Source organism: Manis pentadactyla, chromosome 1 (genome assembly GCF_030020395.1).
Source record: "Manis pentadactyla isolate mManPen7 chromosome 1, mManPen7.hap1, whole genome shotgun sequence".
NCBI classification, from domain to species: Eukaryota; Metazoa; Chordata; class Mammalia; order Pholidota; family Manidae; genus Manis; species Manis pentadactyla.
The window spans coordinates 16,564,565-16,708,743 of NC_080019.1; the positions used below are offsets into that span (position 1 = coordinate 16,564,565).

A 144,179-nucleotide genomic window follows, 5' to 3' on the forward strand; every position below is an offset into this window, starting at 1 on the left:
CCACTGGTCACCCCTCCCCATATAGAGGTCATTGGCCAACTCAGCATTCCCCATGTGGATTCCTCTTTGCCAAGAGCCATTACTTCAGTCTCCCAACTCACCTGACAATTGTTGGGCCAAGGCCTCCTCTGGAGCTTCCCTGTGTGATCTGAAATCTGCTTCCTTACACAAAGGGCAGGCAGAGCGCCAAGAAAGAGGCAGGGGGTTCCAGGTTGGTAAGTGGCAGGTTTAATAACGAAGACGATGTAGATGTATTACATATACATGATGGAATATTACTCAGAAGAGTGAAATCCGGCCATAGTAACAGCATGGATGGACCTAGAGGGAGTTATGCTGAGTGAAATGAGTCAGACAGAGAAAGACAAACACCAAATGATTTCACTTTCATGTGAAGTTGAAAAACAAATGAACACACATCAAAAAAGCCAGAAAAAGACTCACAGATACAGAGAACAGACTGGCAGTTGCCAGAGGAGAAGTGAGGGGGTGGACAAAACAGGAGAAGGGTATAAAGTACAAACTTCCAGTTATATAATAGGAAGTCACAGGGATGAAAGTACAGCACAGAGAATATAGTGTTGACCACGGAAGAGGGGAGAACCAAATAAAAGCTTTTATTTGGGGTCTTAGAATTGCAATTTGGTGGGCAGAGATTCAGGTAGCAAACCAAGTTGTGTCCCATGGGAACAAAAGTTAGGGGTTTTTAAAGGCAAAAGGGAATGTATAAGTTGTTAACAAAGAGTTTTGATTGGTGTTGGAGGCAGTAAATTAATCTCAGTGGAATACCATTGGTTACCATGGCGATGGCCAAGCCACTCTCATCTGCTGCAGGTGCAGGTGTTCAGGGTGAATCCTTGGAGTATTTACAGTTTAGCCCAGTTCCAAGGGCATGGTTCCACCATCAGGGACACGCATAGGCCCATCTCTTTAATGGCCTCCTGGCTCTATTTTAAAACCCCTGGACATAAGTGACTCCATTTCCTGTCACCTTCTATAAGAGTCAATAACAAATGTAGTAGCTTTGTGTGGTGACAGCTGGTCATTACACTTACAACGAGCATTTTGTAATGGAGATAAACATTGAATCACTATGGTGTGCACCTGAAACCGATATAATATTATGCCAACTATACTTCAATGGAAATTTTTTTAAATTAAGAAAGGGAACTTACATACCAGACTTGGTATGTAAACTCTACACACCTACCTGCCAAATCTTAAAAAGTGTATGTAGAGGCTGTAACTGGGCTCAGCCATGGGTGCCATTCAGATGGACCGACAGTGTCCCCATCTGCAGGCTGTGTCCTTGAGCAGCCCTGGCTATGGAGAGGTCAGCAGACCCACCTTCCAAGGGCATGGAGGGGAAAGGGCTGCAGTTGCCAGGGCCCGGCTCAGTCAACCAGCGGTCATGTCCTCTCCATAACTTCCCCAACACCTGTGCAGTACAAGGGCTGAGAATGCCCAGATGTTGTAGTGTCTGTGTGGGCAGAGTGCTGAAGCACTCCCAAGTTTGCCTACGGTGCCAACGTCATCTCAGGCACTACAATACTGTGCATGGGCTACAACAATGTGTGTGGAGGTGTGATTACACACGAATTTAAACCCTTTAAAAAATTTGCATAAGGGTACCACTTGGGCTAGTTGAAGGCACTTTCTATAGTTTCTAAAAACAGGATGCTGCTGTTTTTCTCATGGCCCTGCTCAAAACCAGCTCTTCTGCCAGAAACAATCAGCCATCTCGTCCCTGACCCATCCATCCAGGTACCATCTGCTTGAGGGGTACTCTCTCCAAAGGATCCTTTCATCAGCACATCATACAAGTCAGCATAGAGGCATTTTGCTCAAGACCAAACTGAAACAAGAGGGAGGCTTGGCACACCCCTGTGCAATGTTATGCTCCCTTTGTTCTAAAAAATTAGTAAGTCTCATAACTCACAGCCGAGATTAAAAATACCTGGGTCTTTGTGCTATAAGCGATTATAATAAATACCAGGAATCATGCCAGAGACCATAAGGACAGGACTGAGTCTCCTGGCATCATACACACCTTTACCCTAGCCATCACTGCTTTCAGCCAAGAAGGAATAAGTCAAAGCAAAGCAGGCTTACAGAGTTGCTCACAATGCAGGTTACAGGCACACCCTACTTTACTGCACTTTGCAGACACTGTTTTTATGAACTGAATGTCTGTGGCACCCATGTCCAGCCAGTCTGCTGGCACCGCCTTTCCAACTGCATTTGCTCACTTTGTGACTTTATCACATTTTGGCAATTCTTGCAGTATTTCAGAGTTTTTCATTATTATTGCATTCATCACGGTGACCTGTAAGCAGTGATCTCTGATGTCACTATTGTGACTGTTTGGGGCACCATGAACTGTGCCCATGAGGCGGCAAACTTAAATGATTGGTGTTGTGTGTGTCCTGACCACTTCACTGGCCAGCCATTGCCCCTACTCTCTCCTCGGGCCTCCCTATTCTCTGAGCCATAATACTGAAATTAAGCCAATTAATACCCTACAATGGCCTCCAAGTGTTCAAGTGAAGGAAGAGTTGCATGTCTGTCACTTTTAACTAAAAGCTAGAAACGATTAAGCTCAGTGAGGAAGGTGTGTCCAGAGCCAGGACAGGCTGAAAGCTGGGCCTCCGGTACCAGTCAGCCAACTTGTGAAAACAAAGGAAAGTTCTTGGAGGATGAAAATTGCTCCTCCAGTGAGCACACAAATGATAAGAAAGCAAAACAGCCTGTTGCTGATGTGGAGAAAGTTGGAGTGGTCTGGAAAGAGGTCAAACCAGCCCCAACAGTCCCTTAAGCCAAAGCCTAATCTGGAGCAAGGCCCTCACTCTCTTCACCTCTGTGAAGGCTGAGAGGGGAGGAAGCTGCAGAGGAAAGGCTGGAAGCCATGCAGTGTAAGGAAAGAAGCATCTCCATAACATAAAAGAGCAGGTGAAGCAGCAGGTGCTGATGGAGAAGCTGCAGCAAGCCACCCAGAAGATCCAGCTGAGATCAGTAATGAAGGCGGCTGCACTACACAACAGATTTTCAATGTAGAAGAAACAGCCTTTAACTGAAGATGCCAATGAGGGCCTTCATAGCTAGAGAGAAGTTAATGCCTGGCTTCAAAGCATCAAAGGATGGGCTGACGCTCTTGTTAGGGGCTAATGCAGCTGGTGACTTTAAGTTGTAACCAATGACCACTTACCATTCTGAAAGTCGCAGGGCTCTTCAGTACAGCACGGAGAAGACAAGTAATGACTCTAGAGCATCTTACTATACTGATAGACAGTGACTGCAATAGAGGGGGTGGGGACTTGATAATATGGGTGAATGTGGAAACCAGTGTTGCTTATGTGAAACCATCATAAGATTGTATATAAATGATATTTTAATAAAAGAAAAGTCCTAGGGCCTTTAAGAATTATTCTTAATCTACTCTGCCTGTGCTCTATAAATGGAACAAGAAACCTGGATGACAGCCTATCTGTTTACAACATGGTTTACTGAATATTTGAAGCCCACTTGTGAGAACTACTGCTCAGATAAAAACACTCCTTTCAAACTATGACTGCTCATTGATGATGCACCTGGTCACCCAAGTGCTCTGATGGAGATGGAGAACAAGATTTATGTTGTTTTCATGCTGGCAAACACAGCATCTATTTGCAGACCATGGATTAAGGAGTCATTGCAACTTCAAGTCTTATTAAGAAATGCATGTTGTAAGAGTATAGTTGCCATAGACAGTGATTCCTCTGATGGATCTGGCAAAGCAAATTGAAAACCTTCCAGAGAGGATTCGTCATTCTAGATGCCATTAAGAACATTAATGGTTCATGGGAAGAGGTCAAAATACCAACATTCACAGGCATTTGAAAGTTAATTCTGGCCCTCATGGATGACTTTGAGGGGTTCAACAAACATTCCAGCTGAGAAAGTGACTACAGATGGGGTAGAAATAGCAAGAGAACTAGAATTAGAAGTGGGGCCTGAAGATGTGGCTAAATTGCTGCAATGTCATGATCAAACTTGAATGAATGAGGAGCTTTGTTTTAGGGATGAGTACAAGAAGTGATTTCTTGAGATGGAATCTACTACTCATGAAGACTGTTGAAATGACAACAAAATTTAGAATATAAATATATTTGATAAAACATAAATATAGTTGATAAAACAGCAACAGAGGACAGACCTGAATTTTGAATGCTTTGTGGGTAAAATGCTTTCAAATAGCATCACATGCTAGAGAAATCATTCAGGAAAGGAAGAGCCCATCAATGTAGCAAACATCACTGCTGTCCATTTTAAGAAATGGCTACAACAGCACCCCCTTCAGCAGCCAGCACCCTATCAGTCAGCATCAGCTTGGAGACAGGACCCTCCAACAGCAAAAATGTTAAGAATTGCTAGAAGTTTAGATGATATTTCAGCAATATTTTCAGTTAAGGTATGTGCATTGGCTTTTTAGATGTAATGCTGTTGCACACTTAATGGACTACAGTATAGTGTAAATACAACTTTTTTGTTAAACAAATTTTTATTTTGAAGAATTTCATATGTTGGGGTTCCTTCCACTGCTAATAGCCTTTACTCCTCCAAACCTTAAGTCACGATCTTCATGACAGTCCTTTTAAAATCACTTTGAGGGATTAAACAAGATGGCAGGGGAGATGTGATGCAGAAACCTCCTCTCAAAACCACATATAACAAGAAAATACAGCAAATACAAATAATCCTGAAAGAGCGACCTAAAAGACTACAACAGACTGCCTACATCTGGGGAAAAGAGAAGACCTTACAGAAAGGGTAAAGTAGCAAAGCCGTGATCCAGCAGCACCCAAGCCCTCCCCCAACCCCAGTTCACAGATGGAAGAGAAACAGAGCAGGGAGGGAGTGGACTCCAAGGGCTGCCAAATACCAACCCCTAGAGGTCTGCTCCAGGAGGATGAAGCCACATTACATGGTGCTCTAGAGATTAGAGGGGTTGGAAAGCAAACAGGCGGACTACTCGGAGAGACTGAGATTCCAGCCACTTGTGGGGAAAGGTACCCACAACTGGCCCCTCTGGGATGAAAGAAAGGTGGGCACTTGAAAGACTGCCCAACAGCGAGAGGGCCATTAAAGGGGAGGACTACACAGAGCTTGCTGCTCACTAGAAAGGACAAGTAGACATAATCGTCCCAGCACACTCAGCCCAACAGGTTGGTAACTTTCAGGAGCTTCAGGCGCTCCATTCCCCTGGTTGGCAATGCAGTGCTGAGGCCCGCCACTGCGATACGCAGACTGCCGTTCCTCCCTCCCAGTTGGCAAATGTACTGCCCCAACCATCATGCCAGGCCACCGGAGGGAGACCCCATCTACAGCAGCTACAGCAGCGTAGCATAGAGGCCCCTCCCTGCACAGTCTGCCCACTGGCCCTGGCAGTGGAGGAAAAAGCAGGAAAGAGCTTTTTCCTCCTGGCAGGCACTGGCACCACTTGTCTGCAACCCCCTCTATCGCTCCAGGGGCTGGGCAGCTCCAGAGAGCACACCTTCTGGGCAATACAGGGTGTCACCGACATAAAGGTATTATTCCATGGTAATCATTAGAAATATGAAACAGCAAAAGTACTTTGTACAAACCAAAATCCTACGAACACCAGAAAGAGGGATGAGTGAAACTGAGATTACCAATCTTCTTAAAGATTTCAAAATAAAAATCATAATCATGCTCACAAAGCTACAGAAAAATATTTAAGACCTCAGGGAGGACTTCAAGAAAGAGACAGAAACTTTGAAAAACACAGTATCTGAAATGAAACATACAGTGGAGGGATTTTAAAGTAGATTAGATGAGGTAAAGGAGATGGCAAATGAAATAGAAATTAGAGAAAGGAATAAAAGAAGCTGAGGCACAGAGAGAAAAAAGATCACTAGGAATGTAACAATATTAAGAGAACTGTGTAACCAATCCAAACAGAACAATACTTGCATTATAGGGGTACCAGAAGAAGTGAGAAAAAAAGGAATAGAAAGGGTGTTTGAGGAAATAATTGCTGAACACATCCTCAATCTGGGGAAGGAAATAGTCTCTCAGGCCATGGAAGTGCACAGATCTCCCAACACAAGGGACTCTATGAAGACAACATCAAGACACATAATAATTAAAATTGCAAAAAACAAGGACAAGGACAGAGTATTAAAAGCAGTCAGAGAGAGAAAAAAAGATCACATAAAGGAAGACCCATCAGGCCATCATCAGACCTCTCAGCAGAAACCTTACAGGCCAGAAGGGAGTGTCATGATATATTTAATGCAATGAAACAGAAGGGCCTCAAACCAAGAACACTCTACCTGGCAAGATTATCATTTAAATTTGAAGCAGGGATTAGATAATTACCAGATATGCAAAAGTTGAGGGAATTTACCTCCCACAAACTATCTGTACAGTGTTATTTTGGAGGGACTGCTATAGATTGAAGTCCTCCTAAGATTAAACAGCTGTCACTAGAGAAAATAAAAGCACAGTAAAGGAAGTATTTACAATTAATTACTAAGCAAATGAAAAATTATATCAACTCAACTACCCCAAAAGTTAGTCAAAGGATACACAAAGAGTACAGAATATGACACCTAATATATAATGAGTGGAGGAGGAAGGAAAAGAGGGAGAAAAATAAAAAGAACCTTAAGATTATTTTTGAAATAATGCAATAAGAGAGTTAAGTTAGACTGTTGGATAGTAAAGAGGCTGCCCTTGAACCTTTGGTAACCATGTATCTAAAGTCTGCAATGGCAATAAGTACATATCTATTGATAAACACCCTAAATGTAAATGGACTGAGTGCACCAATCAAAAGACACAGAGTTACTGAATGGATAAAACAGCAAGATCTATCTATATGCTGCCTACAGTGGACTCACTTCAAACCCAAAGACATACACAAACTAAAATGAAGGGATGGAAAAAGATATTTCATGCAACTAATAGGGAGAAAAAAGCAGGATTTGCAGTACTTGTATCAGACAAAATAGATTTCAAAACAAAGAAAGTCACAAGAGACAAAGAAGGACATTACATAATGATAAAGGGGTCAGCCCAACAAGAGGATATACCCTTTATAAATATCTATGCACCCAACAAAGAAGCTCCCAAATATGTGAAACAAATACTACAGAATTAAAGGGGGAAATAGAATGCAATGTACTCATTTTAGGAGACTTCAACACACCACTCACTCCAAAGAACTGATCAACCAGACAGAAAAAAAGTAAGGAGACAGGTACTGAATATCACATAGAACAGATGGACCTAACAGACATCTACAGAACACTCCACCCAAAAGCAGCAGGATATACATTCTTCTGAAGGGCACATGGAACATTTTCAATAATAGATCACATACTAGGCCACAAAAAGAGCCTCAGTAAATTCAAAAGCATTGAAATTGTACCAACCAGCATCTCAGACCACAAAGGTAATGAACGTAGAAATTAATTATGCAAAGAAAGCAAAAAATCCCACAAACACGTGGAGGTTTAACAACATGCTCCTAAATAATCAGGATCAATGACCAAATAAAAACAAAGATCAAGCAATATATGGAGACAACTGGAAGCAACTCCACACCCCAAAATCTGTGGGATGCAGCAAAGGAAGTTCTAAGAGGGAAATATATTACAATATAGGCTTACCTCAAGAAAGAACAATCCCAAATAAACAGTCTAAGCTCACAATTAATCAAACTAGAAAAAGAAGAACAAATGATGCCCAAAGTCAGTAGGAGGGACATAATAAAGATGAGAGCAGAAATAAATGAAACAATAGAATAAATGAAACCAGGTGCTGGTTCTTTGAGAAAATAAACAAAATAGATAAACCCCAGCCAGACTTATCAAGAAAAAAAGAGAGTCTACACACAAAACAGAATCAGAAGTGTGAAAAGAAAAATCACTATTGACACCACTGAAATACAAAGAATTATTAGAAAATACTATGAAAAACTATATGTTAACAAATTGGGTAACCTAGAAGAAATATACAACTTTCTAGAAAAATTCAACCTTCCAAGACTGACCCAGGGAGAAACAGAAAATCTGAACGGACCAATTACCAGCAATGAACTTAAATGGGCAATCAAAAAACTATCTAAGAATAAAAACGCTTGTCCAGATGGCTTCACTGCTGAATTTTATCAAACTGAATTTAGAGAAGACCTAATACCTATCCTTCTTAAAGTTTTCTAAAAAGGAGAAGAGGAAGAAATACTTCCAAACTCATTCTATAAGGCCAGCATCACTCTAATACCCAAACCAGGCAAAGACACCACAAAAAAAGAAAACCACAGAACAATAGATGCAAAAATACTCAACAAAATATTAGCAAACTGAATTAAAAAATACATCAAGAGGATCATGATCAAGTAGGATTCATCCCAGAGATGCAAGGATGGTACAACATTCAAAAGTCCATTGACTACATCAACAAAAAGGGCAAACACAATAGGATCATTTCAACAGATGCTGAAAAAGCATTTGAAAAAATTCAACAACCATTCATGATAAAAACTCTCAACAAAATGGGTATAGAAAGCAAGTACTTCAACATAATAAAGGCCATTTATGTCAAACCCATAGCCAACATCATACTTAACAGCGAGAAGCTGAAAGCTTTTCCTCTAAGATCAGGAACAAGACAAGGATGCCCATTCTCCCTGCTTTTATTCAAGATAGTACTGGAGGTCCTAGCCATGGCAATCAGACAACACAAAAAAATAAAAGGCATCTAGATTGATAAGGAAGAAGAAGCTAAACTGTCACTGTTTGCAGGTGACATGATATTGTACATAGCCTAAAGAATCCACCACAAAGCTACTAGAACTAATAACTAAATTCAGCAAAGTTGGAGGATACAAAATTAATATACAGAAATCTGTTGCATTCCTATATATGAATGATGAACTAGCAGAAAGAGAAATCAGGAAAACAATTCCATTCACAATTGCATCAAAAATTATAAAATACCTAGGAATAAACCTAGCCAAGGAGGTGAAAGACCTATACCCTGACTCATGAGAGAAATTAAAGACACCAATAAATGGAAATACATTATGTGCTCATGGATAGGAAGAATTAATATTATCAAAATGGCCATCCTGACTAAAGCATTCTACAGATTCAATGTAATCCCTACCAAAATACTGACAGCATTCTTCAATGAACTAGAACAAATAGTTCTAAAATTCATATGGAACCACAAAATACTCTGAATAGTGAAATCAATTCTGAGAAGAAAGAATAATGCTGGAGGTATTATGCTCCCCAACTTCAAGCTCTACTGCAAAGCCACAGTAATCTAAACAACTGGGTACTGGCACAAGAAGAGATCCATAGATCAATGGAACATTAGAGAGAGCCCAGATGTAAACCCAAACATATACGGCCAATTAATATACAAGAAAGGAGCCAATTAACATACAATGGGGAAATGACAGCCTCTTTAAAAACTGGTGTTGGCAAAACTGGACAGCTACATGTAGGAGAATGAGACTGGATTATTGTCTAACTCTATACACAAAGGTAAAACTTGAAACAAATCAAAGATGTGCTTGTAAGTCATGAAACCATTAAACTCACAGAAGAAAACATAGGCAAAAATTTCTTGAATATAATGAGCAATTTTTCCCTGAACACTTCTCCTCGGGCAAGGGAAACAAAGGCAAAAATGAACAAATGGGACTATATCAAACTAAAAAGCTTCGAAGGACACCATCAGTAGAACGGAAAGGCATCCTACAGTATGGGAGAATATATTCATAAACAACATATCTGACAAGGGGTTAACATCCAAAATTTATATATAGAACTCACATGCCTCAACCTGGTGGTTAGACCTGGTGCTATTTCCTTGGTAGGATTTCTAAAACAGGATTTCTCTGCCTTAACTGTTGACCTCTCTTTTTTGTACAGTAATAGAGTAAGCTGGTAACACTTTCATATGCAAAAAAACAAAAACAGAAAAACTCAAGATGTTTCAAAGACTCGTGTGGGAGAGGAGGATGTATCCACAGCTTTGCTATTATAGTTAGGAATACAGCCACTGACAAATCTTGGCAAACTTCTCTATAGTACAGCTATTAAAGCTGAAAAGAAAAAACAAAGACAAAGGTATTTGATGTACTAAGTATATAGTAAGACTTTGTTACCCTAACAGATATTTTCAAGAAAACCTTAAAATTGTTTTTAGCTATTTGATACATTCATGAAGCATTTCACGGCCCATTTAGCTGTTTGCAAGTGATCAGGAGATAATGGCATTTTCCCTGGTGCCAGTCGGAAAACAGTCAACAGTGCTTCCATTTCAGCCGCGTTCTAACATGTTTTTGCTGGCAGCGGATGTTTTTGCTTGAAGCCACAGTAATTCAATGTGAGCTGAGGCTTTTTCTTTTTCTGATTAAATTATTCGTATTTCCACTTACAATAGAAAGCTTAGCCAAGTATCAAATAAGGTTTTGTATTTAAATTAGAACACTCTATATTAACCAAACAGGAATGTTACCATAGGTGTAATTCTTTCCTCTTTATTATCACTTGTTCTAGCTTACCTTTATTCACGCTAACTCTTTAAATTCCTCTCCTGAGAACAGCCCACGTGCCCCCTCCCAGCAGGGTCCTGCCCCTCTGCTCTCCTTCACACTCCTCCACCCCCATTTCCTCAATTCATTTGGTATTGGAACTACAATTTATTCCTCTATTGCTTTAAGTAGGTATTTTTTCTTTGATTTTCTTTTTGGTCCAGTGCTATTTCTTTTTTCGCTGTCTTGTGCCCTGCCCTTATTAGGCACAGAAGAATATAAAGACTAAATTCCAGCAACACCTGGAAGACTTCCTGGATGGCTCAGGCACTTCCTCGGAGAGCAATTTCTAGTGAGTTCAGTTACTGATAATACATTTGTCTTGTAAGTTACTTTGACAAACTGATTTGTGAAATTAGAAAAAAACAGAAGAGTTGAACAGGCAACCTTCTTAATATCAAATTAAATAGATAAAAATCAAGGATAAGTGAAATAAATAGTATACAAACTTTTATTCAAAGATAATTCAAGAAAGACATGTTTTGGTCATTTTTAAAGTGAGACTAATTGAAGATCTCAGAAAAATTGTATCTGATCAACATACATGGCTACTCACAGAAAGTTCTCTTCTGTTAATAGCTAAATGTATACACACAGAAAAAATTCTTAAGACCATGCAAATTCAGTTGAATTCCATACATTCATGATATTCATCAAAAACCTGCAGTAATGTTCATGCCAAAGTGTTACTTTAAGAAATTAAAAATACACTTCAAAACATGACTAAGATTAAACTGAAGAAAATAATAAATAAGCATAATTTATATTTTATTTTAAAAAGTTTGGCATCACACATATTCAAGTGTGTTACACCATGTTCATTCCTTGGAAGTGGCATTTTAAAGTGTTAAGCATTGTTAAATATCAAAAAATACAACTCTGTTTTACAATGTAGTACTGGCATAATTCAAAGTACTGTGCCAATTATAAATAGTATAATCAAATTTCAAACATCTTTCAAACATAGTTAAAGGAAAGCATATAGACACACATTTATATGCACACAATTTATTATACTCATGTAATCAAATATTTTATAAAAGCAAAGTTTTATCCCTCAACTAGTTTGCATACTTACATGGATTTTAATAGCTATTCAAAGATTTTCAGTTTCTGTGTATACAGATTTCAGGAGAAGGAATAAAGTTCATTTTAAATTTTACAAGAACACGTTACTTTATCCACCTTCACAAAACAATCCATAGCCATCCAAGGTGGATAAGAACTAGTCTTCATGAGAGCAACTGATGTCTAAGACAGCAGGGCAGGGCCAGTGCTGTGGGCAGGTGTCTTAGTAAAATTCAGTCAGCTGCTACTCACTGCAGAAAAAGCCTATACGGAGCTTCTACCAGAAATAATCTTCAGCATCGAGGCCTGTAAAGGCAGACGGGTGTGTCTTCTGCTGAGACTTAAAGTGCAGCCACAAGTGGAGCAGTGCTAGATTTCCAGTCACTTCAGAAATACCTATTTAAGTCTTTTTCCATGTATAAATATGCTGAAAATGTCCTTCATGCTCATAATGGTTTATCAATAACTGTGACTCCTGAGCAAAGAAATGAAGAAATAAAACACGGACTGAACAAATCATGTCTCAAAATCTCTTAAACTTTAGTACTTCTATTTTAACCTAAATGACAGTGAAATCTGTTTAATTATGGATCAAAAAACAACATCAGACTATTTATCATCAGAACTGGTCTTCTGCTCTCTGTAGTTACAATTAAGGGAAAATGATTTTACTCAGGAAATACCAAAATCCACCTAATACCCAAAGGGACACAAAGAAACTTTTGGGGGTTATGAATATTATCATTATCTTGATTGTGGTGATGGTTTCATGGGTATATATGTATGTTAAAATTAGTAGAATTGCACTTTTTAAAATGTATGCTGTTTATTTTATGTCAGTTATATGAAGCTGCTATTTGGGATACACTTTACCTAGTTCTTATAATAAATGTTGTTTTAGATGATACATAAACAACAGTGATGGTTAATTAGTAAAACTTCTTTTTCTCTCCAATACTGAATCAATATTTGAAAGTTACTGAAACATTCTAATATTTAAAGAAACATAAATATCATAAGCATAATCAATGTGCAACATATAGTTTAAGAGACTTCATTATATTTAAAAATATTTTCTCTTGCTAAGAGAATGGGTCAAAAATCGTGTAATTCAGCCAGGACTCAGCTAAGTAAAAGAAATTACCCCACAGCCTCACTATAATACTATCACATGGGGTCCTGCCAGGGGAGGTATAGGGCCATATTTCTTAGATATCTGAGTAATTAAAAGCCTTGGCATTTAATAAGTTCCACTCCCTGTAAACAGAGGTTAATCATATTGAATTTTATTGTGTGGGTCTGCACTAGAAAGGTTGGGATTTTGAATACAGATGACTGTAGAACAAAAGAACACTACTAATGTAGTGTTTTATCAAGAATATATACATCCAATATCAATTATTTTAAGAGTAAGAAAGAAAATACTTTGAGAAATGACTGTCATTTTAAAACAGAACATTCTTAATATAAAAATTATAATGATGTAATCTTCTGTATTCTTATAGAAGACTATAAGAAAATTAGACAATTATTACCTGCATAACTTCGCCCTGTGCTCATACAAGATGACACAACGGTCCATTTATCAGTCGTTGGGTTATAATATTCTACTGAAGCCAAGTTACAGGAACCATCATCCCCTCCAACTACATATAACAGGCCATTAACTGCACAAACTCCTTTAAAAAATTATGCAGAGAGAAAACAGTTATTTTTAAAAAAATGGATGAGAAAGAATGATTCAGAGACTGTTTCCTTGAATGGCAGCAAAGAAGAAAAGATGGTGAACATGGAAAAAATTCCTTTTATATTTGAAAGTCTAAAACCACTTCTGAGCTCCTATTCATGTCCCATTATACTTCAGAGCTCCTATTTATACAGAAGTGGCTTTATATACGTATTATTTCATTTAATCTTCACAATAACCTTACCTTACAAGGTCAGAAACTATTTTAATCCCCATTAAAAAAAAAGAAAAAGTAAGAGTCAAAGTAGTTTAATAGCTCCCCCAATAGCTTATCAGGGAACTTCAAGGAAAAAATATGTATTAGTAGAAGGTAAAAATGATTCTGAATTTTAATTATTATAATGAATGGTCAACTATTTTTATCTCCTTTAAAAGTAGAGAACAATATTATTTCATTATTAGAATAACTCACTTTTTTGCAAATTCAAAACATCTAGAAAAGTATGTTTAAAAAAAGTGATCACCTCTAGTCCTATGCTGGTTAGAGTGACCATAAAATTCCGGCCTCACTTTTGCTGACTCTTTCTTTTGCTAATAAACAGAGTCTCTTCTCTCCAACTTCAAAAGGGCTTACAACACAAACGCTACTTTATTACTCCCACCAAAAAACAAATCTTAGACATTTCCCTAAGTTAATAATATAGATCTACATAAATTTTAATGGGTGCATAGTACCCTATGTATGATAATACCAAAATTTATTTGTCTTTTCTAATGGTTATAATTTTGTTTAGTCTATGAATGATGCTGCAATAAACAAGGAAGCCTCTTGCATACTTTTTTGCATACTACTTGTACAACTTTTTTCTTAATGTAAATTTTTACAAGAAAAATTGCTGAGTTAAAAAATAAACACCTTTTAAAACCTCTGTATTTCAATGTATTTTTTAAGAGCATACTTAATAGCTTTAAACAAGGTTCCAAGCTACTATGACCTGGTGCTAGTATGGTCAAAACATCCAGAATGAAGCTGTCCACACATTGGTCTTGGTAGTTTTGTAGATAGTTTTGCTAGCATAAATAACAGATGCTTGCAGATTTTTAACCTAATAGAGCTGTGCACAGTAGCATCAGCATCCTCTGTGCCAATGGGCCCAGCCACCTCTATTCCACCTCAGCTGGGTCACTACTCCGGTCTGACAGGAAGCAAACTTTAAAGTAGTCCAAATACTTGAAAAGCTAGTAGGACAATGACAGCTCTACACATGCAAATTATCTTATTCTTCGTTGCTGGAAGAAATGGGCTAATTTTGATTTGAAAACAATAAAACACAGATAGAGGAAAAAATATTATTTCAACCTGTAGGAAAATAATAATGGAAGTTCAAAATGCAGGTAAGTTTCCTAATCCAGGAAGGCATGTGCACACATTACTGTGGCTTTTCCAACTTACTACGCACTGGGTCAAGCCCTGACTCCACCTGCGGCCTCACCATGGCTCTGGACTCTACAGCTGAGGGCTTTAGTGCCTCACCAACTGACTGGAGGAGCGGCAGGGTCAGGTAGAATCAATTATAAATCCACTCAGTCCCACATCCTGAGTCTCCCTTGGTTATCACATTAAAGAGAAATTGAGCACTTTGCAGGGGCTGAAGGTGCATCTTGCAGCACCATCCAGTGTGTAGAGTAAGTTTGAGAATCATCAGGAACTTATTTTGGACTTTGGGAAATGGCATGAAGATAATGGCATTTTAAAGAAGACTGGCATCTCCTGAAAGGACTGTCTGGCTGTCCTGAAGCTGTTTTCCATTGCCATTTCCCTTCCTTAGGTCTTCTTTTCAAGTTAGTTTTCTAATCTTGAAGCCTTCAGCTTTCTTGAAATTATTTGTTTTAGCTTTTATTTTCTAGAAATCCTGAACTGTATTAAATTAGGGTTAGCTTCTTCAGGCTTCCCCTCCAGATTCAGATAAGCAACTAGCTTTTTAACCTGGTATATATCTTTACTTCAGCTAGACTGAATTCCCTGAGAACTGGGCTCTCCAGTATGTGATACATGGCAGGTCAAAAATATCTGGTTAAGAATGAATGAATTCAAGCATCAAATAAAGAGGGCTGGTCTTCTAATTTAGTCTCCGTATTCATCGCTGGAAGTAGCCACTAGTAGAAATTATAAGTCAATGAAGTGTCAGCCTGCTATGTTCTAGACACTATGCTTGGCATTCACCATGTAGGATTACTACATTAGTTTCTGTCTTTAAAGAACTAGTCTATGAGGGAAACCAAATCCATAAAAGAACAATGGAAATACAGTGATAATAGTAAAACTGAATATAAATCATTATAAATTTGATAATCAAACTAGAGCAATACCTGCATTTCTTCTGCACATGTTCATATCTGCAACCTGTCTCCATGAATTCGTGTTGGGATCATATACTTCAACACTTTTTCGCACTAAAGGACCATCATGACCCCCTACAGCATACAGTAAGTTGTTTAACACACCAACACCTATAACACAGAAACAACCAAACAACCAAACTATAAGAGGGATAAGACATTTATGAAGTACTAAGACTTTTTCAAATGACTAAGACTTTTGATATTATTATTTATAATAAAAGTAAGTCAATGTTAAACATACAACCTAAGAACTGGAAATGAATAGAATTGACAAATGAGAATCTCAGTAAGAGCTATTCTAAAAAACATGTCAAATAGAATAAAAAGAGCATGTAGGTGAAACACAGGGAGGGGCTGTGTGATCCTTTAACATAATCGTTTTGAAAACAAGTTTCATGATAAAAGCAAACTACTATTAAAGCAGAAATTTGTAAGAAGCAAAGAGACTTGATTATTAAGCAAGTTCCCCAATAAGCACTAAAAACAAAAAAACATAAAGGAATACCAAGCAATATAATGAAAAGGGACAAACGCTTTAAGATAGCGCCTACAAGTTTTATAAACTGAAATTTTATGGGCAGCTACCTACTACCAGCTGCATAATTTAAGAGATAGTTAAATGTCATTAAAATCAGTATATAAAATATTTTCTGGTAATACAGACAAGCAATGAATCATTTCACTTGTTTGACTCTCTTCCATCATTTCCATGGTCCAAGTGCTAAGCTAGGCGCTCATTCACCTGCTCCACTCCGCCTCGTGCTCATTTCTGCTGTGTAGGTCCACTCATTTGCTGCAGAGCTGTAGCACTCCACGGTGCTCAGACACTGCCGTGAGGCCCCATCGTAACCCCCTACCGCATAGAGCAGACCTGCACATGGGGCCACAAAGAAAGCCAAGTCCATAAACAGCTGTTGATTATCAAGTCAGGAAATGATACATCAGCTTCCACGGGAGGGAAGTTTCCCTTCAAAGTGTTAGTGGGTTTTAAGACTATTAAGGTCTCCACTAATGGTGATAAATGGAGTTTCCAAATTACATTATGAAGATCTGCGGGGTATATACTATGACATTAACTTAACATTTTCATCAATAAATGAGGCTGATAGAGAAAGTACACTCATTACATTTTTGGACAACACTGGTAAGTGAACAACATCTTGGAAAAGAAGAATTAAGTTATCAAAGTTATCTTAGTAAATTGGAAAAAAAAAGGTTAAACTAAGAGTTAGGGCCAGCATACAATGAAATATTATTTGGCAATAAAAAGAAATGAGGTACTAGTACTTGGTAGGAATGGATTAGCCTTAAAGTCATTACATTAAATCAAAGAGGCCAGTCACAAAGAACCACATCATGTAGGCATTAATATGAAGTGCCTGGAAACTGGGAATTTACGTAGAAATGTAAAGTAGAGGAGTAGTTACTGAGGGCTGGGAGGATGGGGGGTGACAGCTAAGGCAGTACAATTGCTTTCTGGGATAATAAAAATGTTCTGAAATTAATTGTGGTGAGGCATACATACTTAAATAGGTGGGTGAACTGTATGGTATATGAATTATCTCAAACTATTAAAGAAAAATTCGTGCATAAAATTATACCCACAGTTGGCAAGAGGTGGGAACCCACAAACCTAGCCAAGCCCCCACTGCCCCCACCCCCAGAAAAAAAACAAACCCACAAAACTATAGCTTATCTTAAACTCTGTTGGGGAATGAAGTAGGATATAAATAATGTGACTACCCATCCCTTAAACATTAAATACCCCTTCTCCAGATACAAAATTTTATATATATTTCATCTGATTTGTTCTCCAAACCATTATTAAGTTAACAGTTTTATATACATTACACAAACACTCCCAGATAAAGAAGAAAGTGGGGGAAGGGAGAGGGGGGAAGGGAGAGGGAGGAAGGGTGGAAGACGGGGAAGGAGGGAGGGATTGGGGGGTGCTTGGGATGGAAAGGGGGAGCGGGAGGGAGGAGGGGGCTTCTGTAGGTCAGCTGTACAAACAAGCGGATTTTGGGGAGGATGCTCAAGAGCTTCACAACCGCTGCTTTCCCTTTCCGAGAGGTCCCAAAGCGATCCCGGTTAGGAAGTGCTGGCTGTCGCTTGGGACCAATATGGGCCTGCAGCCACGGGCACCAGGGAGCCCCGTGCCCACCTCCAACCACGCCAACGCCCACGCTGCTCCTACGCGTGTTCATCGGGGCCACGTGGAACCACTCATTGGCCTTGATGTTGTAGGCCTCTACCGACGACAAACCTGCAATGAAGCATCACCATCTTCATCTTGTCTGGGCAGACCTAAGACAATGTTCTTTTACACCTCCTATTAGGGAACAACTCAGGAAGGCTGCACCAGGCTGAAGTTAAGGGTATAAACTGTGCAGTGCAAATTGGGCTAAAACTAAGTGGAAACGGTGCAGTGCAAACCGGGCTAAAACTAAGTGGAAACAATGCAGTGCAAACCGGACTAAAACTAAGGGAAGGTGGTACGGTGCCAACAGGACTAAAACTAAGGAAAAATAGTCGGTGCAAACAGGATTAAAACTAAGGGGAAACAATGCAGCGCAGAGGCGAGATGCAGGATTTGCAGGGCTTGCCCCCTTGGGGGCTCCCATCCTTGAGGGCTCCCATCCCAGCCTTCACACCTGGGTCCACACCTGGTGGGTGACTGACACTGAGGTACACCCCCCACACTCCTCAGCACTGCCATTCCTGTGGGGCTCTAGCTGCCCCCCCCAGGCTGCTAGGACTCCCTGCTCCAGCGTTGCCCTGGGGAAGGGTTCACCTGTGCTCCCGTCGAAGCCCCCCACCGCGTACAGCAGCCCGTTGAGCACGGCAGCCCCCAGGGTGCTCCTCCGGTCGCGCATGTTGGCCACACTGGTCCACTGGTCCTTCACGGGGTCATAGGAGTCCACGGTGCGCACTCGCAGGGAGCCGTTGAAGCCGCCCACGGCAAACACGAGCCCGGCCATGTAGACCATCCCTGCCAAGGGCGAGCAGGTGAGGGCGCTGTTCCTCAGCCAGCCCGCATACCACCCCCCTACCCGTCCTCCTTGCTAAGATCCCCGAAAATGCACAGTAGACTATGGAGTGATTTTGACGGGCCTTTTTTCAAATACTTATTTATAGACTTAGGTAATGAGCCAGTATTTTCCAACTGCTTGAACCTGTATGTCTCCCAGGGTTTTTGATTTGGGGCCTCCTGCTCTATATACTAAATTTGAATAACATGCTCCCCTTTTATCAGTGAGTTAAATCAGGTGCCAGTAAATTACAGCCTGCAGGCTAATTATTTTTGCAGAATCTGCATGAACTACGAATGGATTTACATTTTTAAATGGCTGGAAAACAATGAAAAGAAAATGAATATTTAGTGACACATTAAAAATGATTAAATTCAAATTTGTCCACAAAGTTATATTGAACACAGCCGCACCCATCATTTATTTACATAGTGACTATGGCTGCGTTACACTAGAATGGCACTTGAGTAGTTGTGACAGAGTCCACATAATCCACAAAGCCCCAAATACTCTCCAGTCCCCTATGTTTGCTAGCCCTTGCACTATCAATACCAAGGGACCCCTGGACAGGAAAACCAGATGCCTTTTCATTTCACTGTGTTCCTGCTGCTGCCCTCATCTGGGGAAGCCCCTCTCACCATCTGCTTCCCTTAAGTTCCACATCATCTGTGAGGCCTTCTGGAACCACTTTAGCTTGAAGGAATGGCCTGTACTGTAGCTCCTGAACCCCTCTAGCACAGTATCTATAAGTGCATTTGAGGTTAATAAATCTGATACAGTCTGCACTATCAGTGCTCTAAACTACTCCAGATTTTATTTTTCTTAAGTCCTGTAATGTTAAGAGCAGGCGCTGTGCCTCACTGTCCTCGGAATCCCAGTAGGAATAGCAATTAATGTTTCTGGGGAGGTGTGCACCACTACCCACTATGCTCTTAGCCCTGGTGCTTTATCCCCACCCCCAAAATACATACATGGAGGTGCAGGCCTTCATACAGCATCAAGATACTTTACAATTCAATGAAGCTGCCTGTTGGCAGCTATGTTTCAGGGGAGGGAGCCCCTGGTTCAATCAGAAATGTACACTCAAGCTGCTTTCTGGAAAATCTAGTGTTTGATAAGAGCTGTGGGCATGGACATTTTAAGGAGGCAGAGAAATATCAAGTGACTCATTTGTATTTCCTGAGTGCCCCCAGCAGCGGATGTGACACCTCTCCTGGGAGGGCTGGGGGCCTGTGAGCAGGGACAGCAGGCAGCATCCTTCAGCAAGGAAATGTCCTGTTTACAGAACCATAAATAACAACACTGAGGAATGCTAACTGTGGGAATGTGGGTTCATTTTCTTTTCTCTACAAACAAAACAAAACAAAATAAAAATCTATTATCTTAAAGATGGCAGAGTATGCTTACCAACTGTTAGGGAATTTCAGGTGACAGGGAAAAATAAAATATGTGAATGCATCTATGAGGTGAGGTTTCCCCCAAAATCTCTGGAGAGGCAGGGAGACCTGAAGGAACTGGTAACCCTCCTCATTTGTGGGGAACCCAAGCACCCAGAAGTCTCAGTAGTTTGGCAAGGATTACTTTTAAAGAGGGCAGGGGTTGAGGTATAATGAAGGTTAGTTCACTCCTGAACTGGACCCAGTCCAGTGACATACAGTGCAATGAAAAGGAAATTGTACAAGAAACCACATATGAATTAAGAAATCAGTTATAAGTATCATGGAAGATTCTACTGCCGATAGTAACAATAAACTACCTAAGAATAAACTTGTTGAGAAACATAGAACCTTATAAATATGTTAAAAGCTACTGAAGGATGTCGTGAGTCCTATCACTAGTCCCATCATGTCTTAAAACAGAGTATAAAGCACAGTAATTAAAATTGCTGTTCTGATGCATAAATAGGCAACACAAATCAATGAACAAAATTTAGAATAAAACCAAGTACATGTAGAAATTTACTGTATGATAAAGGCATTTCAAATGAGTGGAGGTAGGTAGGTTAGTCAATAAAAGGTGTTGGGACAACTGGCTAGCCATTAAAAACAAAATCCACGTCTTACTTTTTGTATCAAAATAAGGTACAGATGTTTTTGATATGAATATTAAAAATAAAATTGTAAAAGTACTAGAAAAACTCATGTTTTTAGAACATAATTTTGTTATAGGGAGAAACCTGGCAGACACCACCCTAAATGACCAAGGTTAATGACACCAGAAACATTTACAGTAACAGCAACCTAATCATGAGAAAACACTAAACTCAAACTGAGGGACATTCTTCAAAATGATCACGGGCATGAAAGACAAGGAGACTATGGAACGAGTTGCAGATCAGAAGATACTAAACATGACAACTAAATGCAACGTGAGGCCCTGAAAGGAACAAGGACATTACTGGAGGACCTGCTCCAGCTGAAAGCATTCTGCAATTACATCAGATGTCAGGATTAGGAGACGAGGGTTCCAGAGCATTTTGGACTATCTTTGCAACTCTTCTGTGAATGCAAAATTATTTCAACGTAACAGGTTTTTTAAAAATGTGCTGCATACACATGCATACACACACAATTCTGGAGTAAGGCTTTTCTAGACAAGAAACAAGCTCAAGTCCAAAGACAAATTCTGATGTACAGAACTTCATAAAAAGGTAACATTTTATATGGCACAAGTCAAGTCAAAATATTTTTTAAATAATACAAATATTCTCACCACATATCATACATACACACAAAGGCTACTTTCCTTTACATCTGTCAAATCACTAAAACAATAAAAAATGGAAAATACCATGAACTGACAATTCAGAAAGATGCTTAACTTTCCTTATAATAAAAAAAGTAGAAAGATGAGACAGCACTTTTAACTTACCAGATTGACAAAACACCAAACATTTAAAATGAAAAGATGTTTTTGGAAATGTAGGGAAACTGGCACCTTCATAAGCTATTGTCAAGAAGTAGTAACAGAAGCATCCTCTTAGGAGACCCTTTGAATTAGTGATCCTTGTTTCAGAGTTTTATCCCAGTGAGTATATTAGCATATGAACATAATGATGTGTGTATAAGGAATTCATTTAACATTGTTTATAATGTAAGATTAAAAACAATTTTAATGTTCAAGAAAAAGCTAGTACAAGTTGTACTACATCCAGATCGCCTCCCCGCGGATACCAGGCAGTTCTTACAGAATGTGGTGACTCCGCTAGCATCCAGGATCTCCAGGACGCGCTGTCAGTACCATGGTGACAAGGAAGCCCCACACTCAGAACTCATTTTGCTATGGGACGGACCTATGACCTATGGATCCAAGTTCGAGTCACAGGAAGACTTCTTAGAGTTTGCAAATGCCTTTTCTGATTGCAGTTCTGGCTAAATGAGGTCTATTTCAACGAAATATTTGTAAAATGCATGCCTGGAAGAAGGCAGCTGTGGCTTATGGCTCCATCAGGAATCTCTCAGAACTCTCTCAGGGTCCTGACCTGAAGAACTCCTTCCTTGGCATTTTAGCAAAGGTAACTAGGACACTGTCCTAGCACATGGCTAGCTGATCCACCTCACATTAGAGAACCAGAAAGATGTATAAAGATGAAGACAGACTGGCTAGCCCCATCAATACCTTGTGAGTTGTATGCTACTCCTGAATCACTGTTTAACCACACAGCTTTTTAAATCATTTTTATACTATTTTCTATTTACTCTACTTCAGTATTCTAATACTCTTCTACTTAATAAAGTAAGACTTGAGAGAGAAGTTCCCAGTGGCCCAGCAGGAGGGAAAGGACCACATGCACCAGGCTTACCTGCCCTACACCTCCTGGAAGGTAGCTCGGCGACCTGGTGCCACCGCTCTTCTTTGAAGTCGTAGCACTCCACACTTCGGATAGCCTTTGGTGCTTGGCCCCCCACCACCACCATCACCTGGAAGAGCAGAAATATAAGCACTTGAACAAACTACTGCATATTCACACTGAAATGTCTCACAAAGACACTAATGTGGGGTGCGTTAGGATGAGGGTAGCAGGGTGCGCTGGGGGGAAACAACCACCTAATCAACATTTAATAAACAAAGGGGCACATGTTAGAACTACATTTCTATTCTCTAGCACATTTAGTCAAAATAAGGATTTCAGAAACTAAAATAAGTTTCTGATCCTTCAAGCAAAAGCAGTGTTTAAGCCAAAAAACAGCAGGCAGTCAGCACTGGCAAGGCTGCAATATGCTGCTACGAACTAGATCCTCCTGGCTTTGTGATGACCAGTGGTTACATCTCCACAATCCAGGAGAGGAGACAGAAGTGAAATTTATGTTAGTGGGAAGGTAAGGTGAAAAGAACAGTAAACTATTAAAAGAAAGATGGAAGAAGAAAAAAAAGCCTATTGAAAAATGAGTCACTGCATTGGCGTTCACAAGAGAGCAGACTGCTCAGTCTCCAGTAGAGGCCTCCCTTGATACCCACAAGTAAAACAACTGAATGGGCAGATAAGGAGACACCAGCAATAATGAATGAGTGCACAATAGCCAGTGTGCAGAGCAAATGAGGCCTAAAAATTTGTTCAATTCAACTGAGTCCAACAGCTACTTGGCGAGTGCCTATCATCTGTACTTGTCCAGAGCTGCCTGGGTGTTAGGCATAAGAAGACACGGTCTCTACCCCAAGAGCTTGTAGACTTCCCTGAGGAGACAAGACTCATGAAGTAATTCAAGAACAATATTCACTTATATATGACCAAAAAGCTGTATTATTAACATAGACATTAACTGCTGCTGCTGATCAGAAAATGGAATGTGCCCTAATTTAGTGAAAGCTTCCTGAAGGGGGTGGACCCTGGAGAGAGGGAATTAAGCAAACGGGTTGCCTTCACTGAGTACAGATGGGCATTCTTCAGTAACAATCAAAACGCAACTGTCAAATCAGAAGAACATAAAAGTTAATGTCACATTAAACTATAAAGAATGGCTAGGAGCTTGAGGGAAAGATGCTGTGATAACAGGAGAAACTGATGTTCAAAAACAAAAGTCAAAATATGATGGAATGACGTATACATACAGCAAGGGGAGGTTTGCAACCCTGACTGAACAATGACCTACCTGTATTTAGAATTTGAGATAGATGAGCATATTAAAACATGACCCTTGAATCAGTAAGTCTCAAGTTTCCTGAAAGGACCTATTTTAGCAATTTATTAACTGGAGAGTAGAAGGAATTTTAAAGGTCTTAAAAATAAGACTGAACATATACCAATTAATGTGATTTTTTTTTTCAGATCTGCTATTTTTCTGGTGTTGAATGCAAACAAATAAAAGGAAGAATGAACAGAGAAAATCTGCAATACCCTCCCCATCTATCACCAAAAAGAAAACAAAGGGATGGGGGCAAGGTTGTGAAGTTATGGAGGTAGAATAGACCACAAGCTTGGGTCTGAGTCTGGGGGTTCATATACGATCTATCTTTAAACATGCTAACCCATGTCTGGCAGTTGGACAACAGCTGCAAGAGGCTTGGTTCACATCGCTGATAAAGATTTTTTTAAGAAGTCTCTGAAGGGAACACTTTACAAAAACTCTGGTTTATTAGATTTCATGATTCTTAAGCTTCGAATTTCATGATCCCCATGCAGCAGCTCACTTCTGTACACCCAAGAGAGGGTGGAGGGAAACCATGGTACTGAGTCCACAGAATGGCAGAAATATCTATCCTTTACTCACCCAGGAGAGGTAAAATGGAGTGAGATGTGGTACTCCAGAACTTAGAGGTAACAGGGACAAGGGAGGCTGTGTAATGGGAAGACAAGACAGCAGGGATAATGCAGGGGTCAAGAAACTGCTGGAGCCACTGAGCTGCCACGGAAGATGTGCCCCCAGCTCTGACACCCAGTTATCTGCAGAAGACTCCTGGAACTAATTCTTCTAATGTAAAGGAAAAGAAAACTGGGAAGGCCTTTACAGAGAAGTTAAATGGGACATATTTAAGGAAGGAAATGGATGGGGTTAAATTCAAGTGACCGTCCTGAAATGTAGGTGAATTAACCTTTTTTGTTTGATTTTCTTCATCTGTTAAACATTAGTTAAAAATTGCTTCCCCCAAAATCGTTTTGTAATTTTCCAATTGGAAATCTCAACAGATATTCTGGGTAAAATACAGAAAAACATATACACAGAAATAACAGGATAGCCTTTGTAAAAATACAAATTCCAAAGAAAAAAAATAGTAAGCAAAACATACATGACTTTTCATTATGTTGTTGAAATGCAAGAGTGCCTTACACAATCCCAGTACTATTTATTGAAGACAAAAAAATAATGTTTGAGATATAAAAGGAATAATTTATGAGATATAAAAAGAAAAATTAATATAAGTCCATAGAATCAGAGCCTAATATAAAAAGTACTAAGCCACTGTCATGGTTCAAATATTATCAAAACGTTACAATATACTTTCCTCAGCACCACCACATTTTGTCTGCTTTGACTTACTGTTACGATAAAACACATCCTTTACTATGAAGTAAACAAGGATGAGAAATTAATCTCTGCTTCGTTCTTACCTACCTACTTAGAATTAAATTTGACTATAACCACTCTGAAATGAAATCCAGTGTTGTTGCAAGAGCATCCAATACAAGCACCTTTTCAAAAACATGTGCAGGTAAACAAACCTTGAGAAGGGATTACGAAAACGCCAAGTCAAAGCACCAGAGTAGCTCACTGCTGTCTGCTGTGTCTGCCGCCCCCCACCTCCAGCCCAGAGACAGCAGGATAACAGAGAGCCCTTAGGGATCAGCATACCCACAGTTAAGATAACGACCAAGAAATCCCAATGTTTAATACACTTGGAAGTGCCACTGCAAAACCATATAGCCAGGGAAGCCCAGAAACAATGTTCACTGAGTAGGTGACCACAATCTACAAGAGAAAGTGAGATGCTCAGTAGGATGTTACAAAAAACTCCTTAGAAGGTGTTCAAAGGTGATGTTTATTCCAAATTAGAAGAAAATCTGTTTTCACTGTAAAGGTCTCTGAAGCATAGCTAAGAGAGCAAAGCTAAAAATGTCAGAGACAGGAACATACAGTCAAGAAGAGGTCTTTTGTAATGTAAAATGAAATAATCAGAAAGTTCTAAAGATAAACTGTTTAGAAGGAAGTTGCAAAGATTAACATTAAAGAAATGGTAATTTAAATGGGCTAAGACCAGGAACACTTCTTACCAATTTTTTTGGTAAGAACAAAAACTGACACCAAATAATATGGACAAATATGAAGTGATGAAGACTTATAAAGATGGCTACTTATAAGAGCAGGTAAGGGTATTTGGAAAACGTAAACATTTATAAAATCAGCAGACCCAGATTGCATGCATACTAAGGTGTTATGGGAACTAGCTAATGTACTTACTGAGCCACTTACAATTATTTTTGAAAAATCTTGGAGAACTGAGGAGAGATCAGAAAATTTAAAAAAGGCAAATACCAATTTTCAAGACAGAGCAGGAAGTGAAGGCCTTATAAATATCTTTTAAGTGATAATAAGTCTCAATAAAAATTTAGAATATTTTGAGAAAAACATTTGAACTTCTAGGAGTCAACAAAATGATGAGTAACACGCAGAGGGAGGTTAAAAAAAAATCATGCAAATCTGACTCTATTGGATTCTAAATCTCATCATATGGAATAAGCCAAATTACTTATTTTTTGCTTAGATAATAAACATAGTCTATTGCCAGAAATTTTCTACAAACGAACTGTATCAGTGAGTGGGTATTTCCAGGGAGGTGCCACAAGGGAGTGTGCTGAGGTCCGTTCTAAATTATTTACCAGTGATCTAGTAAAAGGAGTAACGGCACATTGGCAAAATATGCAGCTGGTTCTAAATTGAGAACTGTTGTTAACTGACACTGGTCAAAACAGAAAAACAATACCAATACAGATGTGGAGCAATGAAAACGTGCACTCCAAAAATAAAACTTGAAAGAACACTAAAGGCATTAAAGCGAAAGACCATAAAAGACAGAATTTAATGGAAAGGATAGAGTAATAACTCAAGATAATATATGAAAACAATGGATAACTGAGTAATTCTTATTTCTTAATCCATTCGTTGCCCAAACATGTAAGAGCTAAAAATAAATGCAGAAATAAAAGCATGGATCATTGTGAGTAGACCACACATAAAATGGCGCTTAAAGTGTTGGTCTTCTAGTGTTGTAAAGATGAAAACAGCAGAAGGGATTGCAAACAGACAGAAATGAGGGGTCTAATGTAAGGGAAATTAAATCAGTCAACATGGATGGCTTCAACTTAACAGGAAGAGGTAGAATATGAACTTTCACATAGGAAAATAGAAACTGGAGGTCAGGGAGACCTATGGGCAATCTACATGGAAATGGCTAAACACGATGGGTGGGTGAGCCATCAGATAAATAGTGTTCAACGGAGATTAGGAAGGAAATGATTTATCATCCTTAGTCCTAATATGCAATTCTGTGAAATGACTTGGTTTTCAGTTATAGAAACGCATAGCTGTACAGGGAAATCTTTCTACCTGGTCTGATTTTCCTTTTTTACTGTAACTAGACCTAATAAAACTCAAAAGGGACAAAACCAGTTGCCTTCTGTTCCAGAAGAGTGACATCCCGTGGCTTACAAGGGTTAAGTGAGCCAAACAACCCCACACTGCAGACAAAGTCCAGGAAGTTGAATAATATGCAGAGCAATCAATTCCTAGGCACATAGAAACTCAAATGAGTAGAGTGGGCAGCCTCTCTATGGGCCTTTCAGATGGGGTGACAGCAAGCACGGGCTATAGGTCCTACTTTGGGAAGGCTCATGGGTGTCCTCAGACGGGTCCGGGAACTCTTCATCAACATACGTTGCTCCGTTGGCAGCAAATGGTACTTCATGGCTTCAATGAGGTAATCTTTGCAAGCACTGCTGTTCTTGACCAAAGCCTCCTCCTCAACCCTCTGTAACGAGAAGTAAGATTAAGACCCACCCCATGATGGGACAGCTATTTCATGATGAAAGCAACAACAGAACAGAAGTAAAAGAAAAGAAAAGGCAGTAACTGTCCTCTCCAGTTCAGTCTAAAGTCACAGAAAGTTTATAAATACCAATGAGAGAAAAAAATGAAGCTGAACAATGCTCAAGTATCTGGTCTGCATAGAAAAATACTTAGGCAATAAAGAGAAGAGCTGCAAAGAAAATTTTGGATTCAGTGCCAGCTACAGGATACTCTTTAGGTAATCACTTATTTCTTACTTTTAAACATTAATAGTAAAAAAAAACAAGAAAAAAAATTTAGATCATGAGTCTTTCAGGTGGGGTAGGCAATCCTAATACAGACACTTTCTCAAACACAAGAAGTCAATTAAAATATCCAGAAAAAGGATTCATAATTCTTTGTAACACTGAGCCTATACCACAAATAAGTCTTGTCCTTGCTGTCTCTGACCTCAAATGCAGGACAGGTTTTTTCTGTTCATTTTCTTCACTGCAGAGCACCAATGATTATACACATCACAGCAGATAATGAAATCTTTGAGAAATCCTAAAATGCTCAGATCTAATCTCTTAATAAATGTTTCCTTAGATGGTTTAATTATAAAAATACTGAATTGTCCTAGTAAGATGCTAACAATAAAAGAGTAAATTTAAAATTGTTCAAATCTGTGGACTATTACTGACCCATCTATTCTCTTTATTTCAAATAAGCTGGTTTTTCTCAGCTTGGGAATTAAGATAGAAACAAATGCACAGCATTGTGAAATTACAAAGCAGAATTAAACAGTACAAATGCAAATTTCATTTCTGCAGGGAAATCAGAAGAGGTTATTGAAATGAAAGTAAACAAGATGTGGAGCAGCGATGTGGAGCACAGGTGCACTATTCACAGGCACCTGAAGACCAGACACAGCCTCGTTAGACCCTGACACATGCTTACTCAAATCAAAAATAGGGGGAAGCAAATTTATGAGAACTGGGAATGGCCTCAGAGGGAGCAGTTGGTTGTGAAACGCAGCCGGTGAATTCACTGTCCTCTGTCCTGCACCCCAGGGGCCTGGACTGCGTTCTGCACATGCTTTTACCTGAACTAAATACTCCCGGGGAAGCAAAGGTAACCGTACATGTTCCATCAGCCGAGCCATAAATTCTTGCCTTACATCCTTGTCATGGTTCACCCAAGCTATTACTGCTTCAAACACCTTGCAGAAAATACAGAGAAAAGAAACATAAATAATGAGTTATGTACCAAGGCACGTGAATAAAATATGGTAAGATTACATCTTACACACAACTCTTGCTAAAATAACCAAGTTCAATACATGGCTCAAATTTTTTCAAAATCCTGACTTGGGAGGTACTTAAAAAACCGTTCACTCCATTTCTTTCATTCCTCTTTTCATTGGTATTCAGTAAGTACTTTATTTTTTTCCAGCTTTATTGATATATAAATGACAGATAACACTGTGTAAGTGTACAACATGCTGATTTGATACATTTTCATTGAAAATGATTACTGCCTTAGCTTTAGCTGCCACATCTAATCACGTCACATGATTACCATTTCTTTTTTGTGGTGAGAACATTTAAAATCTACTCTTAACAGCTTTCAAGTTTATAATATAGTATTGTTAACTATAACCACCACGCTGTGCATTAGATTCCAGAACTTATTCACCTTATAACTGGGAATTTGTACCCCATTTCCCCACCCCCCAGTAACCATGACTCTACTCCGTTTCTATGAGTTCAGCTTCTTTAAATTCCACATATAAATGGTAACATACAATATTTGTGTTTCTCTGTCTAACTTATTTCACCCTGTCCTCAAGGTTCATCCATGTTGTCACAAAAGGCAGGACTTCCTACTTTCTCACGGTTGAGTGATATTACACTATATCTGTGTACCACATATTTACCCATTCATCCATTGATGGACAGTACATTGTTTCCAAATCTTGGCTATTGTGAATAATGCCGCAGTGAACACAGGGGTGTGGTTATCTCTTCAAGATTTTCATTTTCCTTGGCTATATACCCAGAAGTGGACCATATGGCAGTCCTACTTTTAAGTAAGTACTAAAAACTACTTTTAGTACTTCTATGTATTTAGTAAGCATTTTTCATTTAGTATTTTCTAAACATTTCACTAAGTACATTATCTAATCTTCTTGAACTTGAGTGGTAGCTGTGATAATCTGATGATATATGATCTAATTCACCATTGGTAGTCTTTCTATATTGAACCTGGTTCTACATACTTAGATTTACATCTCAAGACCCTCGAAAATAAAGCATGTAAAACAATAAAGCAAAATGATACTCTGCAATGAACATCATGCTCTTATGAACAAGTCATATTTGGCTTTTTCTTTAGGGTTACACGTGTTGGACCATACAGTTCTAAACTGAGGGTGAGCAGAATAGATAAACTCTCCTCTGTCACTGCAGAATATATCCAAATGTAGTATTTTTAAGTTAACAAAAAACAATAATAAGGGCATTATGACTTATAGCATATAGCTATGAGAAAGCTAATAAGTATTTGACCACATAATTTCCTTCCAGACTGACAACTATATAAACCCAATAATCCTTAAGGGGTCACAGAAAATGTTTGATGATATGTAAATAGATTACTGGAGCAAAAAATAGGTTATTTTGAAGTAGAAATAGAACAAGATACTAAAATAATCTACATATTATAATTAACATGTCTCTTTAATTTGTTCAGTCAACAAGTATTTACCAAGTACCTCCAAGTGCTAGAGAGAAGAGGATCCTATCAATTCCCCTGCTAGTTCCCTGCTCTGTCTTCTCTTTGCCTCAGTCTCTACCATCATTCACAATGAACTCTACTGCTCACTGGTATGACCTCAAATCCTCCTATCAGACCCTCATGGCTCTTGTGGTCATTCTGCATGCCACCACTGTGACAGGTAGTCTCCAAAGATGTCCCCTAATAAACCAGGCCTCCCCATGTCCACACCTTAGATAGTAACCCCCCGACAGAAGCTGGCCTGTGAAGCCAATGGCAGGTGGGGGGCGTGGTGCTGTGTGACCTCAAAGCTGGGTTCTAAGAAGACTCAGATTTCACTCTGATGTCCTGAAACTCTCATTTGGGGGAAGCCAGATGTCACGTAAGAAGCCTGACTATGTGATATCACCATACTATGAGGAACCACAGAGAGGAAGGAGAGAGGAGTGGGAAGAGCAGAGGGGGAGATGAAAGAGAGGATGACAGAGAAATACAACCACCTCCAGCCCAGGAGCCAGACATGGAAGTGAAGGAGCCACCTGGGATACTGCAGGCACCCAAGAGGCCACGTGCAGGAGGATACGCTCCAGTGGAGCCATGCCAGCTACACCCGGCCATTCCAGCCAAGCCAGCTGAAGCCCCAGACACCTCAGAGCAAAGTATCCCTATATGCCCTGCAGGAATCCTGCCCACAGAATTGTGAGCATAACAAAATGGTTACTGCTTTATGTCACTACACTTTGGGGTGGCTTGTTATGCAGGAGCAGAAAACCAGAACAGCTTTCAGGACATTTCTGTACTGTGAGTATTACCAATGCATTCTCCTATTAACTTAAAACCCTCCAGAGGCTCTTCATCACTAGGATAAAGTCAATTTTCTTTAATATGGCTGAGAAGATACTTTGTCATCTTCCCATCCTATCTCCCACCACTCTGCCAAGCATATTCTAAACTCTAGTCATACTGAGTCAACTGAATTCAATTATTCTTTAACAAGACCTTACATTTCACATTCTATTCCCTCTACCTGAATGCCCTTCCTATCTCCACTTCCCTGGCAAACTCAGACTCACCTTTAAAAACTCAGATCACGAAAAAAAAGCTTGGATCATATGAGCAGAACTCCCATTCCCATCCCACGAATGACTAAATGCTCTTACGGGGCCCACTACAGCACTCTGCAGTCATCTGTTTACCCCACTGGTTGTCCTCCAAGCCCATTTTGTTAATCCTGCATCTGGGACTCCACTGCAGCCTGCCTGGTGCACACGTCTACTAGCAGGAATATGTCTTCCTTTCCTCCTTATTTCTAGAGTGCTAAAGTTACACACATCTCACAACCACTCTTCACATACTTTTCCATATGGCATATTAATTAAAGTAAATGAGTCTTTTTACCACCAGGCAGAATAATTATCCCTGAGGAACAGAACTAAAGTTTATACAACTTTAAATGCAAAGCACACAAAGGGAAAACTCAAGCTTCATTTCCTTCAAATGCAGAGTGTTCACAAGCTTTGTATCTTGATTCCCAAGGGCTAAGAGAAGTTTCTCTCTCCACAAATGTGAATGGTGCAGGTGGCTGATAAAGGCAACACCGAAGCCAGGGAAAACAACCCTACAGCCAGACAAAACAGCTGCACAGAACTCTGGAAGGGCACGTGGAGGCACTGCAGGAGTCAGTGTGCATGGCTGGGGACCAATCTAAAGGCAGAGGATGATCAAGGATGTTCAGTCTGGAACTGGCTGCACTTTTCCACTTTGGGGAACTTCTTACAACTCTCATGATGGTGAAATTACTTTGGTTTGAGAAATACTGCATTTAGATCACAATTCTTATAGGCATCTTAGTTGTGGGACGAAGCCCAGTTCCCAAAAGGCACTTGTTTCAGACAGTTTAATGTGTGCAAGCTCTTGCTGTGGGGTCAAGTACAAAACTCTAATGCCTAACAATTCAGGAGTGAGATTTACTTTCAACCTCCTAAGGAGTGAGGAAACAGTCATTTACAGACAATCAAGTCAATTAGCTGAGTGTCTGAACTTCCAGATCAAAGATCACTGGCTATCATTACAAGGATCATAAAGTTACAAAACAAAGCGAAATTAAGAAAGGGAAATACTACATCACTGTACACAGGGCAAGAAAAGTATACTTACCTTCTCTTCTGAGGAGATGGTGAGTTTGTCACTTGAGATTAAGCTGCACACTTGTTCAATGCCAAGATTGAGAAATTCTTCACTAAGAACGACATCTGCAAAATGTTGCTCTGTTTAGAGGTTAAAAAGAAGATCCATTAACACTAACATTCCATTATCATAGTTTCAAACTGCTTATAAAGAAGAGGGTTTTTTAAAATCTAACTTAAGAATGAGAACATCAACTGTACCTCCTCAAGGCAAGAACAAGACAAACTCGAACAAACTCACGAAGGGAGTGACAAAACAGAAGCCCAGGTGGGAAGGCGCCCACGCTGTGCTCCCAGCTGATGCGCGTCTGTTTTACAGGGCGGTTATTTAAGAGTTAAACATCTATCCCTTATATGGCAATAAGACTGTTGGTATTTAAATTTGTAAAACCTTTTGGCTACATAAATCAGATAAAGTGGTGTTCTACATTCACTCTTGATATGTTATGTAAAACAACAGAGGAGCCCAGAACATAATGGAGTAAGAAGGGAAACCTGCTTTATTCGAAAACTAAACCACATAAAGAATCTTAAGTGCTAGCTAGTCTGAAAATATGACCATCATTTAGAAAAAAAGATTTGGTTTATCAGATATAGATAGCTCTGAATTCTATGTAAACAGTTTATTTGGGGATCAAATTACACTATTATATACTTTCCACTGCCTTCCAGAAACTAGTAAAATTAGTAGCTCTTAAAATACTAAAAACCTTTCTTTGATTTAATGAATATACCCACTTCTTCAAAACAAACAAATAACCTATTAATATAATAATGACTTAAAACTTGAAAAAAAAAAAACCCTAATCATTTCAAAAGTATTCTTTCCTGCAAATCCAGCTCTGATTTATGAAGTATGAGCTGATGAGGATATATGGTGATTTGGACTTTGGAGACACACACATACCAGGTGGAATTCCAGATCTGCTGTGTGCCAGCTTGTAAAACTATGGACAAGTTATGTAGTTGCTCTAAGCCTTGGTTTCCTTATCAGTAAATGCAGTTTAAAAAAAATGTCTTGTCTAATAAGATTGCTGTGAAGATTAAAAAAACTAATGGTTTATAATGCACCAGGAACTGTGTGGTAGACAGTACGCATTCAATAATTTAGCTCTTATTGGTGATACTTAAACTCTAAAAAATTTGTCAGGAAATTTAGTTATTTTCTAGGTCTTCACAATTAACCATATTCTAATTTTTTTTAAAAAAAGGCTTTTCTAAGGTGAAATAAAAGATTCAAGTACGTGTTTACATACCACAAAAAAGGACTAGTTGGCTTCCCTTTCAGAAACACTTGAGAAATAAAACCTGCATTTACATAAACCCCATGAATAAGGATTCACTTTAGGAAAGGTTCACCACAAGATGACTTTAAAAATAATAAGCAGCTCTAGGAGAATATAAAATGGTTGAATTTACAAAAATCAAACTGCCATACAATTTTTGGAAGCCCAAAGTCTTGGTCAAGCAACGCATTGCTTTGAAATAAATATGAACATGAAGATAAAAAAGAAAAATAATTTAAAAGACAAAAATCAATGCGACAGAACAGAGCGCCCAAAAATTGACCTACACACATAGTTGCTGGTCTTTGACAAAGGAAAAAAGGCAATTCAGTAGAGAAAGGATAGTCTTTTCAACAAATTCACGGTCAGGAGGCCCCCTGGTCAGAGCAGCCTCCCCCTGCACCACCCTCTCACATCACTAAGGCCTCTTCCTAGCACTTCCTCTGGCCCAGGACCTCACGCCTGGCTACTGGGAAAAATTACAAGACATTCCAAAGGCAGCCAATGTAATCAGAAGAGATAGCAGCACAAGCACAAACATGACAGAGATGCTGGAGTTACCAGGCTGGGAGTTTAAAACAACTATGATTAATGTGCTGAGGGCTGTAGATAAAGCAGACAACATCCGAGAGCAGACGGCAGAGCAAGTGGAGAGACAAAGATCCCAAGAAAGGCCCGAAAAGAAATGCTAGAGATCAAAGACCCTGAACAGAAACACAGCATGACATTGAAGGACTCAGTAGTGGACAACAGGGCTGTGGAGAGACCTCCGTACTTGAAGACAATGGTGAACACACATCATGTTTGTCAAAACCCAGAGGATGTACAGCACAAGCAGTGAGGCCTAATATATATTATGGTCTTTAGATAATAATGGATTCAGTGTACTGATAGCAGCACATTAACTGTAACAAGTGCATCCCTCTGAAGCAAGATGTGAGTAACAGGCAAACAGTGGGGAGAGGGAACTTTCTGCACTTCCCAATTTCCTATAAACCTACCACTGCTCTAATAAACAGAGTTTATTAGTTAAAAAAGAATGCACCAAGAACAACATGAATGAAAAGTGTGTAACTGAATCTATAATTGATCAAAGGTCAAATTGGAAAAAAATCAAATTGGTATTCAAAAAAATAGTGACTAATGATTAAGATATTTAAATTTCTACTGTTAAGAGATACCACAATTGTACTTCAAAACCTAGTATGAATTCTTTAATAGGATTACAGATTCTAAGAAACCACCATGATTAATTACAATTAAAAGCAACCATGATTAATTTCTACATCTGAAATGTGATCCTATTTCCTGACCTCACTAGAGGGCTATACTAAGACAATATTTCAAAAGTATTTTATACATAAATAAGGGGAAAGTTTTTTTCAGTGGTTGGATTTGCTTTTTAAAGAATGAACATAAGAAAAGCATAAAGAGATTCTTTGTATTAAAATTCCCAAACATGGAGAAACAAATTCATTTTTGTGAAAATCTGACAAACAGCAAATAAATTTAAAGTTGTTTTTGACAGCAAGTTAGAAATTTAAATAGGAAACACACAGTAGTTACTGAACAAAAGCTAATATAAACCTTTTTCCTATGCATAAAAATATTTTTACTTCCAAATATATGCCTATTATGATTTTGCAGCAAGCTTTTTCTGTAAATTTTAAATCTGAAAGTAAGAGATTGCTGGCTTCCTTATACTTTTCATGGAGGAAGAACTCTCCAGTGGTAAACAATGTAACAGAGAGAATATAACCTTTCTATCGCATGACTACACAAATTTTCCTTTTTTTTATCCTTTTATTTGCTTCATCAATCAGAAAAATGGACTTGATAAAAAACAAATTCGGTAACTTTTAAAAAATATCAGCAATTATATAACACTGAGAAGTAAGGGCATTAGGTAAGTAAGGAACAGTAAACTCTAAGGAAAGTCAAGTTTGGATCTAAATTCATTGTATACTCTTTATAGTGTTAAAATAGTGAATGATTATAACAGTACTGTTAAAACTGTAGCATAGTTGTTACTCAAATTAACCCCACCACTTCACTAAAAAAAAAAAAAAAAAAAAAAATTGCTCCAAAGGAAAAGTGAAGAAATGTTCAAAGAGATTTTCATTGTAGACATACAAGTTTTTAAGCAATTCCAATTCTCACATCGACTTTCTACCTGAACACCTCTCCTTAGTAAAGTCCTTCAATACTGGTATCTGATATTTAGATGTCCACATTAAGCTTTCTTCAGAAGCGTGTGGGAACTATGTGGAGCATCACTTGGGTATGAGGGCATTGTTTGGCAATATCAAGAGTTAAGTTAGTCTGCCTATCTTCTACTTGTATTAACTGTGTGATTCTTCAAATGCTCTCCTGTATTAGCCGGCAGGCAACTGGATAGATTATTGCATGCTAACATGCTCCCCAGGGACCAGCTGCACCCAACAACTGGGTGAATCACTGCAAAGCACTCTGAGCATGTGTGTTGATAAAATGAAAGTTCCTGTGGCCAGGATTCTCACCTGGCCCTGGTTGGCTGGCTCACTACACATGTGTGGGTGATACATTGCTACTGACTCTATATAAAGAGCTCTGCCCAGTGCTCTGGGCGACACGGTGGCATGGCTGCAAGGTTGTAGGAAAGCAGAGCAGAGGCTGGAGTGGTGGCAGTGCCGAGAACAGAGCCAGAAGATGGCTGTGCGGGCAGAGGAGCCCAGAAGATGGCTGTGTAGGCTGAGAGGCCTAGAGGCAGAGTCCGGCTTGCTGCATGCAGACTCGCGCTGAGTGAAAGGGATTTTAGTGATTGACCTGCCACCATGGAAATTTGGGTATAACCCTTCCACCCAAGACCATTTTACCATCATTTCTTTGGTCACATTGAATCCATAATGAACTTGCCCAGGGCTGAAACCCACTGGCAAGACAACGTGTGATGCCTTCAATTTCTCTGGCTACACAAATTTACCCTGTGAATAATCTTCCCGTTTTAATGTCACCTAATTGTAGCATTTATTGACCTTTCCCATGCAAACTGAAGATTCTACCTGCTTACCTACAATAGCTCACACAATTTATGTGGCTTGACTCCATGCCATAAACCAGTATGACTAATGGATATCCTAGGGCCACAGAATGAACTCCTTTTCCCCGAATGGTTTGTGCTTCAGTGCCGCTGACCCTCCATTGCCTTACATGCTCTCCTGTCTCAGTTTGCAGTTACTCTTGTTTCCTACCAACCCATACTTGCTCCACATGATCCTACAACATTAACACTTCAACCAGTCCAACTGGTATCAAACTAAAAACATTAAAGACAGTATCTAAACCTATTATAGCATTTTCAAAAGCATCTTATCATTTCTCCTTTCTTCTTTGTAAGCCTTGTGCTATAAGAAAAGATTTAGTGAAAAACAGTTTCATGACTTTTGCTTCTAGCAAGTACTACTATAAACTGGGAATAGAGGAGTGAATTTACTATTGCTCAGTTAATGAAACAGTTCTAATGAATGGCCAAGAGAACACATACAGCACCTCTAAACAGTGTGCTAATAAACTCTTCTGTCAATGACATCAGACTACATTTAATCTATTACCTCACAAGGGTCATTCTCAAACTCCACACTGAATAAGTAAGACAGTTCCACTGTTGCCACCATACCATCCAGCTTTTCTGATTCTGGGCTAGAAGTGACGTACTTCTAGCCCAGAAAAATTCAGAGTGTTTCAAAATGTGCAAGAGGAATCATTATCAAGAGGAACCACTGCATTTGTGTACACACACACACACACCACATGCATGCTTAGATGAACCCACCAGCCACTCATTATCTCAATGTAGTTTTACACCTCAGAATGCTATGGGTAAGGAGAAAGGAAAAGAGGCTTGCCTTAAAGTACCTATAACTCATTCTCTTAAGCTAAAATAAAGCAAATCTTATCATTTCAATGGGAAAAGTTTTATTTGATGAAGGAAAAAATAAAAAATGAGGTCAAATCTGTAAGAGCAACAGGAGGTCTGCAAAGTTGTTATAGGAACATATAAAATTTGTATCATGCTTACCAAGGGAATCTTTTGGCCATCTTGAAGGAATGAGTGAGACAAGAAAACATTAGTCAATTTATGTGAGACACTTACCATAAGGTAAGCCACTTTTCCAATACATTAAACAAACAAACAAACAAACAAACCCAATGCGTCCTAACAATACATTTATGTGAATGAATTAGTAAAACCTTGAGTCTGTTTACAAAAAGCATTAAAATAACATGAACCTGACATGACTGACAGTGACAATCCTCAATTTTAAGATTCTTGTCCACATATCAAATTTCTAGGTACCAAAAAGCAATAGAAAGCATGTTTGGATAGGAATTGGTTCATGGGAACTCCGTGAGAAGAAAAGCAAGAGTTAGTGCTGCCCATCTGTTATTTAGTATGTTCTTGATACAAATCACTATTTTCTCTGAGACTTATTAATTCGTGTTGTTAAATGTCCTACTATTACCACTACTAATAATAAAAATGATATTATACAAAATAAATGGATAAAGAATATGTGGTACATATACACAGTGGAATATTACTCAGCCATAAAAGAGTGAAATCTTGCCATTTGCAACTACATGGATGGACCTACAGGGCATTATGCTAGGTGAATTAAGACAGACAAAGACAAATACAGAATGATTTCACTTTTATGTGGAATCTAAAAAAAAAAAAAAAAAAAAATTAGCGAACAAACAAAACAGAAACAGGCTTTTAAATACAGACAACAAAATGGTGGCTGCCAGATGGAAGGGAGATGGGGGTACGGGTGAAATAGGTGAAGAGGATAAAGCGGGACCAACTTCCAATGAAATAAGTCACAGGGATGCAAAGCACAGCACAGGGAATATAGTCAATAATTCTGTATTATCTTTGTATGGTGACAGATGGTAACTATACTTATTGTGGTAAGCGTTTAGTAATGTACATAGTTGTCTGATTACTATGCTGTACAGCTGAAACCAGTGTAATATTGTATATCAATGTATTAAAAAATGGTATTATATCAACATTTTTTACCTGGCCTCAGGCCACAAAATAATACAGATCCCAAAGTTAAAAACAAACAAAACAAAATAAAACCCTATGAAACAGTGTCCTATTTCATACTGCTAGTAAGAGTATAAATCAGTGCAAGCTCCACAAAAAGCAATACTGAAACCTTTCCCCTCAAATATACTTTTCCCTCAAATATATTCCCCTCAAATATACCACTTACAAAATGACACACTCCAAGTTATTCACTGCAGCACTGTTTTTAATACTGCAAGAGTTCATCAGTAGGCATTGGATTGAGAGGATACAACTACACAATGGAATATTCTGCATCTGTAAAAAAAAAGAGTAAGAGGGGCTCTCTTGTCCCCTTCTGGCATGAGCCAGGAGCTCTTTCCTCTCACTTTATTTCTAAATAAAAACCTGTACTTTGCTCTCCCAAAAAAAAAAAGAGAGTAAGAAAGCTCATGATATGACAAGAGCTTCAGGAAATAATGCCAACTTGAGGAAAAAAAGGGGACAAAACACAGTATATAGTATGTTATCTACCTTTTGTGTAAGAAAAGGGAAAGAACACTATAGATTTATTTCCACTGGAAAGCCGTAGAAGTTACCTATGGAGGGCATTAAGGAGATAGCAATAGGACAGGTGTGGAAAGAAACTTTTACTGTGGATAGCTCTGTACATTGTGTTATATGAACCATGTAAACAGATTATTTAGCTTCCCCCACCCACAAAACAAAACTAAAGCTAAAAAAACAAAAGCCAGAAACTAAAACTAGTGATTACTTTTACAGAGGGGAAAAATAAGGGGCAACGGTGAAAAGGAGACTTTTTAAAGGTATACCTTTCAAATATTGTTAAGCCTCATGTATACAGTTAAATAAGGTTTGACAAGGGGGCCAAGACCAGTCAGAGAGGAAAAGACTATCTCTTCAAAAAACAGAGTTGGAAAACCTGGATATGCACATGCAAAAGAATGAAAGTGGGCTCTGATTTTACACCATATGTAAAAATTAATTCAAAATGGGTTAAATACCCAAACCTAAGACCCAAAACTATAAAACTCTAGAAGAAATCATAGGGGAAAAATTTCATCATGTTAGTTTTGGCAATATTTTCTCAGCTATGACACCAAAAGCAAAGCAACAAAAGCAAAAACAGACAAATGGGACTACATCAAACAAAGTAGTGTGGTGCATCAAAGAATACAATCAACAGAGTGAAAGGCAACTTTTTGGGAGAAAATATTTACACATTTAATATAAAATATTAATATAATAACCCCTGCAACACTACAGCAAAAAAAAAAAAACCCAAGTAATCCCTCTTAAAAAAAAATGGGCAGAGGAACTAAATGGACATTTTTTTCCAAAGGAGACATACAGAAGGCCAACAAGCATACGGACAGATGCTCAACATCACTATCACCAGAGAAATGCAAATCAAAACCACCAAGCTATATCCCGTGACAACTGTCAGAATGGCCACTATCAAAAAGACAAAAGATAGTAAGTGCTGGCAAAGATGTAGAGAAAAGGGACCTCTGTGCATTGATGGTGGAAACCTAAGTGGGTGCAGCCACTATGGAAAGCTGTATGGAGGTTTTAGAACTACCATATGACCCAGCAATTCCATGCCTGAGTATATATCCAAAGGAAATGAAATCAGTCTTGAAGAGACACTTGCACTCCTGTGTTCGTTGCAGTATTTACAATAGTCAAGACATGGAAACAAGCTAAGTGCCCATCATGAATGGATGAATGGATAAAGAAAATATACATACATATCATGGATTACATATATACATGTGTATATACTCACACACACGCACAAATGGAGAAAGAAGGAACTCCTGCCACTTGCAACATGGATGGACCTTGAAACTGTTATGCTAAGTGAAGACAGAGAAAAGATAAATACTGTATGGCATTACTTATATGTGGAACCTAAAAAAAAAAGCCAAAATCATAGAAACGGAGAGTTGCCAGGGCTTGGAGGATGGGAGAAATAGGGAGATGTCAGTAAAAGGGTACATACTTCCAATTACAAGATGAATCAGTTTTGGGGAAGCTAATGTACAGCATAGTGACTATAATGAACCTACTGCATTACACAGCTGAAAGTTGCTAAGAGAATAAATCTTAATGTTCTCATCACAAAAAAGTAATGGTAACTATGCTTTGAGTTGTATGAGTTCATTATGTATTTTGAGTATTACCCTTATCAGATATATAATTTGCAAATATTTTCTCCCATTTTATAGTTTGTATCTTCATTTCGTTGATTCTTTTTGCTGTGTAGAAGCTTTTTATGAATTTTTACTTTTGTTGCTTGTCCTTTTGGTGTCCTATCTGAAAAACCATTTCCAAGGTCAATGACAAGGACTTACTCCTTATGTTTTCAGGTCTTATGTTTAATTATTTAATCCATTTTAGTTAATTTTGTGGTGTGATAATAAAATAGGGGTCCAATTTCATTCTTCTGTATGTGGTTATCCAGTTTTTCCAATGCTATTTACTGAAGAGGTTATACTTTCCTCATTAAATATTCTTGGCTTCCTTGTCAAATATTTGTTGATCATATATGCAGGGGCAACAAGAATGAAAAACCTAGCACTCTTGAGATTTTGTTAATCCTCGCTTCTTTTCCCCCAAATAAACATAAATCCTAACAGATCTAAATAAAAAAGAACAAGCTGGCTTTCCCACTCTCTCCTCATCCCCTAGCATTGATGGTATTTAAACATACGGCAAGGAAGTTCTTTAATGTTTTAGAATACTTCTGAACTTTTAGTAGTGAGGTTTTCAATCTGTGTTGTTTTTCTGGCGGCAGGGGAGTGTCAATTAAGAGCACAGAACCACTTGCTCGCCTCCCCCCTTTCTCTCTCCCTTCTGCCACTGGTAGGCTGCTTCCACATGCTCTCTGATCTGATTCTGCACAAATGCTTAATAAGGTTGTAGAGACTTAATACAATTAGGAGTGTTGCCCACAAATTATCCAATCCATTAACACTCTAGCAAGGAAACAATTACAGAGGATATGCCACCCAAATGAGGATTAGAAAACACCTGGCGATGGGTACAATCTGTTCAAGCACTCACTGAGGTGTATTTTTACACCTACTTTTATGTTTTGCGTTTTATACATTTCAGAGCGAAGATAAATGGAGGTAAACTGCGTCACCTGAGAACATTCCTCTTTGTTCGGCTTCTATAAGTGGAGATGATCATCACTCCTGGCAGTTCAGAATCATCAGTTTTTGACTGAGTTAAACACTCAAGGATTCAACTCTCACATAACTATCTTAACTTTCTCATAAGGTGGATATACAAACACATCGAAGGAAATCTGAAAATGTGCCCTGGGGCCGTTGGCTAAAGTCCGGCCGAATCCCCTTGAGTGCTGAGCGTGCGCCGGGCGCTCCCGGGCGGCGACGGGTGGGAGCAGGGCGAGCGGGAGCTTTGCTTTCAAGGCAGCGACGAGAGAAAGGTCAAGGGCTGCACCCAGGGCCAGACCCCGTTAGGTGCCAGCAGTTGCACAAGTTCCCGGCAGCTCCCGGGGCAAGGGGAGAGAGTTCGGGGTCCTCCTCACCTGCCGCTGACCCCACGCGGCCTCCGGCGCTCCCGCGGGAGGGGGCGGAGCCAAGACTCGCCCTCCGTTCCGGCTGCACCCGCTGCCGGCAGCCGTGGCGGCAGCCGTGAGCGCGCGCGTCCTGCCCGCCGCCTCTCCGCCGGCAGCCGCGAGCCCAGTCCCCGGCGGCTCCACGCGTTGTCTTTGCTCCCGGAGCGACGGGCGGTGCCCCGCGGGCAGACTGAAGGGAGCGCCCATGCCGGGCGTCAGCACCCAGCCCCGCCGGCCCGCGTCCGGGTGCGCGGCGACCACGGCGCCTCCGAGAGGGGGATCCCGGTTTGCGGCGGCCGCCGCCAGGCCGTCACGCGCGGGGTCAAGCGGCGAGGCGGGTTCCCATCCTCTGCCCCAAGCCCCGCCGTGTCTTCTGTTCGGCGCCGGCTCCCGGGCGGTGACGCACTGTGCGAGGGCTGCGCCTCGGCCAAAAGTTTGTCCGGGTCGGGAGCCGCTAGTAGTTTTGAGAGCGCGGCGGGCGGGACGAGCGGCCTGCGGCCACAACCAGGAGGCTCCGTCCCGGCCGCCTGTCGGCAGTGTCACCCAGCGAGGCCAGGGGCGCCCCGAGTCACAGGGCCCGCGTTCCACTGCGGCTCAGCTGCCGGCCGGGGTAAGAGGCGGGAGCTGCGAGCGTCGAGCCCCTGCACCCTGGCAGCCTGGCCCGCCGGCCTCGCGGGACAGACGCAGTGTTGTCTGCGGAGCACTACGAAGTAGGACGCGCTCGGCCGCTTTGCTGTGCTTCCGCCGTCCAATTTACATATTTTTGTATTATGTATTCATTAACAAATTACTGCAGCTATGATTATTTTTAATACTCATCCTTCAATGTTAATACCAGGGTTGACACTACCACATTACGCTATTTCTGAATTGGACTATGTATTCACCTTGGCCAGTGTTGTGTACATTCATACGTGTTCATGCTACTTACTAATTAGCGTCCTTTCATTGCAGCTTGAACTCCCTCAGCTTTTGGGTCTGGGGAAGTCTTTCTGCTTTTTTGAAGGACAGCTTTGCTGGATTAAGTATTCTTGGCTGGCTGGTTTTTTCTTCCAGCACTTCCAGCATCTCCGAGAGGGGGATCCCGGCTTGCGGGGGGGATTCCACTTTCTATAGGCCTGTAAGGTTTGTACTGAAAAATCCACTGATAGACTAATAGGGTTCCCTTATAAGTTTCAAGCTTCTTTTTCTCTGGCTGCTTTAAAGATTATGTCTTTGTCTCTGATTTTCTGTTTTATTACAATGTGTCTTGGAGAAAATTTCTTTAAGTTGATTTTGTTTGGTGATCTAAAAGCGTCATGAACTCTTGGATATCCAAATCTTTCTCCAAGTGGGCTGCCCACTTCTCCCTCTTCTTGTTCTGGCCTCCAGTGATTCACAAATTGGTCCTTTTGATGTTATCTCAGAGATCACATATTCTTCATTTTTTGTTGTTGTTGTTCTTATCCCCTTAGTTTCCTCTGACTGGATAGTTTAAAAGTTCCTGTCTTCAATCTCACTAATTCTTTCTTCGGTTTGATCAAGCCTGTTGTTGATATTCTCCACTAAATTTTCATTTCATTCACTGAATTCTTTGGCTCCAGAATGTTTTTTTTTATGATTTCTATCTTTGTTAATTTTCTTATTTTATTTTTGTATTGTTTCCCTGAAATCATTGAATTGTTTCTGTGTTTTCTTGTAGCTCCCTGAGTTTCCTTTAAACAGCTATTTTGAATTCTTCATCAGGTAAACCATAGATCTCTACATCTTTGGGTTTAGCTACCAGATTACTGTGGTCCTTCAGTGGTGTCATGTTACCTTGATTTTTCCATGTTTCTTGGAGTTGAATGTTGCTGTCTTTGCATTTGAAGTAGCAGTTCTTCCTCTATTCTTTACTGCCTTTCCAGTTTTTACTGCCTTTGGGGGAGAAAAAAAATGCCTTCCTCAGCCCTGCTAGATATTCTCAGGCCATCTATGGATACATCTTGTTCCATGCTTCTCAGTCCCTCTTGTGGAAGAATTCTTAAATTTGTAGGCCTTCTCTCAATCCTGTAACATACCAAGCTGAGTGTTAACAGCCTCTCCTGTTTTCTCAAAGGTGGCACTACAGCTGAAGTTTGTGGTCTCTCCAGGCCGAGAGATTTGAGCCTGCTTTCTCCATGTGTTCCATCTGCCATGTTCCAAAGCTCACACTTGCTACCACCTTCAGGAGCACACAGAGAGCTGACTGCAAAGTGTGGAGTGTGGGGGAGGGGTTGTGGCACACAGAGGCTGGGGGTGCCTATGGGCCTGTCAAGGAGATCCATGGGTTGGACTCTCCCAGCAGCTCATGGGTGGGCTTCTTGAAGCCCATCATGGAGTTTGTAGGGTGGATCAATGTTGCTTTAATGTCTTCCAAGAACTCCATGTGCCACTTTCCCAGACTTCCTGTCCCCAGTCATGGAGCTTCATATTTAGTACTCTGGATGGGGCCAGAGAGACACATGCCCTTTGGCAGCATCCACACAGCTTGGGAAGCTGGGTGCTCACTCATATACTCTCCCTTTCTCCCACAGGAGGAATCATGGACTGATAGGACAAAATCCCATTTGAGAAGTGAGAGTAAATGCCTGATAACAACAGTATTTTAAACCCGCAACAGTTCATCCCTGAGAGACAGTGTTTTCAGGAGAATGAAAATACCTTTGGTCTTCATTTTTCTAATAAAATGAAAGTGTTAGATTAGATAGCTGCTAAGGTTCCCTACAAGTGCAAACACTGTGATTCTTTCATTCTGAATACTATTCATCTCTAGGAAAAAAAATTTCACTACCTCTCACCAGCAGTTCCATTAACACAAACAGTTTTGGTGAAACCTAAAAACACCTAACTCATCTCAGCTAGAACTGCCAACAAATCAGAGCAGAGACTGCATGTAGCTCACCAGGAAATAAATGAGGATCATAATGAGTATACAAATATACACTTTAAGTATACAAATGACACTTTAAGAAGTGTAATTTAAGCCAGCATGAATTCAATCAGGAAGTGCTGTATGTACATCAAATGCTTTCACAGTTCTCCAAATGAAGAGCCTTCTGTATCAGTAAATTAATTTTGCAACAGACCCTTGAATAATCAACATCTATTCTTTAGCATGTGTATCACATAGTCAAGGCTAGTAATATCATAATTAAAACCACCCTCTCAACACAAGTGTCTCATAAGAGGGCAGCTTTCAAAATCATGAGCTTATTTTGTCAGATGTTTACCCCAAGCAGTGATTCCTAGCCTAAATTTTCGAAAGGTAGGCAAATGACTCAAGTCAAGTGATTACAGAGGAAAATGTTATGGAAACTGCTTTTACAGAGAATAAGGTATAATATGGATATACTAAATTCAGCTGTGAGTTGACTATTACTGGCCTATAAACTACTTTAAGGACGGATTAAATCGAATTGAGCCTGTCATCACCCATGGCTGTCTGTACAATGCCAGACACATAAAAGAGGTAGTTTTGAAATGCCGGACCTGGTTCTAAGGGGAGCACTCAAGAGACAGCTAGGAGAGCTGGGATCAGAGAGTACAGATTTATAACAAAACCCAAGAGCATGAGAAGGGAGGAATACAGTCAGCTCAGAGACTGAAACCTTGGAGTTCCAAATTACCAACATGGTTCAACATGCCCTGGAATTTTGTTTTACAGCGGCAAGTGAGTTTATGGAGGAAAGACAGTAATCACAAGTAACTGCTAAGAGGGGGTCTCAAAGAAGCCAACAGCATAGACCTTGAGGTTGCTAACAGCAGGAGAAACAAACTATAGAGGGCAAAGAGAGAAGTATGCTTGAAGGCCCAAAGGGAGAATGGTCTGTAGAGAGAATGCTGGAGACGAATAAGGCAGCCAGGACAGAACTAAGGATAGTGACAGTGACAGAACAATAGTTTGGAAATCATACTTCTCTATCTGCCTTCCCAGTGAATCAGGGGAAGTGACCTCTTAAAGAAGTTTGCCCTTACCATGTGGGTCTAGAAAAAAGGTAGTTTCATTAAAGACAAAAAGGAGAGACGAGACACATGAAACAGCTGGGCATACAAAAAAAATGTGATCATTGCACAAGCACTGTGAAAAGGCTAGAAGTAGGGCAGTGTAGGGTGCCCGGACAGGGTAGAATGTATGAACAGAAAACAGAGTTGAGAGAATGAGAAATAAACTGAAAGCCTGTCAGTGACTAAAGAAGAGGGCTCCTTTACAGGTAGTCCCGTTACTAAGCATTACAGAACTTCGCAATTTTTAGTGTGGGGAATGGCGAAATGTAGGAATGACTACAAATCTGAAACTATTGTTTCCCTTAAATATTTTGAAATTCTTACAATCAACATTGGCAACTTATGCATCAACAAGGAAGGTTAAATAGAATTCATTTCAGGATAAAATTAAAATCTAACTTCCAAAAAAATCTTTTGAGGGAAGTACTAATAAATGCATCTAAACTGTTAAGTTCAGTTTTTATGTCCTCTATTTTTAGCCTGGTGAAAATGCTAAAAACAAAGGCCTTACTGATTTGGGAAACAGTTAAAATATGGGAACCACTCACAAAATGAGAGGTCAAAGAGTCCACAAACCAGCATTCTCTAAACAAGTGTGTACATTTGGAGTTAGGTGTGAAGATTTTCACTTTGGGGTATGTAGCAAAAAGAACTTCATACAGCTTTTTAGCTAAGAAAATAATCATTCAAGAGCATAACAAAGGCTGACTACAGTCCAGAACACCAGAACACGACACCCCTGTACAAGTCACTAACCTGGCTGCTCTGATTGCCTGTGCTAATGGTGGTTTGGGGCTGTCTGCTACATGCCCTGGGGACGGAGCACGGGTTGGTGTGACAGGCTATGACACCAGCATCATGCTGCCAAACCCCCAGGGAGCATCAGGTTGAGCGGCATGGATCCCATGCACTGCCTGTTCAGAATTTCTACCCTCCCTGTTTGGTTACTCATGTTTTCACTTTCTCTGAAGATACTGGTATTATGAAAAATAAGCACAAGCTCATAGAAGAGATTTCCATGGAACACTTCTTTCATTACACCTGTACAATTTAACTATACCAAATACTACAGAGCTCATTTCCAATTTGCAAGAGAAAGGAATGAAGCAGCACCTATGTCCAGAATCTCTGGTGAGTTTTCAGAGGATAAGGAGTACTTGTCGCTCAAGGGCAGGCACACCTGGGCTCAGAGGACCTGAGGTTGTATAAGTTCTCTCCTCTCCAACCCCCCTCCCCTCAGCACTCCCGTCCCCCCCTTCTTCTCTCCACATGTGTATGTGTGTATTAACTCTCCTAGTGCTCTTTTTCTCTTCCTTTTCCTCCTTTCGTGCTGAGAAGTCCGTCACAGGTCCTACTTAGCCCACTGCCTATCATATGAAAAAAGAAAGATAGTTACTTTCTCTAAAGCCACTGTCCCCCTTTACTCTCCCAGATCTTTTCAAAGGCTGTACGATTTGAACTTGAAAGTAACTCAGTAGACTTTCAGGACACACAGAGTCCTTGAATTATAAAAAGAAAAGAGGGAGAGACTAAAAAACAATTATTTGTTTACAGCAGAAGAGAACTACAGATATCTTCCTACAATGGACTCCTTATGTCCCATCCTCTATTTGTTTAAGATATAAACAATAATCACATATTTGTACTATGAAAAATGACTGCTTTTTAGTATTTATACTGGAGTATTTATTTTTGAAAGTTCTTGCAACTAGTCATCAATACACCAGTTATGGAAATAGCTACAGTATAGGAAGGTGGTCACTGCAATTGTATTATTTTTTAATTATAAGAATGAAAGATATGGATGAAACAATGTTATGGACTTGCTTCAAAATAATACAAGATGATGCAAAAATTCATCAAACTGTAGGCTTGGTTTGTGTACTTTTCTATATGCATACTAGGCTTTATTAGAAAGTTTACATATAGAAAAAATAACAGAGCAGGGGGAAGTAAAAAGGGGTACATTTGAAAAAAGATAATCCATGAGTTGACAACTCTTAAAGTTGGATGATGAATACTATTCTAGTTTTGTATGTATTGCAATTTTTTATAATACAAGGTGTTGAAAATGGTTACTTATAAACTTAGGCAACTTGAGCAGAAAGATTCAGAAGCAAGGTATAAAAGTAGTACATCCTTTACAACTAGACTTTGATTTAAGATATAGTGCATTAAAAATAACCAATTTTTCTTTATAATTTTGCTGAAAGTGACAATTTTTCTAAGAAAAATTCTTGGCATAATTATGAAGACGAACTCTACAAACTAAGATACAGAGGTATTCTAATTCTGGTGTTAAATTGTTCATATTTTGTTGTACACTATAATAAACTTAAACTTTAAATAAGAGAAAGAAAGAATAAAATCTATCTCCTAAAAACAAAGCGAATGAGTTGGTTCTGATATGAGTAAAACTAAGAGTTTTCATCATGTCAGCTATGTGCGGACATCTTTTGCATTAATCCTGCTGTACTCATTCTCCCTCCAGCCCCTCTCCCTATCTCTTAGGAGTCAGTAATGTTTATCAAGTTCTAGGAGACAATTAGGAGCCCAAGAAGGATATGTTAAATAGTGATTGCTGCATGCAGAAAACTACCGAAAAATAGACAAGCCTCCTTGGTTTTCATAATATAAATCACTTAGAACAGGCGCATTATATCTAGCAGTTAGAAGATCTTATGAATTTAAAAGCAGTATTTTCTATTTAGCTGAAGAACAGAATTGGCTGCACTGGAACACATCAATGAATTCAAATTTGTCTTTGATTTTTCTTAAAATGCCTCATCCCACTCAAAAGGATTATATGAACATCATTACAATTACAGGTATTCCCCAACTTACAGAAGGGTTGTGTTCTAAAAGTTTACCTGTAGTTAAGCTTTCTGGAACTCAGATCACATTTTCTCGCTGAAACAACTTTATAAAAGGTAGACAGGCCAATCAGACCAACCCACATACTTCTATAAGCTCAAATTTATTGGACCTACTATGTTTTACTGCAGTACTGTGGGGTTTTCTCCAATTACCACCTTGCACCATTTCTTTGATAAATGCAATAGGGACTCAGGTAATACCGCTCCTCTCTAATGTCTGTGCACATGTGTGCATGCACACCCCTTATCCAGGTCTGTCTGCCAAAATTCCTTTACTCACCAGTGTAAGCATACTGAAGCAGTGTGAGGTGAGGGGCTCTGCATTTGTAGGCTGGAGGAAGTCGGGGTTGCAGAGCTTATTAAGGGCAGTGGTCATGGAAGGTCTGTAGTTAAGTGTTCCCATGGGGCCTCACAGAATCAGGGTAGAAACAGTGGATTCTAACTCCCACCAGGTTTACCTTAACAGAAAGATGGCTAAAAAATATTAGAAACTTTCTAATAATCTATTTTAATACATACTTTTTATAAACTCAGAGCAAACTATAGGTTACTTTGTATACTTTAGCTATATCCAAAGCTGTAACAAGGGTTTCTCTTCCCCAACTGGAGAGATGGAGGAGGGTCCTACACAGCAACCAAACTGATGGCCTCCTTGACTATAGCAACACACCATCCCTGGGCCACAGGAGAAGGTAATAGCAGGAGGTCCTAGAAACCAGTGTCTAAGGAGAGAGCTGCCTGTATCTGGGATCTGCTTTCTACTCTACCTAAAGGCAACTGAATTTCATTGCTTAAAGATTCTTAAGCCACAAGACTGTTTTCATGGCTGCAAGAAAAGGGTATGATAAGCTGCAGAGATAAAATGATTTAATCTCAAATGCAAATTCTTTCTAATATGCCTATTAATTTGACTATTTGAAAGAAAAATACATACAGATTCAGTACTTGCACAAAACTAGGTATTATATTATTTAGGCCTAGTACCAATTTGCATATATTCTTTAAGTTCAGGACTTTATGAGCACCATTCAATTACACAGTGCTACCATAAGATTTTAACTGTATTTTTAGGAAGTCCAGATCCAACTTCCCAGAAATCACTATAGAATCACATCAGAGTTCCAGATCCCCCATCTCAAACTCAGCTGAAGTCTACTCCACCTGCCTGCATAGGTGTTGGCCTTGTTCACGAGATCGGTGCACGCATGCATGTCAGCAAAGGCCCGGATTCCTAAGCAGTTGACAGGGTGAAGCTGAGACTCCAAAAATTCACAACAAGTCTTCTTCACATCCTGTAACTGTAACAGACCAGCTGCTGGGAGGAGCACCTGTAACACAAAGGCAAGCACAGTCAGGCAGCTGGCAGGGAAGGACTCACTGTCAGCACTGCCACCTGGGCACAGGGGACCCGGCATCCAGAACAAGTATTTCACAGAAAAGTAACATGACAATTATTTGCAAAAAAGAGGGTGATGCTTCTCACATTCTCCATAATTTCTATGAAATTTTTCAAAAGTCTCTTCTTGGTCACAAGAATATGAGAGACATCATATGATATTAGATTAATGGTTCTTTTTATAAGCATTAAAAAAACATTCCTTTGAATTTTAAAAACATAAATTATTAGGATGCTAGGGGGTGCTATGGTTCAGTGAAAATGGTTTTGTTCCTTTAGGCATTCATGAGCCCCAAGTATTATACCAACCACAGTCTCATTTTGCTCATTTTGTTCTTCCACTATGTGAATGACAACAAACTGCTTTCCTTGGGGGGTAGAACAATTTAAAAGTCAACCGTCTGGATCTATAAGACAGTTTCTCTAAAATGTAATATATGTGCTTAAGAGGAAAACATAAAAGGTAATTGCCTAATAACTTTTCAATTCGTATTTTTATTTGAGTAACTCCAAGAGATTTTTGTATTTTAATTATAGGTGATTCTTTGGGATTAATCAGTATCTTCACTATATATACTACATGCAGCACTACAACTGCTTTTCAAATAGGTTAATAATGGAAAGATGTTTCTTTATAAGTAAATTAGTACAATGCTATGTTAAGGACCACATTTGGAAGTCAAATTAAGGGGGAAATTTCATTAAAAAGTTCTCAAACATTTGTTCTTTTTTAAGAGCCAATAGAAAAAAAACTCAACTATCATAACAATGGTCAATTTTTAAGAAGATCACATTAGCGTTAAAAAAAAAAAAAAAAACACCAACACCAAGTTACAACAGGAACTGACTTTCATTTATGCCAGGCTGCACCGGAGAGAAAGAAAGGAAAGACGTAGTTTTGAATATTTTTTGCAATTTCCTAAATCTATGTAATAAATCCTAAATGTGGAAGAGAATAAGTATGTTTGTATCCTTTTGTAACACAAACTACCCTATTTTCTTAAAGGAACCACAGATCTAAAACCTGCAAGTGTGTGTGCCCACATGTATGCAATCAAGTGGTCATGAATTAAAGACTAAGAGGATAACTTTTTGTGTTTTAGTCCAACTCCACCAAATAATATTAGTTTTCTCTGAAAACATGGCAACAGTGACTAGTGATAATGCCTTTCCTTCTGAATTTAAGAAAAATAAGAACAAATAATGCTGTTTATAGCCGAACCTTTTTTATAATGTGCACAGTGTGTTTCATAATGTTATGAGAATGAATCTCCACGGAAGGCTTTAATTTGTTGATAATTTGCAAATTGGGGGTTTTTCTACACTGGTATAATTGTACTCTGAAGCAACATAAAGTATATTCCAAGATGCTGAATACTGAAGCCATTTAATTCAGCAAATGCATACATTTAGGAAGTGGTCTTCAGCGTAAGATTCAATCTCTGTGAAATTTGCACAAGTCATAATGATCAGTCATCAAATCAGCATTTTCTCAGAGACAACACAGTGTTGTATACAGGAGTATTCAAATTGCTTGGTAACACAGAAAGACAGGGATCCTTGGGAGGAAATGTAGCTGAGCAGAAACAGATGTTCCCTCCTGCATTGCTGGTAGGAGTCTACTGTATTGGTTCAATGTCCATGAAGAACAATTTGTCTATTTCAAAGTACAAATGCAAATATCCTCTGGCCCAGCAATTTAACCTATAGATATACCAACATATGCACAAAACCTCACATGTACAAGACACTCATTACAGTATTATTATGAGTAACAGAAAAAAGCCTGACTGTCCACCATACTAACCTGGCTCACATTTACAATGATCCATTCAGTGAACACTGCAGTCACTCAAAAGAATGAGCAAACAATAGGAATGGCACAATTTCTAAGATACATTCTTAAAGCGAAAAAAATCAGTGATTGGTTCATACTATGCCAACATGCATATACACATGCACACTTATATACACATCCATCTAAAAGGGCAGCTATTAGCAGGCTTTCAAAAATTTTGTTTTCTTGATTTCAACTTCATCACTACCACGTCCAGATCTACCTTTTCAGAAGACTGAAATTATAATAAAATTAGGAGAATCTCAGATCTGGAAAAGATATAACAAGTCATGTAGGTCAGGGATATAAAAGTCATTTCAACTGTAGGTTATGTGGCTAGAAATTCACATATCATTTTTTTATTGATGGCAATGATGAGCCAAGTGGATCCATGCTTGGAAACATATATTAAATATAACTTAAATGTCAGTCAAATGTATAAAACAAGTTTATTCTTATTTTCCTTTTGTCAGCAAATCCTTCAAGAATGCATCAGTTTTATGATGTAATTTTACTAGGACAAAACTTCAATAGGTCTTGATTATTAAATTAGTAACATTCAGCTTCAAAAACAATCATCGGCCCAGCTACTAACATGACTCCTGATAACCTCAGTTACTCATGATAAAAACAAGAGAGTAGCTGGGGCCACATCAACTTTCTAGATTAGTTTATTGTATTAGAAAGCCAGCTGAAATAAAAATGCTCTAAATTTCAGATGAACCTTATCCCACAATCAGAACCACGTAATATGCTGGCAGCCCATGAGCTGGTCAAATCAAATCAAACCTCCTAATTTGTCTGATGAAGAAACCAAATCCAAAGGACTTGACCAAGTTGTAGAGCTGGTCAGCAGAAAGCTTTGTATATAATCCAACTGGCCAATTCTTTGGTCTGTTGTCCCTTCCACTACCTTGAGCCCCATCGGTAGGTATGAAATGGAAGGGCTTGTCTGATTTCTGCTCTTTTGAGCAAAAGTAATAGATGAAAGTCAGTCCAATGTCTTGTAGTTGCTTCTATCTACTGAGTAATCACTATGTCAGACACTGTACTAAGCAATTGGCAGGCAACACTATCTCATTATTTCCAATATATACAAGCGAGCACAGAGGCTTAAGTAACTTGCCCAAGGTCACATGCCTGGTACTGGGCAGGTTGAGTCTGCTACAGAGTAGTTTTAGCCAAAAGCAGGTATAATGATTTTAGATGCCACAGAAGAACATTCTCATGTTAGTAGCTGGGAACATGTTTTTAAAGTTACCATCTACTTATTTCAATAACATAATTTCCTCTTTAAGTAAATTTATTTGAACAAAATTTGAGTCTAAATACAGAGAAAAACATTAAATATTTAAGTGTCAGCAGTACTGACAAAATCCTGAAAGTGGCACACAAATCACTGAACTTTAGAAAATCCTGATTAGGGAGATCAGATTTAATATTTTAATCTTTCAATATCTGATGTCATTCTGATTCTTATAGTTTTTATATATCACTAAGAAGAAAGACTGTGCTTTAATCTGGGGCTCTCATAATCCCATGGATTATTTTCCACAAAGTAGATAAACTGTATTATATTACTAGCAACAAGTTTGGGAAACACGTGGCAATGTAAAGTGGTTAATTTGCTATTTAGATCACAAAAATATCTTGGACATACAATCATTAGGGGTCTGAAGAATAAACTAGTAACTTAAAAACTAATTTTTCTGAGCTCTCTATGCTGTGCTTCTTCTTACATGAAGAGGGGTTATACTGATACAGCAAACCCCAAGCCACACAGCATTACAATCTAATGGAAAATTTCCATGTTTCATTTCCCATATGCTTCACTAGTATTAACCCTGAAATTGATTAAAATAACCCTAAGGCACTCTAAAATAGTGAAGTTTTCCAAAACATCAAAGAAAAAGCAATTATATTTGCCATATACTCTGAATGTTAATGATGTAATCTAAGAGTCTAGAAGTGATTAATTCACACACAATGCATGCACTGAGGGAGGGCCACCTTCCAAAGCTAAGGCATCTCTCCAGGGTATGGTGAGCCCTAAGGAAAAATGTGAAGTAGGAATCTTGCCTTGGGCCAGAACCTGCCCTCCTTCCCCCAGCATTCTCCCAAACATGCCACTCCTTTAGTTCTATTCCATCAAGCCTATTGGGCTGCTCTGCTCAGACCCGTGTTCTCACCTTGGTCTTGGCCCCTTCCAGGTCATACTCACAGCACTGCTCCATTTTGCTGGCTATGTAACACTTGCCACGATCAGAACAGATCTACACATGTGCTCATGTTTACTGTCTCTCCCTGCAGAAGAATACAGCTCTATGACAGCAGGGTCACATCTATTTTACCCCCCACTATATCCTCAGGTATTAGAAGAGTATCTAGGTGTGTAGTAATGAATCAGCCTGAATGTAAATTAATTTGTTACTCTCATGGGTATTTGTATTTTAAAAATACAATTATGGATGTGCTTTGACCCAGAAATACAAACTCTTATTTCTAGAATGTATCTGTATGGAATACTTATGTCCTACTGCAAATCCTCTCAGCCTCACCTCTTGCTCAAGCCACCACTACAGCAACCAGGTCCACGTGGGCTTGGATCACCTTTGTGAAGATGTAACTTAACAGTTCCTTACCCCAGCCCTACCATGCCTCTCTCCAGCGTCCCACCTGGGGACTCACACCTGAACAATCTGGAAGCCCTGGGGAAAGAATGCTTGGGGTCACCCCTGACCTGACCACAGGGGAAACGTCCAAAGGAAAATGGTGAATACATGCCTCCCCTTTTTATCCCCCAAGCAGAAAGTTCTGAGACACACTTCACAAGGCTCTTCAAAAGGTCGTGTGGAGAATAAACATGTCACACGTAGCTGTGGCCAGACATATGCCACATTCTGAACCATCTTCTCCCCTTTCCAACTCCAAGCCCCTACCCAGTCACTGTGCCCTCTTGGATCACTTTCCAAATAAACTGAATGCACAACAGCTGGACTTTCCGGGGGCCCCAGGTGCTTACACAATACATGGAATAAACTGTCAGTGTGGATATACTTAGTTGTAAGAGTATTAATGACAGTGCTCTTTACAGTATCAAAAATTGAAAAGAACTTGAATGTCCAATAACAAAAGGTCAAGCAGATAAATTGTGTATTATCAATAAAACTGAGTATTTTATCAGTATTAACAAAGCTATAGTAGACAGATACTTAATGACTTGGAAAAACTTTCTAATACATTTGGTATACAAAGCACATTCTAATACATTTAATATACAGTACAGCCCCCATTTGTAAACTCACATATACCTAAACACAGAGACATATTAGAGAAACACAGCAATTGTTAATACAGATTATCTCTGGTTAGTGGTAGTGTAGAGGCTTTCTATTTACTTCTGACTTTTCTAAATTTTCAGTAGTGAATATACACCATTGAAATGGTTGTAAATTATTTAAAAGAAAGCCAGGGAGAAGCAAGTACAGGAATGCCTTTGTGGAGCTCTAGAATTCTAGCTGACAGACCCATGGTAAGGGGAGCTATTTTCTTAGTGACTATCAGAAACAGCCTCCGTTTGGCCTGTGCTCTGAGTGCCATTAGTCTCAAAGGCCTTTGATCATCAAGCTGGTATTTTGTAGAACATTAAGCAGGCTCCACACATTACTATTCTTGTTCATCTCAACAGCAATCTCTGTAAATGCTTGGGCAAACATGAAGTAAAAGGACACAGCCAGCTGATGAAGTAAAGTTAACTTCAAATGCTATTATTTTGCTAAGTAGAAAAAAAATTTTCATCTGGTTATGTTGATTCCAACATATGGAGACACATCAGTCTAAACACTTTATACTAGGGAGATGTTTTCTGCAATGAACAAAGCAAGCTAACACAGATTTGTGAAGACAAGCTAACACCAGGTGTAAAAGACACCCGAGCTGAACCATCAGGCCCATATGACAGTCTTACCCCAGCTGCACGTTTTAGAGCAAGATGCTTTCATCCTATTGCAGGGTGTTTGACAAGCCCAATCACACACAGGACACTTGGCTTAGACAACAAGTACGCTCCTTCTGCTTGGCTATTAGGATCGTAGTTTATTTTCAGCTTGAGCATTTACTCCATAAGAGGAAATTATTTATATAGTAAGGCTTTTAAATCCTGGGCTATTAGCAGTGTGTTTATTAGAAAAGGCCACCATGGGGCCTGCCTGCTCCATAAGATTTCCAGTGTCTATGAAAGCATACAAGCCTAGTCACTGCTAACCTTACAGTAAGTCCAGTGCTGAAAAACAGAATTTATTAATTTCCCAGACATTTTATATTTATATCAGAGGCACCTGTTTATTTAAAGTGCAAGGCCCTTGCGTGCCAGGAATGACCTGACCACAAACAGGCCAACAGCTGTTCAAAGGGCATGAGCAAAGAGAAAAAATTATCCCCAAACTTAAAGACACCATATGTTGTTGGGCTAAAACAGTCTCCTTATGAAATACAACCTAAAACTTTCATTAGAATACATCTAAAATCTGCACTTAGTTCCCAAGTCATAAATAAGTCATGTTCCACAAGTAACAATTTTTCAACTGGCTGCTTGACTCTCACTGCACATTTACTCAGAGATACAGTATTGAAAATTGCTATAAACCACAAAATTAAATGAAGTAATGTTGACTGCTGTGACTTCCAGTGGCACTGGGTCAGGAAGGAAGGAAGAAAGTCTCCTTCCTCTTTCTGATGTTGGCCTCGCTGGTACAGAGCTTTGAAATGGGAAGTGATTGTCCTTGGCATCCTGCCACGTCATTCGTAGTCCACACCTCAGAGCAGCTAACCCTCAGCCACCAGGAGCCAGCCCTGTGCTCTGTGCACCCAGCTAACTCTCCATCCAGATGCCTTTCCTGATGCTAAGTGTTTCATCCTCTAAACGTACCCACCTAACCTCCTCCCAGCACAGGCCTACCCAAGTTCCGTCCTTCAGGATAGCTACTGCCAGCAAAGACAGGAGAGCCATCTAATTATTAATTCATATTAATGGCTCATAATGTATTACTTTCCAGGACAAATCCCTTCTAGAAGTGTTTAAAGTTTTAAGAGGCACACACAACCCATTCCTAACTCTTGTCCTTTCCAATGGCATGATGAAGGGAGTGGAAAAGCAAAGGCGGAAGGGGAAGAAAACTGTGAGGGCAATGCCGCTCTCAGGCAGCGGAAAGCCACCCTCCGGTGTGCAGTCCTTCCAACGGCTGCTGCTTCCATTATTTTTCACTGAAGGTTTCTCTGAAGTCTCACACTTACTCAACAGTGGCTCAAGTGTATAATGAAGACAGCACTTCCGTCACAGAGCTGCTGAAGAAATTAAGTAAGTTGGTCAACTCCCCAGCACAGTACCCGGCACAAGGACAGAGAAGCACATGAGCTCTAAACAAGGTTTTCTTCCTGGGCTTGAACTGAACATTCATTTCCATGACAACAGAATGCCTTTCTCCCTCAAAACAGGATTTCCTTTCTCCCTCAAAAGATGATGTTCTATGCCAGATCATTCACAATAAGCATAAGGTTGCTTTATTTTCTGATCTAATGGTCTAAAAGATATAACCAGGGACAACTTATAAAGAACAAGTAGAAATACAAAAATGGGAAATATATTGGGTTCTTCACTAGTTATCAAATAAATATCAATTAAAACAATGAGAGCATTTTATGACTATTGATAAATATTATTTTAAACAACATACATTCAGATCAGAGTACGGTAGCCTCCACCCCTAGCACATTTTTGCTTTCAACTGCAAACTAGTCAACTATCTTAGGAAACAGGCAACATTCATCAAGCTACCCAAAAATACTAAAGTTTAAATTCTTTGACCCTGGAAGTATGTTTCTGGGAATCTACCTTGAAAAAATAGTTCAAAAAATGGAATAGGCTACATCCACATATTTTACTTTACCATTACCTACAGCAATAGGGAAAAAACAAAAACAACTAAACATTTAACAATATGGCAACTATCTTAAGTAAATTATGGCAAACTCACATGAAATATTATAATCAGTGGCAATGAAGACTAATAATGGTTTTAAAAAAGCAAATATTACTAAAGTATTTGGAGTAACAATCGTATTATAAAATCAAATGGATGAGAGCTTTAATCTATATAAGAAAAACTTAACGGACATCCTCTGATCTAAAGGAACTTGGTAAGACAATGCTGACAGAGACAGAAAGAACAATTAATTACACATTTCCACATGATCTGTTTTTTCTAACACAGGGCAGACATAAGTAAAGATAGTGGTCCATGGGTCTCTTTACTGACAGCTTGGGTCCCTGCCCTTCGTTTCCACAGCTAACAGCACTGAATCTGGATCCAATCCTGTTTCTACTCAGAGAGAATGTCCAGGCTCTAGCTAAGCAGCTTGACCTGGTCCACTTTATGCCAATCCCAGTTCCATTCCACCCATCCCTTCCTGCCTCTAACTAGGACCCTTCCCCTAGTGGGAATCAGTAACCTGACCCTACTTTACTGTGCACGAACCGGTTTGCTCAGAGGCTGAAATCCTGCCCCTGGGTCCCTGCCCAGAAGACTCACAGTGCTTGTTTCTGGGTTCCCTTCCTCCTGGTCCTGCCAGGATCTCCTGCCTGGCTCAGACTCTATTCAGCAAATAGCGTCTATTTATCCTATAGGCATTCCCTCATTATTTATTTAACAGATATTTATTAAGCAATAAATATATAAATAAATGCCAATCAATATATAAATACAAATCACCAGTCCAGGTTCTATGGCTACAACAGTGAACAAAGTGGACAAATACATCAGCTTTGAGGACATGTATAGTTCCTATCATCCCAGTGCTCCTGCCCCTTGAAAGTGGTCTTTGGATCTCAAAGTCTAAAGTTTACAAGCACTGAAGACTCAGGAGCTGTCGATATTAATCCTTCATTTGTCCCTGAGTTTTGGAAAGGCCTCAGAGGAAGAACGGAGTTAGTAGGAAAAGAATGGAGAATGGAAAGCATACCACAAGCTCCAGAGTCAAAGAACTCCGGCCTCGAATGCTGGGTATGTTCCCAACCAGCTGTGTGACTCTAGAAAATCACTTGCCAATGAAATGCAATTCTCCAATTAATGAAAAAAAAAACAAAAACCCTCTTCCAGGATGTTGTAAAATCTACATGAGGTCAGTATTTAGTGAAGTGACTGGAACACAGAAAGTAGGCAGCTCCTTCTTCCCAAATGAGTATTTTATTCTGTTTCTACTATCATTCCTCAGAATTAGTCCACTTTAATCTCCTGTCCTTTAGTCCCTCCTCTCCAAAAACGCTCTAGAGCAGAAAACATGACTGTTAAGTCTCTTAACTAACAAGCATTTACTTCTAAGGATCAGAGTTTCCTTCTGTGTCTGCACTGGATCCTCCAGGGGTTCTTCTTTCCACAGCCTCAGAGAGCCGTAACTGCAGGGCAAGCTAGCAGACATCACTGACTCTACACTCACCACCCAGAAACTAAATTCGAACTGGTTAGAGCAGGATGAGACTGAGGCTCAGACCACTGTCTAAAGAGAGAACAGAAATAACAAGCACAGTCAGCAGGCCTCAAAAATTCTAAAATAAAAGCAAGCAAGTTAAGGGACAAGATGATCAGCTGATTCAAAGACGTGAGATACAATTCTAAGTACAAGGGACTACTGACACCTCTGGCTTTTCAAAGGTGCTACATGGATATATGTACAACTGTGGAGGATAACCACCAAATCAACTGCTAAATATTGTCAAAGTAATTTGTCTTCTTTGTCTCCTTTTATGGCTGATGCTCCCTAGATGAATAGGTAGTGTGCACATTCCCACAGCACTGTGCACCAGGTAACTGTTTACACCTACCCCTCCCCTACCTTTCCTTCCCTCTCTCCTTTTCTACTGCCTGCTCCTTTCTCATCTTCCTTCTAACTTGATTTATATTATCCAGAAGCCTCCATGGGTTACCAAGTTTATTCCAATGAAGTTTTTTCAAGGTCAAACAGACTACTACTAATAACTTCATCTACCTTGCTGATAGCATCTCCATGACCCAAACTGGAGCTTAATTATAGAATATGTGTTCAATATTCCCTACCAAAGTGCTTTAAGTATTTTTTATAATAGCCAAAGATTTTAAACACATATCCACCAATACTCTAAGTAGGAGCAAATCCATACAAATGGAGTATTCAGTATCTATAAAGAGGAACTACTGGAACATACAACGACACAGATGAATCTCACAAATGTTATGTTGTATCAAAGAAGTCAACCTCAAAAGAAGATATTCTGTATGATTTTATTTATCTGAAGTTCAACAATGGGCAACACTAATTTGATATAATCAAAATCACATCAGTGGCTGCTTGGAGTTAGGGGTGAGGGATTTATCAGGAAGAGGATTAAAGTTATTCATGCTCAATATCTTGATCTGTGTGTAGATGAATGGGTGCGTGCCCTTGTTACAACAACTTAGCAAACACAACCGCTAAGATCTATGATATGTAAACTATAGCCCAGGGGAAAAAAAATGAGTGCTTTAAGCCCATACTAAGATTAACCAGAGGTCATTAAAATGCAATTATAAATTATGAAACAAATGTTTTAAATGGAAAATTATTCTTATATGATAGAATCCAAAATAAGTAAACAACAAAAACAATGTATTTTACATTACCATATTTCTACACTAATACTCATAAAGTTAATATAAAATAACAGCTTATGAATACATGTTAATGTATACTAACATATGTATTAGAACTATATTTTCACAAAATTAAGTTTTCTCAAATTATATATATATATAGATAGATAGATGATAGATCCTGAAGAAAGGCACAAGTACTCTTAAATCAGATAATCAGAGCTCATTTATTTTACCAACCTGACAAAGGGATTAAGACATTGAAATTCAAAAAGTAGTAATATTTTTTGAAGTAGTTATGTCAATAACGCTAGGGTTTATAAAACCTTTAACTTAACTCAATGACGCCAGGACCACAGATAATTCAACTCTAGACTCTCACCATCAAAAAATAATATGGAGAGAGGGACGCTGAACACTGGCCACGAGCCTCATATAAATGTGCTTCCTCCCACACAGGCTCAGAACTAAGTAACATGAGGCAAAAATCAAAGATCAAAGAAAAAAATCCATGTAATAAGGACTTTGATTTATTTAACATTTTTCATCCTCCCTCAAATTACTACAACACAGCTATAAGATGCTAAAATTCTAAGTCATAGTCAGGATTAAGATTAGCCATTTTTTTGTTCATCAGGAAAATGACTTTTTGTATCACATGAAGCAACTTCAAACATGAATTGTAAAATGACCGACCATGTGAACATCTTCAAAGATTATATATATTAATAATATAAAGCACAAGTAACTTAATTACTAATGTTTCTCGAGTACCTAGTTTTTCTCCAAACAACTTAAAACCCACTTCAAGTTTGATGTCCATCTAGTTTTGAAAGGTGTTCTTATAATAAAGTTTCTAGATTTTCTCAACCTAGCTGGCCTCCAACAGCTACCTGCACTCTAAATTTTAAATAATAAGCTTTCATCTGTTCTGTACTCTTAACTCATACAGAATAAAACATAATCTAACTGGCATGATTGGAGTATGTATATTCTAGGTGGTCAAGTATTTTGATTAAAATAATGAGAATTACCAAGTTCAGACTTAAAATATAATAAAATATAATTAACATCAAAACTCAATTGTAAGTAATTGAAAATTCTGCTTTAATTATTAATGTAAAAGCAGCTCACTGTTTTGTCTCTCAGTAATAATAAACTGAAATTATCATTATTCTGCTAAAGCGATAAAATGCTAGGTCAACAAATTTCTCAATATTGAATGTCAGATAAATTCACTTCAATGATAGGATTTCCCACTGCTATTCCATAACCACTAAACTTGAAGGTTTGAGTCAAGGCACTTTCATGTATTTTTTTAAGTTTTAACCTGTTTTCCAAGCAACACATCACCTACCAAACTCTTTTAGTCACAAAAAACTTATTCTCTACCTCATAAGACAAACAGACATGAACAGAAAAGCAGTAACCTTTCCATTGACTCTATGGGAAAAAATAACAGTTTTCCTCCAGCCACCACATGTCTACCCAATGAAAAAGGCTGTTACAAATCAAAGATATAAACTGGTACAGAAATAACCCCCAGTGTTGTCTCTACAAAAACTCAAATGCACAACACTGTCTAGATGGAAATTTACAGCAAAAAAAATTTTTGCTCATAAACATATATCCTGATACAGAATATAGGGAGGGAAAGATGGCACAACAATTTCTGACCAGCAACCCCAGCTCCCAGAGCCCCTCCCAGCCCGGCGTCCCCTCTCTCTCAGGGCCTCTCTTCCTCCCATCCTCAAGTCTTTTTATTGGCATTCTCAAAATTCATAAGCACTTTAATATCTTCACAAGCTTTGAATTGTACAATTCATAGCATTTTTATGGGATGTCAATGCTTTATTAGCCTCATTTAATAGCTTAAAACCAGAAAGGTTACTGTCTACTCAAGGCCATTCTTAAAGTCAGTGTTAAATTCAAGTCTGAGCTCTGATCAGTAATGCGGTAACTGACCAGAGTGTCCTCACTGTGAAGTTATCTAGCACAGGGCAAATCTAAGGGAACTCATTACTGAAACATAATATGTATATATGCAACATTACATACTTAATTTAAGTAATTTTACCCTAAGAGGCTACTAAAAACACTTATAAAACTGCTCTCTAGATGTTTTCGTTCACATTTAAGATAGTTTTCCACTGAACTCCTTAGGACCTGAGCAACATCCAAATGTTTGTCTGACAATGGTAAACAGTCACTCAATCAGTGTTAACTCAAGGGCAGGTCTGGGTGGTGACTGTAATTAAGTCTGAAGCATAATCATATATATACACAGTTACAGCATCTGTCAGAAGCAATTATTTTTAACATAAACACATAATGGTCCATATTATTTAATCAGTATATGGAGACAGATGATAATACAAAATACCAGACCCGCCCTCTGGCTGAGAATCCTGGCCTCAACGAAGCCACTATGCTGGTAGAGTCTGTCATATCCTCAAGTGCTTGAGAGCAGAAAAAGATAACTACCAGATAATAAAATGCTCAGAAATATGTTATCTGAAGAGCAATTATTTGGCAGGGTTTTTCTCAGTACCACACAGGGTGGAGAGATACTGCATTAGACAGCACTAGATTGATATTCTGGTCACTGAGATGTGTATTTTGTAGTGGGATGGTAATTCTTTAGGGCCCTCCTTTATCCGTTTGAGGTAAACCTCCTTCTCTGTGACTCCAACTCACACCAAATGGTCCTGTGATTGCTAATTCAATCACCTAGCTCCTGGGAATGATGCACCCTGGAGCATTACAGATGTACACATCTATAATCCCTGAAAACTCCTATGACTCTGCAGAGGAACAGGCTGTGTGCAAAGCAACAGACTGTGAAGCCTCTCAGGATGGGGTCTTGTCTGCCTTGCTTGATACTCCATCTCCAGGGGCTGGAACACTGCCTGGTGTAAAACAAATGTTGCATACCACTTTAATGAACAATTACTGAAAACTAGTTCCTTTGGATCAATGCTGGCAGTGGAAAAACAGGCAAGCTTAGTAGCTCAAAGTAGGAAAGGGAAAGAAAATCCATGCATGAAAAGCAGTAACATGGTTATTAAGCCTTACCTGGTCTAGCCAGATCTTAAAAGCCTCAGATCTTCAGGCTCAGTCCAGTTCAGCTCTAAACTAATCCTGACCAAGACTACAAAGTTTATTAGGAGCCTGATCAGTGTCTATGGTCTACCATTAATCCTACTGCCCTAAACATGGTGTGCTCTCCAAAGCACCCTCACACTTAGCAAGGCACAATGTGAGGCCTAAAGCCCCACAGGACTGCGCATGGTCCCAGATCCTGGGTGTTTGCTGTCTAGTTCCCCAAGATTTTCCACAATCCCAAACTCCCCTAGCCCATACCAAGTTGCTTTCCAGACAAGCTAGAATACAGGAGCTGTCGACTTGAATCACTGTTCACTCAGGGACACTCTGCCTGAATCAAAGACTATCACCAGCCTAAGCAGGTACCACCACCACCACCAGGAGACTCCTGCTGCCACGCCTCCTGCAGCACCTCACTCAGACCTGAATTTGTCACTCATCCTTCAACACTTTATTTTGGACTGCCTTCTACCCTCAATTTTAAAAATATTTATTGAATACTCCAGACATTAAACCAAACATATATGGTCAATTAATATTTGATAAAGGAGCCATGGACATACAATGGGGAAATGACAGTCTCTTCAACAGATGGTGCAGGCAAAACTGGACAGCTACATGTAACAGAATGAAACTGGAATCACTGTCTAACCCCATACACAAAAGTAAATTCAAAATGGATCAAAGACCTGAATGTAAGTCATGAAACCATAAAACTCTTAGAAAAAAACATAGGCAAAAATTTCTTGGACATAAACATTAGCGACTTCTTCATGAACATATCTCCCCAGGCAAGGAAAACAAAAGCAAAAATGAACAAGTGAGACTGTATCAAGCTGAAAAGCTTCTGTACAGCAAAGGACACCATCAATAGAACAAAAAGGTACCCTACAGTATGGGAGAATATATTCATAAATGACAGATCCAATAAAGGCTTGACATCCAAAATATATAAAGAGCTCACGCACCTCAACAAACAAAAAGCAAATAATCCAATTAAAAAATGGGCAGAGGAGCTGAACAGACAGCTCTCCAAAGAAGAAATTCAGATGGCCAACAGACACATGAAAAGATGCTCCACATCGCTAGTCATCAGAGAAATGCAAATTAAAACCACAATGAGATATCACCTCACACCAGTAAGGATTGCCACCATCCAAAAGACAAACAACAACAAATGTTGGCGAGGTTGTGGAGAAAGGGGAACCCTCCTACACTGCTGGTGGGAATGTAAATTAGTTCAACCATTGTGGTAAGCAATATGGAGGTTCCTCAAAATGCTCAAAATAGACTTACCATTTGACCCAGGAATTGCACTCCTAGGAATTTACCCTAAGGATGCAGCACTCCAGTTTAAAAAAGACAGATGCACCCCTACGTTTAACGCAGCACTATTTACAATAGCCAAGAAATGGAAGCAACCTAAGTGTCCATCAGTAGATGAATGGATAAAGAAGATGTGGTATATATACACAATGGAATATTATTCAGCCATAAGAAGAAAACAAATCCTACAATTTGCAACAACATGGATGGAGCTAGAGGGTATTATGCTCAGTGAAAGAAGCCAAGTGGAGAAAGAGAAATACCAAATGATTTCACTCATCTGTGGAGTGTAAGAACAAAAGAAAAACTGAAGGAACAAAACAGCAGCAGAATCACAGAACCCAAGAATGGACTAACAGTTACCAAAGGGAAAGAGACTGGGGAGAATGGGAAGGTAGGGAGGGGTAAGGGTGGGGAAGAAGAAAGGGGATATTATGATTACCATGTATAATGTAGGGGGTGGGGGAAAGGGGAGGGCTGTACAACACGGAGAAGACAAGTAGTGATTCTATAACATCTTACTATGCTGATGGACAGTGACTGTAATGGGGTTTGTGGGGGGGACTTGGGGTAGGGAAGAGCCTAGTAAACATAATGTTCTTCATGCAATTGTAGATTAATGATACCAAAAAAAAAAAAGAAATGGGTTTCTCCAAAAAAAAAAATATTTATTGAGTGCTAGCTCCCCTAGATCAGGCCCGATTCCTGGCCCCATTCATTTCTGGCTCAAGCCTCAATTCAAACTGGGCTTTGAATGAGGTTCTAGTATGTGTCACATCAACATAAACCTTATTTAAGAGCTTATAGAACATCTAATGATTCACATTCCACAAGCTCTTATATAAGAAGAACTGAATTATTTCAGACAAAAATGAGGCTCAGAGAAGAAATCTGGACAAGGTCACACAGTTTTTAATTATCAAAGCCAAAATATAAATCTAGTCTAAGTCTATATTTAATTTAATTGTGTTTTGTTCCTTGTTCATTTTTTGTAGCATCAATACCTAGCACTGGACTGAGTATTTAGCAAATAATCCATCAATGTCTGATTTCAATATCCATTTTTAAAATATCCATCTAATAGGAACTTCATTTCAATGTTTATCTATAAAATACAGATAGATAACACACAGAAAAGGCATTACCCACCTCTGCTGAGCCTACTCACCTGATGAACCAACTCTCCCTGCCCTCTGCATTCTCATATGCTTGCACACCTCCCTCTGCACTCTCATATGCTTGTACAGCCCCTGTGCTCTCATGTTTGCACATCTCCCTCTGCACTCTTATGCTTGCACACCTCCCTCTGCACTCTCATATGCTTATACACTTCTGTGCCTCCACCTGAGCTTCATTTCACCAACTCATGCATGTTGGATTTGCCTCCCAAATCTGTTTATTATACCTGTACTTGTTATTGAAATTACATAATTTAAATACATGTAATCCAATGAAATATGAGTGTAAAAAATAGCTGTTTCTGTGAAACTAAGTTGACTGCTTTAGAATGACTTGATTATTGTGCTACTGAAAAATTTTTTTTTATCAAATTATAGACGTGGAGGAATGAAAAGGAAATTGTATAATTTGATGGTGACATTGCACTGAGATTTCTTTTCAAGTGTCTCAGTTCTTGTTACACTTTAACCAAACTGGGAAGTCAGAACTGATGTGCCATTCTGGTGTGGTATGTTCAAGCACAAGTGTACAAGTAAACATGCTCTCAAGCAGCTGATTACACTCAGTCTTACGACAAAAGCCACACAATTATAAAGTTACATGTTTTAGGTTAAAATAAACTACTTAGGGTACACATGTATTCTTTTTTAAAACTCTCCAGTTTTTTGTTTGTTTGTTTTATTAAATGGTTAGTCATATCAACACCTCCTACCATGGAAGCCCCTCCCTATGATGCCCTCCTTGTAGGAACACATCATGGGTAAAATGTTACACAACAACATACTGCTAGCACTTCTGGCTTGAAATAAGCAAAAACAACCTTCCCTATACCACCAAAGAAATCGACACACTGTTGAATTTTCTGCTGTACTGAGACTGTATTAAACGCTATTGGTATGTTTGTTACCAATAACTCATTTGAAATGTCTCTTGAAAAACTCTCCTAAATTCTATTCCTTTTCTAAAAGAGTAAGATTTTCTATCTCAATTTCAAGTTATGCAACATGTAAGTTTCATTAGCTATTTAAAATCCATCCATTCAAAGTTATTAGATGCTTCTTAAATTCTTGAGATGATAAAATGCAGACTGAACCTATAGATAAACACTCAGAATATTAATTGGAGAATAAAAGCATTTACTTAGGTTGGCATTGTCTATTAACATCCTTACCTTTTTTTCCCACTTAGATAAAGTGAAAAACACTTGCCTACTTTTAGCAAGCCAAAGCAAATACCCAAAAGTTGGAAGTCAAAACGTATGGAACATAACCACAGAAACAGCAATGAAGTAAATGTTTTAAAAAATTCAAGATCCTTTAGAATTCACCAAAAATGTATTAATCAACACATCAAATAAAGAAGAATGGGAGGAGGGGCAGAAGATGGCGGCGTGAGTAGAGCAGCGGAAATCTCCTCCCAAAACAACATATATCTATGAAAATATAACAAAGACAACCCTTCCTAGAAAAAAGACCAGAGGACACAGGACAATATCCAGACCACATCCGCACCTGAGAGAACCCAGCGCCTCGCGAAGGGGGTAAGATACAAGCCCCGGCCCAGCGGGAGCCGAGCGCCCCTCCCCCCAGCTCCCGGCAGGAGAAGAGCAGGCAGAGCGGGAGGGAGACGGAGCACAGGGCTGCCGAACACCCAGCCCCAGCCATCCGGGCCAGAGTGCAGGGCCCTCGATACTGGGAAAACAGGACAGCAAGAACAGTGAGCAGGCACTGGAGGCCGGGCGTCGGAGGACATAAGAAAAGCGCGCGACGATTTTTTTTTTTTTTTTGCTTTTTTGCTGTTTTGTTTTGGCGAGCGCTTTTTGGAAGTCTTAAAGGGATAGGGACCCCAATACTAGGGAAACAGGGCAGCAAGACCGGTGAGCAGCGGCCTGAGGCTGGCACCGGAGAATAAAGAAAAACGAGCGACCACCTTTTTTTTTTTTTAATTAAAAAAAATTTTTTTTTTTTAATTAAAAAATTTTTCTTTCTTTATTTTTTTTTTTTTTTGGTGGTCGTTGCTCTGTTTTGGCGGGTGCTTTTTGGAAGTCTTAAAGGGGCAGGGCGGGACACTTAATCCAGAGGTAGGGAATCCGGGGATCTCTGGGCACCCAAACCCCTGGGCTGCAGGGAGCAGGGAGGCCCCCTACGGAGATAAATAGCCTCCCAGCAGCTCCTGCTCCAACGCGACTCCACCATTTTGGAGTAGCTGCCCGAGCCAGGCCACGCCCACAGCAACAGTGGAGATAAACTCCATAGCAGCCGGGCAGGAAGCAGAAACCCTGTCTGCGCGCAGCTGCCCAGCACAAGCCACTAGAGGTCGCTGTTCTCCCAGGAGAGGAGGGCCACAAACCAACAAGAAAGGAAGTTCTTCCAGCCGTCACTCATCCCAGTTCTGCAGACTATTCCTATCACCATGAAAAGGCAAAGCTACAGGCAGACAAAGATCACAGAGACAACACCAGAGAAGGAGACAGACCTAACCAGTCTTCCTGACAAAGAATTCAAAATAAGAATCATAAACATGCTGACAGAGATGCAGAGAAATACGCAAGAGAAATGGGATGAAGTCCGGAGGGAGATCACAGATGCCAGAAAGGAGATCGCAGAAATGAAACAAACTCTGGAAGGGTTTATACGCAGAATGGATAGGATGCAAGAGGCCATTGATGGAATTGAAACCAGAGAACAGGAACGCATAGAAGCTGACATAGAGAGAGACAAAAGGATCTCCAGGAATGAAACAATATTAAGAGAACTGTGTGACCAATCCAAAAGGAACAATATCCGTATTACAGGGGTCCCAGAAGAAGAAGAGAGAGGAAAAGAGATGGAAAGTATCTTAGAAGAAATAATTGCTGAAAACTTCCCCACACTGGGGGACGAAGTAATCAAACAGACCACGGAAATACACAGAACCCCCAACAGAAAGGATCCAAGAAGGGCAACACCAAGACACATAATAATTAAAATGGCAAAGATCAAGGACAAGGAAAGAGTGTTAAAGGCAGCTAGAGAGAAAAAGGTCACCTATAAAGGGAAACCCATCAGGCTAACGTCAGATTTCTCAACAGAAACCCTACAGGCCAGAAGAGAATGGCATGATATATTTAATACAATGAAACAGAAGGGCCTTGAACCAAGGATACTGTATCCAGCACGACTATCATACAAATATGACGGTGGGATTAAACAATTCCCAGACAAACAAAAGCTGAAGGAATTTGCTTTCCACAAACCACCTCTACAGAACATCTTACAGGGACTGCTCTAGATGGGAGCACTCCTAGAAGGAGCACAGCACAAAACACCCAACATATGAAGAATCGAGGAGGAGGAACAAGAAGGGAGAGAAGAAAAGAATCTCCAGACAGTGTATATAACAGCTCAATAAGCGAGCTAAGTTAGGCAGTAAGATACTAAAGAGGCTAACCTTGAACCTTTGGTAACCACGAATTTAAAGCCTGCAATGGCAATAAGTACATATCTTTCAATAGTCACCCTAAATGTTAATGGGCTGAATGCACCAATCAAAAGACACAGAGTAACAGAATGGATAAAAAAGCAAGACCCATCTATATGCTGCTTACAAGAAACTCACCTCAAACCCAAAGACATGTACAGACTAAAAGTCAAGGGATGGAAAAACATATTTCAAGCAAACAACAGTGAGAAGAAAGCAGGGGTTGCAGTACTAATATCAGACAAAATAGACTTCAAAACAAAGAAAGTAACAAGAGATAAAGAAGGACACTACATAATGATAAAGGGCTCAGTCAAACAAGAGGATATAACCATTCTAAATATATACGCACCCAACACAGGAGCACCAGCATATGTGAAACAAATACTAACAGAACTAAAGGGGGATATAGACTGCAATGCATTCATTCTAGGAGACTTCAACACACCACTCACCCCAAAGGATAGATCCACTGGGCAGAAAATAAGTAAGGACACAGAAGCACTGAACAACACAGTAGAGCAGATGGACCTAATAGACATCTATAGAACTCTACATCCAAAAGCAGCAGGATATACATTCTTCTCAAGTGCACATGGAACATTCTCCAGAATAGACCACATACTAGGCCACAAAAAGAGCCTCAGAAAATTCCAAAAGATTGAAATCCTACCAACCAACTTTTCAGACCACAAAGGCATAAAACTAGAAATAAACTGTACAAAGAAAGCAAAGAGGCTCACAAACACATGGAGGCTTAACAACATGCTCCTAAATAATCAATGGATCAATGACCAAATCAAAATGGAGATCCAGCAATATATGGAAACAAATGACAACAACAACACTAAGCCCCAACTTCTGTGGGACACAGCAAAAGCAGTCTTAAGAGGAAAGTATATAGCAATCCAAGCATATTTAAAAAAGGAAGAGCAATCCCAAATGAATGGTCTAATGTCACAATTATCGAAATTGGAAAAAGAAGAACAGATGAGGCCTAAGGTCAGCAGAAGGAGGGACATAATAAAGATCAGAGAAGAAATAAATAAAATTGAGAAGAATAAAACAATAGCAAAAATCAATGAAACCAAGAGATGGTTCTTCGATAAAATAAACAAAATAGATAAGCCTCTAGCCAGACTTATTAAGAAGAAAAGAGAGTCAACACAAATCAACAGTATCAGAAACGAGAAAGGAAAAATCACGACGGACCCCACGGAAATGCAAAGAATTATTGGAGAATACTATGAAAACCTATATGCTAACAAGCTGGGAAACTTAGGAGAAATGGAAAACTTCCTAGAAAAATATAACCTTCCAAGATTGACCCAGGAAGAAACAGAAAATCTAAACAGACCAATTACCAGCAACGAAATTGAAGAGGTAATCAAAAAACTACCAAAGAACAAAACCCCCGGGCCAGATGGATTTACCTCGGAATTTTATCAGACATACAGGGAAGACATAATACCCATTCTCCTTAAAGTTTTCCAAAAAATAGAGGAGGAGGGGATACTCCCAAACTCATTCTATGAAGCTAACATCACCCTAATACCAAAACCAGGCAAAGACACCACCAAAAAAGAAAACTACAGACCAATATCCCTGATGAACGTAGACGCAAAAATACTCAACAAAATTTTAGCAAACCGAATTCAAAAATACATCAAAACCATCGTACACCATGACCAAGTGGGATTCATCCCAGGGATGCAAGGATGACACAACATTCGAAAGTCCATCAATATCATCCACCACATCAACAAAAAGAAAGACAAAAACCACATGATCATCTCCATAGATGCTGAAAAAGCATTTGACAAAGTTCAACATCCATTCATGTTAAAAACTCTCAGCAAAATGGGAATAGAGGGCAAGTACCTCAACATAATAAAGGCCATCTATGATAAACCCACAGCCAACATTATATTGAACAGCGAGAAGCTGAAAGCATTTCCTCTGAGATCGGGAAGTAGACAGGGATGCCCACTCTCCCCACTGTTATTTAACATAGTACTGGAGCTCCTAGCCACGGCAATCAGACAAAATAAAGAAATACAAGGAATCCAGATTGGTAAAGAAGAAGTTAAACTGTCACTATTTTCAGATGACATGATACTGTACATAAAAAACCCTAAAGACTCCACCCCAAAACTACTAGAACTGATATCGGAATACAGCAAAGTTGCAGGATACAAAATCAACACACAGAAATCTGTGGCTTTCCTATATACTAACAATGAACCAACAGAAAGAGAAATCAGGAAAACAACTCCATTCACAATTGCATCAAAAAAAATAAAATACCTAGGAATAAACCTAACCAAAGAAGTGAAAGACTTATACTCTGAAAACTACAAGTCACTCTTAAGAGAAATTAAAGGGGACACTAACAGATGGAAACTCATCCCATGCTCGTGGCTAGGAAGAATTAATATCGTCAAAATGGCCATCCTGCCCAAAGCAATATACAGATTTGATGCAATCCCTATGAAACTACCAGCAACATTCTTCAATGAACTGGAACAAATAATTCAAAAATTCATATGGAACCACCAAAGACCCTGAATAGCCAAAGCAATCCTGAGAAAGAAGAATAAAGTAGGGGGGATCTCACTCCCCAACTTCAAGCTCTACTATAAAGCCATAGTAATCAAGACAATTTGGTACTGGCACAAGAACAGAGCCACAGACCAATGGAACAGACTAGAGAATCCAGACATTAACCCAGACATATATGGTCAATTAATATTTGATAAAGGAGCCATGGACATACAATGGCGAAATGACAGTCTCTTCAACAGGTGGTGCTGGCAAAACTGGACAGCTACATGTAGGAGAATGAAACTGGACCATCGTCTAACCCCATATACAAAAGTAAACTCAAAATGGATCAAAGACCTGAATGTAAGCCATGAAACCATTAAACTCTTGGAAGAAAACATAGGCGAAAACCTCTTAGACATAAACATGAGTGACCTCTTCTTGAACATATCTCCCCGGGCAAGGAAAACAACAGCAAAAATGAGTAAGTGGGACTATATTAAGCTGAAAAGCTTCTGTACAGCAAAAGACACCATCAATAGAACAAGAAGGATCCCTACAGTATGGGAGAATATATTTGAAAATGACACATCCGATAAAGGCTTGACGTCCAGAATATATAAGGAGCTCACACGCCTCAACAAACAAAAAACAAATAACCCAATTAAAAAATGGGCAGAGGAACTGAACAGACAGTTCTCCAAAAAAGAAATACAGATGGCCAACAGACACATGAAAAGATGCTCCACATCGCTAATTATCAGAGAAATGCAAATTAAAACTACAATGAGGTATCACCTCACACCAGTAAGGACGGCTGCCATCCAAAAGACAAACAACAACAAATGTTGGCGAGGCTGTGGAGAAAGGGGAACCCTCCTACACTGCTGGTGGGAATGTAAGTTAGTTCAACCATTGTGGAAAGCAGTATGGAGGTACATCAAAATGCTCAAAACAGACTTACCATTTGACCCAGGAATTCCACTCCTAGGAATTTACCCTAAGAACGCAGCAATCAAGTTTGAGAAAGACAGATGCACCCCTATGTTTATTGCAGCACTATTTACAATAGCCAAGAATTGGAAGCAACCTAAATGTCCATCAATAGATGAATGGATAAAGAAGATGTGGTACATATACACAATGGAATACTACTCAGCCATAAGAAAAGGGCAAATCCAATCATTTGCAGCAACATGGATGGAGCTGGAGGGTATTATGCTCAGTGAAACAAGCCAAGCGGAGAAAGAGAAATACCAAATGATTTCACTTATCTGTGGAATATAAGAACAAAGGAAAAACTGAAGGAACAAAACAGCAGCAGAATCACAGAACTCAAGAATGGACTAACAGGTACCAAAGGGAAAGGGACTGGGGAGGATGGGTGGGTAGGGAGGGATAAGGGGGGGAGAAGTAGGGGGGTATTAAGATTAACATGCAAGGGGGGGTAGGAGAAAAGGGAGGGCTGTACAACACAGAGAAGGCAAGTAGTGATTCTACAACATTTTGCTATGCTGATGGACAATGACTGTAAAGGGGTTTATAGGGGAGACCTGGTATAGGGGAGAGCCTAGTAAGCATAATATTCGTCCTGTAAGTGTAGATTAGTGATACCAAAAACAAAGAAAAAAAAAAAAGGGCAGTTCCTGTGTGGTAACCTCCAACGAGTTCTACACAAGGGTATAAAGGGCATATAAAAGTGTAGGCAAAGGGTCTGTTTGTGTTTATACAGAGGATCAAAGCGTAATTGGGCTACCCCGAAAATGAACTAAGATACGATATGAAAAAGAACTTCCAACATCTGCACTCTCTGGAAGACTCATGCCAGAAGATGATCATCAAAAAACCCCAACAAAGATCCACGCACTGCTACAGCTGTAGATGCACTCATCCCACCAGTTCCTGGACTTGCCATGGGAATGAGGAAGGAGATATCTAAGCTGGCCTGTGCATACAGTAAAACAACAAAATTGGACTGGATCTATACTGTTGGAACTCAACCAAGAATTTGGAGAAGTGCAAATTGTAGCGCTCCAAAGTCTTACAACTACAAACTATTTACTGTTAAAAGAACATATGGCATGTGAACAGTCCCCAGGAATGGGTTGTTTTAATTTGTCTGATTTCTCTCAGACTGTTCAAGTTCAGTTGGACAATATCCACCATATCATAGATAAGTTTTCACAAATGCCTAAGGTGCCTAACTGGTTTTCTTGGTTTCACTGGAGATGGCTGGTAATTACAGATATGCTTTGGTTAAGTAACTATACTCCTATTATGTTAATGTGTGTGTGCAATTTAAGTAGTAGCTTAAAACCTATACATGCTGAAGTTACTCTACAAGAAGATATATCAAAGAAATAATCAATCTTCCCATGTTTTCTTCCGCCTGCTACTTCTATAGCTTTTCTTCTTCCTTCCTAATCACAACCCTTAAATAGAATTCGTGCCTCGTATCAAATTTATCGAGTATCATAATTCTTCCAAGTGGTAAAGATACCTCAAGACAAATGCTGGGCATAGAAGCCACAGGGCATAAATATGCAAAGAAGTAAAAAGCTAACTTTTTCAAACAATAAGGCTTCTCTCTCACTTACCAACTTCACATTTCCCTGTATGGCCCCGGAAGATGACTGGTTAGCCAGAGACGGGTAAGATTCCTCAAGGGAGGAACAACCTAAGACAGGCACAGTCGCAGGGGGGCCATCAGGTGAGAAATTGGGGATCAACAGAGGTGAGGCTTAGAACCTCACCCCCCCGTTCTGAGAGAAATCTTCTGCATACGTGGATGTTTTATTGCCCTGGTCTAGCTTGGATTAACACATAGTCTACAGGCACACACCTGATCATCTACATGTGCTCTCTTACAACACTAAACTATGTTTTCTACCTTTATCTTGTATCTACCTACCACTTCAGCATTTTATTAAAAATAATAATAATAAAGAGAGAAATGTGGTATCCACATATAAATCAAGTATAAAAACCAAATGAATATTCATATTTGAACTGACTGTTTAGTAGAGTTCATAATGCATGAGCAAAACCGAAAGTTTCTGTGATGACTGCCCTTGTACTGTTCACTATGTAACTTATTCATTATGTAAGAATTTGTTCTACATGTAAAAACTTGTTTGTTATGCCTCAGAAGATTGGAGACTGACAAAAATTAGGCTTGGGGTGGATTAATGATTGTGCATTGAGCATTGACTCCCCTATACAGAATTTTATTGTCGTTAACAACCATTTGATCAATAAATATGAGAGATGCCCTCACAAAAAAAAAAAAAAAAAAGGACAGACTTCCAATGGTAAAATAAATTAATAACCGGGATGTAATGTATAGCATAAGGAATATAGTCAAGATATTGTAACAGCCTGGTAGGGTGATAGCTGGAACCTAGAATTATGTATATAAATGTTCTACCACTGTGTTGTACACTTGAAACTCATGTAATGTAATACTGTGTGTCAACTACCCTTCAATAAAAAATAATTATTTAAAAAAAAAAAAAAAAAAAAAAAAAAAGAAGGACACTACATAATGACAAAGGGCTCAGTCAAACAAGAGGATATAACCATTCTAAATATATATGCACCCAACACAGGAGCACCAGCATATGTGAAACAAATACTAACAGAACTAAAGGGGGATATAGACTGCAATGCATTCATTCTAGGAGACTTCAACACACCACTCACCCCAAAGGATAGATCCACTGGGCAGAAAATAAGTAAGGACACAGAAGCACTGAACAACACAGTAGAGCAGATGGACCTAATAGACATCTATAGAACTCTACATCCAAAAGCAACAGAATATACATTCTTCTCAAGTGCACATGGAACATTCTCCAGAATAGACCACATACTAGGCCACAAAAAGAGCCTCAGAAAATTCCAAAAGATTGAAATCCTACCAACCAACTTTTCAGACCACAAAGGCATAAAACTAGAAATAAACTGTACAAAGAAAGCAAAGAGGCTCACAAACACATGGAGGCTTAACAACATGCTCCTAAATAATCAATGGATCAATGACCAAATCAAAATGGAGATCCAGCAATATATGGAAACAAATGACAACAACAACACTAAGCCCCAACTTCTGTGGGACACAGCAAAAGCAGTCTTAAGAGGAAAGTATATAGCAATCCAAGCATATTTAAAAAAGGAAGAGCAATCCCAAATGAATGGTCTAATGTCACAATTATCGAAATTGGAAAAAGAAGAACAGATGAGGCCTAAGGTCAGCAGAAGGAGGGACATAATAAAGATCAGAGAAGAAATAAATAAAATTGAGAAGAATAAAACAATAGCAAAAATCAATGAAACCAAGAGATGGTTCTTCGATAAAATAAACAAAATAGATAAGCCTCTAGGCCAGACTTATTAAGAAGAAAAGAGAGTCAACACAAATCAACAGTATCAGAAATGAGAAAGGAAAAATCACGACAAACCCCACAGAAATACAAAGAATTATTAGAGAATACTATGAAAACCTATATGCTAACAAGCTGGGAAACCTAGGAGAAATGGACAACTTCCTAGAAAAATACAACCTTCCAAGATTGACCCAGGAAGAAACAGAAAATCTAAACAGACCAATCACCAGCAACGAAATGGAAGCGGTAATCAAAAAACTACCAAAGAACAAAACCCCCGGGCCAGATGGATTTACCTCGGAATTTTATCAGACATACAGGGAAGACATAATACCCATTCTCCTTAAAGTTTTCCAAAAAATAGAGGAGGAGGGGATACTCCCAAACTCATTCTATGAAGCTAACATCACCCTAATACCAAAACCAGGCAAAGACCCCACCAAAAAAGAAAACTACAGACCAATATCCCTGATGAACGTAGATGAAAAAATACTCAACAAAATATTAGCAAACCGAATTCAAAAATACATCAAAAGGATCATACACCATGACCAAGTGGGATTCATCCCAGGGATGCAAGGATGGTACAACATTCGAAAGTCCATCAACATCATCCACCACATCAACAAAAAGAAAGACAAAAACCACATGATCATCTCCATAGATGCTGAAAAAGCATTTGACAAAGTTCAACATCCATTCATGATAAAAACTCTCAGCAAAATGGGAATAGAGGGCAAGTACCTCAACATAATAAAGGCCATCTATGATAAACCAATAGCCAACATTATATTGAACAGCGAGAAGCTGAAAGCATTTCCTCTGAGATCGGGAACTAGACAGGGATGCCCACTCTCCCCACTGTTATTTAACATAGTACTGGAGGTCCTAGCCACGGCAATCAGACAAAACAAAGAAATACAAGGAATCCAGATTGGTAAAGAAGAAGTTAAACTGTCACTATTTTCAGATGACATGATACTGTACATAAAAAACCCTAAAGACTCCACCCCAAAACTACTAGAACTGATATCGGAATACAGCAAAGTTGCAGGATACAAAATCAACACACAGAAATCTGTGGCTTTCCTATATACTAACAATGAACCAACAGAAAGAGAAATCAGGAAAACAACTCCATTCACAATTGCATCCAAAAAAATAAAATACCTAGGAATAAACCTAACCAAAGAAGAGAAAGACTTATACTCTGAAAACTACAAGTCACTCTTAAGAGAAATTAAAGGGGACACTAACAGATGGAAACTCATCCCATGCTCGTGGCTAGGAAGAATTAATATCGTCAAAATGGCCATCCTGCCCAAAGCAATATACAGATTTGATGCAATCCCTATGAAACTACCAGCAACATTCTTCAATGAACTGGAACAAATAATTCAAAAATTCATATGGAAACACCAAAGACCCCGAATAGCCAAAGCAATCCTGAGAAAGAAGAATAAAGTAGGGGGGATCTCACTCCCCAACTTCAAGCTCTACTATAAAGCCATAGTAATCAAGACAATTTGGTACTGGCACAAGAGCAGAGCCACAGACCAATGGAACAGACTAGAGAATCCAGACATTAACCCAGACATATATGGTCAATTAATATTTGATAAAGGAGCCATGGACATACAATGGCGAAATGACACTCTCTTCAACAGGTGGTGCTGGCAAAACTGGACAGCTACATGTAGGAGAATGAAACTGGACCATTGTCTAACCCCATATACAAAAGTAAACTCAAAATGGATCAAAGACCTGAATGTAAGCCATGAAACCATTAAGCTCTTGGAAGAAAACATAGGCGAAAACCTCTTAGACATAAACATGAGTGACCTCTTCTTGAACATATCTCCCCAGGCAAGGAAAACAACAGCAAAAATGAGTAAGTGGGACTATATTAAGCTGAAAAGCTTCTGTACAGCAAAAGACACCATCAATAGAACAAGAAGGATCCCTACAGTATGGGAGAATATATTTGAAAATGACACATCCGATAAAGGCTTGACGTCCAGAATATATAAGGAGCTCACACGCCTCAACAAACAAAAAACAAATAACCCAATTAAAAAATGGGCAGAGGAACTGAACAGACAGTTCTCCAAAAAAGAAATACAGATGGCCAACAGACACATGAAAAGATGCTCCACATCGCTAATTATCAGAGAAATGCAAATTAAAACTACAATGAGGTATCACCTCACACCAGTAAGGACGGCTGCCATCCAAAAGACAAACAACAACAAATGTTGGCGAGGCTGTGGAGAAAGGGGAACCCTCCTACACTGCTGGTGGGAATGTAAGTTAGTTCAACCATTGTGGAAAGCAGTATGGAGGTACATCAAAATGCTCAAAACAGACTTACCATTTGACCCAGGAATTCCACTCCTAGGAATTTACCCTAAGAACGCAGCAATCAAGTTTGAGAAAGACAGATGCACCCCTATGTTTATTGCAGCACTATTTACAATAGCCAAGAATTGGAAGCAACCTAAATGTCCATCAATAGATGAATGGATAAAGAAGATGTGGTACATATACACAATGGAATACTACTCAGCCATAAGAAAAGGGCAAATCCAACCATTTGCAGCAACATGGATGGAGCTGGAGGGTATTATGCTCAGTGAAACAAGCCAAGCGGAGAAAGAGAAATACCAAATGATTTGACTTATCTGTGGAATATAAGAACAAAGGAAAAACTGAAGGAACAAAACAGCAGCAGAATCACAGAACTCAAGAATGAACTAACAGGTACCAAAGGGAAAGGGACTGGGGAGGATGGGTGGGTAGGGAGGGATAAGGGGGGGAGAGGTAGGGGGGTATTAAGATTAACATACATGGGGGGGTAGGAGAAAAGGGAGGGCTGTACAACACAGAGAAGGCAAGTAGTGATTCTACAACATTTTGCTATGCTGATGGACAGTGACTGTAAAGGGGTGTATAGGGGAGAGCCTAGTAAACATAATATTCGTCATGTAAGTGTAGATTAGTGATACCAAAAACAAAGCAAAAAAAAAAAAAAAAAAAAGGGCAGTTCCTGTGTGGTAACCTCCAACGAGTTCTACACAAGGGTATAAAGGGCATATAAAAGTGTAGGCAAAGGATCTGCTTGTGTTTATACAGAGGATCAAAGCCTAATTGGGCTACCCCGAAAATGAACTAAGATACGATATGAAAAAGAACTTCCAACATCTGCACTCTCTGGAAGACTCATGCCAGAAGATGATCATCAAAAAACCCCAACAAAGATCCACGCACTGCTACAGCTGTAGATGCACTCATCCCACCAGTTCCTGGACTTGCCATGGGAATGAGGAAGGAGATATCTAAGCTGGCCTGTGCATACAGTAAAACAACAAATTTGACTGGATCTATACTGTTGGAACTCAACCAAGAATTTGGAGAAGTGCAAATTGTAGCGCTCCAAAGTCTTACAACTACAGACTATTTACTGTTAAAAGAACATATGGCATGTGAACAGTCCCCAGGAATGGGTTGTTTTAATTTGTCTGATTTCTCTCAGACTGTTCAAGTTCAGTTGGACAATATCCACCATATCATAGATAAGTTTTCACAAATGCCTAAGGTACCTAACTGGTTTTCTTGGTTTCACTGGAGATGGCTGGTAATTACAGATATGCTTTGGTTATGTAACTATACTCCTATTATGTTAATGTGTGTGCGCAATTTAAGTAGTAGCTTAAAACCTATATATGCTGAAGTTACTCTACAAGAAGATATGTCAAAGAAATAATCAATCTTCCCATGTTTTCTTCCGCCTGCTACTTCTATAGCTTTTCTTCTTCCTTCCTAATTACAACCCTTAAATAGAATTCGTGCCTCATATCAAATTTACCGAGTATCATAATTCTTCCAAGTGGTAAAGATACCTCAAGACAAATGCTGGGCATAGAAGCCACAGGGCATAAATATGCAAAGAAGTAAAAAGCTAACCTTTTCAAACAATAAGGCTTCCCTCTCACTTACCAACTTCACATTTCCCTGTATGGCCCCGGAAGATGACTGGTTAGCCAGAGACGGGTAAGATTCCTCAAGGGAGGAACAACCTAAGACAGGCACAGTCGCAGGGGGGCCATCAGGTGAGAAATTGGGGATCAACAGAGGTGAGGCTTAGAACCTCACCCCCCTTGTTCTGAGAGAAATCTTCTGCATACGTGGATGTTTTATTGCCCTGGTCTAGCTTGGATTAACACATAGTCTACAGGCACACACCTGATCATCTACATGTGCTCTCTTACAACACTAAACTATGTTTTCTACCTTTATCTTGTATCTACCTACCACTTCAGCATTTTATTAAAAATAATAATAATAAAGAGAGAAATGTGGTATCCACATATAAATCAAGTATAAAAACCAAATGAGTATTCATATTTGAACTGACTGTTTAGAGTTCATAATGCATGAGCAAAACCGAAAGTTTCTGTGATGACTGCCCTTGTACTGTTCACTATGTAACTTATTCATTATGTAAGAATTTGTTCTACATGTTAACTTGTTTGTTATGCCTCAGAAGATTGGAGACTGACGAAAATTAGGCTTGGGGTGGAATAATGATTGTGCATTGAGCACTGACTCCCCTATACAGAATTTTATTATCGTTAACAACCATTTGATCAATAAATATGAGAGATGCCCTCACAAAAAAAAAAAAAAAAAAAAAAAAAAGGACAGACTTCCAATGGTAAAATAAATAAGTAACCAGAATGTAATGTATAGCATAAGGAATATAGTCAAGATATTGTAACAGCTTGGTAGGGTGATAGCTGGAACCTAGAATTATGTATATAAATGTTCTACCACTGTGTTGTACACTTGAAACTAATGTAATGTAATACTGTGCATCAACTACCCTTCAATAAAAAATAATTATCTAAAAAAAAAGAAGAATGAACCTTCAATAAGTTTTGAATAATGAAAAAAATATTTTTCAATATAAAGCTATTTTTATGTTTGAATTTATAAACTCTCTTTTTAAGCAACACTTACAACTTGGTAGTTGCTGTGTGATGCTTACCTAATTAATTAACGTTCTTGAGCTTCCTCATTTGCAAAATGGAGTAATACCTGACATGGTGTATAAAATGAGACACATGTGAAATGCTTACCACACAGCTGAAAATAAACCCATGTGAAAACCCTTTGTATGTAAAGAGACAAGTGTTTCTAATAGTTGGGGTGAGGGAGGAACAAAGCAGGTGAATTCTCTGAAAGTGGCTGCAAAACCTTGTGCATATGTGCCAATGTGCACTTTACTTGGAAAGGGTCCACAGTTTTTTATCAGATTCTCAAAGGAGTCCATGAATCCAAGTTTACAAGCCCCTCTTTACAGAAGCCTTTTGCTTTCTCTGTCCCAGATGTGGATAAAATGAAAGGTCCTGTGGCCACGATTCTCACCTGGCCTGGTTGGCTAGCTCAGTGCACAGGTGTAAGCAATACGTTATTATTGACTCTATATAAAGAGCCCTGCCCAGTGCTCTGGGCAATATGGTGGCAGGGCTGCACGGCTGCAGGAGAACAGAGCAGAGGCTGGAGTGGTGGCAGCGCTGAAGACAGAGGCCCAGAGGCAGAGACCAGCTTGCTGCATGCAGACTCGCTCTGAGTGGACGGGATTTTATTGATTGACCTGCCACCATGGAAATAAAGCTGGATATAACCCTTTCTTCCCAAGAATGTTTTACTGTCATTTCTTTGGTCACATTGAATCCATAGTGAACGTGCCCGGGGCTGAAACCCACTGGCAGACCCACAGAGTTTGTAAAATTTGACTGTAAACTCTAGATATAAGTTAAATTTAAATTACTCAATAACAACAACAAAGAAATTCAATTAAAAGCTTGGTCATGGTAAGACATATATTCTTTTGCTTCTTTGTTCTTTTAAAGTAAACAAACTTAAATTCATTTGGCTCAAATTATTCCCCAACCTTGCCAATAATAAAAGCGAATACCCAAACTCAAAACAATAGTTGAAAAACCTAAACAAAAACACAGTAACACCAACATCCCTCCCCCAAAAAACAATACCAGGGAAACCTTAGCCAATAATTCAAGTCCTATTACTTACATAATACAGTAACAATTGTTCCTTCTTTGGAGTTTTTCATATTACTTCATTCCCTCATTCTGACTCAAAGTTAACAACCTTCACTTCAAACAGCTATTATGTATATTTTTAAGTTGTGTAATAAAAAGATTGTATGGTGTTACAGAAGGGACCCTAAACAAGGAATCTGGGAAACTGGGTTTATGGTCCTGTTCTCTCACCAACTGACTCTTAAGACAGCTGAACCTCAGCATTCTTTGATTCTATATCCAAACATGCACTCCCAAAGTAAACAACTAAGATCCTGCTATCCTAAAACTGCCCTTTATTACTAAAGCAGAAACTTACCAAAGGGAGGTTCACCTGACAGGAGATTTGATTCTAGGTCTAATGGGAAAATACACTTAGAACAAACCTTTGAATTACATAAAGTTCTGTCCCCACCATCAGCACTCTCAAGGCAGATATATTCAGAGCAGAGCTTCCAGTTGAGGCCATTTGAAAGTTTAGCTTAACATTAATAAAAACACAAGGTATCTGGCTCCTTTCCTTAAGGTGAGCAGCACTTACAAGAAAATTAACAAAGTGTAGACAGACAAAAACACACAAAACAGAAAAGAGCAGTTTGGTGTATCTTGATGGGGTAAACCCTTACTTTGTATTTCATTAAAAACTACTTGCTATGGAAAAGGCAGCTTAAATTAATCAAATTTTATTTTCCCAACTGCCTTTTCCAAAACAAGTATTTTTCAATGGAATACAAAACAAGGCTTTATATACCAAGATATTCCTATGCTGAACAGACATCCCTCTTCAAAATAAACTACAGACATTAAGCACTTATGTCTGCCAAGTACACCTCTCTGAATGGATTACTGTAAGAGCTGAGCACTACACACAAAAGGCAACTCAGCAGGGCAAGAGGTTTTCTGAAAGGCTGTGATGACTAATATTTCAGGACTGGAATATGACAGTTATTAAAGGAAACAGGGGAAGTGTTCTTAGTGCCTCATCCCATGTCTCTTCCACAGGAACCACTGCAAACAGCACTCAAGGCTGAATTCTAGTCTCTGGCCTTAATTATCTTTTGCATTTTCCCTCCATGTGACATGACGTATTATGTGAAGGAAAGAAATCTATCAGTAATTCACTTGTTGAAGGTCAGACATAGAGCACATATTATTGAAATGATAAAAAAGGAGCAAAAAGAAACCCATGGGTCTCCTTGAAGACAATGCCCCTGGACCCAGAAAACAGTATGGCTTACAGAAAAGACCAGAATGAGACATGTCAGTACATGTGCTGAACACTTTCATCCAGGTGGAAAACACGCTCACCTAGCAAGTGACTCATACCCTCCCTATGTGATTTCAACATCAACTGTGGTTTTCCAAATGCCACACCTGCAAACAGCTCTTCCAAGCAAAGGCAAACGAGGCCATCTGGGAGAAGCCAACAAGAGGCCTTACTTACCATGCCAGTGTTTCAGATTTCATAATCACACATCTTAAGTTAAAGTACAAAGATTTCAATCTCAAATTCAAATATTTTGTAGCTTTACTAGGGACTAATTACAAGGGGCAAAAGTTTGAACCCACAATTTCCTATTTGTGCAAGTACAACTTGAGAGTTATTTGTTAGTCTCAATTCTTTCTGTTCTTAAAACAGTTTACCTGTTTGGAGGAGCATAAACACAAACTTTCAGATGGCAATTTTGCATATCTATCAAAAATTAAAACATGCATGTATCCTTTGATCCACAAGATGCATTTTGAGGAATCTATCCCATGAAATTTTTGGATGCAAACATAAAAATTTTCATTTACTGCAGCATTTTTATAAAGGTGAAAAATAATGTGCTGATTAACGTATGGGATACCACAGAAAAGAATGAGCTGGACCCATCTGTACTGCCAAGTAAAGAACTCCAAGACCTTTGTTCAGTGAAAAAAATAAGTTACAAAACAACAGGCATAGCACACGTATACTTATGCTGTCAAGAAAATTGTGTGTGTGTAACTACACAGAAAATGGTCTAAAGGATTCATGCCAAACAGGTGAGAGAGTCTACCGTCTGTGGAAGGAGAGTAGATCAATGTGTGTGGCTGGGGTGGGCATGAAGGAGAGGGCAGTCTTAAAAAAGGACTCTCACTTTCTATTAAATATACACCTGTATTATTTGAACATTTACATCATACATGTAAAATACTTGTTCTTTAGAAAAAGAAAGATGCAGTGTCAAGTTTTAGCTAAAAATTTGAGATCTCTAGAATCTCTGACAGAAGATGCTGGAATAGTAAAAGAAATAAAGGTAGTCAACATCTTTCACAGACCATAACTGCAAGGGAATAGAGAAAAATGTGGGCAGCATCAATCAAGTGAAAATGAGTATGACAGTGTTTCCACAAATGAACAGGCATCATTCAGAGAACTAAGAATTTGTATCTTAGAACTTTAAGAATATAAAAGACACTGAAATCAGCAGGATTAAAGAAATACAATCATCTCAAATGTCTCTTTGAAATGCAGTTTTAACAACAAATTTTATTACTTTGGTACAAAATGTATATGGGTGTGCTCTTTGGATTTAGAGAACCAGCATATATAAAAAACCTAACGGTATGAGGTGTCTACTCTTACCTGAACATTTTCTTCTGTAACCTGAATTTCTGCAGTGTAAACATAATCAATTAGCATCCGCAGGGTCCAGCCATCTACCTCTTTTATTCGAACTTTCTTGGCTCGGCTCTCACTCATCTCACCTAAAACACAAAGGAGTGAGAGTGACACTACAGCAACACTGCTGTGGAACACGAGCGCCAAGAAACACTTGACCCATTTTCTTACCAGTCACTGTATTCAGCAGGTCACATTATCAGCCACTCTTCTGCAGGCCTAAAACATTCCCCTACTTACCCTCCAGGCTTATCTGAGCAAACCATAAAATGTACTTTTGCAACTCACTGGTACCTGAAAATCACGTCACCACAATGAGCATGCCACATGTCCAATCGCATGAACTACAGTACTTGTGGAATGACAGATTCAGTATCTGATGCTACCCGTTATTTTTTCAAACAGTTCACTCTATTTCTGTATTTCTGCTCACAATTAGAAGAGTCACAATGTCGCGGTCTCTGGCAACAGCATCCAGCAGCCTGCAATGGGCATTCCTGCGCTCAACAGAGGTCCTGCCCTCACTGAGGAGGACACAACCCTCGTGCAGGAAACAGAACACTAATCACATAAGATGCTGAGGGAATGGAAGGCAAGGGGAGGATCAGGAAAGGTTAGTAACAAGGCTGTTACAGAGACCTCCCAGCCTAAGTCCTGTTCCTGTTCATCATCTGCGGTAACTTCGTCCTGAAGTCATTTCCATACTAGCATTTATTACTGAAGCCAGACACCCTTCTACATCACTGCTTGCTTAACAGTGGTACAAGGCCTCCCTCCTAATACCTACTGAATGAATTAACCATTCAGGGATCATAAATAAGATCCTCTCTTGTGGAAAGAAAACAGGGAAGCAGAAAAGAGAAGGGGACTCAGGGAGAGTAAGAAGCAGGTTTGATCACCCATGTGTGAACAACATAAAATGACCCATGATATAGGACACATAAGCAATCAAATGTGGGGACGACTTCACTTAGAAATGACAAGGGCAATCTACAAATAGTGTTGAGTGCTATGGGACACCTTAGCTGTAAGGTTCAGTTTTAGAGTCCATTAGGTTTTAAAGATAAAAGCAGCATGAAAAAAATGCTGCCATCCCTCACCTTTGTCCTAATCCAGCATCTCCTGTTAGAAAAACACAATGGCCTCAAGATTTCTTGAAAGTTCATTTCTTTTTCAGATATAGTACACCCTCAGTGACCACAGACTATCAGAAGAGCCCATGGGAATCCAAATTACACAAAATTCCTTAGCAAACGCAAACCCTGGGAGGAGGGCAGTAATACTGATGTACTCTTAATGACATGCTTCCCTGGAGACTGTGACAAGATCTCCGAAAGAAGTTCCTAGAGCTAAAACATCTCAAAACCTACATGCTACTCCCCAGGGGACAAAGCATCCATTGGTATTAAAGGGAGGGAGAAGAGCTAGTAAGAGGGGTATGTGCCCAAATAGCAGGGAAATAAGCGCTGGGCTAAGCATCTGCTGCCTTGGCACTTTTTTTTTTCTCAAAGAAAATGGAGTAGTACAGAGTCTAAGAAAATGAAAATGTAATTCTTCATCTTTGGGAATTCCCACTTGGACTTTAGACAAAAGCCACATCTAATTCGTCTGTAGGGCCCTTGCAATGTGTGAAGCCCTGCAGGACCAGGGCCACACAAGCATAAAGCTATGTACTTAATTCTCAATGACTGAATTCACCCTTCAGGACTTAGGCATGACTGACTTAGCTTAGACAAAAACAAGTATGACATTCATGTACTTATATGACTGAAAAGTAGTCCACTACCAAGCAGTTTTCAATATTACAGTTTTTAAGGTATTGCTCTAAAATGAACTTTGCTAATTCATATATTTCTTATATATCATTTTAATATTTACTTCTCTCCCTAGAAAATTGTATCTACTTTCAACAAATTCAATCTCTATCACATACTCCTTTAGAAACATTTTAATCTTTATTTTTCATATTAGTTTACAAAAACAGAAAACAAAAACAGCTTGTCACAGACTACACTAATAGTTCAAAAATTTCAGCAACTAAGAATCAAAACACAAACTAAAGAGAGTTGTAAAAGCTATCTAGATCTAATTCTAGTTGCTATTTATTACCTTAGTTACTGCCCTATGCTCTTTATAGAGGAACTCTTTAAACAGTATGGTTTTGGGAGATTTATTTTTGATAATGCATTTTCAAAAAACATCCAGTGATACTTTACAGTTTACCTTAATAATTTTTAACTTCCCATGATTTACCTCCAGATTAGTGTTTTGCTTCTGTGTTTTGATCATGTAGAACTCCAAAGCTGTCTGCTTTGACTGTCCCCTCCTCTTCCTTACCCACCCATCCCATCAATCACCAAAACTTGCAGAATTAACCTCAGATAGAGCTCAACAACCTCTCCATCCCATCTGCCACTGCCCAGCCAACACAGCTCAGCAACCTCCTAATTCTCCCCCTGCCTCCAGCAGACTCCACAGACCTGGCCACGGCACTCGAAAGCCTTCAGCTGCTCCCACCCCTGCTTCACTGTTCTGCCCCCGCTCTCTCCCACTTCTAGTCTTAAAATATATTGGAAAGGAACTTTCCGTAGTTTTCCACACACCAAGCAATTTCCCACCCTGACACCTCTGTTGAGCCTAGTCCTCTGTCTACCCATACCCTCACCACCCAGGAGATCCCCACACATCCGCAGGATTCAGCTGGAACCTCTCCAGGTAGCCTTATTGTTGGGGCCCAAGGATGGGTTAGGTTCTCACCCTGAGTAGTACATCTGGGCAACTCCTGCAAACCTGCTTTGGCATAGCACCTACTTCTCACCTGGCTTCTTGAGCTCACTGAGAGCCGAGATGATGGTTTTCTTACCTGTGTATCCTACATGGCTGACATACAATAAAAACCCAGTGAATACTGGCTGAATGGATGTCCATGTACAATTTTAAGTGTAGCACCTTTATTAACATAGTTAATAACACTTAAATTAGTCTTTAACCTGGGTATTCTAACTATGAAAGTTTTTGGTCAACAAACATTTCTTAAATATCCACTATAAATGCCAGCCAAGATAGGCACTTTCACCAGTGAACACTACACCATCTCTACTTTATTTGAGAAAAAAAAATATGAAGTCCTCCAAATTGTAAGAGCTTACAGACAATGTGTGCAAAGCTATGAACTTTCACTCAGGACTCCTAAAGCCCAGCACAAACTGTTGACTTTATTTATCCATTCTGAAGTTCTAAAAAGTGAATAGGTTTAAGAGGGCAAACCCTACAACCCATTTTTAAAAAATCCTACGATTCTAATTTCAGTTATTGTTCAGCATATAAAAATATCTTGAAAAAATATATGTAAGTGTAATACAGAAGCTTTTACTATGCTGAAACCCTAAGATGTAAATGATAAATTTACAGCTCCACTTAATGAATAACCTGTATGCCATTACTTTTTAAGTTCCATTTGCCATCCCAACCATTATTGCTCTTTTGTTCACTATCAGTCTTGGGTTACAAAGAAGCTCCAGACACACAGATATTTCATTCTGGCAGCTGATCTGGAATGCCCCTGCCAGCCACTTTCTAGGGCAGTCGTGGGACATAATTCCCCAATTCCATAACTAATCTAAGACAAGCATGGTTAAATGCATTTCCCCGCCAGTTCTGGTCTAGCCTGAGTAACTTCTGAAAAAGGATTCCTAGCTCCTGGAGAGACAAACAACCCTCCTCCTTCCTCAAGATGTTGGGTCCCCTCTGGTAGGCACCTTGCATTCAGGACTGCAGGGTGGAGAGATGGAAGGAAGTGGATCCCTGATGAAATTCCCAAGCTGTGCCTGGAGCCCAGCCTACTTCACATTAGGAGAGACTACATTTCCTTACAGTTTAAAACAGTTTAAGTGGAGTTTTTTGCTTTGTGCAGACTGAAGCATTCTAACTTATGCTCTTTCGTGCAACACCTTATCAGTCAGTGATATCAGAAATTATCTTTTTTTTAAATGTCTACTCTCTGTCTATCCTTTCCTCCTCTTCCCAGTAAGAACCATGGGAACAGGGGCTTGTCTGTCTTGCTCATCCCTGTGGTCTCCAAGACCTAGGATAATATCTAGATGCTCAATAAATATACCTAGATGAATGCAATCACAAATCTTTGACAAAAATAACCATACACACAACTTTTTAAAATTCTCACTTCTTAATCATTCAAATGATCTAGTTTTTCCTATTCTAATTTACCTTAATAAATCATGTTCAGTATGACAAATCAAAAAAAGAATAGAAATAAAAATTCAATACTTTCCACTGGATTTCAGATATCTTAGCCTATGGCACCAAATAAGCATCAAATGTGTTTGTAAGAGAAACAGCATTTTAGATGCCACACTGATGCCAAACAATTTAAAAACACAAGAACTCAATTTGATATTTTCTTTCTGAAGTAACAACCTGACAGTGCTCTAAATAGGCCCATACTTCATGGTAAAAAACCTATGACTGGACCCCAAAATTACTTTTCACCTCCCTTCTTTACCCAGATACTTGGAACAACGAGTAACAGATGTCTTTTTTAGGTGATAGAATGAAAAATTCAACTACAATTTGTGGGAGGTTAAAAGCAAGGGCCAAAAAAGAGCATCTGCATACATTTCCTAATAGGTGAGTCACAACAAAATGAAAGAAGAGCAAGCAACACCCTGTACCACTGCCAGCACCCCTGATCACCCAGTGAGCCAGAGGGTATAAACCCATGGCGTATGGTGGAGTGGCAGCATGCAAAGGTCAGCTTGTTGGCCTCACTGCATTTTTATTATGAAGTTTATCAGGGCCTCAGAAGAAGAAAACAGACAAAGAAGCAGTAGACTCATATTCTGGCAAATCATCAATGAATACACATATGCTAAACCACCTAGACCAACTACCCATGTCTTCTCTACCCAATTCCTACCAAAGCACTGACACTTCAGTGGATTCAACAGTAAAAAGATACAAAGATTGTCAAAAAGGTAAACAGCAACTGTTGCTGAAGAACACCACTAGTCATCAGGGAAACGCAAATCAAAACCACATATAAGAGGTGCCATTTCACACCCATTAGAATCACCACAGTAAAAAGGGAGGAGAGTAACAAGTATCGACAAGGCTGTGGAGGAATGGTAGGCAGCCCTAGTATATTGCAGGCAGGAGTAAGAATGATGCACTCCCATGAGAAACAAAAATATATGTCCACACAGAGAACTGCATATGAATGTCCATAGCAGCATTATTTAAAATAGCCAAAAATTAGAAAAAAAAACAAATGCCCATCAGCTGGTGAATGATATAGTCAAAATATGGCAAATTCATGCAATGGTATCTATTTAACAATAAAAAGGAACAAGTTGATGATAGGGAGTATTACATGGATAAGCCTCAGAACTATTATGTGGCAATACAAATGTTCTAAAATTGATTTATGGTGATGGCCATACCACTTAGTTAATATACTAAAAAATCACTGAACACTACACTTGAAAGGAGTAAATTTTATGACATAAAATATGCCTCAGGAAAATTTAAAAAACACAAGTATGGTGTTCATTTTATATGTGCCATAAATTAACATGGTATCTCTATTTTGCACCTACTTTGGCACACAACAGTCTGAAATTCGATCAAGTATAGAAGGTATATTCTCAAGTAGAGAGGCTGAACTGCAAGAAGTAGTAACCCCCTGCTAGCTGAACTGAGATACACTAGGAATATTTATAGAATCCGAATGTCCTCAGGGCCTCATTCCATCATTAGGCAAAATTCACATATTCATGAATTGCATGTCAACTAAAACACAAAGAGCTGAGAACCATTAGACAAAAAAAAAAGGGAAACTGAAATGTAGTTGAGACTAGAAAGTAAACAGAATAGAAAGATAAAGTCCTAAGATTCCTTGCCTCTTCTCCTAGCATCCCTGTCTCTTGATACTAAGACTTGGAGACTGGAGATGTAGCCTTCTGGGAGAAAGGAAATTAACCCTCATCTTATAGTTTTAAGTTATTCACTGTATTTTTGTAACTGTGGAAAATAAAACTTTTATCAAAAAAATCTAGTCTTAAGCTTTCTCAATTTTCTATTCTTACAGAATATAAAGGCATTGAGGATTCAGAACAAAAAGAAATAAAGATGATTAACTATAATTACTGCCAAAATTAATTATGCATTTTCTATGTGCCAACTAAAGGGCTAAGAAATTCACATATATGATCCCATTCAATCTTTACAACAATCCAGGAAGCGGTTAATATTATGACCCCCATTTTCCAGTGGGAAAACGGAAGTACAAATGACAAAGTGAGTTTCCCACAGGTCCAGCAATGCAGAAGAGAAGCAGGAACAGGCCATGTGAGGGACGACCACTCACAGGGCACAGCTCTCTGCTAGGGAATTCCTAAGTGAGGTCCAACACATTCTGGACCAAACCCTCCTATTACAAGCCTAGAGACAGTTTAGAAAGTTGTCCAGGAGTAATGTGTCAGACGTCAAGTACAAGACTCAAGTGAAACCCAGGACATGAAGATTCAGAGTCCCACTTAGTTAGCATCAACTTTTCAAATCAGCATCAGCTAAAGCCATCGTCCCAAATCACTTCCCAAGCGTGGCTCACAGCCCCTCTGCTATCCTTCCTACATTCTTGATTGACTCTGTTCAGGAACAGCAAGACTGCAATAGGCCAAGAAGTGAGGGGCCTCCAGACTCCTCTCTCTATACTGAAACACTAAGCCCATTCTCTCCACATGGCCTTCCGCCCAAGTCTGTGTAAACCCTCCCTGTCTGGTAGGTCCAGAAAATGTCAGATGCCCTTCTGCCAGTACTACCACACAGCCTCAGCATCTGTATCACCACTTTGGGAACATAGACCTTCCACACACAACATCTAACACTTACATGTTTTGTATTTCCTGAAGTATCTACCTAGCAAAATATTAGGCATAGGAAATACTTAATAGTTTCTTAAGTATGGATAGCTTTGTATATGTGCTTTGTTGTATAACTACTTTATATTTATAAGTATTCTATTTGTCCTACAATATTCTAAGATAATAAGCTCACTGTTGGAACAGATAGTAACTTCATTTCTTTGTACAGTATTATGTTAAAAAAAATTAAAAAGAAAAGAATGATAAGGACCTCAAATGTTGCAAGTGTAAATTACATTTTTTCCGGAAGTACTAAAATTATTGTACATCTTTTTATGCCTAAATATCCAACTTATTTTCATGTATTTTTGTATCAATGGACACTAAACAAATATTTTTGTTCACTGAAAATACTCAAAGAAGTAAATGTGAAAATCATTTGAAAAAAATGTCAGCTAGTAAAAGCACTTTTCTTTTGCCAAAATAATAAGGCACCAAAAGCTGTTACAAATGGCAGGAAAGTAAACTAAGACAATATATGTAAATATAAATGTAGAGAGGGGGAACTGTGCATAAATCTGTGAGTATGTGTATGCAATGTACACACATCCACAACATGACTGCAAAAATGAAAAACAAAGATGAAGAGGAATTTGAAACAAAGAGCATCTTCCTCCATTACAATGCTTAATTTCATAAAAGTAAAATGTTAATAAAGAAAAAAAAGCCCAGAAATGTATACATTTAAAACACACCCATAACTAAAACATTTCATACCTGTAAACATGGCGTGAAAATAAGGACTACAGGCAGCCAGCACCACTCTATGAGCAGAGATTTCCATGTCTTCAGCCACAATTGTGACATCGCACAGCAAATTTTGACTGTTTAGAAGCAGAAAAAATTTTAATGATACTAATAATAAATGTACTGAATATCCTATGCAAAAATACTATAGTAAAAGCCCACTTTTCTGAAGTTGAGACCAACTTTAAAAACAGCCATCCTCTAGGACAGCATTCCTAGACATGAAGCACATGAAAACAGTGGTGACAAAGGCCCATAGGCCCTCACTCAGGATCTTACCTTTGTTTAAAGGAAAAATCTTCCCAAACTTGATTACTGATTTCTGAACCTGAAGAAATTATTAGTAGTTAACTGTCAATGGATTGTGAAAGGAGAGATCATTTGAATTAAGACAGCATCAGCAGAAGTGGCAGATAGTAGTCTGACATTAAGATAAAGAAAATAAAACATGTCGAAAAATAAATTAGGACAAAGTATGAAAAAAAAAGGTATTTAAAATGACTCTGGGTCATCAAGCAAACATATTATACTCAACTACATCTGTTGCTTAAAAGGCATACAGATATTTGAAGCTTAATCAGAACATTTTCCCAATGCAAAGTGTCTCATTCTTCAAGGCCAGAAAATATTACCACATATAAAATGTAAAAGCATTTTGTTACCTTAAAATAAATCACTACTCAGCAAACATAACTATACCCCCAATTCTAAAATATCCCTTTAAAAGCATTCAAAACCATTTGGTGAACACTTTTTACAGTTTATACAAGCTACCAGATGAGACAAAGTAAGAATGTCATTGAATACCTTTTTGGAAATAGGCTGTTGACACTTATTTAGAAGAAAGAGGACTCCAGGTACAAAACTGAACTTACTGGTAGTCATGTCATTCGTGACTGAAATAGGTGTGGTGAAACCAAAACTCTTTTCTGCATCTCAGATATCCAAGCATTGAATATCTAGCATACATAGATCACACTCCCCACCCCAGCCCTGCCCCTTCCACTATTCTGCCTATTTCCCACAGGGTAGCCTGCCTGCTTCTGTGATTTTCTGGTAGCTCACAGGCAACATTTTCACATGAATTTAACCAAGTCCATGAAGTTTTCCATTCTTCTGCACTCCCTAAAATTTGTTCCTGTGGAGTTCACACCAAAAGTTTTTGGAGATCCTATTGGCATCTATTTTCTCTCCAATCGAGGATTAACTAGGAAAAATAAGCACCACCCACCTCTAATCTCATTCCAAATATCTTAGTGTCAGGGCCTCATTGACTATGCCCTTGCACTGCCCTGTGGCTCAAGTACAGATCGTGGGTGGTGCAGATTCAAAGGCTAAGGGCACTGTATGAGACATCAGGCAGGTCCCACATTAGGGTCCTAAATGGTCACATCATGTCACTCATCTGTGAATACTCCAGATCACTACTAATTTGTGATTCCTCCAGTGTGGAAAACTGACAAAGTCTACCATCTGCTCTGAGAAAAGAAAACCATTCTGTGATTCTAAGAAACCCATGGGCTGCACAAACAAGCGGGGTGGGGGTGAGGGGGTGGGGGGAATCGGAGGTGCCTTCAGGATGGCTCCACACAGGAGCTTTACCCGCAATGCACTGTCTCACTTAGATCCCTTCTTCACCTTATGACTCTATCGTTACGATTTTTACCCCAAAAGGCATAGCTAGGGAAGCCAAGGTTGAAGAGAACAGCCAGTCTCATGTCCCCTGTAGTGGAAATGCCAAGATTCAGATCCATGGAGTCTAGCTCTACAGCCTCTTAACCACTGCACAGAAACACCTAAAGCTGTGTGCTTTTAAGACCTGTTCAAACTTAAATAAAACAGGGACAGATGGCCAGTTATAAATGACACCAATTTATTATCTGATTGACTATACACTGGAAACTACTTTTTAAAACTCCACATATGGTTTATAAAAGTCCAAATTTCAGGGGGGTTTTAGTACTACTTCTACAAGCGTATTTAGAAAACTCAAATCCACAAAGCACTGCAAGATCGCCTCTGTCCTTAAGGTTTAGCTGAGAGGACAGACAGTGCGAAGATTGCAGGGTGAAGCGGAAAGTGCCTTTGTAAAGGGGCTATGGGAACGGAGGCACATCACAACAGACTGGGGTCAGAAATGGGTTCCTACAGCTACTGACCTGGCACTGGGTTCTGGAAACAAGTAAGCACTGGCTGGACACAAAAGGAGCAAGAACTCCAGACTGAACAGTGTGTGTTGCTGGCAAAGGCCTGAGGCAGCACAGCACAAATGGGACCTGGGCATGAGGAGAAGAGGAACAGGGTGAGCTGATGAGAGGAGGGATAGGACGGGGGTCAGGAGATGCACCCATGCTCTCAACAACAGGGTCATCCAGTTCTTCCTCCTTGGACAACTCAGAACAGAAGTCCAGTGCATCCTTATACCTGTTTCCCTTTTGTCATAAACCTAGTGCTCTAGTTTCAGGATGGAACTTCAGTGGAGTTACACTTGAACATGAATACCTCAAATTATATAATTAATTATATTCACCTTCAATTATAATTACTCACTGATCCAAACCTTCTAGCACAACACCTGGTGGCTGTCACTTGTGCAATTAGCTCAGCCTTTCTGGTTTATTAGCTGATGTTAGTTAACTAATGAAGTACAAACAATGCCAACCTTGTATGTGGACATTATCCAGGTTAGGTCACATGGAGTCTAAAGGCCATATTCCAAATCACATTCCAAATACTTAGTGTCAGTGTGCAATTTTCCAATCTTTTTGTCTCTAGCAATAAATTATAAACAGCACTCAATGATTAGAGAAATCTGACCAGTTTTCTTATCTTTCAGCCAGTGTGTGTCTACTGAGTCTGCCCCTACCTCTTTCCAAATGTGCGTGTTCACAGGAAACTGAATGACTTCGGAGTGAGAAGAGGGCTACAAATGAAAAGTCTGGCAATAAAAATAAGAGAAACTTGTTTTAGCAGACCATACCCAGAGTCTACATGGTACATTTCTGAGTTTATGTTCCTATTATTTGAAGTATAATGAGGGAATGGACTACAGAAGGAAAAGCCTTTCAGAAAATAAGATAATGTTGCTATTTAGCAAATTGAGCATTCATTCAGTCACTCATCAAATACCCAGAGGGCGGCTGTGCACCAAGCACTCCATCCATTACACAATGAACACGATAATGTCTGTGAAGTTTCCCTGTTTCCAGCAAGAAATTTCCAGTACAGCAGGCAAATAGACAAGCTAACAGGTAACTACAAAGCGAACCTATGGCTGTTCAGATGGGATGTATGTGTGATGTCTGGGAACACAAAAGAGAGGCCCAGCCCAACTTAAAGAAGCTTTGCAAAGGAAGTCGCTTCTAAGTTCAAATTTGGAGGAAGATCAGTTACACAGGCCACATATAAAACTCGAATGGCACAGAAAGATGAAAGGCACCCCATCTCCCAAATGAGATATCATGAAAACTGGTCCTTCTCAGGAAAATTGAAAATTAATGAAACATGCCTAAAGATAATGATATCCTTTGGTTTTCTGATATAAAATGAATGAATTCTTAAGACTAGAGAAACCTATCACTGCTATGTGAATATCTTCTTATAGGACAGTGTGCCATCAGGCTGAGGTATGAAAAATAATTAGGAGTCACATGAAACAAGAATTTACTTTCTAACGGAAGTGGGGGTGATGGAGAGTTTACATGCACCCGTCCACCTTTCTTCCTCGGGTGCCAGAGAAAATCTGGAGGCACTTCCTGCCAAGTGGAGTAATCAGGAATCGGAGTAACAGTCCAGGTACCAGGCTGGTGAGATGGGCTGTTAGCCAGTCCGTGAGGCAAAAACAAACCAGAGCTTGGGGAGGTGCCTAAAGTCATCTTTGAACAGCATCAGGTGTTAGGACAAAGGAAGAAGAGCAAGACATAAAAAGAAACTTAGCAAGAGGTCAGAAGCTGAGGAAACTAAGAACTAGTCAGGAGCAGATGTTGCACCAGATGCGGGGCTGCTGTTCAGGGCTGGTATCACCAAGTGTGACTTCTCAGCAGGGAGAGGTGGAAGGGGGGACCAGCTGTCTTAAAGGTGAAAGGCTTCCTGATTGCAGACTTAAATTAGTCATACTTAGTCAAGCCTCCTGTAACTGACAATTTCATTTAACAGACAAGGGAGTTGCACTCTGGCTAAAACATCAACAAATCTCCAAGAGAGACAGAACTCCATGGCAAGTGAACTGCCCTTTCTTTTCCTTTCTTGGTTTGAGTTTTAATTTGAATTTCTGTGGCAGTGAAGCACAAGGAAAACCTAGATGCTAGATTTAATAAGATTCACCACCGCAGTAAGTCCTTAGAAATGGATCCACACCTGCTGAGATCTTCAAACTGGAAGCCTGAAGCGGACAGTCAACTAGGAAAGTCATAGGGGACCTACCATGGACACTGACTGGGACACTGCTTTAAACTGTTTAACAGGTCTCAGAATAACTCTAACGGGTCTGTCTTTGTAATTTCAGAGAAACTATCGTGCTTCTGAGACAGAACTGAGACAACAGAAAGACAGTGAAAAATGACAAAATGGAACCATAAGAAGACAAGGGGGAAAGCATGTTACTGAGTGTCTGGAGAGGAGAGAAATGACATCTCTAGGTTCACAGCCTTGCAAGAACATTTGGTCACAGCTGAGAAGATAAAAATAATAATTAGAAATAAAGTGAAAGAAAATACTAGGGACAGAGAAAAGGGCAGGGAGGGGGTAGAAGAGACATGAAAAGAGTTTTGGGGACAGGAATGCCAAGGGGCTCTCCGAGTGTGGGGGTGAAAACCTGACCACAGGGTGGGAAGTGTAGGCTATGTACAGAGGAAATGTCCTCATTGAAATTTTTTTTTATTTGGTGAAAAAAATCATGAGATAGACTTTCTTAGCTGTAACAATTTAAAGAAAAAAAGCCAAAGTATAATGTTCTGATGTCTGATTCAGAGGATGCTGAAGGGAACTCTGAAGCAGCACTGTCTTACCATGTAGGGATTCAACAGCATGGAAAAAGGGGGAGGAGATAAACTGGATTAGTGAACTCACTTATTACTATCTATTTTTCACATTCCTTGAAATGGTTAATGGTTCTAGCCACACTCAACAGGCACCACTTAAAGAGATCAATCACAAGTGCTTAACACCTTAGAAGGCTACCAGTTAAGTTGAGGCTGTAGCTTCACAATACCTCTTACACTTTCTAAGTAAACAAGCTTGTTTCATTTGGGGGCTCCTCCCAGTGGCTCAGTCCTTCAAGGAATGTTTTGTATTCTACTCTAGGACAACTGAGAACAGAAGAACCTGACATCTTACTATTTGAAAAATACTATTTGAGTGATTGCAAATTCATATCCTATGTAATTTCCTAAAATCTCTTTTAAAAACAGTGAAATAAAGCACTGAAGAGAAAGACAGATTCCCTTTAAGTCTGTTAATGCACCTGACATCTAAGCAACAAAGTACAAATTACCAAAGAGCAGTAACTCAAGTTTTTCGTAGATGCACAGCAGATAATCAAATCCTAGGAATAATCTGGATCTATGATGGCTCAAAGTCCTGGGGGAGAACCCAATAAGCAGCTCTTTAAGAGACAGCGTCAGGCTCTTTTGCTTAAATTATCTTCTGGAATGTAAAAACCACTGTTCCAATTGAGCAACTAAATATTTACAGTTATATGTAATAAACAGGTAGGGGTTTGGATTGCTTCCTATCATTTATTTTTACTAGAACCTACAACTCCTAAATATAACTTAAGGATCAAAATCATCTTCCTTCCAAACAAATAACAGTTTGGTCCCACTAATATTGACATTTTTAAACTCCAAGACAATTTTATCCCAGATCCTAGAAAACAGACGTTTTTTTGTTTTAAATTTATTTTAAAGGCAAAATGCTACCTTTTGACATTTCCTTTTCTGATTATCTCAAAACCTCAGTACGATGTTCTCAACAAACTTGTCTGGGATTTAGTCTGCTTGTCTTCTCCACAAACCCCATACCATGTGCACATAAGCCCTCTGTAAAGGTCTATTGGTTTGATTTTGAAAATGTTAGTGTTTTGAAAAACTCCTACTGCCACCAACTCATGTTTGGGAAATTTACAGAGCCGGCTCTCCTGGCAGAGGTGGGCTGCAGTACCAGACGGGCCTTTCGTGCACGGCCAGGTTGTTCCTCCAACACCATCCATCCCACAGTGCCTTTCCCTTTTCCAAAACGCTCTCTGATTCCCACTGCCCACAGAATTAAATCTAAGTCCTCCTGCCATTTCAGCCTCCCCCAGTTTTGTCCTCCTTGCGCTTTCCGGCCTTCCTTATAGGCCCCCAGCAGGAACTCTGTCCAGCAGTGATGTCTATGCCTCCTTGGCTTATGCAACCGCTCAGAGCAGGGATTGCTTTTCCTTTAGTCTTCCGTGAGCCCTGCTACATGCCATCAGCTCAGTCAACACCACTCCTGGGGACCTGTGCGGACCCCTCCTGTGTGTGGCCCTCAGAACTCACATTCTGCACATTCTCTGCTGCCCCATCCTCTTCTCTCACACCCCCTGCTGCAGTCCAGACACTCCAAGGGTAAGGGCCAAGTCTGATACTGTTTGGACTCCCACACAGCCTTCTGGGCACAAGAGCTGATTTCAAAGGAGAACCAGGTGCTTACAAATACTTGAATACATTGTTTAGAAGTGACTGCAGAGCTTCTAAGCAGAGTAATTTTAAGGCACTGAATCTCATATTGGGCTGGCACAAAGAGCTATATCTGGGCCTCCTGTCTAAAAAAAAAAAACTAACGAAAATGTAACATTTCTCTTCTGTAAGCTACATTAATTTATAGAACTTTAAACCTCACAAAACCCCCGTCCTCCCACTCCCCCAAACACACCTCACGCCAACTATAATTGGAAGAAAGGTGATGTTTACTCCTAAAATTTCACTTCCACTAGCTAAAGACTCATAAAAAAATATGAAAAGCTCTAAGCACAGCTTTTCTTCTACCAATTAGGGGTGAGAGCCCAAGGGCAGAGCGGCAAGAACAAGGAAGTTCTCCCTTCCCAGAAGTCCGGAAACCATGCTCAACCACCCTTTCCTGGCACCAGGAAGCTGATGCAAGAGCAGGGAGTAATAGAGTTAAGGTTGCACAGGAGTAGGCCTCTTCAGAGATTTTTTTTTTAATTACTCAAATGGGCTCTAAGGAGTGAAAGAGAAGAAAATAACATTAAAAAAATAAAAAGGTTCTGATGAACCCCAAAGCAAGTTCATGTTTTAAAGCACTGTCTGTCAGCGACTACCAACAGCATTCTGGCTACAGACCTGGAAGCCAACACTCTCCGGCTATTCAGAGGACATTCTTTATTCTGAAAAATAGCATCAACTACTAGCCTGGTGACAACTGGCTCCTGAATTGGTGAGATACAAAGAGCAAGAAGGTCCTATTTCACAGCCATATAGTTCACACCCAAAATGGGACAACAGGTGACAAGGGGTAGAGCTAAATAATCCCTGGACAAGACAAGGAAACTCATGATGTGCGGGTAAGCAGGAAACATCTCATAGGTCCGGAGACCCACAGAGCAGGAATGAACCTTAGACTTATGCTTTCCATTCCCCTCATTTCAGAGTGAAGGCTCGAGAGGCCAGAGTCTGTCCCAAACCTTGGGTCATTCACTCAGGGGAAATAAGGCTTGGCGTGCCTCACCGCTGCAGTTTAGGGAGTGAAGCCTGGGTCAACAGAGACCCACTAACACACCATCAGCAGAAGGCCACACTGCCACGCCTCACAGGAGTGCAGAAAGGAAATGCCAAGCAGCCTGTTAGAAGTCAGTCTTTCTAGACTTTTCAAAGAAAAAGAAAAGCCATTAAAGATCTCAGTCTTAAGATAACCAGACTATTTTTCTTACTTGTCTTTCAGTTCCACTTCATAACCACCACATTTTGCAACTCTAATTTAAACTACTTTTGCAAGGGGATCAAAACAAACAGCACAGCCGGACTTGCTGGATTGTCCCAGCTACGTGTTCTCCCAAGGACTAAATGGGAGCCCATGTACTGTAAATGAGTGCAGGGCCAGGAAGCAAATCAAATATGCTTTATGTAGTTTAGCTTTCTCCTGTCCCTCTCCAGTCCATTCTCCACCCAGCAGCCAGTGTGCTCTTATCAAAATACAAATATGACCATGCCTCAACCTTGCTTAAAACTCTCCAATGGCTTCTTCCTGTGACAACTCCTGATAAATGTGTATGGTTCTACTGTGTTGGCCTCTCCTCCTCCTTGCTGGGACTCTTGGCAATCTGCACTCCCACCACCCCTCAGTTCCTGTAAGAGGCCAGCTCCCTCCCACAGGAGTTGGGCAGTGTGTCCCCTCTGCATCACAACTGGTCTCTGACCTCTCCCACCCTATCCTGCCTTACCTCTATTTGCTTTCAGATCTCAGCACAATTACTCCTACCTTCTCAACAAAGCCTTCCCTGACCACTGTTACCCATCTTTATAGCACCAGCCAGCCTTTCTCTGTACACTGACTGCCCTTAAAATCTACAGTAAATTAATGTGTGTGACTCTGATTAATGCCTGCTTCCTGCATTCAACTGTAAGCCTCATGTGTATGCTTACCAAAGTATTTCTAGCACCCAGCAGATAAATACCTATTGAATCTGTAATTTAAGTAAAGAAGCAAATAATAAAGGATAAGGATGGGTTTTCAGGAAAACATGACACACAGGGGTAAAGGAAAGTTTAAGTCACTCCCTTGTTAAGGGCCAAAGATTTTAAATGCATGTGGACTACTTTCACAAAGGCAACAATGGGAAAAATATATGCCTTTGCTAAGTGCCAAGAAAACAAAACCAAGCCTGTTAACACATACATTAGTCTTTTACTTAAAGAGAAAAAGCGCTACTCATTTTTCAATCAACTTTTTAAATAACCCTTTTCCTTGCAAATACTTTTAATACAGCTGAGAACTGCTTTTGTAATATGCAGGTCACCAGTCATCAAAATTACTACATGTATGATGACTATCCCCCACCCCCACTGGAAAGAGAGTTACATTTTTCTCTAAAGTTTTTTTTCCATATTCTTTGTGATAAGCGAGAAACCCTAGACCAGCCCTATTCAACAGAAATACAAGTCATAACTTTTTAGTGATCACATTAAAAATATAAAAAGAAACAAGTGAAATTAACTTCAATGATACATTCTATTAACCCAAAATATCCAATATTATCATTTCAAAAATGTAACCAGCATAGCCGTATGTGGCTAGTGGCTACCATAGCGGACAGAGCAGTCTTATACCATTCACACTTCTGATAAATTATTTGCTCTCTTTCTCCCTTTAAAAAGCCTGCAGAAAAAGCTTTTAAAGTTTTCTGTATCAAATAAAAAAACAATGAAGGGTCAGGAGTACATTCACTATCAATAACTAAAAAATAAAGGGAGGAGACCCAATGCTACATGCATTTCAATATAATGATACCTTCTTAACTCATTCATGACTTTAAAAGCTTTCTTCATATGCCACGGATTCACTGTCACTGGGCAGTGTTTCTCAGTATTGTCGTCTTTTGAATCGAGAGGCTTCTGGTGACCCTGCTTTGTGCACCTGTACATAAAGAAAAAGAACCAAAAAAAAAAAAAAAACCAAACACAGAGAAAGACCTTATTAAAGATAACGTAGTTCAGGTACATCAGGCTTCTAGAGATAAACGAATGCCCCAAGACTCATTTAGAGGTTGTTTCACAGTACATCCCACGTGAGACTAAGACACAATTCAGAACACTTTCTGATGGTCACTTTACGATTTTAACAAAGAGGTGGCTAACTACACTCCTGGTGCCAACACTAACAAAGATGTGCACAGAGGATGCAGTCAAAGTGGTTCAGCAGATACTGCCGAACAAAAATGCTGAGACTCTTCTCTGTTGGAAATTAACCTGCTTCTACAGTTGCTGTACTCATACATTACATACAAACCGAGACAGGATCCTATTTTATCCAAACTTCTGAAACACAGAATCTGACATGAATTTCACTCTCTACTTGGGAGGTAATTTACTCCACATATTTTGGGCTTGCTTTAACAGGAGATTACTTGGGTTGCCAAAGTGTACTATCTGGCAGCCAGTTTACCTGCAATATTTGTTACTCTTCACAACTCTGTGAGCTAATTACTGTTATCCCCATTTAACAGATGAAGAGACTGAGGCAAAAAAAAAAAACAATGCAGGTAATCTGGCAAATGATAGTAAGAGTACAGCCAGCCTCACTTTCAAGCCCATTTCTTTGAACTAATGTTCAATAACATTTCCTACATTAGGAAATGGATATTTAATTTCATATTTAAATTTACAATTTTTAAGAGCACAAAGTTATGTTAGTATTGCTTTTTAAATTATTATTTCAAGATTTGGGGACCAAAATATTAACAAATAAAATCAGGGTACCATGGGGAGGAGGGGGAATTCACTGGAAACAAGGGAACTTTTTGGGCAGATGGTTGCACAACTGCAGCAATGTACTAAAAATCAATGAATTGTACAATTATAATGAGTGGATTTTACAGCATGTAAATTATACTTCAATAAAGCTATTAAAAAAAATCGGGATACCAAATTGAGCCTAAAAAAAATACTTGTACATATGCCACACAAACAACAGGTAAACACCACTATCTACTGCTGCATTGCTCTTCAGTGAAACCTCTTCCTTCAATGACCCATTTCTGAAAGGCTGATGCGTTTTTTAAATATTATCTTTCATTAACACATTAGCACATTTTTTGAGTGCCAACTATGCACCAAGCACTCTATGGAGACATGAAATATGCTAATGCAGAAAACAAAGGTCCCTGTCCTCACAGAGCCTGGGGTGCAGAAGGAATGGGATGGCAATAGCACATAGATCATCAGTAGAGTAGGTGGTGTGCCAGAAAATGGTGAGAGAGATGGAAAAAAGAAAAGGGGCTGGGGAAAGAGCCAGGAGTAGGCAAGGTGCACCTCGCAGTGTTCAACAGGTAACCAGAGCAGGCTGAACTGAGGTTTGAACCAGAACTAGGAGGTGAGATAATGTCGGGAAGGAAGGAACAGCTACAGCAAAGGCCAGGATGTGCCTGGTGTGTTCCTGGAGCTGCGAGACCGGGGCTGGGCTTGGGGTGAAGGGAGTACAGATCAGGTAGGGACCTGCAAGACTGGCTTCTACCCTGAGTGAAGTGGGAGGCACTGTAGAAGAGTGACACAATCCAACTTAAGTTTTCAAATGATTGCTTTTGCTTGAGAGTAGTCTAAATGGGTCAAAGATGAAAGGAGAGAAACTATTCAGAATAGGAAGGCAGATGACAGTGGCTCAGAGCAGGGTGACAGTGGTGGAGGCAGAAGCAGTGATGAGAAGTGGCTGGTTCTGGGTATATTTTATTTATTTATTTTTTTTCTGGGTGTATTTTGAAGGCTGTGCCAACAAGGTATGTTGACAGAATGCATGTGGCATGTCAAAGGAAATCAGAATGACTCCAAATTACAGCTTGAGCAACTGGAAGGATTGATTGGTTTCCAGTTATTTGGGAAGGAGGAGACTTTAGTGGAACTGGTTTGGGGGCAGGAAGATTCAGAGCTCAGTTTTTAAATATGTTGATTTTAAGATATCAGACATCCAAGTGAAGATGTCAAATCAGTAGATGAATACTGGAGTCTAGAGGTGGAGGAAAAAAATCTAGCTGGAGACAGGAATGTGGGAATCATTGATTACACAGAGGTACCTGATGCCTGAAACTCCAGCACTGGAACGTCAAGGTGGCCTCTACCACTCACTGTACAAGTCACCCTTGCTCCTTTGCCACCCCCAGAATCAACATAAGTTGAGGCAACTGCCTTTTTCAAAGGGGCCTTATAAACCAACACAAAACACTGCCTCCAGTGGGTGAGTCCACGGCTGGAGTGGAGAATGGATGGTATGCTCTACACTCCATGGCGTCGTGCATGTGCACAGGATGCTTACACCTGCCTAACGAGCTAGCAAGTCTAAGCAGACAAAAGATGAGGAGACTTTTATAGTGTAAGACATACTCTCATAATGCCATTTCCCACCATCCCTGCATAAATAGTAGGAAAAAATAGGGGATTATAAAGATAAATGCAACCTAGACAAACTTTCTGACCATACCAGCTTTGTGCTCTTAAAAACTGTGAATTTAAAATATGAAGTGGAATTCAACCATAACTAACACTAAATGTTCACATACATAGCAAATTAATAATGTATGTATGTGCTTCTAGATTAAGAGTTTACAACAGAGGGAAAATATAATATTGAGGATTGGCAAAAAATCATGTAAGGCTTCTCAAATGCTCAGAATGGAAGCAAATGCAACTGTGCCCGGAAAGAATATCATTAAGAGTGAACAGTGTTCATATTTTATTAAGAAATTAGGACTTAAACCTTCCTGCATTAGTGAATTAACTTTAAGACAGCTACAATACAACCATCAATGTTGACACTGGTGCTCACTTGAAGTATTTTAAGCTCCAGCTTTTTCTGATGTACTCCAGAAACTTTGCAAAAAAAACTTTATTCAAAGGCTTAAAAGACTAAGTAACAATGCTGAATTTTTAAAAATGTTCTCTATACTGCAAGCCACTTTTAAGTAAATACCCTGATGCAAAGGTCTACATTTTCAACACTTAAGTCCTTTCCGTAATTTTCCATTTCCTATGTGGTTAGATAGTCTCTCATTTGGAAGAACTGAATAACAGATATGACACATCACGTGTAAAACTGCAGATGTGGAAAATAAGCATATACTAGGAAGCAGCCAGGTGAGAGGCAAAGGCTCGCCCCTTCAGCTGGACCAGTAAGTGCAGCTGTGCCTCCTTTCCTTCTGAAGCAAACAGGTGGCCTTTTCCAGAAAAGCTGCTCCTTTATGAGTACTGTCTTCTTCAAAATATCTGGAGGAGATAATTTTGCAAGGTCCTTTCACTTCTAAGTCTTTCTTCAATTCTATAGTCCACAACCAGTCTTAAAATAATCAAATAGCCTCTAAAACAGTTGAGGTTTCCAAGGGTTTGGATCCCAACACACCCCTAATGCTTCAACAGATAATCTTCAAGTCTGTTTTCAATGACTGACTCTTCTGCAAATTCCCAGCTGTGGGCAAGGCTGGCTTCTCAGATCAGGTTATTTTTTAACTGCCTAAGAACACACTACTGATGATAACTGACTTCTCAGAGAAGAAGAAAATAAAGACTGTAACCAGTCTGACATCATAATACCACCAATGAACACTTCGGTATAGTACATGTACTGCTAAGAGCTGTGTTTCCAATTTCCCAGGTGTGAAAAGGATATGTCTAGGAAATTGGGAACAGCCTAGATTCTACAACCAGGCAGAAGTTTAACTGTACTGCACAAGTATTAAGACTGTCTTAGAAATGAGGTATAGTTTCTTTAAATGTATATTATTTGCTGTGGAACAATGATTTCCAATGGTGGAGAACAGAAGGATCAGAATGACCCAAGCCAGTTTTTCAACTACACATAACCATACCCCTTCACATGAAGATTCAGGCAAGCCCTTTTATAGGACTAGATACATCAGAATGACATGGCACCTCCAGGAGTAGGGGTGAAAAGCAGCTGTGTAAAATTACAAAACCAATTATGCCCCTCCACCCACTTACCTCCCACCCCAGGACAATCATCTCAGATTGAGAACAAACACACTGGAAAATATGGATTATGTTTTTTGGATTTTCAACAATGCTACAATTCATGTGAATGATACAGTTGAAAAATTTAACAGAGGACCAGATATTTTCACATTCAGGACACAAATACTTAGCCCCCGGGTGGCCACCACCTCTGCTCTCCCCTCTGCCTAATCACCTCAAAAGCTGCAAGACTCCCCTGCTTGAAATGAGTCACCAACATTACTCACAAATTTATGCCAAGTTCAAATCAGCAGTCGCAATGCATGCTGTACTGCTCTTAAGTTTCTCCATCACTTGACCAACTCTCTTCCATTTTCTCTGCTGTCTTCCTAACTAAACTTGCATGCAGAAGCTGGTTATCATATTAACATTGCTTCCATCCACAAGCCCAGCGTATGAGAAGTAGGGATTCAACCATAAATAACCTTTTAACTAGTATTTGTTTTTGTCACTCTACAGTTTCCCAAGAAAACAAGTTCACATCCTCATCTCTCCCAAATAACCACAACTACTTAGAGGTTATACAAGTGGAGGGCTTTCTCTACTGGAAACATGTTTTGGTTTGTGGTAGAGTTGTGGTTTCAGTTTCTGCAATTAGCTAAAGGCAGAGACATGCTCTGAAAATTTCTTCAAGTGTTTGGAAATTCAAACTTTTATTAGGTACAGAGCCAGCAGTCTATGAACTCTACGAACACACGTCCTGTTACCAAATAAATCCAGCTAAGAAAAGTTAACATCTGCCTTGGAGACTCCTAAGAACCTGGATTATACATTCAATATGCAGACTTCAGAACTGAGTATGAAGCATGTTGTGAATTAAGAAACCTATGCAGTCACAGGACACCATAGGGACATCATAATAATGCCACTGAACACTTCAGTATAGTGCACGCACTGCTAAGAGACATGTTTCCGATTTCCTAGAGCTGGAAAGGAAATGCCCAGGAAACTGGAAATGCCCAATTTTTCTAAAGATGGATTTGCAATTAAGCAGACACAGCACCTACTACAGGCCCACCCCACCCCACCCCCACCTCAAGGGCTGGGTAAAGGGGGTGGGAGAAGCTCTGCAGAGGGAGGTGGCTGAAGTCTGAGGAGAGGAGGAAGAGGAGTAATTGCTCTCTGACAGAAGAACAATAGAGCTGTAAAAAGCTCCGCTTCGGTTCAGCTCAGCTCGCCCCCCTCTTTCCCTCCCACCTACATGACAAACAGCACAATCAGGCACTTTTTGTCCCTGACAGTGACTATTACCAGGAAAGGGACCACAGTAAAAGCGTGTCTTATGCAAGATCAATCTTATTTTAAAGAATATGTATAAACAACAAAGCAGGCTGTCTGTGAGGTGCTAAAAGAGGGAGGCAGTTAATGATCCATTTCAAACATTTCCGTGTCCTTTCATCACTCGCATTTCTGACCTGTCCTCCCCACTTTTCTAGTATTGCCATCTCTTGGCTGGTAAGAGGGGCAGCAATAAGACTTGTCAATTCGGTTGACTGACCTTGACCTACTTCTTCTAATACATAATGAAAAGGCACTAGAAAGGACCAGAACCAGTTGGAAGCCCTGAACTGCAGTCCTGCCTACCGAATAGGGAACAAGTGACCTTTGGTCATGTAGCCTCTCTGGGCTTCAAACTGTTCACTTATAAAATAAGGTTTTGTTATTCCACAAATGTGTCCCATATGGCATGTAATATGAAAGTCAATGATAACATCTCTCCTACTTGTCTTAGGGAGCTATACAAGCACTGAATACTACTATTTAGTGCAACAGTTAATGCAAACACAGAGTTAAGACAAATGTTGAGGTTAGGAGCTAAACTGAATACGGAGATACATTTTTATGGATTTTATTGGCCTTTTTCATTTTTAATTGCAATATTCAATTAGAAGTTACTAGCAATACTCAAGACAACCACCATTAAGTCCAGTGGGTGAGTACTGCCTAGATGCCCACTGCATGGCCTGTACTCAGCAGGTCAAGGAATAAAAGGAGGCTGAGCACAGAAACCTTCTCTAGTTCCAACCAACTGGGGGGCGTCCCTGAAGCCACCAGGAAATGGTACAGGGCAGCACACAGGTGCAAGGATAGGGCTACCAACTCTCAGTACCACAGGAATGCAAAGAGGAGCTGGAAGGAGCTTAAGCAAAACTGAAGATTCTGTGAAGGAGACAGAGTTCCAGAGCAAGGAGACATAGTCTTGGAGATATTCCAAATTGTCTTAATTGGGGACAGCATAGGAAAAGGTTGGAGACTTTTGGCTCATGATAAGGCAGAGTTTCCTCTAGGAGAATAAAGCACATAATGATTTTGAACATACAAGGTATGGCCAAAATGATGGAGGGATGTGACTACTTGGGCTGAGCTATCTGGTTTTGGTAAATCATCTGATGTAATTCTAAGATGTTTGGGGGTCAGAATAGTAGGAGACTGAAAGATAAGGAGGGAATACATAGAGTTCAACAGGAGAAAATGTAGAAGAAAAAATTCCAGGTATCAAGTGATGAAATCTCTTCATCAGAACAGCAGCAGTCAGAATGGACACTTGAAGCCCAGACTGTATACAGTTCCTGGGAGCTGATGGGATGTGGTGGATGATGGAGGAGACAGAAATCAAAGCCCATTCTAGGGCTTTGGGTATCCAGGACTGGAAAAGTGATTATTTTAATTGAGTAAGTGGAGACATTATCAAGGGAACTCAGTTGAAGAACAAAGATAATGAGCTCAGTTTTAGACATTTTGAATATGAGCTAGGAGCAAAGAGTAGATGTTCTGTAAAAAGTTCAAAATTAAAGACTGAAGCACAGATCCAGAGCGCAGACTTACAATACAGAGCCACAACGTAGTGATTAAGTTGATTGAAAAGAAGAATTGGCCAATGCCTGCATCTGAGAAGAACAGCTACTGACAAGGAACAGCAACAGGAGAGAAGACATGTAAAAAGAAAAAGGGACCAACAGAGTAAGATTAAGAGTCCCATTTTCTCCTCTACTTGATAAGCTTGGAAAAGTAATTTAACCTCTCAAAAACCACAATAATAAGAGACCTACACTATAAGTTTGTTGACAAGAAAAGATGAGATAAAGTAATAAAATAAAATAAATCACATTTAGCAACCTAAAAACTATAGGAGGAAACCAAGGAAAAAGTAGTGTTATGAAAAAAAAGCAAGGGCTTAGTTTTCAAGACAGGATCAATGAGAAGAACTGGTCAAAAAAGAATGCTTTAGCAAATGACAACAGTCTGAAATATAAGGAGGTAAAGAGCATAACACAAAAGTATACAGACCTACCCACTACAGTAATTGTTACACACTTGGTAACTATCAGTCCCAACAGGAGGAAAAGAACCTTGTTTTGTTTTCCAAGATATCCCCAAAGCCTGGTTATAGCAGGCAACCAATATATCTGTATTAAAAACACTGAATTCCCTCATTATAAACAATGAATACATTTGGAATTTCGTAGAATTCTACAAAAAAGCATCTGAAAGGCAATTTTCATTCTGTGGATCACCCTGAACAAACCTTCCTCCTGATCTTAGGTTTAACTGTTTTCATAAACACACGTGATGCAGTTCTCTTAACAGCCACAAGTAAGTTTAGTCACCTTCATGAAAGCACACTTACTGATACTTAATTGAATGCCTATTTTGTACATTAGAAAAGGAATTTAGAAACAAGGTTTGGTGCTGCTTGGTGGCTATTTGATTTTCCAGCATTAGAAAATTTTAACACCACTACATAAATGCTAGCTATTTCCAGAATCCACCTCTAAAGTTTCCAACTGCATCTCAAATTTTTCTGTATATATAACTCTTCCTTCAATACACACTGATTCATATGTTATCAACATTATTTTATGAGACATTACTGCTTCTAAATATTTTAAACATCGTTGTTTATCACTGAGGGAATTCCCTTATGATCTGAGAGATGCCTACTTTACATTTATGACTAATTAAACAAAAACAAGAATACACTGCAATAAGCTATAAAAGGCAAATGAATTTTGGGTTAACCTGCGACAAGGTTCCAAATTCATAGTAATTTAACCTTAGAACAGTAAAGATCATCTGACACAGTGGATCACAAACGTCAGGCTTCAGTGTACTTTTTCCTGGTCTGTGACAAAATGAGGACAATGTTGAAGGTTTTCATTAAACTAAATTAATTCAATTTAAGAACTAACCTTTAGTCTGAGATTGTGTCCTTCTTTGTAATTGTGAAGGGGCATTAAAATTCCTTTCTTTTACAGAAAGATGGTAATAGCTGATAATTATTATTTTATCAATTTCTTTGTTACTTGGCAAAAGAAAAAATTTAGCAATTATATGTGTGACTTCAATTTTAAAAAAAGTTACAGGTCAGTGAAATCCAAAAATCTGAAATCCTCTGCTCTCAATCTACGAGTCTTTGCTGCCTAAGTCCTTTAGGACACAGGAAGATGCTCGCCTGCCTTTGCTTGAATAACTTGATGACAAGTCTCCAGCAATGTGGAGCCATCTACTGAAAAAAAGATATGATTGTATCTTAGGTATGTCTGCTCATTTTTTTTTTTGAAGGAAAAGCAAAAAGTAAAACCTACAGAGAGAAAGCTAACTTGTGAGAAGGAACCAGTAAGAAAACAAAGGCCAAGAAACTGTTCAGTGAGGGGTGGTCAAAGCAATGTGCACTCCATCCTACACTTCACAGCCTTCCTTCAGCTTAATTACTGTGAAACGCCTTTACAGAAATAACTCTAACAGCTCAAATGTGGCAACATTCCTCAAGTCAGGGCTCATCAGTGCACATTTCCTTTTTCACATCTCAGTTTACTGCCTGAAATTCCTTTCCTAATATACATCTAATTTTTTATTGCACACCTTTAGGTTTAAGTAGAGGGATATGTCCTGTGGTCTTAATATCACCCAGACCCCAAAATGGAACAGAATCTAAATGTCACATATAAAATGCAAAAAACAGTTAAGCAGAGATATGAAGCCCAACGGCAATCAATATGAAAATCAAAAAGGATAATGAGAACTTGGAGGCAAGGAATACAAAAAGCACAAGAAATAAAAACCTAATTTCAACAAGCCCACCTTGTAGGAACTGGGAGTCTGGGCACAGTCACCTCCATCCCTCCAAGACATAGTGCTAAAAGGCTGAAGGGCAGTAAGGTGGGATCTGAGAACAATATAAAACTGTTAAAAGAGAAGCATGGGCAAAAGCACACCACACAGTGCCAGGCAGAGATAGGAATTCAAGTATTTGTAGAATTAGTGAATTAATAAACAGACACTTGCACACAAAAGATCTAAGTCCCTGCTTCCAACCACATCAGCCAAGGCACTTCAAGTCCAATCAAACATCTTTCCTTGCCTTAAAGCTCAGGCTGAAAATCAAACCCGATGTAATAAGCAGAGCCTGCCCTAAACTTCTCTACACTCTGTCCTAGCCCAGCTCTAGCCCAGTGAGACCCAATGAAGCTTCTTCCCAAAGACACTATCTGCATTTCTCAAATCCCGTAATTCGTGGTAGAAGGAAAAAACAAGTTAATGGGAGTAGAGGCAAACACGCCAGGGGAGAGAAGGAAAACTATTTCTGATCTACGAAAGGTTAAAAAAAAAAAAAAAAACTCCCATGAACTCTGCAATAATGGTTAGTCTTAGATAGCCCAAATGAAATTAAACCTATTTGTATTATTAGTAAATGAACAGCAACAATGAAAAAGTCTAATAACCAACTTCAGCCACCCATGACTAAAAGTTCTAACAATTCTTTAATCTCTGCCAGCATTCCAGGCTTCCTGTGACATCTCAGCCTGTCATTGTTCCACCATTACAGATGTAGTCTCAAAACCAAAGAATTGGGCTAGACACCAACATTATGATGACTTGAACTGTTCAAGATTCAGTTTGCATGCTCCATTCTATCTCATTTTAAATTATTCCTACTTAAATCATTTTCTACGTTTGTCCTCCCTCCCTTCCAGCCTACTTTTCCACACCCCTTTTTTCACCTGATTCTACGATCTCCTGTTCTTTCCTTTAGTTCCCTCTGCTCCCAAAGTAAAAAGGGAAAGCAGAGAACTGATAAAAAGGAGGTAGGTTTACTACAGCCAACATGTCTACATGGCACATTCTACATACTATGTGCTGTCTTCATCCAGGTGCCTTTTCTGCTTTAAGTGCCTCTGAACCCAGACAGCACCCACGTGGTGCTGCGTCCCCACTGCTGATGCTAACAATCCACCACGTTTCCTATGGGCTCAACAGCCTTCTGGAACCTGCTGAAGAACAGGACCAGTCTCAAAGCCACAGCAATCACCGAACAACTGAGCCCTTGCTTCTCTACCAGCCCAGAAGGGTCAATTCACAAGTCTTACCATCTACTCCTTAGATCCCCATATCTGTTCCACTCAAGCTAAATATTTTGAGGTACTTTTAGAAACTGTAGTCCCAATATCCTGGTAGCTGTCCTAAAAGCACCCATCATCAAAAAATTATTCAGCCAAGACAAATATCCATATTTTGGCTGAAATTCTGCCAAAGAGGTTGGTACCCTACAACCACCATGGAGTGAAGCTGACCAAATCTCAGTGAAAAGCAAGGCCCCATGAATAAGTCCTCAAAAGATACGTCGTTCTCCAGAATAAGGTTGGTTTGCAGTTTGAAAAGTCAGGTCCAAATGGCTCTTGAACCTTCATAAAGGTTAAGCTAAGGAAGGCAAACCAAAATTAAAATTTTCAAAACGCCTCAGGATTTATGGTCCACTTTTACCAAGTATTTTTTTTTAATTACATTGTATTAAATAATGTAAATCTTCAACATCGTCCACATAATTGTCCGGTTGTTGTTATTTCTGGAAAGTTAATCTTGTTGCAGGTTGATCTGGAATGTATCTGGGTACCAAGGAAAAAAGACACCTGTGCCTGTCAGGTCGCTACACTAATTTGCCCAGAGCGCTAGGGCCACAGACGCTGCTGATTTCCGGACACGGCGCAGCGCCAGGTAAAGGGGGCGCAGGCCCTGGACAGCCGCAGATCATCTGGTGATGGGAACGACCCTCGGATGTCAGTTTTGCTGGAAATTCGAAGAAGCAAGCTGAATCAGTTCACCCCGGCGCCGGCGCCTGGGGCTTTGCGGTCTCCTTTCAGGACTCCGGGCTCTAACCCCGGAACCCGGCGGCAGGCTGGGGAGCCAAGCCCGCGCGTCCCGGCGGCGCGCAGCGCGAGCAGGGGCCCCGAACACGGCCCCGTCCCGGACCTCCATTCGCCCGGGCGGCGAGACCCTTCCCTGGAAATGCCGGGCAGCGTTCCAGTCATGGCCCGGCCAGGCTGTTCCGTCCAAGTGCACCTCCGGAATGAGGGCGGCGCGCCCCGCGTCCTTCCCGAGCCCCGCGTCCTCCCCCGGCTCCGCGTCCTCCCGCCACCCGGGGCCCAGCGTCAGCCAGCCCGCTCACTCACGCGGGAGGCAACGGCGGCGTCTCCATTGTGGCTCGTCTCGGGCTTCAGAACGCGGGCTTCGGCCGCTCCAGCACCATTCCAGCCGCTGACGCCGGCTCCGCCCGCCCGCCGCGCCGCGTTCCATCCGCCCCGAGGGCGCCGCGCTCCACTCACCGCGCGCCCCCCGCGGCCATGGCCGGGCCGGGCGCTCCGTCAGCCTGCGCGGCCCCGCGCTCGCCCGATTGCGGGGCGGCGGCGGCGGTACCGGCGAGCGCGCGGCTCGGCCACTTCCGGGTTTGCCCGGCGCTGTGACCGGACGGCGCTGCGGCTCCCGCGGCGTCCGGGACCCTCCCTCGGCACCGCCCCTTCCTGCCGCCGCGGAGGGAGGCGCGTGCGCGCGCGCGGGGTTGACGAGGGAGCCTGGCAGCCCCCGAGGGAGGCGGGTAGATAGGCGCCGGCGCGGAGCGGGCTTGGGCCCCCGGGCGCGGACAGACAGGGGGCGGGGTTGTCCTCGCAGGAAGGGAGCCCGAAAGACCGCGTGGGGACGTCCACCTACTGCTCTGCCTCACAGGCTTGTGCACTTTGTTCTCCTTTTGGTTCGGGCCTGTGCCTCGGGAGACGGAAAGGCAGGCAAACCGACCACTGCCTTTACAAATAGAAAACTGAGCAAGAAGAAAGGAATCTGCTGTCCAGTGTCCCCAGCAAGAATCTGGGCCTCGCTCTGCAGTGTATGACCTGTCGGCCGGACTCTGTACTATGGAGCGAGCCCTGCTGGAGAGCTGGCGGTGTAGACCGCTGCGGCAGCGACGGCGTCTGCCGTGAAGAAGTCGGGACGAGGCGGTGGGATACCCTGTGAGGAGTGGTCGGGGAAGGCTCTTTTAACAGACGGAATGAAATGGGTCTCGAGGAGAGCAGAGTGTCAGGGCGCGGGGGCGTAGTGCGGAGACCCGGGCGGCTGAGGAGTGCCGAGTCGGTGTGGCAGGTGGCTCTCCAGGCGCCCGCGGACAGCGGCTGCGTCCCGGGCCCCAGACCTGCGGCGCTTGCGGTGGCGTCCGCAGCCCCCAGACGTGCACCTACCCACCCGGTCTGGGGGTCTCCGTGCAGACGCCAGACGTGCACCTGCCCACCAGGTGTGGGAGCCACCACGAAGGATCTGGCTTTTACTGAGAAGGGAAGCAACTGGAAAGATGTGACCAGCTCGAGCTGATAATTGAAAGGATGACTTTGCTGATTATTTGCTGTAAAATATGCCAGTAAAAAAGGGAGGGTAGAGAATAAAACGAGGAAGACCAGCAAAACGTTAATTTTTGTTGTGGAGGTGCATGGGATTGGTCATCATTTATGTGTATTTGTGTGTGTGTGTTTCAAAAGGTTGGTAATAAAAATTATTTTTCCTTAAAAATGACCAATTGCCCTGTGAGCAGTATACATGGGCAAGCAAGAGAGTAATCAAGAAGAGCCCAGCTGGAATGAAAAATAAGGATGGCCTGGACCAAAATCAGAGCGATGGGGAGAAGTGGTCAGATTCTGATTCCATTTAGAAGGTAAAGCACACAGGAATTGCTGATAGATATAAGAAAAAGACTGAAAGATGGTACCTAGGATTTTGATCTGGGCTCTTGGAAGTGGAGCTAACATATACTGCACTTGCAGAAAGGGAGAACAGATTTGTTTTGGGGAGGAGAGTATTTGTAAACTGATTTGGAGATGGTAAGTTTGAGGAGTCTGATTAAACATCCGTATGAAAACAGTTGTAGGCAATGAAATATATATAACAATTTGTCAGCATTAGATGGTGTTTAAAGTCATGTAGGTAGAGAAGAGGACCAAGAAGTGCTCCCCAGGGCACTCCCAGTAAGACTGTAAAATGAGGAGGATTCAGCAAAGTAGATGGAGGATCAGCCAGTGAGGTAAGAGGGCCAGTTGGCCTAGTGAAGTGTCCCAGGAAAAAAGCAATACCTTAGTACACCTCAACATGAGCTAATCTCTATAATCTAGCAGCCTTATTGGTCTGCCATGAGTAAGGTGTACATAATGAGTTGTTTCTCAAGTGTTAGTGATGGTTTTTTCCAATCCAGAATAAGACTTCCTACTTTATAAGGTTTTTGCAATAATTATATGAAATTATCTATGTAAAAAGTATATAGCACTGCATATATTATGGAAAGCACTTAATAAATGTTCATTATTTCTACATCTTTCCATAACCAGTTACACCTGACTCAGGTAGGAATTGAGTTTAAATGCTAGACTCACGAGGTACACACTAACTTAGGTTTGATCAAACCTTTGGCCTGACTTCTGCTGAATTCAAGCTGAGCAAGCAGGTGTAACTCTTGGGAGGAAATATGTTCCCAGCCCAGGACAAATAACCTTTGAAGCTGAAATCAGTCAAAGGGAGAAATAAAGTAGGAATAACCTGTTTATTGCTTACAAGTAGTCGTCCACTTCGGCTCTCCAGTGTCTCTCCTGACCCTGCTGCAGAAAGGGGCCTGATGAAACCTCTCTGATCCAGAAATGCCCTCATTCCCCCACACCCTTGTAGTCACCTATTGATACGGAGATGGAGTACTTCTCTCCACCCCTGGGAAACACCTACTGATCAGATGCACTAAAGCCAGGCAAGAGATTCTGGAAATATTGCAATTTTACCCACAGCAGGGCTGTTTGATCAGCCATTTTGGGGGCTCTTTCAAGAAAAACACAAACATAGAAAACCTCTTTCATTCTTTTTGTATCTTCCCATATAAAGTAGTGTTAATATATACTAAAAATGATATGTCAAATCTGACAAGACCATGGCCCCTTTCATATACCCTGGATTCGTTTTATCTGTTACACTTCTCTGCTTCTTAAGGAATTCAAGTCATCTAGCATTCTAAATGCCTACCCAAAACTTTTCTTTTTCACACCCATCCCCAGATTTGTAGGCTTTACCAAGTAGTCTGGGAAAAGAAGACTTTTTTTATCCTTGCTAAGAGTTAAATGTCAGCCCACGAGCTCTTTTATCCTAGTGTGGTGGCCACCAGGTAGATTTGAAGACAGTCCATGTTCCTGATCCAAATCTCTGCCCTGGACCCCACTCCCTGCAGAGAAGAGGAAGAACTAAATCCACAATCCAGCATCTTCAAAGAATTTTGAAAGGTTTAAATAAGCTACACTGAACCTTTGTTGTTTTCTGAAAAGAGAGTGACATTAGTAGACCTGCTTAAGATCATAGCAATTTATGAGCAGGAAGTTTCCATTTTCATGGGCCAAGTAGCTTCACATAACTGGTCTTCTGCCAGAGGAAGTGTCAACACTTAACCTTGTCTTATCTTTCACAAGAAAAGTAAGAAAAAATGCTTGATGGTGATGCTGAGGTTCTTGTTTGCAAGGTCAAAGAATGAACTTAGCAAACACTCAAGGTAAGAGAGCCAGGGAGAGGCTTTTATTTAGAGATACAGTGAGAGGACAGAGCTCCTGGCTCACACCAGGAGGGGACAAGAGAGCCTGTGATGGTGCATTGTCTAGGGGATTTATAGATGGTTGAGGATTTTCAGGAATGTGGGTAAAGGGCTGGGGGTGCAGGCTTGTACCACCTGCCCTGCCCCCAAGGTGGGCTAGGTTGTTGTCTGTTTCCTAGCACTGTTTACAGTGAAGTCACGGGTTATGCTGAGATACCCTTCTTTATTTGCAGAACACTCAAACATTCCAGGGTGTGGACTTGTATTGTAGAACCTGAAGAATCAAAAGTTAGCATAAGCACAGCCATCTTAAAGGTTCAAACACCATTTTCTAACCTAGAAGGAGAAAAATTACTAGAACTTTGAAAAACAAGTTAGTCAGCCAGTGTTAATTGTAGTGACCTTTAGTTAGCCAACCTCAATCAGTTAAGCTTATCTTGCTAGAACCACCCTAAACATTCCAAAAGTGATTTTATCTAACCAGACCCCCAGGATGAGGCGTCAGCCAAAAATTTATGTGTCTATGAAAAAAAACAAAAAACAAAACAAAACACTGTATTGTGACTGTAGAAAATACTGCCCCTTTGAAAATGCTATAAAAATTTCTGGCTTTGTGTGTTCGGGGTCCTTGTTGAGACCCGCTGCGTCGGGCTAACACATGGACCCCAGCTAGCTGGCCTCTGAATAAATTCCTCTTGCTTGTTGCATCAAGAGACGCCTTCCGTGAGTGATTTGGGGCGGCGTCCTCCTCTGAGAGAATCCAACATTTGGGGGCTCGTCCGGGATCGTGCGCTCACCCCGCTTCACTCCCGAAGCCGTTCTTGGAGGAAGAGGTAAGATTAGTGGCGCTTTGAGTTGTCTGTGTTCTGTGTTCTGTTTATCAGTGAGACCGGTCGGAGTTCTGGAAAGGGTACCCTCTGTCTGGCAGCCATCCCGGTCCCGTAAGGGGTCGCGACTGCAGTCAGTAGACGTACTTGGAGCACCACAGGCTGCAACCCTGGGGGACGCCCCGGGGAGTTTGGAGGGCCAGGGACGCCTGGTGGCCTCCCACCTGTTTTTCCGCAAAAGTGAACCGGATGAGATAGGGTTGGTTTTTGGGCGCCGAGAATATCAGCCCACTGATTCCTTCCGGTTCTTGGTCAGAAATCTGAGGAAGACAAAAAGCGGCCGCTGTGTGTCTAATCTCTGTGTGTCTCTGTTTTATGTGTCCTTTACGTGTCTAATAATTGTTATACTGGCAATGGGACAGACAGTGACGACCCCCCTTAGCCTGACGTTAGGTCATTGGACAGAAGTGAGAGCAAGGGCACATGACTTGTCGGTAGAAGTTAAAAAAGGGCTGTGGCAGACTTTCTGTACCTCTGAGTGGCCCACTTTTAACGTTGGATGGCCCCCGGAGGGGACTTTTGACCTTTCCACTCTGCTTGCAGTAAAAGCTGTTGTTTTCCAGAATTCAACTCGGGGACATCCGGATCAGCAGCCCTACATTGTGGTCTGGCAAGAATTGGTGGAAAATCCACCGCCCTGGGTAAAGCCTTGGGTGCGAAAGAAAGCGAACTCTCGAGTCTTATTGGCTCAGGCTCAACCTCAGGGAAAAGGGAAAGAGACCACCAAAATACACCCTGACACTCAAGACTTGCTCATGGTTGATGATCCCCCTCCTTACCCTCCTGCCTCTGCCCCGGCGCCCGAGGCCCCGGCGGCCGAGGCCCCAGTGCCTCCGGTCCCGGCACCTCCGATGCCTCTAGCCTCTGGTACCGAGGCATCGGGGCCAGCTCCGGGACCGGCCCAGGGAACTCGGTGGCGCCGAGGGGCCGCATTGGACCCATCAGGTATTTTTCCCCTCAGGTCTTATGGGGCCCCATTCTCGGGGAGGAAGGAGACCCGCCTTTCCAACCTCTGCAATACTGGCCATTCTCCTCTGCCGATTTATATAATTGGAAAGCTAACAACCCTCCTTTTTCAGAGGAACTGCAGAGACTAATGGGACTGATAGAGTCCCTGATGTTCTCTCACCAGCCCACTTGGGATGATTGTCAGCAGCTCTTACAGGTACTCTTCACCACGGAAGAAAGAGAAAGGATCCTCCTGGAAGCGCGAAAGAACGTGCCTGGAGCTGACGGACGACCGTCGCAACTCCCTCATGATATAGAAAGGGGGTTCCCACTGACCAGACCCAACTGGGACTTTAATTCTCCAGAAGGTAGGGAGCGACTAACCATCTATCGCCAGGCTCTGGTGGCAGGTCTTCGTGGGGCTGCAAGGCACCCCACCAATTTGGCCAAGGTAAGAGAGGTTAGTCAGGGAGCCGCTGAGGCACCCGCAGTGTTCTTAGAACGCCTGATGGAAGCCTTCAGGCGGTATACTCCTTTTGACCCCACTTCTGAGGAACACAGTGCTTCAGTGGCTCTTGCCTTTATTGGGCAATCAGCGCCTGATATTAGAAAGAAGCTTCAGAGACTAGAAGGCTTACAGGATTTGTCGTTGAGAGATTTGGTGAAAGAAGCTGAGAAAGTTTATCATAAGAGAGAAACTGAGGAAGAGAAGGAATTAAGGAAGGAAAAGGAAAAAGAAAGTAAAGAGGAAAAGAGGGATAGGAAGCATGAGAGAAATTTAACAAAAATCTTGGCCGCAGTAGTAGAAGGTAAGGGACGCCCGCCCTCTAGTGGTAGAACTAGTAAGGCAGGGCACCTGGGCAACCGGCCTCCTTTGGATAAAGATCAATGTGCATACTGCAAAGAGAAAGGACATTGGGTGAAAGAATGCCCTAAAAATCCACTGCAGAAGCCTCCAAAAAAGGTGTTGTCTCTGCTGGAAGACGAAGATTAGGGAAGACGGGGCTCGGAACCCCTCCCCGAGCCCAGGGTAACTCTGAAAGTGGAGGGGCAACCCGTTGAGTTCCTAGTAGACACCGGTGCTCAACATTCTGTATTAACTAAAGACAAGGGCCCTCTCTCTGGCAAAAAGTCTTGGGTGATTGGAGCTACAGGCCAGAAACAATATGCATGGACCACCCGAAGAGCAGTAGACTTAGGAGTAGGATGAGTAAGTCACTCGTTCCTCATTATACCGGAATGCCCTACGCCCCTGTTAGAAAGGGACATCTTAACCAAAGTAGGAGCCCAAATATCTTTTCAAGCTGAGAAACCTCTGGTGACTAATCAGGAAAATAAGCCTTTGGACTTGAGTATTCTGACCATAAGATTGGAAGACGAATACTGTCTTTTTATGGAACCAGAGCCCTCCCGAATTAGTCAGGAGTGGCTCGACTGATTCCCAGGAGCCTGGGCGGAGACGGCGGGCATGGGGCTCGCCAAGAACCAGCCCCCTGTAATCATAGAACTAAAAGCTTCAGCCTTGCCAGTGACTGTGAGGCAATATCCAATGAGTAAAGAAGGCAGGGATGAAATTAGGCCACATATCCAGAAGCTTATGGAACAGGGAATATTGGTAAAATGTCAATCCCCATGGAACACCCCCTTGCTGCCTGTAAAAAAGGCAGGAACGGGAGATTACCGACCAGTACAAGATTTAAGAGAAGTTAACAAAAGGACACAGGACATTCACCCCACCGTGCCAAATCCCTATAACCTACTAAGCTCCCTGGCCCCAAAAAACATCTGGTATTCAGTTTTAGATCTAAAGGATGCTTTCTTTTGTCTGCGCTTGCACCAGAACAGCCAACCGCTGTTTGCCTTTGAGTGGAAAGATCCCACCACAGGAACTACTGGGCAATTGACCTGGACTCGTTTGCCACAAGGATTCAAGAACTCGCCCACCCTCTTCGATGAGGCTTTACATCAGGACTTGGCTTTCTACCAAGCTTCAAACCCACAGGTAACTTTGCTGCAATATGTTGATGACTTATTGATAGCCGCTCCCACCAGGGAGACCTGCCAAGAGGCCACTGAAGCCCTTTTGACTGAACTTGCCAAATTAGAGTATAGAGCATCTGCTAAGAAGGCACAGATCTGCCAACAACAAGTGATTTATTTGGGATATTCCCTGAGAAAAGGGAAAAGGTGGCTTACTGAAGCCCGGAAGCAGACTGTGACGCAGATTCTAGTCCCCACTACAGCATGCCAGGTTCGCGAGTTTCTGGGGACAGCAGGGTTTTGTAGATTGTGGATACCCGGATATGCTTCCTTGGCCGCCCCTCTGTACCCCCTTACCAAGGGGACAGCCCCGTTTGTTTGGGGATCTGAGCAACAACAGGCCTTTGATGATATCAAGAAAGCCCTCCTCTCAGCACCCGCTCTAGCATTGCCAGACGTAACTAAGCCATTTGTCCTTTTCATGGACGAACGGAGCGGAGTAGCTCGAGGAGTGTTGACCCAACAATGGGGACCTTGGAAGAGACCTGTCGCCATCTGTCAAAAAAATTAGACCCCGTGAGTAGTGGGTGGCCTGCCTGCCTGAGAGTAGTAGCAGCTGTGGCCCTCCTAGTTAAAGATTCTGACAAACTAACACTGGGACAAAAACTCACTGTGGTTGCTTCACCTGCGTTGGAGAGCATAATCCGGCAACCACCCGAAAGATGGATGTCAAATGTCAGAATGACTCACTACCAGACCTTACTCCTGAATCGTGATCGTGTGGAATTTGCCCCACCCGCCATCCTAAACCCAGCTACTCTGCTCCCCGATTTGGAAAAAAAAGTACTTCATACCTGCCAGGAAATCCTGGCTGAGGAGGCGGGGACCCGCCAGGACTTACAAGATCAGCCTTTAGAAGAACCAGGACTCCTGACTTGGTATACAGACGGGAGCAGTTACATTATGGATGGTAAGAGAATGGCGGGAGCTGCAGTAGTGGATGATAACCGAATCGTGTGGGCCAGTGGACTTCCAACGGGCACTTCTGCACAGCGAGCAGAGCTCGTCGCTCTGACTCAGGCTCTAAAGATGGCAGAAGGTAAGAGACTTAACGTCTATACCGACAGCCGATACGCTTTTGCCACCGCTCACATACACGGGGCTATTTATAGACAGAGAGGGTTATTGACTTCTGCCGGGAGAGATGTTAAAAACAAACAAGAAATTTTAAATTTCTTAGAAGCCATCCATAGACCTAGAGAAGTGGCAATAATACATTGCCCTGGGCATCAAAAAAGTGACTCTCTAATAGCTCAAGGAAACAGAAGGGCGGACCAAGCTGCAAAACAAGCAGCCCAGGGAATGAATATCTTACCCCTACAAGTGTACCCGGAGGCCACTTGTATTAAGAGCTTCCAGTATACACCCAAAGACCTCGCTTGTATAAACAAATTAGGGTTTAAAAATTCCTCACCCCACGAGATATACAAGTCTGAAAAAGGGAGAGTTGTCCTGCCCCAGAGAGAGGCAGAAGAATACTTAAGGCAATTGCATCAATTGACACATTTGGGAGCAAAAAACCTAAAGACCCTGGTTCAAGACTCCCCTTATCATGTTATTGGATTAGGAAAACTGGCTGACGAGGTTGTAAGCAATTGTGTTCCCTGCCAATTAGTAAATGTGAGTAAAAATCCAGTAACATCCGGGAAAAGACTTCGAGGGGATCGCCCAGGAGCTTACTGGGAAGTTGACTTCACTGAGATCAAGCCTGCTAAGTATGGATATAAGTACCTTCTAGTTTTCCTAGACACATTTTCAGGATGGACAGAGGCGTTCCCCACCAAAACTGAGACAGCTCAGACGGTGTCTAAAAAGATCCTTGAAGAAATATTTCCCAGGTTTGGAATCCCAAAGGTAATCGGCTCCAACAACGGCCCTGCCTTTGTTGCCCAGGTAAGTCAGGGATTGGCCAAGATTTTGGGGACGGATTGGAAATTGCATTGTGCATACAAGCCCCAGAGCTCAGGACAGGTAGAAAGGATGAATAGAACTCTAAAAGAGACCCTGACTAAATTATCCATAGAGACTGGTTTATATGATTGGTTGGTCCTCCTTCCCTTCGCCTTATTCCGAGTTAGAAACACCCCCAGCCGTTTTAGACTAACACCCTTTGAAATAATGTTTGGAGCCCCGGCTCCACTAAATGCAGCTCACCTCCACGTATCCCCTGAATCTGTGACTAATAAGTTTCTGCTTGAAAGGTTACGGGCTCTGGAAGTTGTGCAGAAAGAAGTGTGGGCCTCTATCCGAGAAGCCTATCGGCCAGAGGACATTTCAGTACCTCACCCATTCCAAGTGGGAGACTCTGTCTACGTAAGGCGACATCGAACGGACAATCTTGAGCCTCGGTGGAAAGGACCCTTCATCGTCCTTTTGACCACACCTACAGCTGTGAAGGTAGAATGCATCTCTTCCTGGATACATGCTTCACATCTGAAGAAAGCGCCTCAACCAGACCCGGACTGGCGAGTAATTCGAACTGATAACCCTCTTAAATTTTGCTTGTGTAAAAATGATTGTGTCACTAACAATTCTAATTCTAATGACCCAGTTACTTCCCCCCTTCCAGAACCCTAACCCCCATGAACCCAGGTTGCTGACATGGCAGGTTTTCTCTCAGACAGGAGAGGCAGTGTGGTCTGTTTCTAAGACTGCCCCCCTTAAGACCTGGTGGCCGTCCCTGCACCCTGATGTTTGCGCCCTAGTTGCTGGATTAGATACCTGGGACATACCTAATATACCTTGGAGACAGGCCCACCTAATTCGACCACCAGACCGCGATTATTCTGCAGCCCAGAGCCAGGTTTCCTATGGAGACAGCGGGTGTAGTTATCCCCGAGCACGCAATAGGATAAAAACCACTACCTTCTATGTCTGCCCCCATGACGGGCGAACCCACCAACAAGCCCGACAGTGTGGGGGCTTAGAATTCTTTTATTGTAGCTCTTGGGGCTGTGAAACTACGGGTAATGTTTATTGGAACCCCGTGTCCAGTTGGGACCTCCTTAAAGTAGTCCTGAACCACACATCCCCCAACTGTGAGCAGACAGGGCTATGCAACCCCTTAAATATCACGTTCAGTGATAAGGGGCGCCAGTATGATAGATGGGTCACTGGACGACAGTGGGGGCTCAGATACTATAAATCTGGATATGATAAAGGCCTCATATTTACTATCAGGCTCAAAGTTGAGACCCTTCCAGCTGCCCCAGTAGGACCCAACGCTGTCTTGCGCGATCAACCGCGCCTCCCAGCCCCAGCCCCAAAACAGGCCCTAGCCCCACCTATGGACTCTGCCACCACTCCCTCCGCCTCCACTCTTGGCCGAGCCACCTCCCTTCCTGGCACCGGACAACGCCTTCTCAACCTCCTTGAAGGGGCTTTTCAAGTCTTAAATACCACCAACCCTAACACTACTGAATCCTGTTGGTTGTGTTTCTCTTCTGGGCCGCCTTATTATGAAGGATTGGGATTGTTAGGCAATTTTAACAGGACAACCCGTCATGAGATCTGTAGCTGGGGAAGCCACAAGAAGCTAACTCTGACTGAAGTAACTGGAAGAGGAAAATGTTTAGGTTCAGTCCCCCCCCACCCATAAAGCTTTGTGTAATGAAACCATAGCTGTGACCTCCTCAGGTGAAAATGAGTATCTAGTCCCTCCTCCTGAAGGGTGGTGGGCTTGTAACACTGGAGTGACCCCATGTGTCTCTACTTCTGCCTTCAACTCCTCCCGCGATTTCTGTATCATGGTTCAGCTGGTGCCCAGGTTGATGTATCATGATGACCTCTCATTCGTAGCTGAATTTGAACCTAGGCATAGATATAGGAGGGAGCCGGTCTCGCTGACCTTAGCTGTGTTGTTAGGGATAGGAGTCACAGCCGGAGTAGGAACAGGGACAGCCGCTATTATCCAAGGGAACCAACATTATGAGGGACTAAGGACAGCTATTGATGAAGACCTAAAAACCATAGAGCAATCCATTACTAAACTTGAAGAATCTCTGACTTCCCTCTCTGAAGTAGTCTTGCAGAACAGACGAGGGCTTGATCTGCTGTTTCTAAAAGAAGGAGGATTGTGTGCAGCTTTAAAGGAAGAATGCTGCTTTTATGCAGACCATTCCGGAGTAGTATGAGATTCAATGTCAAAGCTTAGGGAAAGGCTAGACCAGAGAAAGAGAGAATGAGAAGCCGGCCAAGGGCTATTTGAATCTTGGTTCACTAGGTCCCCGTGGTTTACGACCTTGATATCCACTCTGGCTGGGCCCTTACTCATCTTTGTGTTGCTCCTCACTTTGGGACCCTGCATATTAAATCGGCTGATAACTTTTGTTAGAGAAAGAGTGAGTGCCGTTCATGTACTAATGTTGCAGCAACAATATCATTCACTCACTCAACAGGAAGATACAGACATTCCATGATTGGAATGCCCTTAAAGAGAAGTGGGGAAATGTAGAACCTGAAGAATCAAAAGTTAGCATAAGCACAGCCATCTTAAAGGCTCAAACACCATTTTCTAACCTAGAAGGAGAAAAATTACTAGAACTTTGAAAAACAAGTTAGTCAGCCAGTGTTAATTGTAGTGACCTTTAGTTAGCCAACCTCAATCAGTTAAGCTTATCTTGCTAGAACCACCCTAAACATTCCAAAAGTGATTTTATCTAACCAGACCCCCAGGATGAGGCGTCAGCCAAAAATTTATGTGTCTATAAAAAAAAAACAAAAAAACACTGTATTGTGACTGTAGAAAATACTGCCCCTTTGAAAATGCTATAAAAACTTCTGGCTTTGTGTGTTCGGGGTCCTTGTTGAGACCCGCTGCGTCGGGCTAACACATGGACCCCAGCTAGCTGGCCTCTGAATAAATTCCTCTTGCTTGTTGCATCAAGAGACGCCTTCCGTGAGTGATTTGGGGCGGCGTCCTCCTCTGAGAGAATCCAACAGTATCATCTGCCCTGACCTCAAGGTGGGCTGGGTTGTTTGTTTGCTATGGCTGTTTACAGTGAAGTCACAGGTTGTGCTGAGATACCCTTCTTTATTTGCAGAACACTCAAACAGTCCAGGCCAAGTTGCTCCTGGCCTTCTGAGCTTTATCTGATCTCACTGAAGATGTCTATATTCCTAGTCTGATATCTTTACCCTAAAGAATTAGTGTGACCTTGACTTTGCATAATGCTTAACACAGAGTTTCGATAGGGACTTCTTTGCCCATTGTTACATTGTTCTGACTGCAAATATCCTGCCTTGCTTTTCCCGGAGGCTGTCACCCTACTCTGACTACACTCAAGGTCCCTGTCTCAATGGGATGAACACAAATCCATCTGTGAGGAAAAAACTTTAACACTCCTTCCTCTGTATGTAAGTTTCACCATTTTCTCAAATAAAGGACACAATAAATTAAGAGTAGCTACCCAAAGCTACCAAGGACTTTTTGGTTCCTTTTCCCTTGGCATAAGAAGTGACTGGGTGTGGAGAGGATTTTGACCTCTCCATGTTCAGGTTTTTTAGCTCCACCCTCCTAATGATCATTTTTTAGATAAGCTCTTCACTACCCACAGAGGGATGAGAACTTAGAAAGCTTCTCCATTTGTTGTTCTATTGAAATAGAAAAATTCCTTAGCCACAGTTTTAACCATAGCCTAAAACTAATGTAAGTATCCAGAATATATCACTTGTAGGGAAGATGCAATCATGCAGAGGAACAAGTCAATGACAGTAGCTGGTGGCTAAAATTACTTAGATTGAGGTGAAATCAAATGTTGCAGTGAAACTACTGACATGACATGGCAGGCACAAACACATCATATGGCAAGAATCTGGGAACTAAAAATTTCTCCTGTAAAGAAGACTTAATTTCACCAAAGAATATAAACTCTGTGTGATCCTGTTTTTAAAATTCCTTCCATTGCAAAAATAGCAAGTATAAAAAGCATCCTTGCTAGTAAAATTGTAATATTTCCAGAATATCTTGCCTGACTTTAGTGCATCCGAAGGGGTGAAGAGAAATGTGGCTTTGGTTCATCTGCATATCAATAGGTGTTCCTCAGGGGTGGAGAAAATTCATCTCCATATCAGTGGGTAATTACCTGGGCAACCAAGGACTTATCTGAACCTGAGAGGTTAAGGGGAGGGCTGGTTAGCTTCTGTTGGAGGAGGAGGAGTGAGAAACAGCCCCAGACTGCAGTTTGTAAGCAGTAAATGGGATTTAAACTTTATTTCTCCGTTTGACTGATTTCGGTTTTAGAGGTATTTTGTCCCGGGATTTCCTTTCCCCAGACTTACAATCATGCATTTTGAAAAATAGGTCATTAAAGAAGGTGGAGATGTTCTAAAAAGTCCTTTTCTATCCTAAAGAGTCTAAAATGCATTATGTGAATTGTTTTTCTGATTTTAAATTTAGGGTTTTTACTTTTTTCTTTTGATTTGGAAGCAGTTTAGTGAACATAATATATTATGGAGCATTTCAAAATACTCCTGTGAGACTGTGTTATTTAGCAAATGGATTTGACAATGCATTAAGACATTTATTACAAGCTTTGTGGTGTTAAATGGGGTGATGTGAGTCTTCTGCGCCAGACCAACAAAATCTTTCATTGAAGGAGGTCTTTCATTGTATGAGTCCTGCTTACTCTACAAATGCTTGCTTCCTTGTTTTCATAGTCTTTAGAAGATACTAAACTTACTTTCAGCACAGCACACCTGCCCATTATCCTGCATTGGATGTTCCTGGAGAAGTGAAAGCAAATTGCTGCAAAATTTAACTGAAAGTTGTTGAAATTGGTACAAGAAGTATCCAAAAATAGACTTCACACTAATGTATATCAGGTAATAAATTTGTGCTTCTTTAAGAAAAGGAAATTTACTTAATCTATTTTTACTTGTATGGAGTTATATGGTATCTATTTATGTAGTCTGGTGATGTAATACCTCATTATAGAATTGTCTGGGACTAAACATCTTTCTACACAGTCAGTGCTGGGGAGGAAGAAAAAGCAAGTAAACATTCTTGATAAATTATATGAAGCATTATTGGCTTGTCATTCATCTCAAATTATGCACACTCACACACACACAACCTTCTACTCACAGCTTCTATTGTCCATCACAGCCATCTGTTAATAGCCCAGACCCTACGCAAAACTGAAAAAAGTTGAGTTTTGGGATTTTCATTTTTTTCTGTTCTGTTCCTTTTTTTCTTTTTGGCATCAGTACATCTGTCACCTCTGGTCTTTACCAGCCTCAGGTCTCCAGTGTCCTCTCTTCATCCATAATCAGACTTAAAAATTATCTACTATCAGTTAACAATGATTAGATTACACTTTAATATACTGAGGTAACTTCATAATGGTGTTATCTGAGCCAAATAATCATGCCCTATCTTCTATTCCCCTTCTCCTAGAATGCATTCCAATGCCTACTATATTATTTTAATCACAGATTATTTGATAACAAAATGTAATGTTGAAAATTGTCTTTTTCATTAAAAGAGGTATTACAACACTGTGAAAGGGATGCTTTATTTTCATATAGGATGATGCTGACAAAAGAAATGAAAAATATTCTTAAACTCAAGACTTTTGAAGACCAAACCTCTGGGAGTTTGTATTATTTGGTCAAATTTTTCACATGGTAATTATGAAAAGATAAGTCTTGAATTCCACATAAATCCTAAAATTTGAGCTCAGCCCAATCTTGGAATTACTTTTGCAAGTGAAGATCCTTTGCCAAGAAATCCTTTTTAGTTCTTAATCTGGCACTAGTCAGCTTCTGGATGCAGAGAAGCATGTTTAATTCAGGATATAAGTGGTTAGTCAATTCCTGAAGCATCCATATTTCTTCATTATCCTTGTTAAGATCTGGGTAATAATCCAACCCAAGAAATAGAATTGAGCCCAGGCTGCATATGTATGAGAACTATTCTTCATTGAACTAAAAATGAACCTAAGCTATGATTTTGAAGTCTTTGTTAAAAGCCAGCTAAAATTAAATCATGAGAAAAATATTCCTAGCTGTATTTTCTGAGGCAGATGGATTCGATTTGACTGTATTATCCCTAGGTATTAGATCAACATGTAAAGATGTCAGGGAAATACTGGTCACCCCACTTAAGTTGTGACTGCACCCTCAACACTCCCTGAATCCCACTTCTGATTTATTTTTCCCCAAAGCACTTATCACAATTCAACAAGCTATGTGTTTTACTTATTTATCTCATTTGTTGTCTGACTTCCCCATTGGAATGTAAGCTCTGTGAAGGCTGTTTGGTCATTACCATATCTCCAAGGACTTATAAAAGCACTGGCACTTAGTATGCACACGACAAATATGGTTGAACACACCAACTGGCACGACTGATTGCATACACCAACCAAAACACTAACTTCCAGGAATATACACTTTCACTCAGATTCATGCAATGTGCATTTGAACAGCTATATTACATCTATGTTAATTTTTATTTGTTTTACTTTTGAAAGCGTAAATCAATATTCCCCAGAAGATACTGAGAAATTTTCTTTGATTTCAGTCAGCCAAGCAGCCAACATTTATTGACTTCTTTGACACTGTGGTCAGTGGGGGATGGGAAAGGGCGATAATAAAAAGCTTAAGGCAAGAATTCTGCCTTTAAGAAACTTGTAATTCAGTTGGGACACAAGAAAGAAATCCAATGTATTAAATCAAATTAATTAAACAACAATAGAAGACAACAAAATCTTCCCAAAAAGATGAAGTGCAAGGCACATAGCAGACAGTAAAGGGGAGTTTGGACAAATGATTCCAAGAGTAGGGCGATAAGAAATCAAGCCAGATGCAAATATTAAGGTCAGGTTCGAGGGATCCTTGATCTTTAGGCTTCATAAGAAGTTAAGTAGTCAATATTGGAGAAGTTTGTGTGTGTGTGTGTGTGTGTGTGTGTGTGTGTGTGTGTGTGGCCAGGGAGTAGAATAAACAAACTCTGCCTTAAGACCTTAATCTTGCATTGGTGTGCAAATTAATGACAAATGGGAGAGGCTAGAAGCAGGAAGATTAGTTGGTAAACAGTTTTATAAGAGTCCTTGTGTGAGGTGACTAAGTCGCCATAGAGTGCTGTAAACAGAAAAGAAAAGCCAAATGGCAGAGATGGAATAAACATGCCTCGATGACTAATTTGATATGGGGGCAAAGAAGATGAAGTAGTCAAATATCCCAAGGTTTTGAACCTGAGAATATGGTGCTAGAACTAATTTTAAAAAAGAAAGTTATGTGGGAGATATGGCGATGTGTGTGGTTTTAAGCCAGCCGGTTTGCAGTAACAGTGAGATATGTCAAATGTCCAGAAAAATGTCCACCAGGAACTTGTAGATAAGTCAGGATGACACTTGATACAAAGAGAATTACTCATAAAGTTATTAGTCCCTGAAGAAAGTTGTAATGTATCTTTCTGTGTCAAGCTACTTTGGTACAAGATGTAAACTCTCAGCATGTTCTCCGTGTTTCTCTCTGCATAAGTTGGCGTCCCAGTGTTGCTTTCTTAGTTGTTCATTTTTAAAGTTAGGTAAATAATACATGAGTACCTTCATACAGTAAAAATTAAGACCATAAATTGAAAGCTACTGCTGACCACTCCCCCAGAAGTAACACATGTTAACCATTTTATGTATGTCCTTTCAAACATTGTTCCATGCAGTTATAAACATACAGAAATTCATGGGTCTGTATTTGTTTTACATAAGTGGAATCATGCAGTGTGGTGCCATCAGCCCCTTAGCAGCTGCTAAGAAAGCACTACTGCCAACTTGCTGTAGTGGTGGAGAACCCAAGCAGGGAGAGCCCAGCTGCCAGTTGCCAATACATCCAAGATTTTAACTGATATTAATTTCAGGGAAGATTTTGAACATCAGAAGTTCAGCTAATGCATTAGATTCGATAGCACCCTGACAGAGAGATACTCCACTGCACCTCAATCACACAATTTCTTCCTCTCCTCTCACCAAACACACACAAGTTTTTGGAAATCATAGTTTTACTCTACCTTTAGAGAGCAAGATCCAAATTCACCCCTTCTCCAACAAAAGTTAGATTTTTAAAATTGGATTTCCATTACCAGAAATCATTAGTATTTCTAGATTTTCTATTTTTGTTTTTTCATTTGTAAAGCCAAGGGGAAAAACCTGGGACAAAATACCTTGGAAACTGAAATTGGTCAAAAGGAGAAATAAAGTGGGAGAAATCCATTTATTTCTTACAGCTGTGGTCCCACATCCCTCTTGACCCAGCTGCAGAAGAAGAGAGCTTCATCCAACATCTTCAGTCCAGACAAGCCCTTGTTCATCCATGTAATTACCTATTGATATGGAGATGGACTACTTCTCTCCACCCCTTGGAAACACCTATTGATATGGAGATGTGGTAAAACCATGTGAGAGATCCTGGAAATATTGCACTTTTACTCACAGCCCACCCCTCCAGAAATCTCACCTCACAATCTACATGTTCCCCATCTTCTGCAATGTCCCCTGAGTGAGAAAACTGGAGCATTGTAACCAGACTAATAACATAAAATCATGATAATCCTCAATCTGGAGGATTCAGCTAGGCTCAAAGTCCTATGCAGATTAAGCCCATAGCTGGCCCACTCCATGGGCACCCAATAGCTATGTAGGTAGGGAGTTCAAAGCAATCATCACATGACAGCTGCAGCCAGGGGGCACTTCCAGGCCCCCTGTAGAAGAAAATAACTTTTATGTGTAAAAAGATACATGTTTTATTGACACCAGCACAGGCAAATCTTGCCCATCAGGTAAGATACATGCAAGAGGGTGGTCCTGTGATAGGACAGTGGCAGGAATGGGATCTCATCCTGTTCTAGGATACCAGACTGGCATCTTGCACTCAGTTACAGATGAGTCAGTATACAGGGCTACAGGAGGTACATACAGGGAAGTTAAGATAAAACAAAACTTCCCTGTAAGACACTCTTACCTCCTGAGTGTTTTGGATACACTACCATGATCTTTGGAGGACACTCTGCCATTACTCCAGGAATACACATGAGGCCAGCTTCCAGGCCTTTTCCCCAAGGTGCCAGAAGGGCCAGCCATCACTGGCTCATGTGTCAAAATGTCCAGGGCCATGTTCATTCAGCAGCAAACCACTGTACCTCTCTATCATGCCTGCCCCAGTAGTGTTATATATGATACATGAAACTGCCACTATATTCCTAATTGCTGCACCCATTCTTGTAGCGCCATGCCCATTAGAGTGGGTAAGTGGATCACTCTCAATCACCGTGGCCGGCCGTAGGCTGCAAAATGATGCTCTAGATGCCTCTTGATGGTTTTCTGATTTGCATGACATGGAGAAAAAGCAATCAACAGACCAGAAGCTGTGTCCACACAAGTCATGGCATTTGCCTTTGGTATTCCCAGGGAATGATACCAATATCCTTCTGACATGGGCAGAGGCCCAGCATAGTCTATCTGCCACCCAACAAGGGGTATTGGCCCCTTTACTATTGTCCCTTGTTGCTGTGGGACTTGGTGTAAGTCCCTCTTAGAACACCCAAAGCACTCCTGGGCTCTGCTGACTTCTTCAAAGGTCAATGTCAAGCCCCACCAATGGGCTACAGCCCACATTGTCTTCTGCCCCACGTGCAACAAATGCTGATGTAACCACTGGGCTACATCAGAGCCAGGCTTTCCTTCTAGCCAGTGCACCTGGGTCAGTGTGTCTGCTTCATCATTCCCTGGGAATATACCAAAGGCAAATGGCCAGTCACATGATATATGGTAACTGACTTAGTCTGACCAGAGGCCCATAGGTCTTGCCAAAACTCTTGCCCCCAAAGAGGCCAATGACCAACCATCCAGTTGGCATGATACCATGTGGGTAGCCACAAGGTCATACCCAGCTGTCAGTGCAGACAACTATAGGGGAGGGCTCCTGGGTGATCACGAGCCATACTGCCCATAGCTCAGCCCATTGGCTGCTCTTCCCCTCTCCACCCTCCATCCATTGTCTCAGTCTTAGAATGAAAAGCCACAGCCCTCCACTTCAGGGTCTGCCCATGACCAGAGCCATCTGTATGCCATGCATCTTCAGGTATAGGGGCTTTTCCCTCCTGATAAGGACTCTCAGCTACCAATGGTTCAAAAGCAAGTTCTTCCTGCTTTCCACTGGTATACATCACTGACCCCAATAAGTGTTAGAGTTCTGCACTTAAGGGGCTAGTAGAGGGGGCACTATGCAGCTGTAAATATGCACCCCGTTTCGCTAGTGTAGGCATCTCTGCCATGCCACTCTGTGGCCTTTGGGTCTAGTCTCACACCCACCAAACAATGGAATAGGTGGTTATTACCTTGGTTGGAGCTGTTCCAGTGATGGGCTCTGTAGCCAGAAAGGCATAGTACACACAGCCAGTTGCTTCTCTGTCAAGGTGTACCAGACCTCTGCTCCTTTCCATAGTTGTGGCGTGTCCATTCAAGCTGCTGCCAAAGACCCCATCCATAACCATCTTCAGTTACATGAACATCTAGCTCACAGGGCCTTGATGAGTCCATTACACTCAGGGCCTATACAGCCTTGACTGCTCACTTAACAGCAGTAAAATAAGCTACATATGTCTCATCCCAGTCCCATCTGATGCCCTTTTGTACCAACCAGTATAAGGACTTCAGAATTTGTGCCAAGTGTGGGATAAACACTCTCCAGCAGCCCACAAGACCCTCAAACTCTTGTAATACTGCCAAAGTGGTAGGGGTGGGGAAAGCCTGGACTTTGTCTATGACTGCTTCAGGAAAAACTTCAGTTTGACCCAACCAGACAACCCCCAAAAATTTTACAGACAAACCAGGTCCCTGAACCTTGTTGCTGTTCACAGCCCATCCTTCCTCCTGTAGATGTTGCAGCAGTAAAGGAACTTCCCCTTCTAAATTTGCAAGAGAATCAGACATGAGCATAATATCATCAGTGTAGTGATACAGCCACACTGTTTGCAGTTTCTTCCATGTGGCCAAGTCCTGGGCTACAAGCCCATGACAAATGGTGGGACAATGGAGGTGTCCCTCTGGAAGGACAGTGAAAGTCCGGCGCCTACCTTCCCACATGAAGGCAAACTGTTCCTGACTTTCCTATACTATGTCAATAGAGAAGAAAGCATTAGCAAGGTCCACAACATAATGATATGTCCCCAGTTCATGACTTGGTGTGTCCATAAGGGCTGCTATTGTGGGGACAGCAGCATGCAAAGGGAGTGTGACTTTATTCAATTCCCTATAGTCCATAGTCATACGCCAGGAGCCATCTCTGGCTTTTTCACTGGCCACACTGGGGAATTAAAAGGACTATAAGTGGGCTTTATGATCCCATCTCCTCCAACTCCTGTAGAGTTTATCCAATTTCTTTGTGCCCCCAGGCAATTTATACTGCTTAGAATTTGTCACTCTCCTAGGTACAGGCAGAGCTACACACAGGTGCTGAGCATGTGCCCTCAATACTGCCTTAACCACATGTACCCTCAGACTGAACTCATCTGCAGTGGTTTGTAACAAGCGGCCTTGCAGGGTATCTACTCCCAAAATATATTCAGGGATGGGAGAAATGCACACAGTATACTCCTTTGGGAGTAAACACCCCATCTCCAATTGGGCTTTCTTCACTCTAATTGCCTTACACCCATAGCCCCCATTTCCAGGGGTCCCAGGAAAATGCTCAGGGTTGCCATAAATCAGAACACTCAGCTCCTGTGTCTACCAGTGTCAGGACATGTTGTACATTCACAGGGGACCAATGAATTGCTAATTCTACATGTGTCCTCTGGTCCCCACCACATCCCCTAAGGTGGGGACCTTAACCACTCTCAATCAAATCTCAACGCCCAATCATTGTCCTGTTAGAGTCAGGGCCCAGGCAGAGCCTGAGTACTGTTACCCCAGGAGTCTTGCAGGGACACAGGCCAGACATGGGGCTTTGTCTCTGGCTTCCATATCTTGGACCTCAGTGGCTGGAACTGCTGCTCTGGCTTTAAGTGGTGCCACAGTTCTAACAAGATCCTATTGGGCTGCCCATCAAGTTTTTCTTTCACTATCCCAGCTTTCTATCAAATCAACCCACATTTGGGTTCTCAAGAACTTCATGGGGCCTTTTGTACCTCCCCTTTCAGTTGTAGCCCATACTTCCATGCTCTTTTTGTTTCAAGCTCCCCCAGATCTGCTACAGTACGAGTAGCCTCATTTATGGGTTGCCTTATGTGGGGGGCAAGGATAGTCACTGGGGACCCAGAGAGATGGGGGAGCTGTATGGAGCTCCAGATTTCTCATTCCTACAGTGAACCTCCTCACTGGGGCCCTGGGGGTCTCCATTCTAGATGATATTTTTCATACCCAATTCCCGCAATACCTGTTGGAGCTTTGCATATATATGTTTTCCAGCTAGTGGGTAAGTATGGTACATCACCCTGATTAGGCCAAACTGCCCTGATGGCTGCTGTCAGCTAGTCCAGAAGCATCTGATTCCCTGCAGTGTGACAGGCACTTTGCAACCACTGCTGGAGAGAAGGGCAAGTCATCAGGGAAGCCAGTCTACTCATTTCAGAACCCGACATAACAATGTTTTTCACCCCCGTATCCCAGAGATGCAAAAGCCATGTAGGCAGAGGTTCCGATGGCTTCTGCCAATACCAGATGCTCATGTCCACCAGTTCACCCTGGGTGTATGGGCAGAGCATGGAGGGCTCCACAACCTGGGGAGGGGGTGGCTCCTCCCCCTTAGGAGGCCGCAGTTGTGTTTTTACTTTGTTAATTACAACCTGGTGAGCCTTTAATATGGGATAAGCTGGTGCCTTGGACAGTGGCATTCGGCAACAGATCACCCCTTGGCCCCATCCCCTCATCCTCTCCAGACACCTCCTCCACCATCTCCAGAGCTGAAAGCACCGCTCTTTCCCCTCCCTCCCCCACGACCTTCTGAAATGTGGGCCCTCCTGCTGCATCCCCCCTGTTGCTGGTAAAGAATTTTCCAGGAGTGTGACCCATTCTCTCAATAACTGTCTCTCTTCCTTAAGGGCATCCCATAGGTCATCACCCAGCTTCTCCAAGCGATGCTGAAGTGTGCCTCTCTCCTGCCAAAGTCTCTCTCTCCTCGATAGCCCTCTCTCTCTTTTGATAACATTTCCCACTATCTCGAGGAAAAGAGATCCTACAATGCCAGCTGCTGCACAGCCCTCAGGGCTTCTAAGCAGTCTTCTCTCTGATGGAGGGTTAATTCTGCAGCTTCCAGTGTCTCTGCCTTTCTCCAATTCTGGGGAAGGCCTCACCCTTCTAAGAGGTGCTTTATTCTAGACCAGTTCCCCACTAGGGGCTCCCCAGTTGGAAGCCCCACATATAGGGGGTTCCTGAGTGAAGCTGCACCCTCTGCCGCTGCAGTCACAGGGGCCTCTCCACCAACCTTAGAGGCAGCCTGCCCAAAGGTCTCACCCATGAAGACAAATTTCAGGTTCGGAGGTCCTGCTGACTACTGCCATGTGTAACTCCAGGGGCAAATCCTGGGGCAAAATACCTTTGAAACTGAAATCAGTCAAAGGGAGAAATAAAGAAAGAAACTGTGTTTCTCACAAGCAGTTGCTCCCTTCTCTCTCAACCTGGCTGCAGCAGAAGGGAGAGCTCCACCCAACCTCTCCAGTCCATATAAGTCCTCCCTTGCCAATGAAATTACCAATTGATATGGAGATGGCTATTTCTCTCCATCCCTTGGAAACACTTATTGATATGGAGATGCACTAAAGCCAAGAGATTCTGGAAATACTGCAATTTTACCCACATCATTATTCTTGTTCCAATCTGTACTTTTTCTCTCTAAAGTTTTTCTTTCAATTACCTTATCTAAGAAGACCTTCTCCTTAAAACTGAAAGTATGAGGAAGATCTTGAAGAGCTGAATTATGGTGGTTATGAGACAGAGACCATGGGCTTAGACAGAGTAGGGTGAGGGCCTCCAGAAAAAGCAAGGCAAGATATTTACAAAGCAATATAACAATGTAAAGTCCCTATCAAAACTCTTGTGTTCAGCATTACGCAAAGTCAAGGAGACTTTTTCTCTAATTCTCTAGGGTAAAGATACCAGACTAGGAAAAAGACATCTTCGGTGAGACTAGTTAAAAGTCAAAAGGCCAACAGCAACTTGGCCTGGAATGTTTGAGTGTCCCACAAGGGTATCTCAGCATAACCTGTGACTTCACTGTAAACAGCCATAGCAAACAGACAATAGCCCAGCCCACCTTGAGGGCAGGGCAAATGGTACAAGTCCACATCCTAAGCCCTCAGTTCCCAAAAGTCCTCAACTGCCTATAAATCTCCTAGACAATGCATCACCCCGACTCTCTTGTCCCCTCATGGCATGAGCTGGGAGCTCTGTCCTTTCACTTTATTTCTAAATAAAAGCCTGTACCTTGCTCTCCTACCTTGAGTGTTTGTGACGCTCATTCTTTGGCTTCATAAACAAGAACCCCGGCATCAGTTACATGTTCATTTTATATTGATCAAAAGCTGCTGAAATTTTATTCTTTTGTTTTAGTTCCTGGTTAAACCTTCCTAAAACTATAGTAATTGCATGCCTAGTTACAATGATTTACTTTAAAGTATGTTTAAATATTGCAGCAACCTGCTTTTTATTTAGTACAATCCATTTTTAAAAAATTTTTATTAAGGTATTATTGATATAAACTCTTATGAAGGTTTCACATTGAAAAAACAATGTGGTTACTACATTCACCTGTATTATCGGATCCCCCCCATACCCCAATGCAGTCACTGTTCCATCAGTGCAGTAAGATGCCACAGATTCACTATGTGCCTTCTCTGTGCCACACTGTTTTCCCCATGACTCCCCACACCATGTGTACTAAACATAATACCCCTCAATCCCCATCTCCCTCCCTCCCCACCCACCCTCCCACACTCCTCGCCTTTGGTGGTTCCTTCTTGGAGTCTCTGAGCCTGCTGCTATTTTGTTCCTTCAGTTTTGCTTCAATGTTATACTCCACAAATGAGAGAAATCATTTGGCATTTGTCTTTCTCTGCCTGGCTTGTTTCACTGAGCATAATGTCCTCCAGCTCCATCCATGTTGTTGCAAATGGTAGGATCTGTTTCTTTCTTATGACTGAGTAGTATTCCATTGTGTATATGTACCACATCTTCTTTATCCATTCATCTACTGACGGACACTTAGGTTGCTTCCATTTCTTGGCTATTGTAAAAAGTGCTGCGATAAACATAGGGGTAGCACAATCCATTTTTAAAATTCTAACTGTGGGAAGCTATATATGTTCATAATTATAGTTTATTTGACTGTGCAATATTTTTGGAACAGTTAAGTACCATACTTTGGGATGTGGAATGAAAATCATTTATGTATTTTAAAATGAACTAAAGTTTGGGGTTTTTTAAATGTTCAGTAACTAAGGAAATTTTTTAATTCTTCAGTTCCATTTTATATCATAAGCTATAAATTAAAATATCTTTATACAGTGGAATGTCACTAATGTGGTTTTCAAAATCTATGTCATGTGCCACCACTACCTACTTTGGTAACTGGTGATTAAATCATAATTGAGGGATTTTTCTCTTATACTGAGTTCCATATAAAATTATTTTTGCAAGTAAGTGGAGGTGTCTTTCAAAGGACTAGATGAAAATTATGTATATTTCATCAATAACTAATTATAATCATGTTATTACAAAGTATAGTTGAAGCCACTTTGAAAACTCACCCAGTCCATTCACCTGATTTCATATGGGAGTATGACTATAACTCTGGGGGAAAAATCCCAGGACAAAAAGCCTTTGAAACCAGAATCAGTCAAGGGAGATATAAAGTGGGGGAAACTCATTTATCACTTACAAGCAGTTGTCCACTTCTGCTCTCCCCTGTCTCTCGTGACCCACCTGCAGAAGAAGGGACCCTACCCAACCTCACAGGTCCAGATATGCCCTGGCTGGCCCTTGTAATTACCTACTGATATGGAGATGGACTACTTCTCTCCACCTCTTGGAAACACCTATTGATATGGAAATGATGCACTAAGGCCAGGTGAGAAATTCTAGAAATATTGCAATTTACACATAATGATCAGTTTTAAAGGCATTCAGGGAACATTTTGGTACTTTCTCCAGTAACTCTGTTCTTTTCAAGATTTAGTGCCAAGCACTGTGTTTACCTTGGAGACAAATAAAAAAAAAACCCTCCTGGAAACAACTTGCCCTCCCTGAGGGAATGAGATGTTACATACCTGAAGTTATAGGGGAATGTGATTCATGCATGGAAAGTTAATTTGGTAGGGGTGGCATTATCCCAGAAATACCTTCTGGAAAGTTTAATTTGATCCAGGCTTTGAGGGACAAACAGGATTTACATTTTTAGAGAAGAAAAAGGAGCAGGTTTTTCATAGAGGAAAGTAATAAAAGCAAATGGTGGACTTGGCAGGAATGACAGATCTGCCTTAACTAGGGGTGAAAAGTAGTAGGTGAAACTGGACAGCTAAGGCAAGGCGTCTTCCTGGGACACCCCTCAAAACCTGGGTGGGCGCTGGTTTGAAGTTAATCGAAAAGCTAGAAGCTTTTTAGCCAGTAAGTGAAATATGCAAGGATTACTTTGGCAAGACTTATCTTGCAGAAGTGGACAGAGTGAGTTGGGATATGGGAGATTTTAGAAGGAAAGGCACTGATTAAGGCGATCTTACACGTGCATCAAAAGTTTAAAAAAATAGGTGTATCCTGTGACCCCGGAATTCCATTCCCAGGAATTTATCCTAAAGAAGTAATCACAGATGCACCTAATGAGTCTCCTACCAGAATATTTAGTGCAGTGTATTTATAGAACAATAAATTAGAAACTTAAATTGATCAATAGGTGACTGGCCAAATATAGTGGACTTCTATGAGACCATTAAAATTGATACATTATAAGACTATTTAACATCATAAAAATTATGTACTGTTGAAAGGAAAGGGAAGTTACAAAATACTGTGTATAAAATTGAGACAGGAACCATAGGCTTTGACAGAATAGGGTGAGGATCTCTGGAAAAACAAGGCAGGATATTTACAGTCAAAGCAATGTAACAATGTAAAGTCCCTATCGAAACTCTGTGTTCAGCATTATGCAAAGTCAAGGTCACACTAATTCTCTAGGGTAAAGATACCAAACTAGGAATATAGACATCTTCAGTGAGATCAGTTAAAGGTCAAAAGGTCAGGAGCAACTTGGCCTGGAATGTTTGAGTGTTCCGCAAGGGTATCTCAGCATAACTCGTGACTTCTCTGTAAACAGCCCTGGCAAACAGACAACAACCCAGCGCACCTTGAGGGCAGGGCAGGTGGTACAAGTCCACATCCTAAACCCTCAATTCCCAAAAATCCTCAACTATCTATAAATCCCCTAGACAGCGCACCACCCTGGGCTCGCTTCTCCCCTCCTGGTGTGAGCCAGGAGCTCTTTCCTCTCACTTTATTTCTAAACAAAAGCCTCTGTCCTGGGTCTCCTACCTTGGGTGTTTGCTAAGTTCATTCTTCAACTCTGCAAACAAGAACCCTGGCATCAATATGATCCTATGCATGTAAAAGGAAAAATAGATGTGTGTATGTGTGTGTGTATCTCTGTCCGTAACAGATAAGTTGAGAAAATATGACACATTTTGTTGTGTAGAAAATGCAATTTTGTCTTCAATTTTGCTTTCAAGCATATATTCATTGATGCTCTAGCTCTAAGATGAAGTGTAACACAGGCCCATCACTCTGAGGTAACAAAAAGTCCTTCAGCCATTTATAGTTCTAAAAAGCTGCAACTCGGTGTTGAGTAATATCCAAAATTCCAAACTTAACTTTGTGTTAATTTTTCTTCTCTCTCCAATCTTTGACTCCTTCAGTCTGAAAACTTGTAGCAGGGAAATCAGAGAGGAGATGCGATCCCTCTGTAATGCTCTTTAGACTTGGGATGGCTAATTAGGAAATTTGAATTCTAGAACCATCTTTACATCTCAAACTAAGCACTCCAATTTGTCATTACATCATGTGAAAAATGGTGCTAATAATAATTGGCCTTCCCACATCTTAGATTTATTATGAACCTCATATTGTTTCATAGAAGCAGAATTACTTGGCAAAATTAAGAAGTGTTTTAATAGTGTATTATCAAATACAACCTAATGTATTAGGGATCCAAAACCTGAATGCCTACAGGAGGCCAGGAAGGTAAACTACATGACTAAATCATTTAAGATATAAGTGATAAATAACACCTGCATCTGACCTCACTCTTGGGGAAGCAGTACGTAGCGGTGGGGGAGATGGTGGTGTGACAGGGACCATGGGTGTAGTCAGAGTAAGGTGAAGGCCCCCCGGGAAAAGCAGGGCAGAATATTTACAGTCAGAGCAATGTGACAATGGGCAAAGAAGTCCCTACTGAAACTCTGTGTTAAGCATTATGCAAAGTCAAGGTCACACTAATTCTCTAGGGTAAAGATATAGACATCTTCAGTGTGATCAGTTAAAGGTCAAAAGGCCAGGAGCAACTTGGCCTGGAATGTTTGAGTGTTCTGCAAGGGTATCTCAGCATAACCAGTGACTTCACTGTAAAATAGCCCTAGCAATCAGACAACGACCCAGCCCACCTTGAGGGCAGGGAACATGGTGCAAGTTCACACCTCTAAGCCTTTTTTTTTATGTTCTCGAAAAATCTTCATCTGCCTATAAAACCCCTAGACAATGCACCATCACGGGATCTCTTGTCCCTACCTGGTGCGAGCCAGGAGCTCTGTCCTCTCACTTTATTTCTAAATAAAAGCCTGTACCTTGCTCTCCTACCTTGACTGTTTGCTAAGTTCATTCTTCGATTCCGCAAACAAGAACCCCAGCATGAGTGGCTGGAAGGATAGCTCCCACCCAGTGAAGGGAGCAGCTGCTCCTCAGACTGGGGCAGCTGTGCTGTGCAGAAATGCAGGTCCTGTCACCAGATTCCCTGATATTTCAAGGGAAGCCAGCCAGACATTCTGATTTTTCTGTGAAATCTTCTAATTTTCTGATGTTGGCAACTGATTTAAATACCAAACACCACAAAGACCAACAATGTGTGATCTGACCTAGTGAATAAAGGTCATCACTTCATAATTGTGCACTATACTACAAGCAGCTTGAAGGCAGAGACCTTGACTTAGTTATGTGGTTAAGTAGTTTACACAGTATCTGACATATTCGGTGCTAATAAATGCTGATTAAGATGATGGATGCATGCTGCTAAATTGAAACTGTTTCTGCAGGTGACAACCCAAATGCCTCAGCACTGCCTATGTGCAGGGTTCTTTATAAACATAAATTAGTTGTAAGAATCCTTCCTTTTATTCTTTTTTTCTCAGAGTAAGAGAAAGAGGTAGAAGAAAGCAAATGGAATAGATGCAAAATAAGAGACTAGAGTGAGCAAAGAGATAGTTAATAAACTAAGATGTTCAGCTATTTCTGGTGCTCTACTTAATCTCCTGTAAGGAGGTTAGATCCATCTGACTGAAGTGGGTGATCAGCCAGGGAGATGGGTGAGGAGAGCTGCACCTAACTAGCAGGCGCGGGTGTCTGCATGGGGACAGTGGTCATCAGAGAGGATTTCCTGAGGATGTGTTGCTACTTAATTCAAAAACATCTATTGAATGTTTATGATGGACTCTGTTAGCAAACAGCACAGAGACCTCCAACCCTCATGGAACTTATTTTTTAGTGAGACAGAAAATAAACATAACAAACTAGAAAATTATATAGCATGTTAGAAGATGTGATGGTCAATTTTATGTACCAATTGTCCAG

The 144,179-nt window shown here is 40.6% G+C and overlaps 1 protein-coding gene across 5 annotated transcripts; it reads right to left on the minus strand.

Annotated features, from left to right (window-relative positions):
- Positions 1-11,040: 11,040 nt before the first annotated feature.
- On the minus strand, positions 11,041-115,290 carry KLHL2 (kelch like family member 2). 5 transcript variants are annotated; one of them, XM_057491198.1, is made up of 16 exons: positions 115,062-115,290; positions 103,391-103,516; positions 96,064-96,180; positions 93,875-93,981; positions 86,181-86,302; positions 50,740-50,902; positions 32,716-32,825; positions 28,886-29,002; positions 27,614-27,763; positions 22,605-22,722; positions 18,565-18,762; positions 17,935-18,036; positions 16,513-16,641; positions 15,738-15,878; positions 13,216-13,359; positions 11,041-12,155 (listed from the first exon to the last, which is right to left on the minus strand). In XM_057491198.1, the coding sequence occupies exons 1-16, from the start codon at positions 115,085-115,087 to the stop codon at positions 12,127-12,129; spliced, it is 1,899 nt and encodes a 632-aa protein (XP_057347181.1). In that variant the 5' UTR covers positions 115,088-115,290; the 3' UTR covers positions 11,041-12,126. The 5 variants fall into 5 exon arrangements, with proteins under 5 accessions (XP_057347181.1, XP_036745070.1, XP_036745074.1 ...); XM_036889175.2 differs by lacking the exon at positions 96,064-96,180; XM_036889179.2 differs by lacking the exons at positions 96,064-96,180; positions 103,391-103,516; positions 115,062-115,290 and adding an exon at positions 96,771-96,851.
- Between the last annotated feature and the right edge of the window lie 28,889 nt (positions 115,291-144,179).

Bases quoted from the DNA above. Each gene is read 5' to 3' on its own strand.
- KLHL2 (XM_057491198.1), bottom strand. From the start codon at position 115,087: ATGGAGACGCCGCCGTTGCCTCCCGC. The intron at 86,303-93,874 runs GTATGAAATGTT...TTTGTGTTTTAG, and splicing joins TTTTCACGCCATGTTTACAG to GTGAGATGAGTGAGAGCCGA. The intron at 50,903-86,180 runs GTAAGAGTAGAC...TTTGTGTTACAG, and splicing joins TTACAGAAGAAAATGTTCAG to GTGCTCCTCCCAGCAGCTGG.